This window comes from Haemaphysalis longicornis, unplaced genomic scaffold (assembly GCF_048455015.1).
Source record: "Haemaphysalis longicornis isolate Haplotype H1 unplaced genomic scaffold, Haemaphysalis longicornis Haplotype H1 scaffold_8, whole genome shotgun sequence".
NCBI classification, from domain to species: Eukaryota; Metazoa; Arthropoda; class Arachnida; order Ixodida; family Ixodidae; genus Haemaphysalis; species Haemaphysalis longicornis.
In genome coordinates this window covers 59,035,900-59,180,078 of record NW_027526445.1, presented here as the reverse complement: position 1 = coordinate 59,180,078, position 144,179 = coordinate 59,035,900, and the positions used below count along the sequence as shown (strand labels likewise).

The 144,179-nt window shown below is 45.8% G+C and overlaps 2 long non-coding RNA genes and 1 other non-coding gene across 3 annotated transcripts; 2 read left to right on the top strand and 1 right to left on the bottom strand.

Moving 5' to 3' along the window:
* The first annotated feature begins 4,543 nt into the window (after positions 1 to 4,543).
* Positions 4,544 to 31,351, top strand: LOC144150118 (uncharacterized). Its single transcript, XR_013318437.1, has 3 exons — positions 4,544 to 4,623; positions 18,587 to 18,769; positions 31,247 to 31,351. It is a non-coding gene; the product is annotated as an uncharacterized LOC144150118 (long non-coding RNA).
* A 38,728-nt stretch (positions 31,352 to 70,079) lies between these two features.
* On the top strand, positions 70,080 to 132,985 carry LOC144149121 (uncharacterized). The gene is made up of 3 exons (XR_013318191.1): positions 70,080 to 70,224; positions 119,211 to 119,396; positions 132,756 to 132,985. It is a non-coding gene; the product is annotated as an uncharacterized LOC144149121 (long non-coding RNA).
* On the bottom strand, positions 104,580 to 104,652 carry Trnat-agu (transfer RNA threonine (anticodon AGU)). The gene has a single exon. It is a non-coding gene; the product is annotated as a tRNA-Thr (tRNA).
* Positions 132,986 to 144,179: the final 11,194 nt, after the last annotated feature.

Genomic DNA, 144,179 nt, shown 5'->3' with positions numbered 1-144,179 from the left:
ATTTGTTCACTATGAATTACCAACTAGCCCAATCTACAGCTTTACTTAGCATTGGAGAAGCCTAGATTCCCAACCACACAGATATCAGGCTAGGTTTACGAAAGGATACTCAACTATGGATCACATCCATGATGTCAATCAAGTTATAGATAAATTTGCAGAGCACACCACACCCCCATACATTGTATTTATAGACTGCGAGAAAGCATTTGACTCAGTAGTAACCGCATCAGCGTTAAATGCAATACGAGACGAGGGAATAGAAAACACTAACCTAATAGCCTTAAACCACATGTATAAGGGATCCACTGGCAGGATAACAATTCCTAAACAAAGCAGTATATTCCTAAACCGAAAGGAAGTAAGACTGGGGGGCGCCACCGCGACAAAGCTGTTCACAGAGTATCTGGACTCGGTATTCAAAAAGCTTGACTTGGAAAACACAGGTATAAGGATAAATAGAGAATACCCCACTCTACTGAGATTTCTAAATGACATGGTATTGCTGTGGTAGACTGCTACAACACCTGCCAAATATGCTGGAGGAACTAGAATCAGAAACCATTGCTTTGGCTATAAATTTAAATATAAATAAATTTAAAGAAAAAGTAATTACCATTCCGAAAGCGCCCTCTTCAACTTAGAAAATTAAGAAATGAAGCGCTATACCAAGCACTAATAAGGTGACGTTTACGGGCATTAGTGCTTACACCAACCACGAGAGGCCAAACCGCCGCATAATAGGTATGGGCTGGGGAACACACCGCAACCACTCCCACATAATAAAAAGTGCAATACCTATATCCCTCAAGAGAAAAAAAAATACTAGTGCAAGCTGCCTGTGATGATATACGGAGCTGAAACTTGGCGCCTTACTAATCAACTGGAAAGCAAACCTAAATCGGTATTTCAGGCTATAGACCGAATAATGATAGGATATAAACTGAGGGACAGGAGACGAGCTTCACGGATCCGAAAACAATATTGAGTAGATGATATCATAGTTCAAGTAGGGAACAAGAATTGGGCTTGGACTGGCCAAGTAGTGAGTCCAACCGACAACTAGAAGGCAATTGGAGTAACAGAGTGGATACAAATAGATGGGTCTGGAAGAAGGGCAAGGCAAATAACACGATGAACTAATGAAATACGGGAATTCGGTAGCCAATGGTGGAATCGAGCACCGCAGGATAGGAGCTACCGGAAGTTATTGGGAGGAGACTCCGTCCTCGAGTGGGCCTCGGTAGGCTATTGCTTATGATGATGTTGTGTTGAAAAAAAAGTTTGCTCGACGCAAGCTAAAGCAGCGGGATTTTATTCAGGATACCCAGCTCTGAAATATTGTGTTCATGCCTGCGTCACTATTCGCGTCGTTCGAGCATGCGAAAGGAACATTTGAATATGAATATAAGCTATCTGGGTGAGGAAGAAATCGAATGTATCCCCATTGGTGCATAACTTTTATTGAATATTTAAACGGCTATGATCAACTGTAGTCGCTCTGTGCCCTCACAGATAATATTTTTTTGACTCTCGTAGATAAAGGCAGCCCTCGTTTTTATTTGAGGTTCTTTGCACATAAAAGAACATATATATTTCCAATATTTACACCGTTGGAGGACTAAAAGTATATTTTGCCTAGGTATTTTTGGTGCCTAAACACGAATTTTACGGTCTAAAAGCTGCCCTCTAATGATAACCAAAAACACTGTATCGATCGAAAGGGAAAATACTTAACCTCCGAGCGTCAAGGCAGAGACTGTTGAACAACTCGCCCAAAAAACACGTTTTTTTTCTGATGCACCCAAAACAGATGAAAATTGTCTTCAATTTTAACGTTTTCTTATCACAAAATATGAAAAGTAAAATCTGTACTGTGGTTGGCGAACTACAAACTCACAACTTTGGTTCAGCTATGACAGCACTCAAAGACGGCACCCAAACTTGCGTCCATGGCAGCGCAGCAAAATTGCACTTTTAATTTTATGGTCTTTGCATACGGTGAAGTTCAGGGATTTTACTTAAGGGTACCCCGCACCACCTATTTCACAGGGCTGGCATAACCAGGTTAGTTTATGATTCAGTGATGACATAGCGTAATTGCGATAGTTTGGGTGCAGCATGTACTATCTCAGCAGCAGACATCTCCCGATGTACCATAAGGTAGGATGTTTACCCTATTTGCAAGGATAAATAATAACGGTCTAAAAATTTTTGTCAGACTCACATTTTTCGTTGAATATCGCCCTTTCTGCTTGGTATTTTCGATATTCTTAGTATAGTGCATTTTAATTTTCCGTGGCCATGATTCAAGTGTAGAAACAATAGAACAGCGCCAAATACTTTTGCGGTCTATATATTCTTCACAATGGCCGTGATTAAAATACATCAATCATGAATGTTGATAAAACGATTGTTGGTCCTCCGCATAACACAAATAGAAGATGAGAACAGAAGCGTACAATATAGCGAGATATCAAAACCAAGACCCGCACTGGAGCGCTGTGCACATCCTTTGTGTTTTTTTCTTTGTCCAGCTCTTAAGTACTGGCGCGAACAAACACACCAATTATGACACGCATCGCTTGAGCTTATAGCTCATTCTCTGTTAAGGCCTTCAAAGAGCGATAAATGGTTAAAATTGATGGACACCGGCACTCAGGGAGGTCTTTAAATATGCAACACGAAACTCTGTATGCAACACAAAACTTTTCAGTAAGAATGTTCACGCCAATCATTATTGTCTTTTTCGACGTGGTTCCCCATAACTAATATAGAAAAGTTTACTAGTTTGCAAAATTACGCGTAAGCGTTCATGTTCGCCGGGCCGATTTTGAAGCCTCAGAGCATTTGGGTTTGTACAAGAAAAACAGGGGCTTTAACAAACTTAGATGATGGCTGGCTTCAACAGGTCGCACCATCAGGGAATGTAGCCGTCTGTAATTGTCCAGTTTCTTATTTTTTATTTCTTTTTTATTTGGTTTTGTGAAGAGAAGAGAGCAGAGGCCATAGGGTTTGGGCCTGTCTAGGGCCCCTGCTCCGGGTGGCAGGTTGCATGCGGGCACAGTATATTACATTTTCCTCGTGCACTAGATTGTACAAAAATAAGAAAAAACGAAAAAAACATTTTTGAAGGCATTGCAGTTTCACCACTTTAATCTGCTTGCCCGCCAGTAGCGTAGCCAGAAATATATCTATGGGATCTTACATCATCCAGTGAAACAACATCAATTGTAAAAAAAGGGAGACTGTGCCTCATGCCCGAACAATATTTGTCATTTTTGTGTATGGATACATGTAGAAGTGGTTATGATACCGAAACGCACCTCTGGCTACGCCACTGTAACCCGCAATCTATTCTAAACTTTAATACTGCTTGACCTGACCTCCTCGAGAACTGCGTTCCATTGCTAGTACGTTTTACACGTAGGTTTAAAATTTGCAAGCTCAAATATAAAATGGAAGTGTACTTTCATTTAAAAACTAAACGGCATACTTAAAAATTTCGACACACAGCTCGTTGCCTTGTGAGAAAAGGGATCGCTTTCCTACTTAGAAAATATACTGCATAGCATGGAAAAGGAAACTTTTCATCGGCCCATGATAGAGAGAATTTAAAAAACAAGTGAATGACTGCTCTCAAATTCCTCTCAAACCACCCTATATGTTGCGAACTTTCCCCAATGCATACATTTTCTTCACTAGATCTGATAGTTAGCTCCCTCTAAACGGAGGCGACCTGTAAAAGTCACAGAAAGCGGTAAATGACGATGAATGAAATAACATGGATTGAAAGAACTAGGTAACAGAGCTTACCTTGATGGAAAAAGTATATTTTCGCTCTACCCGCTTTCTAACATGAAGGTTCGCACCACTCACGTGATTTAGAAAAAGTAGGCGATGTTAACAAGGCCATTTCATGCCGTGAATATGCATTAGGCGCTTAAGTAAAAAAAGTAGTGAGGTGATCTCGTGCATCTGCTCTCCTCTGCACTGGAAAACGTTTTTATTGGTACGGAGGCATACTGTAGGGACGCGGATATATCAACAGTTACCCACAGAACTCGAAAGAATGCAAACACAAAAATAAGGAGCCCTCCGGTTCCGTGATGGTCGAGAATTTGACCTGATGAGGATTAACCTTCCAGCCTGAGGAATAAATAATATAGGGTAAACCAGTATCAATTTAAATTTGGGCACCTTACAAATGAGGCTCATTTCCAAATGTGACACAGGTATTCATACATTGCTTTCTATATAGGGAAATGTAAATATGTTAGCGCTCCTTTGCGCAGGGCCACTCTAGTGGCATCCCAGCCGTTGTCATGTGACCGCTCACAAACATGGCGACTTTTGTTTGTTTGTAACCGTGACGTGCACACACAACAAAACAAAAAAAAACAGCCTAAATCAATCACAGAAGCTTCAGACTTCTACTTCCATTGTTCCGTTCAACACAATAGAAGTAAAAAGATGGTAACAGTCTACGTAACGCAAAAAAGGCACGCGCCAACAGTGCAGCCTGTGAGGTGTGGACATATACAATTATTCGGTTACACGTTTTTAAAATGATTCACTTGAATATTTTATAGGCTGTTTTGTTGTTCTGGGCTTCTACTCAAGGTAAGACTTGAAATCACTGCTGATAGAAAAGTTTCGCTGATAGAATAGAAATCACTGTTATAGCTGCTGATAGAAAAGTTTCGAAACGCATTCCGACCTGGAGGGACTAACGAGACTAACGAAGGTCTGAGAGGACTATTGCAGATATGTAATTTTTAGTCTCCTGTCCGCTGCAGACTGCTCGTATTTTTTTTTCTTTTTTATAATAGTGGCCGGCAGAAGGTTTGCCACTATTGGGGCAACGGACATATTTTGTCCTACTGAAGCAGGAAACACTTTAAAAATGTGCATAGGTTTGAAATTGAACTCCCGAAGATATGTATTTGCTATTTATGGTAAGCACCTAAGTAGCACTAGTTTGTTGAACGATCTTCCGAGGTATTGTTAACCGAAAGCTATACCAACATGGTCGAGGCCAGCTCCTCCCTCTGGAGTATGACAATCTGATTGCAGATGCTCTGTAGCCTTCAAAACGTATCCCGTGACTCGCCTTGTTAGCTAGCCGCCGCCGTCCGCGTGGCGCATGCGCTCTGCGTGGCCAGTTCAGGCGACGTCGGGCCGTCTTATTTGAGCATTGCGCGGGAGGAGGAGGCTTCAAGCCGTCGTGTGCGTGCTACGTCTGACCAGCCTGCGGCTATGCTTAGGCGAGTTTCTTACCCGAGAGCGTCCATAATGTTCAGCCCGCGAAGCTGGCGCTAGAGACTGCATGATGGAGCGGTTACGCTCGATAAGCCCCGGAAGCGGGTCCCGCTACACTAAGCTTTCCCTTCGAGGAATTATCTGTTAGCTGAGCTAAGCACAACCACTTGTTTTCGAATTACGGAGAGAGCCAAACGAATGTTCGAAATGTCTGCATTGCATTATCTGCCTTCACGTGCCCAGACAACCCTCTTTTCTCCACAACAATCATCAGAAACTCCACCAATATTGAAACCTTGACTGAGTTGCTAATTGCTACCGTGGTGTTAACCGTGAATTTGTGCAAAAGGTATTGCACGTTTGAGACACGTCTACAGCATAATCATTTGGAATTATCCCACTTTCTGGCACTGCATCAGGATAAAACTCGGTTAATGTTTGGAGTGTACACCGTAGATAAAAATGCATTTATATTTTTATTTCGACTTACTATAGGGAGGTTTTTTCTGCTCATTCCAATAAATATGTATCGCATGGTCAGTCATTCGGACGTCATCATGAGCAGTCATAAAAATCGACATTGTTGCGCCGCCGTATGAAAATTTATGGCACAGAAGCCGCATAGAAAAACACAACAGCTCATGGCGTTGAGTTTTACACTTTTTTTCCTTCTCGTTTTTCCCGACTGTTTGAACTCATTATTGCCCGTATATTTTTAAAAATACAAGACGCTCCACCGTACAATGGAACAACCCATTATCCAGGTAAACTTTCAGCTCTTAGATTCAACCTTTTTCTTACCCTGAGAGTAAAGTGAATGTGAAGGCCACGTTGCGCAGGAAAGTGGGCGTGGGAATTTCATGATGCCCATAAACAACGCAAGGCGTGACGCAGAATGCCGCAGCGTTTTGCTGAAAAAGAAATTCGGACAGCTCGGAATTAGAACTCTGCTGATGCAATATTTTTGCGTAGTGCCTCTTTCACATTGGCCAGAAAGACTGTAAACTACACGTCATCGTATTACCGCGAAACTACATGTGGTGCTTATAGGGTTAATAGCAAGCGCACCCAGGCAACACTAACGCAGGCGAGGTGACCACAAATATGCATTGTCCAAATCGCTTCGCAAAAAAAAACCCAGTTGCAAAGCAACCGAGCTTTTTGTGAAACCTTCTACTGCAGAAAACCCTCGCACTTGAACGCCTCGTACGGCAAAAAGGCTGTTAAAGGAGGGGGTTTTTGTTATGAAATAGAGTCATCTTGCGTGTTCGGAAAGCACACCAATTAGGTCTTCAGATTTTGAAGCGATATTTCTGAGAAGAATGGTAATTCGAGCAATTTTTTTAAGGTAATGCCAAGTTTGAGAAAAGCATTACCGTAGGTTTTTGTTACCGCAGTTATCGTACCTTTTTATTCAAAGAACACATTGGGGCCTTTCGCGAAGATATTTGTTTTGTTATTGCGGAGAAGTTTTCTTTACTGGGAATAAATGATTTTGGGAAAACCGCCATAAATTTGCTTTTCTTATGTTAGAAGCAATCGTCCGAACGCGTCTGCCTATCCAACGAATTGCAAACCAAGAGAATGAACACAGAGAAATTCTGTTAAAGCAATTACTGCAATGTTAAACTGTATTGAACACAACAGACCAGAAAATACAACAAATTAATCAGCATTTCCCAAACCTTGGGAAAGCAGTTGCAGCGTCTTTTCTACTCCTGACCGAAACGATCACTTGATGTAGACAATACAAGGGCGTCTCAATTCATCATCGAGGACTTCCCGTCTACGAACCTGTCCCAAGGCTACTCTCTCCGCGTTTAATGGTGACCCGCATGGAAACAGCGTTGGTGCTGACAGCCGGCGTTATCAGTGCCGTTGCTGGATAAACTTGCGACCGGTGCTCAGAAAATTTGCCCCACCCTCTTCACGGGCATGACATAATAACAGTATCACTCACTCACTCACTCACTCACTCACTCACTCACTCACTCACTCACTCACTCACTCACTCACTCACTCACTCACTCACTCACTCACTCTCTCACTCACTCACTCTACTCACTCACTCACTCCCTCACTCAATGAATCAATCAGAGCAGTAGTGAATCGATCAATCAATTATTAAACCAGTGAATCAATCAACCAATCATGGGTAATAACGTGCCCAAGAACGGCAAATGACCTTGGTGTTGGCGCGCAAGTAGTAATATAAAAGCAAAACGCAAAATACATAGTCCAGGAAACATGTATACAACCCACCCAGAAATTGAAGCAGCAGAAATAAAATAACCAAAACTGAGTTGGACTGAAGGGTGAGTAAAATTTAAAAAAAAAATGACGCCTGCCAAAAATAGTCTATTTGTAAATTTCGGCCACTTATGGTTGAAGACAATAACAATCACCTGCAGTGCATGAATTATGAATAAGATGAAACGAAAGGCGCCTTTGCAGTTTCTCATGTTGTAAAGCCCGCACAACAAGTCGAACAAGAGAGTTTCACAGAAAAGGAACTCAACAACCGTGGCATGATAAGATTGATTAGAAGAACAAATCACAGAAAACAGTTTTAACTGTATCAAGTACCACTTTCTAAAACAGAACCGCTGAGACAGTCACTTGCAACTATCGAATACTCAAAAAAATTGAGAGCGACATAATAGATGTCTGACGTACTGTATTGAACAATTCAGTACATAAATTTTAAATAAAATTTGAAAGATGTCAAGGCATTCAAAGAAATTGATGTAAGAATTCTGCATTCTGCGGACGAGAGATTGGTTGCAGTTGCGGGCAGCGGTCAAGAATGGACGTTGCGAACTGGTGGGCTCTTCTGGAAGACTTCACTTAAACAGTTATGCAGGACTCAGCATGAAAGGGAGCCATGAAAAAATTTGTGAAGGAATGTAAAATCGGCACGCATACGCCTGAAGATGAAGGAAGGGAGGGAAGGAATTATTGGCAAGTCCCAACTACGACCCGCGCTGTTTGATGATGGTGGTTAAATGTGAATTTAAACTTCTTTTTCACCCATTCTATTATTCACCACTAGATTTGGAGGTGCCATTCAGACAGGAGTGCATATTCCAACTGAATTAAACATATTGTGCAGTATAGCTTTATAAATATAACGGGGGAAGAGAATTCTCTTGGAATCCGCCACAAATTTACATGGCCGGGGAGCGCTCGTCGGGGGGTGAGCTTAATGTGCCGAGAAAAAAAAGAGGGTACTGGCCTAGAGCCCCCGAGTTTGCTAATCTCCTCGACCCTGTTAAAAGCGTAGACAATGCATTTTTCCTCCTTGCGTGATAACGATTGTTTTAGTAGGGTTCAAAATTAGATGGCCTTTGCTGTATCATACAGATAATGCCGACAGATCGCGCTGCAGGGCGCTGCAGTCGTGAACAGCTATATTGCGCCTAAATAGTTTGATATTATCAAAGAAGAGAAACAAAAGGAAGATCTTTTTAGGAGTCTTGACACATCGTTGCAAAAACTAAAAAAAAATAGCAGTGGCTTAGCTCGGGTATGACAGGATATACGTAGCATGAGCTAAGGTTCAGCTGGTTATTCTTAGGTTTCCTGGTTGTCTAGGATTAGCTGATCATCATGCTTACTGTTGTTAACACGATTTCCGAAGCAGTCCAATCCAATCCAATCCAGTCTAATCCAGTCCAGTCCAGTCCAGTCTAGTCACTGCTCCTCGCGCATGGCTCCTCTGCACGCATGGCTCTCCAGAAGCCGCGCGAAACGATTATCAAGCGGCTCCGGCGCAGCTCCGGCGTTATCAAGCAGACTTGGCTACTGCGGAACGGAGCTGCACAGCCAGGCACGCCCCGGCGCCAGTGCGTCTGCCGCGGGTATGACGTCACTCCTTTGGAATGCGAAGACCGGCGAATGAATGTGCAGACTCAATTCTCTACACACCTGTACTTCAATTGGATTTTAATCCAACACAATCCACTTTAATCGAATCAAATCCACTCCAAATGCAAGTGCAAAATACAAATCCAACCCAATCCAAGCGAAGCCAAGCCAAGCCAAGCCAAGCCAAGCCATTCTAATCCAATCCAATCCAATCCAATTCGATCCGATCCTTCACGCGGCCCTTCACGGCGCACGCGAAACTGCTCAACCTCGGCCAGTGTACCTTACGCTACAAAAAAAAAAAACATTACTATAAACCGGAACATTGAGCGACACCACCTGTTGCGGTGCGAAGCAGAATTTGTGTTCTTTACATTTACGTAAAAGGAACTCTCAAGGAGATAATTAGACAACAAGGCAACAAGGCCGGCTAGTATACCGGACTTAGGAGCTGCTGCTTAATTCATAATTGAGGGTAAATCAGCAGACGCCTTACTGAATTCAAAATAAATGACGTCCGATTTGCTGCTTTTGCAGACGGCTGATGTAGCCTGTTTCATAAAGCTAGCAACATTCGTAGCCTGCGATCGACTCAAGGAAAAGCCGCGCGGAGTAGGTATCAGAACGATATTGACTAAGGCAGCACGAATTTTGTGCAGAGCTGATTCAAGCAGTTTTGAGGCGACAAAAAGGAGGCTTATAGGGCCATAGTTATAATATCTGACTAATCACTAGACTTAAATTTAGGAAAAAAATTTGCGTGATCTTTAATGTGCGTGAAATGTGCCGAAAGGTAATGTGATTGCCAGTGGAACATTTGAGGCCTCATTCTCAAGACATTCGCACATACGCAGCTTGTGCCAAAGTGATGCGAGTCGATGAACCATATGTCTTGTTCGCGGTCATATCGCCACGCTATTCAATTTGGCACGAATTAAAGGCACTGTCCGCTTGAACGTAACAAGCAGCAAAAGAAAGGTGCACATTCTCACAATCTCTCTGAAAGAAATCTGACAGGGGCGGCATTTATAGCCACAAGGCTGGTTCGCCAATGGTTTAAAATTCGGTTTGCCGTAGCATAGTTTCGTAACTGCAAGAAACTCATTTGGGTTTTTGGAAGAATGCGATTTCTCGCTGCTCTCGCACTGCTCGATGGTTTATGTTTTCTAGTCCTTTAATCCCAAGTATAATCGGATTTTAATTTGCATGATTTCCTCTTCATACTGAATTTTGGTAGCACATTTCTGGTCTCAGCGTTTGATGTCAATAGATGATTCGATTGCCTCATTCAAGAATATCAATTCGAGTTAACATTTTTTGTAGCTGGCAGAAAATCTTGTTAACACTTCGCAAACATCAGTGATCGTTATGGACGAGTCTGATATCGCTTTCGTGCTGCGGCACAGGTCTCCAATTATTAGACCCGCCGCGGTGGCTCAGTGGCTAAGGCGTTGCGCTACTGAGCACGAAGTCACGGGTTCGATTCCCGGCCGCGGCGGCCGCTTTTCTGATGGAGGCGAAAAGCAAAAACGCCCGTGTGTACGTGATTTCGGCGCACGATAAAGATCCCCAGGTGGTCAAAATTAATCCGGAGCCCTCCACTACGGCGCGCCTCATCGCCTGCGTTGCGTCGGCGCGTTAAACCCCCACAATCAATCAATCCAATTATTAGCCATGTTTTTTTGTTCTGTGAATATTCAGTTCCTGGAGGCAAATCGTAGAGGGACCAATATTTTGTTTGGGTGTGCATCTTGCATTGACCAATAAGCTATAGCCTGCACCACACCGTTCTCAAAAATCAGGACGCCCTGGACCGTTCGGGAAATATTTGGAGGTGACGGTGCATCGTCGTCTCATCTGGTCATTACCCCGGCTCGTCTTTCCGTAGTGCCACTGCGGCTCATTTCATTACTGTGGGCCGTCGTAAGCATCGACGGGTGTTCCTCCTTTTGATAGGTCAAAGTTCAGATTACTCTGAATTGCAGGAGGGTTCATTCGGAATTCCTCGCACCAAAATGCAAAATGAGAGGAGAAACCAAGGGGTGCGACGTCCGTGGTCGCGGTTATGCTGATATTTCCAAAACAGCGATGAAAAGAATACGAAGCAGCTAGTTCTATATCTGCACACGAGTGGTAATGGACACAGACGATCATAACAGCATTTATGCTGCGAATATGAATATAAAATGTTTACTGAGCGAAGCTGGCGAAAAAAGCCTGACCCTGTTCACTATCAGAAATAAGCAGGTTAATGCGCTCTCTACACGCCTTAAAACGAGCCTGTACATACCTCCAGAACTTAGTCGGTTTCTGAGAAGCAGCTGCCTTCAAGGACTTTATATTCAGCTGGTGGTCACGTTCGTAGAGGATGTGGAATAACGTCCAGGGAGGCAAGAGAGGAGGCCGTCGTCGATAGAAAGCAGATGTATTTACACTATATACAGTTAACCATCTAAAAAGCGCCCATCTTGTAGCCGCGCCTGGTCGTCTTCTTCTTCATCGCTCGTGTGTCTGTGGAGCTCGGTGCCAGCTTCATCTTCGTCTTCTATAAAAGTTTACACATCTTCCCGCCAAAAACAATTCATATGACCGGTCAGTGCCTAGAGTCAGTTTGCCATTTGTGTCCAGCGCGTGCCAGATATTTTCAGTTTTTCTCTTATTTTCAGCCTTCTCTTTCTTCTCGACTTCGCCTTTCTCCTTACTTTCGGCCTATGTTTCTTCATGATCATCCGGCCAGGCGATGAACCACAGGCATATTTTCCTGCATAGTTCTGGGTGCGCATAGTCTTCGCAGATTGTTTCATCGAGATCCGGTGTTTGCACCTGAAAGTGGGTACGAAACATCTACATTTACGTTGTGTGCAGCGAAAACTGCCGGGGAACCAACTCATGCGTATCTTCTTGATTTCTGAACCAGTTCAGTGGCCTGGTTAATTGTCCACTTCATCATGATCGGAACAGAATTCTTCTTCGATCCCTTTCCTGGTGATGTGCCGTGTTTTACAGTAGGTTTTTTGCCAAAGGGAAGTGCTGCAGTCCCTGTTGAATGGCCTGTGCTTTTATGGGCAGCTATATTTACCAGATCGTTTTTTGCTGCCGTTCCTTCGTAGAGGTGAAGCTGATGCACTTTTTCCGCCTCTGTCGTGGCTGAACGCACATCTTGGGGTGTGAGAGTGGTTTTCGTTGATACCTTGGAAAATTTCCTGCGTGAAGCGGTGAGTAGGCTGTGCTTACGTCTTTTGCCATACGCGCCTCCGGCGCAGCCACATATCTTGGTCACACCCTCAGGCTTGCCTTGTAGTGGCGAATCTCGGTTGTCGTTCGTAGAACTCCACTCAACTGTTTCGCTTAGCCCATCTTCATGTAGCGCCACATATGTCTCCTCATGAAGGTCCTTTCCCATAATGTCTGTACGGTGCCTTGAAGCCGCAGGGGAGCTCTAAAAAACTTCAAGGGCGTAGATTTCGCTGGTAACACTTTGCGAAGCCAGTGCGTCTTCCAAGATGTTATCTTCTGGTGCTGATGTAGTTGTCATAGATTTCGGGAATATTAAATGGCCTGCATTCCATTCCTGCTCTGGCGCTTCCGGCATCATGGCGTCTCCAGATCCAAGCGAGATGTGCACAGTGGTCTCACGAAGAGCCTCCTCATTTGAGTGGCCGCTTATAGAGGTGTATAGCTTTGTTCGAGCTGGCGATATAGCCATGGGTGAAAATTCTAGGGTCCTACGGTCCATTACTGTAGTACCCATCGATGACGTTGTAGTAGCGTGTTCGCGGTAGGTTCCGGTCTCTTCTTTTGGTTCATTACTGTCTGTGGTACTAATCGATCCAACTTCGGGTCGGTCTTGCAGTTGTATCACAACTTTCTTGGGTGGTGCGTTCTCCTCTCGCTCCTGAAGTCTTATTTCTAGTAAGGCGATAATTCTGCGCGCTTTTTTCAACGACTCCATAGCGTCTAAATTGTGGCCGTCAAGTTTGGCTCCGCGAGCCAGAGCTTCCAGCATCTCATTGATTCTATGTAGTCGGTCGGCGCTATGCTGAAGCCTGGCTAACGAAACTGCGCCCTCGAAGTCTTTGGTTTTCCCTAGAGTGGGCGTTATTTCGGCGATCAGCGTCTGATTGAATTCTAGAATGCTTTTTTTAACAACTTTCAGCCGGTTCATCTGCTTTGACGCCTCCGCTTCGCTTCGGTGTGAGCAATGCGGTCGAAGAAATTAATTCCGCTCCATGGCTCACCTCGTCGTGTCCCTTGACGTCCGGGGTTTCAGCACCATGTGGAATAACGTCCTGGGAGGCACGGGAGGAGGCCGTCGTCTGGGAAAAGGCATTATATTCACACTATATACAGACAACCGTCTATAAAGCGCCCATCTTGTAGCCGCGCCTGGTCGTCTTCTTCATCGCTCGTGTGCCTGTGGAGCTCGGTGCCAGCTTCATCTTCGTCTTCTACGAAAGTTTCAACAGAGCATATTACGATGTGAAGCATACGCAATTAACTCCAATTTCCAATTGTCGATTCCAGAACACTTGCCCTCTTTGTAGCGCTGTCCCTAATTTTAAGCCGAAATTCAAAGTTCTTGAGAGAACCAGTGGGGAAATTTGGAAGAAACAGGCTTGTGAAGTGGGATGTTCTTTTCCATAATACTCATGACAATTTCGGTTATACGTCGAACCTGTTCGTCAGCATCACTAACCTATAAGACAGTAGTTGACTATACCGCGCGTGAATAAAATTGATAGAATGCAGAACAATTTCTATTTTAGAAAGCATATTGCGAAGTTTCACAATAGTTAACAATGCTTTAGCGCTGCTGGCGGCGACCGACACAGAGACAATTAGTAGGGCGTGAAGCTGCCTGGGTGTAGAAGAGCACTACCAGGGGCCCACACTTTTACGTTTTTGAAGTTGAATTGGCTGGGCGTGAAACTGCCGGGGGGTCCCCGAAAACTAGCGGAGCACACACTTGAAGGTTTTTTTTTTTTCAAATTTGAAAAGCACACATGTAGGACGTCACAACAAAACTTTTTCTATGCGCTGAAATAATCCATGGGCTTGAACGATCTAATGACGCCCCACATCTCTGAGCTTGATGCTAGAAAACAATTAAAAGTTTATAATTATGTGCACTTGTAATGACTACAAACCTTTGGCTTCAGTAAGGTTTTGCTTTTTGTTGACGGTTTTCCCACCACTTGGCGTCCATTATATGAAGGGTGTGCTGATTCATGCACAGGTACCGGCAGGGAATGGCCTTTCGCATGCTCTGTACACTTCGCGAAAACTTTTTTTTTCAGACAAATCATTTTAAGGAGTGCGTGCGAGTGACAAAAACGACATTGTTTTTTCTTAATTAATTACAGTACTGGACAGTTATATCAGAAAATTATTGCGCGTGGTGTCGGTTTGTTGTTTTGTTGTGTAAAACGGATAAAAAAATCCAAAATATTTCATAACACGATTAACATACACATCGCAAAAAGCGCTCTATATCTGCCTATGTTTAGTATGAACCTGACTGCACCAAGAACTCGAGGGCGTAGACTTTAAAAATTGTCTGTTAAAGTCTACTCACCGTACTTGCCTTCGAGAATCGCTCATTAGAATCTGCAGGGCAGTTTCCAGAGAATGACTTAGTTCAAATGTGTGTTTTTAACAAGGGGCGCAAACAAATTTGCATGATGGGGCGTTCATAATAATGACGCGTAGGATCTGAAGCTGTGCCGGAAAAATGGACGATTAACAGAGAAATTCCAAGTCTACCGGCGTCCCTTTCGTTTTTGTTATCTATTTACAATACTTTCAGGGCCAAGTGGCACTACAGAAAGGAGCGGGGGGGGGGGGGGGGGGGGAGGGGTGCAGAACTATGACATCCAACAATGATAGTACATTGGTGAGAGTACATAGTATTATTACGCACTAACAAATGAGGTTTTGTTGGGCAGCCTTGATAGCAATATCGGAATAAATATCACCTTGTGAATATCTGCTGTCAAGAGCAACAGATTACAGTGTTTTTGAAACCAAGAATATTTGAAATTTTAAAACAAAAATGGGGAAATACGCAGAAGTAATTTCCGAGGAAAGCACACATCTGCACATTTAATTAGCGGATGAAGAAGAAATAGAAATATACACAGGTACCCTAAATTCAATTTATTAAATGGACAAAAGAATATAATTTTGTTTAAGTTCTATTGCAAATGCCGCAAAGGAACAAAAAAATGCAATGTTTCCAAACCGGCTTCCTCTGACCCTCAAAATTCAGCCAAGACCACGCAGGCAATAGCTAGGCAGATATGAATGACTATTAGTATTCAAGCGGGACAACTTGAACCTGTGTAAGAATAGAAGGACAATGTCAATAAATGTAACCCGGCAGTAATAATTATTCAGCTTTTTCTTGTGGGGTGCCATCTGGGGCCGTTTTCTCTGTGCTTCACTGAACACTAGTGATCCCGTGATTTCGCTAAATCTGCACCAGTTGAAGTCATGTTTATTTGGCCACCATTTGCGGCAATTTATTCTCAATGAAATGAAAACTGATGTAGCTGAGTATTTGCCGTAGCGAGCAAAATCAAAAATGTTTTATACCGCCATTTGTTTAAGATTTATTCTTTTAAAACAAAACCGAAACGCAAGAAATGTTTGGTTTGCAGGAGGCCAAGAGGGTACTTTAAAAACTCTGTATGTCAATCACTGGAGAACTAGAAGAGGCTGTTCGTTCGTGAACACTGTGTACCCACAATCCTGCATAGCGCTACCCCCCCCCCCCCCCCCAAGGCGAACATAACATCCCCCTTGAAGTATAGAACGCAGGCGTGTTTGTCAAACAAACAACATTCTGTTTGAATTTCGTGTTCTCACGCTGCGGTATTGAGTTTTGAAAGCACAAGAGAGAGGTAACGATTCCCTCGTTATACCGGATTCGACGCTTAGAACAATGCGCTTTCCTAGAAAGCTTTTCTGCTAGGGCCCGATTACTACTTTTGCTTCTATTCTCAGAGATTACAGAAATTACACAGGTTACAAAAAATTAAATACTGCCAAATGCTAATTCATTATGACGTTGTTCGACTCTACTACAAAACGTTGACTTCGTAATATGCGTAACTGAATGTGCGACAGCCCAAAATGAAAACAGGACTAGTGTTGTGAAGCGCCATAAAATAGCAATGTAAATTGAATCTTGGAAATTTGTTGTTATCAATTTACCTAGTTTCAATCTTGAGGTAGAAAAATTCTACAGAAATTCACAATTGTTTTACTCTTCGCATGCATAAATATGCACTTATAGGTCTAATTTTTCTTCCACGAAAATGCTTTCTCAGGACATTACATGAATTTATAACTGTCTTATAATTATTCAACAAACATTTCAGCGGGATCGCTGTGGTGTCCCGACATGTTTGCGTTAAACGATACTCATGTGTTCCTTTGGGACTCACCGCAATGTCTTCACCTTTCTTGCTTGTATCACCTTTGTAATGTACCAGCGTTTTGAGGAAAAATGCTTTTTCAAGGATCAAGCATATTTCTGTCGTCATCCCACGCAGGAAATTCGATATGGGAGGGCCAGCTCGGGACGACCCAGCGCGGCGTGAAAGTAATCGGATGTCTCTTGTTAAGAGTAAAAGGAAAAAAACTATCTCAAAAATGTAGGGGGAAAATCCATTCTGCATTCTGTGAGCTTCGCTGCAAATTTTCAGATCTCGAGCCGCCGGCTCTGCAAAACGAACTATGTAGCGTATTCTATAACATATGGGGCGCGTAATAACAAAACAAAAACAGGGAGTTTAAGAACATCAGTGTACCAGTGCATGTGCTACTAGAGCGCTGCCAAATTCAAAGTCGATGCCATTCTACACGCGTTATGCCTCGAACTTAGCATCTCATCTCTGGAATATGGATTTGGGTTCGTTATCTTTGGAAGGGAAAAGGTGTGGGCGTGTTCTTCGTAACCACACACAAAACACGTGCAGTAATAAACAGACTAAGCGTAGACAGGGGAAGCGCTCACATTCAACAAATCATTGGAGATGATCAATATAAGGCACCTTTGCTGAGATCTGTGCAGTCGAACTAAAACCGTTTGCGGGCGTGAATGTCTAGTTGTTATGAATCGCCGCTCTCAACGCTCAAGAGAAAAACCTTAACTCACCATGACTGTTATGCAATGTGCTGGAAAGCCTATCCGGTCTTCCTCTTCGGCAGGTCCGACATGACGAGTTTCTTTTTTATTCTCACAAATTTTCGACCATATTTTTCATCATTAAATTAAACATCCGACCACGTAGTGAAAAAATGAAGGAAATTAACAGGAGTGCTCCTAATTTAGTAGCTGACGCACACAAGCGTTCCTGTGTGATTTGTGCTATAGGTTTTGAATATTTTAAGTATTATCAACAATAGTGCCGTGTAGCACTTACTAAACACCAGCAGGAATGTAAATATACCCTTACCATCTATTAGAATTATATTGTGTTGGCAACGTGAAAAGTTTTATTTGTTCTGGTCACTTGAAAAAGTTTTGCACACAGTATTCATAGGAAACCCATTCAGACGGGTTTGCATGCCATACATTTTTGCAGAGGTGAGATATGTGTTTAAATAAAGCGCATGAATAAGTAGTTAAGACGTTCGTACGCTCGAAAGATGTCTTGCTATTTATCACATCACCTGTTACCGCAATAATTTAGCAGCTCTACACAACGCTTTCATGAAATGAAAAATCTTCAGTAACATATAGCGGTGTCTCTAAAATACATTGTGAGCACAAGTGCCCTGAACATTTGTAATTGATTAATTCAGTTTTTTTTTCAATGATGAAAGCTGGCGGGAAAAAAATTGGCCGTAAAAACACAAACATAAAACAGTTCCCTTTAGGCACGAGGCCGCAGAAATGGGACCTGTTTTGTACCAGAAAATGCCCGTGTATACTAGGCTACGTTAAAATCTTCGAATGCACTCAAATGAACCAATACGCGGTATTTGCTTTCAAGGAGCCTCAGTATTTGTTGTAGAGTTCCTTTATCCCATGGAAAAAATGATAACATGGTAACACTATTTTTACAGCACCTTTTACCAGTACTTCTTTTAATAATCGCAGACTAGACCCTCGGCAGCAGCTTAGAACATGCAATATAACCAATGCAAATAATTTGGTTAGTTTATTTTTGGTAAAACAAAATGATTTAACGTTACTTAGAGCTGGAGTACTAATATAAATGAAATACCAGTCTTAGAAATTCGTGGAACCCTGGAATTTTGTGGCAGTTATGTAATAAATTTCGGCAATGGTAAATTGGAGCCGGATGGTTTGAACTGGCAATAACAAAAGTACACTATTGTTAAGGTAGCAATACCCAGACTGTATTGACGTTATTTCTTCTCTGAGATCTGAATAAAAAATAAAGGAGCCCAACTCACAGTAAAACCAATAAAAACATTCTTTCAGGCGCTTCTTCGCTAACACCACCGAGATGTTTGAAGGAGCCATTTCGAGGTATCTGTAACACAGCTTTGAGGCATTGGTACTATTATCCCGAAGTTGGCCTTTGTCTTCCGTTCATAAATGGGAAGTGCAGAAGCAACTGGAACAGCTTTCCTTCGTGTTTTTTATGTATGAAATGGTGCAAGGGTAAGTAAACGTTTTGTGGTAGCATATATACTCAGAAGAAATGGACGTGGGCAGGGAATGTAATGCGAAGCCAAGATTACCGCTGGTCATTAAGGGTAACAGAGTGGATCCCTAGAGAAGGCAAGCGTTGCAGGGGGCGGCAGAATGTTAGATGGGCAGATGAGATTAAGAAGTTTGCGGGGATAAATTGGTCACAGTTTGCACAGGACCGGGGTAATTCCTGCACTTGGGATTCTGGAGGTCGTGGGTTCGGACCCCACCCAACGGGCATTGTTTCACCACTTTTTTTTTCGACTCAAAAAATCCTTCATCTCTTTCTATGACCTATCTATCTCTTTCTATGAAAAATGGCAAAACGATAATGAGGAGAAAAGTAGGTTTGAACCGCAGATTTATTGCTAACAGCACTCGTTTGGCTCCTTCGCCGCACGCCCCCCGCCCCCTCCCCCCCCCCAAAAAAAAAAATAATAATAATAATAATAAAAAAATGTTCACGTATGGTCTCGTAGGCAGCCCAATCTCCCTGCGCTCTCGTTTATACCCTCAGTAAGCGTCCGAAATTTATGTATAAAGAACGATTCTCTCTGTTCCCGCTCGTAAGTATTGCGGAAGCCGGACTGAATTAACACTACTTGTATTCTTTCGAAGGAGTGATCCGGGAAGCGGAGGTGCCTGGACAGTGGAAGACCGGGAAGTCCCTTTACATGCGACTTGTGATTGTTAAATCTGGTGCGGAAGGGCGTTTCGGTCTGTCCAATGTACTCCTGATTACAAACGAGGCAACGAATTTTATAGATTACGTTTGAGGTGTCGCAATTTAAATTTTCTTTGATAGCATATTTAAAGGTTGACCTGCTGGCTTGGGCAATATTAGTCGTCTCGATGTGGGTGCAGACTTTACAGCGCGGCTTGCCGCATGGTCGGCAGCCTTGAGCTCGCTCAGGTGGCTCTGTTTTAGCGTTGACTAAGAGGTCCCTCAAGTTTTTGCCACGTCGGTACACAACACGAGGGGGCTGCTGGAAAATGGCCGACAACCGGTCGCTCTGTTTGATGATATTGAAATTTCTTCTCAAGATGTCATTTACTTTAGGAATTTTGAAAGAGTAGGTGAGAACCAAATTAGTCTCGGGGTGGTTTTCTTTTCGGCTTTCAGCTAGAATGTCCTCTCTTTCTAAGTTGCGAGCGCGCTCAATTGCATCGTCAACTATTCCTTCTGGGTATTTTTGGCCAATCAGGGAGGTCTTAAGTTCACGTGCATTTTTCTCGAAATCCTCCTGCCCAGAGCATATTCTACGGTACCTGTGTGCCTGTGAATACGGTATGCCTGTTTTACAATGGCGAGGGTGGCTGCTAAAGAAGTGGAGATACTGTTGGCGGTCAGTGGGCTTCCTGTACAATGTTGTTGAAATGTTCCCACTGTCCAGGAGCAGCGTGACATCTAAGAAATTAATGGTTTTGGTTGAGATCTGATGGGTTAGTTTTATTGAAGGATGCAGGGAGTTGATATCTGAAATGAATTCCGTGAGGCTCGCCTCATCGTTGTCCCTAATGAAGAAGATGTCATCCAGAAAGCGCTTGTAAATTAGGGGTTTAGGGCAGCGTTTTCCAATGAATTCCGTTTCCAATGACGCCATGAAGATATTGGCATATGTTGGCGCCATTTTTGTTCCCATGGCTGTGCCGTTAATTTGAAGGTAGTGTTCACTGTCGAATTCAAAGTGATTGTATTCAAGGACGAGGCAAAGGAGGGTTTCTAATGTGCTAGGGCTGACATCTAAGCAAAAATTAGAGTCACCGTAAGATGAAATCGCGGCCAGTATGCCATCAGTATGAGGAATGTTTGTATAGAGCGACGTTACGTCCATGGTGACGAGAAAAGTGCCAGGTGGGACAACTAGGTTCGAAACCTCGCGGAGGAAGTGACCCGTATCTTTTATGTATGAGGGGAACGTTGGAGGGATATCCTTAATTAGGTGGTCGATAAAACTGGATATTTTTTCTGTTGCCGTTCCATTGCTCAACACGATAGGGCGGCCAGGATTATTTTCTTTATGTATTTTGGGAAGAAGGTAGAACCGGCCAGGCTTAGAATTATGAGGTACCATTAATTTATACATTGCGTGGGTAATTTTCCCATCGTCCAGCAATGACTTGTGTGCGTCGATAATTTCGGCTTCAAACTGTATTGTTGGGTCGGCAGCAAGCTTGCGGTAGAATGTCTTATCAGTTAGCTGTCGCTGCCCCTCTTTTAGGTAGTCATTTTTGTTCAGAATCACTACAGCCCCTCCCTTATCCGCCGGTTTTATTACGATGCCAGAATCCTCACTGAGGCTCTTGCGTGCTTCGCGTTCGTCTGATCCGAGGTTGCTGCGAACGGGCAACCGTTTTTCGAACGTGGTGATATCTTTCTGTACGGCCCAAAATGTACATGTCTAAGTGCTTATCCCGTTGCTCACTTGGTGTAAACATTTTGTCTGAAAGTCCGGGAAATAGTTTTTTGCTGCCCGTGGGCTGGTCATGAAAGTATTCTCGTAGGCGTAGGTTTCTAGAAAAGTTGTCGAGGTCCTGATACAGTTCGAATTCATTGATGTTTCCCGAGGACGGAGAGAAATTTAGTCCTTTTGAAAGTAGTTTGAGTTCAGCTGGAGAGAGCTGTCTGCTTGAGACGTTCACAACGTTACAACAAGGCAGGTTGTCTTTTGAGTCGCATATCAGTGCGGGCCCAACGCGGCTGTCCACCCCCGAAGCCTCCGCCTGTGCCGCCCCGTTCCTGCAAATGGGAAGTTGATCTCGTTCGTACTTTTTTGATTTTCTTTTCTCCGCCATAACCTGCTTTTTATTTTCGTACCTCTCTAGTTCACATTGTTCTAATTCTGAAAGAACTGATTCCTTACGTTTTGCCAGTTCTGTTGACTTTAGCTCTTGGGCCTTCCGAGTGCTGTGTTCCATAACCAATTTCGTCAGGCTTACGGATGCGTCATTTAAAATTTTTGTCCACTGATTCCTCTCGGTGTCATTAAGTGTCGACATTGATGGTGATAATTTGACTTGGAGACCCTTGGGTGCTTTATTATATTTCACGTAAGAATTTAGGTAGCACGCATGTGAGTCAAACCGTACTCGTTTCTCCACACATTTGCGCAATTCTAGAAAGGACCTGGACCATGTTGCGTTAGAGCGGACCTCACCTGAGCTGCTGTCTTGTCAATTCTGAGCACCAAGCACGCCCGCGCCCGCGTGCTTGGTGCTCAGTACATACTTAGTATATATATATATATATATATATATATATATATATATATATATATATATATATATATATATATATATATATATATATATATATATATATATATATATATACATACATATATATTGTAAGATGGGTTTATTTGCGAAGGCAAGGCAGCAGGACGCTCAGCGAAGGCAGTCCGAAGCAAGCGGGGCTGACGGCTGGCTCTCACGCACTCTTCTCGCGGTCCAGGCTGATGATGATCCCTGTCCGGCTCACTGGTTCTTCATCTTCCTTGAAGCTGTATTACCATGGCCAATCTCATTGAAAGGGTAGGAGATACTTGTATCTCTTCCGCACTACAATCATCCCCCCGCGGCGAAGGGAGCCACCCTGGCGACTTAGGGGCACGCTACGACAACAGGATCGTAATAACGCTTGAGGCGTTGCACGTGGACTGTCTCGCGGCCTCGGCGACGAAGGTCTGAGGACGGGGTTAGCGGCTCCACGACGTAATTAACAGGTGACGCGCGTTCGACAACGCGGTATGGGCCGTGGTACTTGGATAGCAGCTTGCTGGAGAGACCGGGAGTAGTAGTCGGTATCCAAAGCCATACCAGGGAGCCGGGAGAAAAAGTCGCTTCTGGGCGGTCACCATCACGACGATGTTTTTGGTGCGACTGGTCTTCAGAAGTTAAATCGCGGGCAATCTGACGGCATTCTCCGGCGTAGCTGCAGAGTCGAGAAATGGTCGTGTGCTCAGAAACATCAGGTCGATAGGGGAGAATGGTGTCGAGAGTGCAGGATGGTTCACGACCGTAAAGAAGGAAAAAAGGGGAGAATCCCGTGGTAGACTGCATCGCGGTGTTATAGGCATACGTCACAAAGGGAAGAATCGAGTCCCAGTTGGAGTGGTCGGAAGATATGTACTTCGCGAGCATATCGCCAAGAGTGCGGTTAAACCTCTCCGTCATCCCATTCGTCTGCGGGTGGTAGGCAGTAGTGGTGCGGTGAGTCACGTTGCATTTTTCCAGGAGAGCTGCTATCACTTCCGACAAGAAGACACGCCCTCTATCACTTAGAAGTTCACGTGGTGCTCCGTGACGGAGGATGAAACGCTGTAGAAGGAAAGTAGCAACTTCGCTCGCCGTGGCAGCCGGTAGCGCAGCGGTCTCAGCGTAGCGCGTAAGGTGGTCGATAGCAACCACGACCCAACGGTTTCCGGCAGAAGTAGCTGGCAGCGGCCCGTATAAGTCAATACCGACCCGATCGAAAGGTCGCGCTGGACAGGGTAAAGGCTGCAATGGACCGGTTTGTTGCTGAGGGGGAGACTTCCGACGCTGGCAGTCTTCGCATGCCCGAATAACCTTCATCACGAAGGTGTACATGCCTCTCCAAAAATAGCGCTGTCGCAGTCGTTCGTACGTCTTCAGCACGCCTGCATGGGCACAATGCACATCCGCATGGAAGCTTTCACAAATGGCAGTCCGCAGGTGACGAGGGATCACGAGCAACCATTTGCGTCCTTCTGGGCGATAATTGCGGCGATAGAGGAGTCCATCACGTATGGCGAAGTGCGCAGCCTGACGTCGCAGCGCTCGGGGAGCGGTACACAGCGTAGGATTAGAAAGGAGGTCGCAGAGTGAGGATATCCAGGGATCCTTCCGCTGTTGCCCCGCCATGTCCTCAAATGGTTGGAATGTCGGGGTAGAGGCAATGGCCATGAGCTCTGCCGTATCCGCGCCCAGAGGTGAACGAGAGAGTGCGTCCGCATCATTGTGTTTTCGACCAGACCGATATATCACGCGGATGTCATATTCCTGGAGGCGGAGAGCCCAGCGGGCAAGGCGACCAGAAGGATCCTTTAGTGATGACAGCCAGCAAAGGGCGTGATGGTCTGTCACGACATCGAAGGCACGGCCGTAAAGGTAGGGGCGGAATTTGGCAATAGCCCACACGATGGCCAAACACTCTTTCTCCGTGACGGAGTAATTGGATTCGGCTTTTGTAAGCGTACGGCTCGCATAGGCAACAACGTACTCGTCAAATACTGGCTTCCTTTGGGCAAGTACAGCTCCCAACCCGACGCCACTGGCGTCAGTATGGATCTCAGTGGGCGCACGAGGATCGAAGTGGCGCAGTATAGGGGGTGAGGTGAGCAACCGACGTAACGTCAAAAAGGCTGCCTCGCATGCTGGAGACCAGGTGGACAAGTCATGGCTTCCGCCGAGGAGCTTGGTCAGAGGTGCAATAACCGATGCAAAATTTGGAACGAATCGCCGGAAATAAGAACAAAGGCCAATGAAACTGCGCAGGGCTTTTAGAGTGGTCGGTTTCGGGAAGTCGGCCACAGCTTGTAGCTTAGCAGGGTCAGGGAGAACACCGTCCTTTGAGACCACATGACCGAGAATTGTCAGTTTTCGGGCCGCGAAATGGCACTTCTTTAAGTTTAGCTGTAGACCAGCATCCGTTAGGCAATGCAGAACTTGCTCTAGACGAGTAAGATGGGTGTCGAAATCGGGGGAAAATATAACGATATCGTCCAAGTAACATAAACAAGTTTTCCACTTGAGGCCACGCAAAATGTCGTCCATCATGCGCTCAAAAGTGGCGGGCGCATTACACAACCCGAACGGCATTACGTTAAATTCGTATAATCCGTCGGGGGTCACAAAGGCGGTTTTTTCACGGTCATCGTCTGCCATCGGCACCTGCCAATAACCGGAGCGTAGGTCCAGCGATGAAAAGAACTCAGCTCCTTGCAGATAGTCTAAGGCATCGTCGATCCGGGGCACAGGGTAAACGTCTTTCCGAGTGATCTTGTTAAGTCGGCGGTAATCCACACAAAATCGGATAGATCCATCCTTCTTCGTAACAAGCACGACTGGAGAAGCCCAAGGGCTATTAGATGGTCGAATTACGCCTCGCTGGAGCATCTCATCAACGTGGCTATCGATGACGGAACGTTCTTTGGCCGAAACGCGATACGGTCGCTGGCGCAAAGGACGATGAGAGCCAGTGTCGATTCGATGAGAGACGGTTGATGTGCGACCCAAAGAAGTCTTCTGACAGTCAAAGGTAGATTGAAAACGCTGAAGAAGGGTCAGAAGCTGGTCGCGCTGAACAGGATCGAGACTGTCGTCTACGGCGGTAACGAAGGCAGCAGTGTCAAAAGGTAGAGGTCGGCTCATTGAATTGATCGACAGAGGGGCTAACACATCCGGGAAGTCGACGAAGTGGCTATCAACAGCTTCCACACGCCCAAGGGACTCACCACGAAGCACAGTTAATGGGGAAGGAGATGCATTGCAGACAGCCATAGTGCCTGCCCCATTTTCGATAGTAAGGACGGCATAGGGGAGAGAGGTACCTTTGCGGTGGGAAAAAAGATTAGAGGGCGTGAACACGACTGTTGCCTCGGAAATTGTGTCACAGGTCACTGGTATCAGAACAGCAGAAGCTGGCGGAATCGTGCAATCGTTGGCGGCGCATAGCTTAGAAGAAAGTGGAATACTGTCCTTTTCGGAGTCAAACAGAGGAAGTAAAGCAAGCTCGGCACGGGCACAGTCAATAATGGCGCTATGACGTGACAAGAAGTCCCACCCTAAGATGATGCAATGGGAACAAGAGGGCAGGACGAGGAACTCGATGATGTAGAGCTCATTTTGTACTAAAATCCGGGCGGTGCAAACTGCGATGGGCTCGACGTGGTGCGCTGTGGCAGTACGGAGATGAAAACCGGAAATTGGCGTCCTCACTTTTCTTAATTGGCGGCAAATCTCTTCGTCCATAACTGATACAGCAGCTCCTGTGTCAACCAAGGCGCAAGTGGGGATTCCTTCCAAGTCTACTTCAATCGTGTTCGCAGGGGACAGACAAGGGCTTCGGTATTTCGACGGCGCCGCAGTTCTTGCCTCCGGAACGGCGGCGATTAGTTTTCCTCCGGGGCAGTCGGACGACGCCGCATCGGCGAGATGGAACGGCGTCGAGGAGAGACGGACCGACGGGCACCAGAAGAGAGTTCGTCACGAGAAGGCGGAGAATAGGGCGGCTCAGCATGGGCGTCGTTGTAAGGGCGGTAAGGAACATACGCGTTATCAGCGTAGGCTGGCCGCCGGTAAGCGTCTCCTGGCGGCGGAATCCCACGGCGGCAATAACGTGCGACGTGGCCAGGAATTCGACAAGAGAAACATATTGGCCGGTTATCAGGCGTTCGCCAGGGGTTGGTGTGGAGCGGCGACGGGCGAACCTGAGTAAGATGTGGCGGCGGCTGTGGGCGGCGTCGAGGCACATAAGCGTGAGCAGGGGTCCGTGCCGCAACTTCAGCGTAGCAAAGTGGCGGTGCAACAGGCAAGGGCTCGGGAGCAGCGGAAATGGCGTCAGCGACTTGCTCCCGAATTATTTGATGGAGTGGCGACGACTGGGCAGGATCTTGTGTCGGCGACGACTGCTGCGGTAAACAAGGCAAGAGAGAGATCTGCCGGGCGACCTCCTCACGAATCAGCTCTTTGATGCGCCGCTGCAGGGACGGGTTTCCGTCGACTTCCAGCGCACAGAGTGGGTCGTCACGCTGCGACAGTCGGCGACGAGTCAAGGTGCGCTGCCTGCGCAACTCTTCATAACTTTGGCACAGGCTGACGACTTCGCTTACGTTTTGGGGATTTTTCGCAAGCAGCATCTGGAACGCGTCCTCGTCGATGCCTTTAAGGATGTGCTTGGCGGTGTCTTGCTCAGGCATCGATGGATTCGCGCGTCGGCAGAGATCTACCACATCCTCAATGTAACAGGTAAAGGTCTCACCGGCCTGTTGAGCCCGCTCTCTTAAGCGCTGCTCCGCGAGAAGCTTGCGCACAGCTGGGCGGCCGAATACACGAGTAATGTTCGTCGTAAATGCGGTCCACGTTGACCTATCAGCTGGGTGGTTCAGAAACCATTGTTCAGCCACGCCCCTCAAGGAGAAACCCGCGTTACTGAGCTTCGTGACCTCGTCCCACCGATTGTAAGCGCTTACTCGCTCAAAAGAAGAAAGCCAGTCCTCGACGTCCTGGTCGTCGGCGCCACTGAACTGCGGCGGGTCACGCTGGCGGATCGTGCCGGAGCAGATGACAGCCGGCGGGGAAGGTGGCGCGGTGTGTTGGGCATCACCAGGCATGGTTGACTCAGTGGGAGATGGTAGGGTACGACTGCGGAGCTCCAGTCTCGAGGGTAGACGGCATGAGCTGAGGCGGAGAACCCGCACACTCCACCAAACTGTAAGATGGGTTTATTTGCGAAGGCAAGGCAGCAGGACGCTCAGCGAAGGCAGTCCGAAGCAAGCGGGGCTGACGGCTGGCTCTCACGCGCTCTTCTCGCGGTCCAGGCTGATGATGATCCCTGTCCGGCTCACTGGTTCTTCATCTTCCTTGAAGCTGTATTACCATGGCCAATCTCATTGAAAGGGTAGGAGATACTTGTATCTCTTCCGCACTACAATCAATATATATGTATATATATATATATATATATATATATATATATATATATATATATTATTTTACGAGAAAGTATATATATTTACAATGCTGCAAAATGTTCACAGTACATGTAGTACAATGTGCCGAATTTGTCACGCGCCAATTATTGACAAAGGAGTGGCGAAACCAAGTCCATGGTGGCATTATGAAAATTGGTAGGCACGCTTCGAACAAACCCAGACTTAGTTAGCGTGCGGGAAATTACTTACCAGCGAGAATATGTATGTTTCCATAAGTGCAGAATGCGAGGGCAGTTCAATGAAATGTAATAGGAAGAAAAGTCGGTGGGCGAAATTTTTTAAACAAGTAGATAATATGTCGATGCACACATCCTATGCCTACAAATATGGGAAGCTAAGAAAACTCTCCAGGGAACCAAACACGCAATCTCCTTCTTGTTAAGTGGAATGAAGGCAGTATACAAAATGAAGCGAGCAGCCTCGGCTTCGAATCTGAATACCGCTCTAGTTCCAAAATTTACAGCAAACTGTTCATACGCCTCAAAAATGCACAGAAATTACACTTGTATAAGTGTAAAACACACAAACACAAAGCGCAGGGGTGTTTGTGTGTTTAATCACGACTAATCTTGACCCTGCCGGTACGTGAGAACGAGTCCCAGGTGCTGATAAAACTGTATATGATATGCTAAAACATCTTCATGAAAATACTACCAACGCTAATCTTTCTTGTGGCGAAAAAATATAACAAACATGCAAAGCTATTCGTGGAATCGTGAGGGAAGTTCATACTTTTTCGAACATGAGCACGACGGACAGAAGGTAATTCACCAGGAAGCAACCTGTCTTTTGGAATAATTGATGTCTGGGCTATATAATTACAATAAGTATTAACAGGCGGTTTTTAGGTTATTTGGCATTCTCGCATATCCAGGGCGCCTTCCGCTTGTGGCTGTTTAGCGCATGTATATGTATATATGTAGATATATATACATGCATCCAAATATATACATACATGCGTACATATATACATACATGTGTATGATTATACGACATAATTTTCACCGTAAATGAAACTGCATGTGAGTGGCTTTACCCAAAGAAAGTACGCGTTTCCATATAAAAACACCGATTACTGTTGTTGCAGTTAGAGGTTGGAATCTGTATAAACACAGATTATATGTCCAACTAATATCACGCGCCACCCCATCTTTCTACAAATTGGAGCTACTTTACCTCTTGTATTTACGAGAGAAAATGGTGCACCTCAAGAAAAGTCTCCTCAGTTGCACGCTTATAATTATTTAAATGAATTCCATAAAAATGTTGATCCCCTCTTTTTCACTCATATTATGCAGGAATTGCTCAGGTAGTTTTATCAACTTTTAAATTTTTTGTCTGTCAGAGATCCCGAAGTAGAAAATCGGGGAGATTTTTGGGAGAAGTTTTCTGTTAGTACTTTTATGAGACGTGTTCTTTTGCTGGACAGACAGATGTTCTGCGCTATTTTTTGGTGGATCTTCATGGAAACCCAATCAGAAACAAAAGGACAAATAGTTGTTAATTGTTTCCCGTGACCAAATTTGACTATTCCAGATACTAAAGTACCTAAAATAAATTGGAGGGCAGCTTGTAAATATTTCAGTATTTTATCGTTACAGCTGTCTTTGATAGAGGGTGGTTGCTTCTGTAGAATTCATTACATTTAAAAATGAAAGATTGACAAAGGTTTTACGTTTACTCCTGGAGACTAAGTGCAGCATTTTAATTTTCAAACCGTGTGAACCATGTGTCCCTCCCAACTAACGTTTGGGGATTTTTGAGCAGGCCCTATATAATGACTGCTGAGGCTGGTTTATTTCCAGTTTAATCTTATTGTGATAACGGGGACCTACTCTATGCTGTTAAAATGACATCCTTCGCAGGGCACTATTCACGAATATTATACAGAGTACTTCAGTGCTGAGAGTGTTTTTACTCGTCAACAGCATCGTCTTCACACATAATATGAGTAAATAGACTAGCGTCTCCAATTGGAATATCTTTCCACGCCACTTACAAGTCAGCCTTCACTGATTATCGTGCAGCATAGAAATTACAGCCTTCCACATGAAAATTGCTTATTTAAGCGCTTTAACGAAATTAATACCCTTCAAGCCGAAAAGGTTGAGGAATCTATATTCTGATCAATACACGCGCGTAGGCTTTTACACTGTAATTCATTTAAAACAGGTGCCGCAATATCATTTGCGGTTCATAAATTTATTTGTACCATAGACAAAATTGAACAATCATACAAACATATTCAGTGGCAAGTATACGGCATCTTTCTTGCGGTGAACGTGTTTCGAAAGATGAAACGTAGCAGTTCGGGCCTTTAAATATCCTCTCAATATCTTTAACGATATCTTAAATCTTCAAATATATCCTAAATATCCTTTAAAAACCCTTTAAATACCTTTAAATATAAAAAGGTTCTTTAAAAACAGGGACTGACCGAGTGTGCAAATTTTGCAACCTTGTGCGTATCTTGACATTCTAAACAGGCAGTTTTAAATTACTTTGTAAGCACGTTTTTGTCAGTCTGCACATTAAGTATTCGAGTCAAGGAGTGCTGGTTCCTTTGTTGATGCACCATTTTACCTAAATAGGTTTCCGCTCAGTGTGTCGTGAAAGCTATCCTGAAAGCTCCGTAGAAGTAAACAAGCTGCTGCTCCATGATATCAAGCTGTCTATAAGACAACAGCTCTGACATAAACGGGAAAAAAATGTAAGAAAGGAACAACAAATTGCACAGTAAACTTATTTATACGAAAATAAAACCCTAAGCAAAAGAAGTCGATGAGGTTTGTTGTCACCGACAAAAATCGGGCACACACTTTGCAACAGATCCTCATCTCACCGCTACAAAAGAGCGAGCTTGCATCGGATAGTAGATAACAAGCATCCATTATTACGGTATTTATTGAATGTCTATGTTACGATTCAGAAAGAACTGTGCCGAAATTGCATTCTGCACTACAGTGCACACCGATAAGCAGATAGCCCAATATTCACTGTTTGAGCAAGTTTAGAATACGTGCCTCAGGTTAGATGTGTAATCAGAATTTTTTCTTGCACAGTCGAACCTGTTATTTAAACAGGAGGGCAGAGCTCTTGGATTTCTAAAACATTTTAGCATAACCACTATGTCCGAGGAGGGACTGTGTTGTAAATTGTGCTGGTTTTCAGGTATATAAATTCATATTTTTGTTTTTTTTTGTGGTTTGCAAGAACTGCTTCATCTTTTTTTTCTGACCTTCTGCACGCGCATGTTTAAGTACGTTAACATACATTTACTGTTTTTATTTAGAAATCACTGGTTAGATTACCTCATGCTGTCTACCTTACGCAGAAATGAATTGCCCATGAGATAGCGCCTCTTTTGCCATTTATTTTACAAACAGCGCCCACTTCATTACCTTAGGAAGTTTGATTTATAATTTATTCAATTTCTATTCACCTAACGAATATCGCCGCCATTTTGAAGGCAAGATCACACTTTATAGTATTTTCTATTTACTTCCGCTGTTTGCTTGTCATCTCTTTCGCGTCATTACAAACATTTAATAATTTATCCCTAAATATTGTTGTTTTATTGTAGAAATACAAAACGGTCATTACTGTAGCCACCACTTTTACACTTGCCAATACCTCAGACTTAGCTAAATCTGAGAACTGTAGAGCGTTTTCCATGTGGCACCTAAAGCACGTGATCTATATATATTTACAGGTTTAAAGAAGGCACGCGAGTACTGCGGTTGTTATAAGGACTTCGTGACTCACGGTGGATGGATAACTGAATGAAGACAATAAAAAAACCCAAAAAACACGCAGCATATTGCGTTGTGTATGTATTTGGTGGTCAAAAAAGTTTTACTTGGGGATTATATATTTTTCTGCACTTTGTTTAGCAATATTTGTATGGCTTGACCCCGTCCATGCAAGTGCCGAACGAACGCTCAGTACAGCAGCTTTTGTAATTAATGTCCAACCACTCAGCACAAATGCACTGATAAATAACCCGCTAAAACTAGACAGCATCGTAACCAACATTGTTTTAAAAAAAAAAGCACTTCCTCTGATATGTAGAAGTTTTAGTTAATAGTGATATTTACGAACCTGGAATAATATGCATCCGGTGTAAACTAATAGTTTCAAGCATCACTAATCGACTAGCATCCTTTCGCATACAAAAACAAGGATGTTTATAGAGAAAGACGTTAATCCACGAGATTCAGGGGAAATGCCGTAGGTGGAGTGAGTTTCCGCGAAGGAAAGTTTGAAATCTACCTCAATTCAGCGGTAAATCTACAGACGAAAGCAATAGAGCTTCCTGAGACATCTCGCAGGTCAAGAAAAATTTGTCCTGGACCAGGACGAATTTTTCTTCAGATGCGAAGTTCCTGAGGAAGCTGTAAAGTTTTTCTTTGTAGCCATGCGGATGCACTGAGGTTGATGTCAAGCTTTCCTTCGCAAAAAAAAAGTTGTCTCCTAAAATTTTGCGCTCCTAGAGTTTTTTAAATTACAGTGGAGGAGCTCTTGACGATGGCGCCAATACGGAACTGCACACCGATGCAAGCAATATTGACATTGGTCCTGTCCAAGTACAGTTACAATATATAGTGTAATAGGCTAGTGTTTACGCCTGTCGCTATTCTGAATGGGAGATGAGCAACTACTACCAGAGAAAAAAATAGACTCGGCGTAAATAATCGAGGTCTTAACTTTCAGACCCCACATGAAATGGTCGACCACTCGGCATCGTTAGCGACTACCACTGCGTGTGTTGCCTTGCAACCCTCAAACACCATCTGTGACGCCTTCTGCAGTCGAGCATCAGGCTTGAGGTGTTCGATGTCGCGATAGCGATATATTCGGGACGTGACACACTGGGGCTGACTGTTGGTCCCAAGGCCGCCTTCAGCGGGATCCTGTTGACTATGAGGACGACAATGCATTCTCCGGAGCCGTGGAAACCAAAGAAATTGCACTGAACCGAGAAAGGACTCCCGGCTTCGCCATTCATCGGGTACATCGAGGGACCTAGCACACATTTTCTGCGGTTGGTCAGCCGTTCTCTTTTCTCTTTCGTGTTTTTTCCCTCCAGGATGATTGGATCTACCATAAATTGCCTCACCACATGGGAGCTGCCTACCTTCTGGTTCTAGAGAAATGCCGACGGGAAGACGTTCTATACGTTTTCCAGGACGTGCTGTTGTCTCGGATCATGTACTTCATTCGTATGGTGTCGCAATCCCGTCAGAAGTATTCCTGTTCCAGTTAGTCGCGACCTCTGAAGGTACCACGAGTGTCAACTTCGAATGAGAGTATATACTTGATCAGCCGGCTATTTGCATCCGATATTTTAACAAAGCCTACGGTTTCGGCGGGCGGGCATAGAGTAATTCAGCCCATTATCTTTTTTATCATCATCTTAATCTTCATCATCATCAACAATAACAGAAAAAAAACTGGATAGGTCCACAGTAGGACGACGCCCTCTGCCAACGACCTTCAAAAGCTGCTTTCCTGCTTTGCTAGAGCCGAATATTCCCCCTAATTTCCTCATTTTTTCTCATTATAAAACACTAGCCTTCTCCTTTTCCTAGTTCTGTCTCTCGGTACCCACCCCATTACGCAGCTGGTCCACAGGGTATTTCTTCCCATTGCATAGCCAGCCTGAATTCATTTCATTTGTGGTGTTAAAATGCTATAATTTTTCTAGAGTTTCTATTCTTATCCAGGAAGATTAATTTCTGCACGTAAGTTTTAGTACCATCGTTGTTCGTTGTAAGGCCGATGGGACAACTAAAGTAAGTTTTCCATTTGTATAGTAAGAGCCAGGATTTTGGTCTGCACGTCATCCCATCACCCGGCAAGAAGTGGATTCCGCTCGTTGCCAATTACATGACACAATACCATGAAACACCATAGGCATGTAGAACATCCCCATATATAACGAAGTCATTGCAACACAGTATTGCGCTTTGACTTGGTGCTTTGTCATCACCGACAGGCATATGCTGAATAAGTCATTAAGTTTAACCACACCGATCGCACTAAGCAAGGGCATACGATTCACAATCCAACGGCTTTACTAAGCGACTCAAGACGATCATGATTGAAAATCAGCGCGGAAAAAACACCGCACAACAAAGGAACGAGAAGTAGACAGTACAGCGCTGCACTCGAAACTGATGTATTTTGAAGAAAACATTAGTAATATACATAGATCAGTGTACCACGTGGCGATAAAAGATTACAACGAATAAACAGAAACAAAAAAGGCGGACACTCATTGGTCTGCACATGTGTAATATTTTTTGTTTACTTGGTCATGCAAGGTTGTCATTCAGATACCCGTATTCCCGGACATGAACCACTACTGAGGTCATACTTACACATCGGTTGCTGGATCGTCTGACTTAAAAGGCCTCAATAATTTCTCTTGTTGGTTTGTCTCCGTGTCTCGACAACACAGTTGTTCCTTTAAATAGTCTTAAAGTTGCCTAAAACCACTTTAAACCACAGCTTTAAACCATTTTAAGGTTTCTTAGAAGTGTTTAATCAGGCGATCCGCCGACCGATGTATCAGTATGCCCTTAGTAGTGCTGCATGACTGGGAATACGCCTATTTGAATTACACCTTTGCATGACCAAGTAAACCAAAAAGATTACGCATATGCAGACCGATGAGTCATTGCGTTTTTTTTGTTTATTCGTTGTAATAATTTACCGCAACGTGGGAGATTGATCTACGTACATTACTTATGTTTTCTTCAAAATAAATCACTTGTGAGTGCACCGCTGTTCGGTCTACTTCTTGTTCCTTTTCTGTGCTGTGTTTTTCCGCGCTGATTTTCAATCATGAACGTTCACCAACACGCCCAAATCAATCCACTCGGACCCAAGACGATCGCGGACGTAATTTTGTTGTACGTAAACAGCTTTTGCAGAAACTTTGCCGATGTTCTACCGTACGGTTTATTTGCGCAGAGCACATGACTGCCAGAAACGATGCTCTTTTTACCGTTTCTGTATAGTTTATAGAGGCGAAGTCACGATAATGCTGGGAGCGATACTTCTGCCAACTGCAACGTTACTACCCAACATATGCACTCAAGGTTCCTAAATACAGTATTACCATGATTACCACCAACACCCCCGCAACAAGAACATGCCTCTGTATCCTCTCTAGACCCCTAAAATGCCTCTGAGATTGGCTGACACCCTCGACTTTTTCAAGAAAACCCATCCCAAAAAATAGGCATAAACTTTCACCACTAGATTTATCCCAGGAATCATACACAGGAAACAAAGGACGCGTTTAATGATTACCTGGCCTCGCTTAAAAGCCGTTTCATCAAGGATCATAATGAAGGCGCAAGGATGGGAGATAAAAGAGGTGATGTGGTGATGGCGTGTGACACGCTGATGATGTGTTGCTTGGTGGGATTGATCAACGGTAATTGAGCAATGAGGACTCCTGTACCTAAATTATTTTCCCCCTCGCCGAAAGTGGCCACCGCGAGCGCAAAAAAGGTTTGTGGCGCCAATGGAATGGCGTTAGGCGAGAGACATGCAAAATTTCAGTCCCGTGGAACTGACGATCGCACGTTGGGGAGTGTGAGCGACGGGTCAGTTGACTGGAGCGTTGTAAGGATAGAATGGTGTAAGGAAGGATGAAACGTGGCAAGAACTTTTTCCCAGTTGCCGCATTAGAGTAGGAAGTAAAATATCATCACCTGGTCGAAAAAAAAACAGTCGGATGCGTCGCATCATTACGAGACTTGCGGTGGCCGGGAGAATGATAATTGTTGTGTCAGACGGCGCCATTCAAATGGCGACATTTGTTTAGTTGGGCACCTCCACGGCTGTTAGTAGGCTGTGCCAAGCCACCTAGGATGTTGATGAAATCAAGGCTGATTGTGTCGAGTCACTGGAGGGAAATCAGGTTATAAGGCAAGTTCTATGCAATGGTATCCTCAGGTGCAATCGGGTAAAATAGGCAGCTAACACTAGGAAGCTCATCATCTGAGTACGACGACAACACGCAGCTAAAAAGGGCGTCAGCGAACATGTTTCTTCCCTGACTTCTCAGTCACAGATAAATCATACTTTTGTAGGCGGAGAATCCAACGAGCGATGAGGACGAACAGCATTTTCAGTGACGACAGCCAACATACCATGTGATGGTCAGTCATAACGAAGACCCGACGCCCGTACTTGTACAAAACAATTTTTTGGCGGATAGTTTGGATGTTATAGTGTCGTTTTTCTCGGCATGTGTTAGAGTGCGTCTTGAGTCAGGGTGCGTTGCGTAGGAGGATCAAAGAGCCAATACCGTGTCCCCTAGTTTCCGAGTGGATTGCAAACGGAGCATAATCATCAAAGAGGCTGGGAACCGGTCCAAAATTGAACGAATTCTTCCGTCAAGAATACCTCTCCGCCGACTCGATGCCAAGTAGAAGGAATCGCCGGTGCTGGTAATTTATTGATTGGAGATGCTATTTGGGCTAAAACGGGTAAACAGATGGAAGTAGGATGCCAAGCGCAGAGAACTTCGGTGGTCTTCACAAAGCCTCAGAGGTTGAGAAAATACCTATGGCATTAATATTCTCGGGATCGGTCGAATTCTCTCCCTGCTCACGACACCACCCAAAACATCGATTTATTTGCTCGCAAGCCGACACTATTGGTTATTCTGTTGCACGCCAGCATTGGCGATGCTCGTGAAAACTTCGTCGGGAAGGTAAAGGTATTGGTCAAAGCAGACTTCTTCAATGCTTTACTGGTCACGAAACTGCTCCGTAACTCAATGGGAGAGCTTTAGATGCTGTGTTTGGCCGCCACGCCAGCATCTCACTGAGGTAACTCTTCGGGCAGCGTTGCACTGGCTCGAACGGCGGAGACGCGGCAAGTTGTGTTGATTTTGTGGAGGAAAAAAGCTAGCGTGCGATCTCGCGCTGTTGTGATGTGACTTAAGTAGTGCAACGACAATGCCGAACACCTGGTGTGTCCCGGGGTGTCGTTCCTTGTACAATAATGCAACTGAAAATGTTTTCTTGTTCTGTTGACCGAGCGACGAGGAGCTGCTGAGAAATGGAGGCTTGCCAATCGAAGGCAAGAAACGGGAGATTTCAGCTTCCATTAAAGTGTGTGACCGCGTGTGAAAACACTGTGTGTGAGAACGAAAAAAGCAATGTACCCTTTAAGAGCTTCTCTGATCTGGAATTGTACAAGGCTAACGTAAAGCCGGATTTTCGTCATAGCAGTCAGGTAGTAGCGATGCTTCATTACCTGTTTGCCAACTTGTATTACTTTGTGCTCAGGCTTGCGGGTGAAAAAAAAACTTTTGGACGTCATTGTGATTTTTTCATTTTTCCGCGAATTATCCCTTAGGGTTGGTTTTGTTTGTTTTGTAACCGCGCGTGGCCACTTCTGGTTTTCTTATGTGGCGTTTCAACCAGAGCGGCGGTTTGCTCTGTTCGTCTTGCATCCCATCGGACAATATTTGTGATATGGAAAAGGTGTCACCTTCTCGCTAACTTGATTTTTGTTTCTTCGACAATCTGCTCGATCATATTTCCATGGATCCGAAATTATTAACGTTCCGAGAGTAAGGCATGCATAGATAACGCCGCGCAACTCACTTGATCGACGTTCATCTGTGCGCGTCACACTGTGATCTGCTTTTTCGACGTTTGTGTTTCATTCTAGTCTTTTGTAGAGCAGGAGGTTGCTTTATTAAAATTCGTTCAGAAAAGCGTTGCCTCGTTCTTGGCTACGTGGCAATAATCTATTTCCTCAGTATGCTGCACATCGCAGAGAGAAAAAATACATTTTTGTGCGCTGGCCCATGCTCTTTGGTCTCCCTTTGTAATATTTAAATGTTTCGTTGCGTGTGATAAAATCAGTTTTATTTTTATTTTTTCACTTCGTGTTTTTGAAAGGATTGCAAAGCGTCCCTACTGAAAAAAAAACCTGGGATAATCTCAACAATTTCTGAGTACGGGGTTATGGGATGCTACATCCAATAATATCCCACAGCCAACAACATATCGTCGTACGATAATGAGGAGCCAAAGATACATTGGCGAACCCCAATAATATTATGGGATTTAACGATAATCATGCAGCCAACGACACATCATTGAAGTTCTGCAATATCATTGACTTCTGCGGTATCATGTTTATGATACCACGGCAGTTGATGATATCTCGTAGTGACCCGATATCACACAGCTCAACCTCACACAATGTAAGAAGCTATGGCACAAAATATTTTGCTAGCCAAACATATATTCCCATTAAAATGTCAAGTGCAAAGGTGCTGTCCTCGAGGGCTGAGGTACCGGCATCCTTAAGCACTTGTGTATGCCTCACCTCTTTGTACACACTTTCAATGTATTGTTTGACGTAGCACAGTAGGTTGCTGACTGCTCACGAAACCATTGTGCATAAGCATCTTTGCTCGAGGCACTTCCTTTGTCCCTCTTAGTACCAAAGTTCCAAGTGGCACCCAAAAAGGAAAAATAAAGAAACAAGGCAACAACTATTTAGCTGGCCAAAAACACTGGAGCAAGAAATTGAAGTGGCAACTTCATATTTATGCCTCCGTCCGGTGCCACAAAAAAAGGTATTAGAAAAACCGCGCAATCTGTGAGGCTAGTGGGCAATGTAGGCAGTCATGGAAATCTGTGCAGGCTGGTCTACTGTTAATTTGCAACGTTTCAAGGGTGCTTGTCAAGCATTCCATAAAGCTTAATGCCCGAAAAATGGCATGGCGTCAACCTTCAAAGCTAATTGGCAAATAGGCTGCATTCGCATGCTCTTTCCCAGGCTCTAAACTGTTGTAGGATGAGTTTGTGTTTGTGAAATGGGCCTTATAAGCACGTCCTCACCTGAGAACTACATGACAAAAAGAAGACCTTGTCACGGATAAGCACCGTGTCCTTTCATAAATGCCGCAGGTTGACATCCGGGTCGGTCGTTTCAGTAAAGAGATACCCTACATGAGCGATTGCCGTCCTGAACTTGTACCCGAGTATAGAGTTTTTCACTACTGGTTTGACAGGACGCATAAACGCACTCAATATGGCCTTTATATTTAGCTCTTAGAAATAAATTGCATGGCCGGTAAGCACAATTTCACCTTGATATTATTTAAAAAAAAACCTCCTACAGCGGCAGGTAACATTTTATACACATGAAAAAAAAATCAGTAGTTTAACACGCCAAAGCTACACCTATGCTCTGGGGAGCGTTGTAGGGGAAAAGCGCAAATTAACATTGACCACCTAAGTATCTTTTAGTTGCTCCGAAATCTTCACACTCGGGCATCTTCATGTTTTGCCTCCCCATCAAAAGTGGCCACACCAGCTGGTATCGAACCCGCAACATTGGCCTCCACACCAGAACGCTGTAGCCATTCAGCCACCGCACCGTGTTAAACTTAGAACACAAAGCGAGTTTTCAAGTAAAAATGAAAATATTAGCACACGTCTGATCTTCACAATCTATCTAGTTTTTCTAAAACTGAAATTAAATCGCCCCTTCTCTTCCCTGCCAAGCCAAAAAACCCTTCTCTCGAGAGGTAATCAGTGTTAATGAAGCAAGAATTTGCGATTCGAGACCTGCCGCTGCTACGAATGTTTTAGAGGTATTATGTGACAGCCATTTTCAGCACCATGAGGTAGTAGCTTTACGATTAAATTGAAACTTTGGTTTTATCATTACGCTGCTTAGGCATGCTCGCGATGGGGAAGAGAAGCACACAACACAAACGGGAAAGCGCAAAATACCAACTATTTATTCTTCGGGACACCTCCAACAGCATTACAGAAAGAGAAGAAAAAACACTAAAAGTAGTAGCGGGAGACCGTTCAGAAAAAAAAGAAACGATGAAAAACAGAAATTTTGACTCTGAACTATTCAAGTGGAATGAGCAGCGACCGAATCATCAGAATCTCGAGCACATGCGCATTTAGACGGGCCAGGGTGCATCTCTTATAAGGGCAATTTTGCAACAACCTTCAGACAATGACAGCGTGCTCGCTCATACATTCTCCGTATGTCCCTCATCCAATGCAATACGATGCAATGGAATTGAAAAAAAGAGCACGACTTAGACAACGAGAGTAAAGAAGGGCGACGGGAAAAGCGGACTTCACAAAAATCAGACTGCTCGAATAAAGCCTTCTATCCACACACTTTGGAGTGTGCGGCCATGTTTTCAGGCCCTCTCATCCGTACACCTGTGTAACGGCGCGCCCTGAGCCTGGTGATTTAGCACCAAGCTGTGTCGGATACATATTTTTTTTTGAAGTTCAAGGGTATGTGTTAAAGAGCCCCAGCAGAGCCTTCAACAAATTTTGTTGTGTGCTTTGTGTCACGCTGATATTTTCGCGCCGTGTTTCGATCCTTATTTACAATTTTACAAAGCCCTTTACCCTGAGAAAGCGACACCAACTTCTGACTTCGCTCCTACCTTCTTTGTATTCTGTATTTTTGGGATTACTTCCAGCCGTTTCTTTTCTTTCTTTCACTGCTGTTCTCTGCGCCCTTCCTTGGCTTTACCCCCTTCAGCACTTCTAGGCAGTAGACACATGAACTTGCATGGGAAACCCACTACACCTTAAGCGTGCCCACTGTTTTTGAAAGCTGTCTTCTGTGCGGTGCGCACCGAGCTTTTTTGGCACTTGGAGGAAACAGTCTGCAGCAATGCTTTTTTTCTACTAGCTTTGAATGTTAGAGTAAACAAGAAGCGTGGGTTTCTCGCACCTCGTTCGCGCACGTGTTGGATGCTCCAACCTGGATTCGAATGTCTAAATACCGCAGCGTACCGCGATCAGGTGTCTCACGTGCATGTTAACTGTAACCCCCAAATTCAGTGAGAAAGTGTCAAGTATCAATGTGCGCTCTGCTTCCAGATCCTTGCCTATCGGTAGGAACACAATGTAATTGTCGACGTATCCTGTCAAGAAGGTAACAGAAGCCAATAAATAAAAGTTGAAGGCAAAGGTTGTTTCAGATGAATGGAAGCTAAAAGCTACTCGAACCTACACTACCAATGTTTTCGAAGAGGCGGGCCTGGAAAGAACCATGAAAATGATCTGGGAAAGCAAAAACAGTCGCCTGAACCCGTTCTTCACTGCCAAAACACAGAAAGGTGGCATGCCATTTAAAGTGATTGTTAAAGAAAAAGGAACCTGGCAAAGATGCACTGCGAAGTTCCTTCAAAGATGCCTCGAATCTCGGTTGAAGACCTGTTAATGAGCAGCGAGTAAAGATAGGTAGCAGAGTTCTTGGAGAACAGCCGAGCAGAGACGTACTTCTCGGTTTATGTCAAAAACCTATTGTACAACGTACCTAAACCTGATGAGCTTCTGACAGTGAAGGAGTGCAAACACGCTTTACAGAAGTGGGAAATTACTACATTTTTGCGCAGTGAGAGTTGCCGACTTCACAGACCTCCTTCGTGTGTGCCTAGCCTCCCTGTGTTACATTCCAGGAAAGTCTGTCAAGACGGAAATATGGGATGTCTATAGGCTCATGCATTGCGCCTACACTTTGTGACCTGTACCTTGCAAACGGTGACCGACAACTTGTAGACCTGTTGAGCAACCATGGTGTTTTAAGGTGGTTCCGATACGTCGACGACTGCATTGTGTTCCTGCCGTTAGGCAAGCACCTGGAAGCAGAGCACACCACGACACTTGAGCCCTATCACTCTGCACTTGAGGGGTTACAGCTTGCACATGAGACACCTGATAGTGGTAGACTGCGATATTTAGACATTCAAATCTATGTTCCAGCATCCAACACGTGCGGGTCTTACCGAACGAGAGCGGGAAAACCCACGCTTCCTTTTGACTTTGGGCATCTAAAGCTAGTAAAGAGAAGCATTGCTGCAGACTGTTTAATCCAAACCCTAAAAGAAGTCCTTTCCACACCGCCCGTAAGACGGCCTTAGAAAACAGTGGGCATGTTTAACGGCTAGTGGGTTTCCCAAGCAAGTTCTTGAGTCCACTGCAGAGAACAGCCTAAGGGGGTTAGCCAAGCAAAAAACCAAAGAACAGCAGAGAAAGAAAGAAACAAATAACGACCGGCAGTTATCCCGTACTTACACAAAATATAGAAACTAAAATTCAAGCGAAGATCAGGAGTCGTTTTCTCAGCCCCCATAAATATATACGGCTTTGTAAAAGGGTAATTCCGAATGGAAACACTGCGCGAAAATATCAGTGTGTCACAAACCACAATACAAAATTTGTTGAATGCTCTGTCGGTGCTGTTTCCCGCATCCTCTTGAACTGTAAAAGAAGCTGTATCGGACACACAGGCAGGTGCTTAAACACCTGGCTCAGGGAGCACCGCTACATAGGTGAGCGGACGAGTGGGCCTGGAAACTTGGCCACACACGGTAAAAAGTGTGGATAGAAGGCTTTATTTGAGCAGACCAATGTTTTGTTCAGATCACCCAAGCAGGAGAAAAGGAAAATTGTGAAGCCCGATTTCATGAAATAAGGCATACTCAGAGAATACGTCAGCACGCTGTCATTGTCTTTAAGGTCTTGCAAACTCGCGTTTTTAAAATACACCTTGCCCCTGATAATTAGACTTTTGCGCATTCAGCTGGAATAGTTCAGAAAAAAATGCTGTATTTCGACTTTTATTTCTTTGTCTTAACTGTTCTCCCACCCTTGCTAATTTTCGAGTATTTGCTTCTTATCTTTTGCGTGCAGCCGTAGGAGGCATACCAAAAAATAAACAGTTGCTTGTTTGCACTTACCCAATCGCGTTGTGTGTTTCTTCCTCTCCATTCTTGTACCTTAGCCCTATGCAGCGCATTTATTTAACACCAGCTTGAAATGAAAAACTAGCTTAGAGAAGTGCTTTAGCCAGTTTGAAAGCATCGACGGTCGGTGTCCAAAAATATTGTGTCATAAACTGCCATATCGTCTGCGAAGAAATGTACCCGTGAGGACGTGCAACATGCTAGATAATAAAAATAGATTCAAAACATACTGGCGCAAGCAGGCTGCCTTGGTGGACACCAAAATAATTGGGGGCAAAACAAGCAGAGTTATTAGCACACGTAAAGTAGAAGGAGCATTAAATAGGCTTCCGAAGGTAGTGGTTTCAATCACAAAATTGCTAGACAGCAAGTTCGTGACATCATATATCAAATAATAAAACTCCGCATAAATGGAATGTTGAACAAAATTGCAAGAAATATCTTTTCTTTCCTTGTTTACCTGTGAATGCTCGTCGCCATTCTCACCCACTCTGACGTAACATTGCGACTCTGATGCAGCTGTTATGGCAAAGCTGGTTCTAAACACTACAGCGCCGATATTGACGGGTTTCCTAAAATCTTCAGCCAATCAACGGTTCCAGCTGGGCGAAAATGCGGGTGCATGTTTCCGCATTTCCGCCGAGCGGCAATACAGCACGCTATCTTTGGAGGAACGAATGCCGATGGTCGCCATCCGTTACACGAGCTTCGCTGAGTTTTGTAGATATCGTGCATTGTTTGTACAGTAGGAATAACACCGAAAAACAAGGAGAGTCTCTGCAGGTGGAATCACCGCTACACGCGTGATCGCGACAAGCATCTGCCTGCACTATCGACAAGGAGCCCACTGTGCGGTGTATACGCAATATGGCATGAACAGCAGCTGCTGAAACATGCCGTTGCCAGCCAGAGAGGAATATTGCTGAAAATCAGTTTAGAAATTCGTAAAAGAGAGGAATAGTGCAGTGAAATATTGCTCTGGTCGTCGTCAGCTCAGCTTCTTAAAGTGGTGACTGAAAAACTGCGGTGATGCTAAGCCTTTTCTTCACAAGCCGGAGGGACCTTCTCGCTGCAGCAGCGCTGCCTGCAAGAAACGCTAGCGAACCGCCAGTCGTAGGTGGAAATCTTCAATTACTGTCACCAGCGAGCATGTTATGTTCGGGACTCAACAATCTGGCCGTTAAATACGGATTTCCCCCATTCCACAACTGACGTGCCGATGCCACCACGGCAGTGGAGAGGCGCGCCCGCTAATTGCCCCGCTCAGCTCAGTGCAGCCAGCAGCGGGCGGAGCATACACGTCGGCTGCTAAGAAAAGGAAAAGCATGGCAAGCAGAGCCAATGGCTGTGCGTACCTCGAAGCTGTAAGGACTCTACGTGGCCTTGTGCGTGTGAGTGATATCATAGCATTAACCGTGATTTGGAGGTGCGAGGACAGGGCGAAAGCTCCAGGCCTCATCACCAGCCCTTTTTATTGAACAATAAAGTGGCTAATACTCATAGGCAACACTTTTAAACCATTTTTGCAGGATGCCTTTCCTTAGATAGTGCTCCAACGAATACGCACGTAAAATCGCTGCCTTTGGAACGCTGTTTAAGGCCCCTTTATTTCAAAAAGGAAGAAAATTTGTTATCGAAATAATGACATTACGGTGATGTTTGAGAGGTAATCTGCAATTACTGATGCGATTGAATGATTTAAAAATTGAGATAAACTTCAGGAGTTTGTAAATCTGCGTCAACGGATGAATTCAGATTATGAAGAAACCCAGAAAGGTGCGTTTTACAAGAGTAACACTTGTGAGTTACTCTTAACCCCATTCTTATATTCGAATATGTTGTTGTGATATTATAAGTACTTGGTCACTTGAGAGTAAATGGAATTTTCCACAACCTTTAATATGGTGCTTGTTAGTGAAATTGACCTGTAGTTTAATGGCGAAGTATGGCATCCAGATTGAAAGATTGGTACTACCTCGGTTATCCACCCATCATTGGGAATAGCGCCTGTCGAGAGACTGAAAATAGTGCCATCAGAATTTTACAGTGTGGTATATACTTTCAGTACATTGTATTTATTACCAGTAGAATCTCAAGTAGGTAGAATTTTATGCTTACTTGAAATAGAAACCAGTTCCACGTGAGTTTGTAGGGCTAGTTCTTCAAGCCTTATTGAAACATTTTAAAAGGGCTGCGTGGCTTGGTTCCATTGGAACGAATGCTTTAAAGCAAAGTTCAATTTCTATTCATGCACCCCAAGATTCTCTTGAGTATGTCCACTAACCAATAACTTGCTTAAAGTACACAGCACTGCTTCACGACAATGTTTCCCATAACCAGAGGCTACAACACTGCTAACAGATATACTTAATGACTACGGAAGTTGGCACAACGTGCGATAACTATCCTGCAAGTACCAAATCGGTGGGTGCGCTGATATTGCAGCAGTGGCTCGGCCGAGGAAATAACATGCTTATGAAGGGATGTGGCGAGTGACTTGGTGCGAGGTCATAGACGAAGGAATGGGTTTTCCTGGTGGCGAAGCGTACGGAGCACCAAGGGAAGACCGGCCGGAGGTTGGGTCCAGTGTCAATTGGTCAGGAGAGGCCCTGGGAAAGCCTTTGAAACTGGACTGACAGGCTGCCAACCCCCGACAGCCAGCAGCAGCACCTGAAGGTACTTGATTTGTGAGTGGACTGAGAGCTGTTGAAACACAAGAGAAAGCCACGCAAAGATCAAATGCTTACATCAAGCGGATTTCTAATCGCTTAAGGGCAGTATCCTTTCAGGCACTAATAAGAACATTCAAGCAACATCCAAACTGAAATTTAGGTCAGGCTAAGGATGTATTTGTAAGACACGCAGGTAATGTGATTCAGGTACTCATGACAGATCCAAAGCTTACCGCTAAGCTAATGTGCATTGAACGCACGCTAGCTGCTTATCTGGGTCCCTAGCTTGCACTAGGGACTATTATGGGCTCGTTAAGGATCCTCTATTGCTCTGCCTGCTTTCTCTTTGCAAGTTCGATTCTTCAATATAAATCGAGTTGTGTGTGGGCCTACAGTTTGCTGGTTAGTCTCTGCATGGCCTGTGGTTTCGGGATAATTGGAAGTTAACAACTCGCTTAACTTTCATCCCTAATTTACAACAACGCAGATCTCTCTGATATCGAGCCCCACAGTTCCCGCGAGCTGCTCCGAAGAAATCAAGTGCACGCTTTTTCGCATGTACTTCCAGGGCATCTCCTGTCCACGTTACTACTTCGCCTACCGCATGCATCCACGCGTGTGTGCTGATCACCGCGTTGCGCCGCTTACGCGAAATTTCGACGGGATCTGCAGTCGCGATGGCAGATTTTGAGACACATACAGAGCAGACAGCCGGGTGTTAAATAACTTCGCGTGATGTCAAATAAATAGGAGCCCTCTACTGCAGTGCGAGCATAGTAGCAAAGGTCTAGCTTCCACGTAATTTGATGCTGCCTGTCGCGGAAACCATGGATAGGCAATCCAGGTAGGCCAGCGAGTATGCAAGTTCCTTGGGATTTCAGATAAAATGAGAGGAAGGTTTTGTGAACCGCCTACCCATAAACATCAGAAACCATTCAAACAAGTACCGATTTTTGTAAAACATTCCTGCTTACCCTAGCAGAAACGATGTTCCCTACGTAAAATCGTTTTTCACTGTCGTCTTCAATTTGCCAACACCAATACACTTTGTTCGGCAGCAATGCCATTCAGTTTTGACGCGCAGTCTTCCGAGGTCGGGGGTGGTTATCGTTCTTCCCGTACCCGTGTCTTCAGCACATGCGGAGGTTGGGATGGCTGAAATTCCCCAATAAAAGTTCTATAAGTATGATTTCAGCTGGAAATCTGCACATAAAACTGCATAAAACCCGCCACCAAATCCACGTGCGCCACAAACGCGGGATCCTCGCAAAGCACACACAATGCGAGACATACTTGGCAGGCTGCAATAGCACCTCTATGTTTCACGAAAGTCGTGTTAGTACGGGAATATTGCTAATAATTTTTTTCGTTTCTGAAAGCTATAATAAGTTTATATCTTGAAATGGAGGGTTTTATACGCAGAAGTACATTATATTGAAATGCCCTGACATATTTACACTGATGTTAAAGTAGTGTCTACGTCCTTTATTCAGGTTAATTCACGGCGGTTTCTGTCTTTTTTGTTTGAGAGGAAGAGGGGGAACAATAAAGTTTCTGATTTCTTGACACTGAGAACATAAAGGGGTCGCCAACGTCGACGTGCTGAAAAGCATAGAAGAAGCGTTTACCCTTGTAAGAAAAAGAGCTAATAAATTCCTCACAGCGAAAAAAAAAGAGGCTTGGCCGAGCTTCGAACCAACGACTCTCAAAACTGAAGCCCAGTATTCTACCGCTGCGCTATCTGACCAGCTTATTCGTGGCGCCTATAATTCGGTATACTTACCTAGGTATCAACGGACATTGTTGCTTGTGTCTTGTTTTCGCCGTATTTTAGACATTACAGCAGTTATAGCGCTTGTTTCTTTCGCACCGATCTCGCTGACAAGGCCAACTATGTTAGTGCTACAAGCAATTTAGCCACATCTCTCGTATTTGACCCAGCAAAAGCTATCGCAGATAATCCCCGATCTCTTCAGTGCATGCCTCGGTAGGCACGAATGAAATAAAATAAGCCGCTAGTTTTGTAACGCGTGTTTGTCACGCACCGATCTTCAGACAAACCACATAACGCTTATAGGACAATTGATGACAGAAAACCCGTTGTGTAAAACGACTGCTGACAGCCGGAAAAGCGTCTGAAGATATTAGAGTACGTGGGCATAGCGCAAGACAACATTAGAAAGCATCCGAAGCGACGAGTGACGCCAAAGCCATGATGGGTACAGCAAACAGGTATTGTATGCCGCAGCGACGAGCGGAAAAATTGTTACAGACCTCTCCCAGCGGCCCGTGTAAAAATAGAAGATAGAATCCTGCCCACACGCCCTCAAATACATGTGTAGAGCCAATCGAATCTGCCGCTAAAGAAAAGCAAGCAAGGCTGCAGCAATAAACTGTGCTTGCCTTGGTATGAGCCAAAGCATATCTTGACATAGCTGTTTGGTAGGGCTTCTGACTGTTACATAAAGAAGAAAAAATACAGCGTGGACAGTCAGGACACACACGTGTACGTCTAGCGTGTGTCATACACTGTTTTGGAGGATACGGCGCTACGTGGTGTTATACAGAAACAAATACTTCACAGTGAACACTTTGGTTTTACATGGTACGTTCCACTGGGAAAAAAAGCTGGAGGCACGGCTAGCCCCGTCTTGTTAAGTTCAATAGTTTGTCGCTTCACCCCAGTGCTTTTATGGATTAAGTATGTCCCATCAGCACCTGTTTTAAAATACTCTAATTCCTACTGGAGCATTGTAAAGTATAAACTCAAGAATTTCTTTTCTTCAACGCCCCCCCCCCCAACATCGCCCCAGCACCCCAAGATGACCATTTCGACAACCCCACCCAAAACAAATTTCTGGATAAACATCTGCCTAAACTCAATTTGTGCATCTTCCAGTAAGCTCCGTAATAACATTCCCTCAAGGAACAAGGGATGTATATTTCACTGAAAATTATAAATGGTGGTTTTTAGTTTTGGTCTGTTGAAACGTATAACGTCCATGCCCGTAGTTGCCCGAAAAACCGGTGCAATACACAGTGCGCGGTATTGGTGCGCACCGGCACGGAGGGTTGATCGAGGACAAACTGACCGGTTCTACCCGAGCGCCATCTCTTAAGCACAGAAAGCAACTCATAGAAATGTTCAAAAGTGGCAATACAGCAACATAACGTCAGACAAGGCAAATAGAACGTGGTATTTATTCAAGGGCAATGATTATCTGTGCACACAACCCATATCCGTCACACATACGCGACAGCACACTTTCACCGCTTTCACTAAATAGCTTCATACAAGCTGCCTCTCATCTTCGTTAGAGCCATAATACGAGCGCCTGTTTCATTCCACCCTTCCGCTACCGCAAAGCATCTAGGTCTTCATGGTCTAGGCACCCCAGTGACTGTTCATAATAAGTCAATCGGACGAAGCGAATGCAAATGTCCAACTGGCTGGTAATTCATACAGCATTCTTTGCAGTACACAAATTTCACATCTTCATTTACAACCTCTGGCCATTATTGTCTCCGTTCGGAGCCTGTCGCACCGTTGCCCAATGAATTCGCAAGCAAGTCATCCTTATCAGCAACAAAATAGAGCTCCGTCGACCTTCACAAAAGTGCGTCGATGCGCCGTCACCATCGTCGCTGCAGTAAACGCCAGAGGAAGCCGCTTCTCCGGCGTTGTTCACAATGTATCTTGTGATTGCACCCCTGAGTCCCGTCGACTCCCTCGGTGTGCGGTGGGCAACAAAAAACTGCCCCGCGACGGTGTGGCCCGGTTTATGGAGCACAGCACACCGGTGCAGTTTCTCGAGGAAAAAAAGGCCCACCATTGCGCCCCGGTGTGCACCGGTGCAGGTTACTGAAGATGCTATTTGTTAGAAATCGAATAATTAGAAATTGAATTTGAATCGAATTTGTTATAAATCCAACCCAGCAAAATAAGAAAGGTACCATCTGCTATATTCTCATAACTATAACCAGAAAGCATTTTTATATTTGTCCCAGGTGACCCCCCTCGACAAGACCTTTATTTGATTCTCCACACAGCCTAGCAGGATCATACGGAATTCATACCAGTCAAACTAACGATGACTATCACGACTGTAACCAGGACTCATTATTTAAATGTCCGACGTGATTCCCCTAACTGAAACCTTCAATTTGACACCCCACATGCTCTAGCGGCCTCACCTTGAATTTAACCCATTCTATGACTCATAATGACTATCTCATGATTAGAACCACGAAGCCTTGTTTTATTTGTACCACGTGACTCCCCTCGTCCAGACCGCAAATTTGATACCCTAGACGCCCTAGCGGGGTCACTTCGAATTTTAACCCAATATAAGACTCGCCATGACTATCTCATGGTTATAACCAGGAAGCATTTTCGTATTTCTCCCACGTGATTCCGCTCATCAAGACCATTAATTTGATGCCCGCCACATCCTAGTGGAATCAATTTAGATGTTAAACCCATCAATGACTAACCATGACTATGTCATAATATAGCCATAGCGAATTTTTGTCCCAAGTGATTTCCCTCATCGGAACCTTCAATTTGATGCCCCGCACACTCATTGGCGTCATTGTGAAGTTTAAATTAATTTATTACCCACCTTGACTATTTCTTGATAATAATAAGGAAGCACATGATTACCCTCATGGAGACCTTTAATTTTATACGCCACACACTAGCGTCATGAACTTGAATTTTAACTGAATTTATAACTAACCATGACTACGTAATGATATAACCATAACGAATTTTTGTCCCGAATAATTTCCCACATCGAGACCTTCAATATGATTCCCCACATGCTCTCGCAGCGTCGTTTTGAATTTTAACCCATTCTATGACTCATTATGACTGCCTGATCACTACACTCAGGAAGCTTTTTTTTATTTACCCCGCGTGATTCTGTTAGTCGGGACCTTTAATTTGATACCTTACATGCCTTAGCATCATCAGTTTGACTTCTCATCCAATCTAATGCGGTCATTATTCTGTCTAAAGGGGTGTTGCCCAGTCAATTCAGCTAATTAATTTGAAACAGCAGAAGGGACAGCCTCCGCCCCCTTTTCCCCCGGATGTCACCTATTCCTTTGTGACCCCTAGTATATCAAGCCGTTAACAGTAGCAGGCAAACAACCAGCAAGCAAGCACCACCGTGTGCTTTCCCACCACCCTTTCCTACCCCCTTAGTGGATCCATGAGGAGGAAAAGTTAAGACAACCCCTTTTATGACGTCACCAGTCAATTATCACTCACGCGCCCACCCGCGAAAACATGGCATACAACAAGTGCTTAGGGTCGTGAAAATGCAACAAGAAACTAAAAACAAATCAGACACACCCTCCCTCCAAACCGATTATACGGATCGCGAGTGGTGCCGTAACAGCAGGTAACCTGAAGTCTGAGCACACAGCGACGCATGAAACTTAACAGCCAACCATAGATGCCTGCTAGGCTTCTCATATGTACTCAAACTCAAAATGGACTGAAAACGGATATGTACTCAGACATCAAAATGTACTCAGAACTCAATATGTACTCAAACTCAAAATGTACTCAAACTCAAAATGGACTCAGAACTGAAAATGTACTCAAACTCAAAATGTACTCAAAACTCAAAATGGACTCAAACTCGAAATGTACTCAGACCTCAAAATGTACTCAAATAAAAAATATACTCAAAACTCAAAATGGACTCAAACTCAAAATGGACTCAAACTCAAAATGTACTCAACCTCAAAATGTACTCAAATAAAAAATGTACTCAAAACTCAAAATGGACTCAAACTCAAAATGGACTCAAACTCAAAATGTACTCAAAACTCAAAATGGACTCAAACTCAAAATGTACTCAGAACTCACAATGTGCTCAAACACAAAGTGTACGCCGAACTCGAAATGTTATCATCATCTACATCATCATCATCATCATGAGCCTATATACGCCCACTGCAGGGCAAAGGCCTCTCCCATTATTCTCCAATTACCTCGGTCCTGTGCCAACTGTGACCAATTTATCCCCGCAAACTTGATCTCGTCTGCCCATCTAACTTGCTGCCGCCCCCTGCAACACTTGCCGTCTCTAGGGATGCAGTCTGTTGCCCTTAATTACCAGCGGTTATCTTGCCTCCGCAAGACATGCCCTGCCCACGTCCATTTCTTTTTCTTAATCTCTACTAATATGCCCTTAACACCTGTTTGTTCCCTGACCCACTCCGCTCTCTTCTTGTCCTTTAATGTTACACCTATCATTTTCCGCTCCATTGTACGCTAAGTCGTTCTCAATTTAAGTTGAACCCTCTTAGTGAGCACCGAGGTTTCTGCCCCGTAGGTGAGTACAGGTAAGACGCAGTTGTCATACACTTTCTTCTTCAGCGACAATAGTAAGCTGCTATTCATTATCTGAGAATGTCTGCCATAAGCACCCCACCCATTCTTATCCTTCTAATTATCTCTGCCTCATGGTTGGAATCTGTGGTCACAACCTGGCCTAAGTAGATATATTCGCTTACCACTTCCACAGCCTCGCCACCTATCTCAAACCACTGTGCTGTCCCGAGGTTAATGATCATTACTTTAGTTATCTGCATATTAATTTTTAGGCCCCTGGTTCTACTCTGTTCGTCCAGTGCGGAAAGCATGCTTTGCAATTCGTCCCCCAAGTTACTTAGCAATGCAACGTCATCAGCAAATCTGAGGTTACTAAGGTATTCTCCATTAACCCTTACTCCCACCTGTTCCCAACCCAACGTTCTCAATACTTCTTGTAAACATGCTTGAATAACATTGGAGAGATGGTGCCACCTTGTCTGACTCCCTTCCTTATAGGTATTTTACTGCTCTCCTTATGGAGGATGATGGTAGCTGTGGACTGATTGTAGATATCCTCTAGTATTCTTACATAATGCTCATCTGCCCCCTGGTTCCATAATGCCTGAATGACTGCTGGGGTTTCGACCGAGTCAAATGCTTTCTCATAATCTATGAAGGCAATATATAGGGGTTCAGTATACACAGCGCACTTCTCTATCACCTGATTGATCGTGTGAATGTGGTCAATTGTTGGATAACCTTTACGGAACCCTGCTTGTTCTTTAGGTTGACTGAAATCTAAGGTTGCAGAAATTCTGTTAGCGATTACCTTGGTAAGTACCTTGTAGTCGACTGACAGTAAGCTGATCGGTACTCAAACAGTACTCAAAATGTACTCAAACTCAAAATGTACTCAAAATCGAAATGTACTCATAACTCAAAATGTACTGAAACTCAAAATGTACTCAAAACTCAAAATGGACTCAAACTCAAAATGTACTCAGAACTCACAATGTACCAAAACTCAAACTGTATTTAGAACTCACTAGGTCTCAGTCATACTCAAAATCAATCGTACTCAAACTCAGTCGGGCTCGCTCCGCTCAAACTCCCTCAAGCCCAAACTCACCATGCCACACTAGCCTCGCGCTCACTAAAACTCAAACTCACGCGTGAGTTTGATTCCAAATGAGTATGAGTGAGTGGACTCATTATTGCGTTCGCCGACCTCTGGTAACCTGTAATCTGTAATCTGTAATGTTATCTGTAATACGTGTCAGATACCACAGCGCACCTTGGGCTGATTTGTGCGATATGTCGCAGGTCGTAAGACTACCTTGAAGACATACTGCAGAAATTTTATGATTCATCGTTGAAATATTTATATCATTAACACGTTGTCAATTCTTTTTTTTTACTTTTGACATGTCGTCGGACTCTATGCCATATCAGAGTTTTAAAATGTTGGAGCACAACGACATGCCGTATAAGGCCTTCCAATATCAAAGATATGTCGTAACACTTTTTTGACACATTGTTGAAGTCTTTGCAACAGCGGACCGTTACGACGTTAGAGGACAGCCATAAGTCATTGAAATACTTAAGATGTCAATGACTTGTCACAAAGCATCTTCGACTTGTGGTTGAAATCTTTGTGACATCGAAGATATTTCGTTGAAATCTTCAAGATATCATTCATGTCGTAGGGACATCGTTGCCATATTTTCAGCAGGGGTGGAAGCGGAAAGACACACGGTGCAAAATGTATCTCTTCGATTTTTTACCATTCACATTTCTGCAGCGTTTTTACGTGTTAACAAGTGTGTACCCACTCATCAAAACGAATATACTATTGGGCTACCACTTTTAGCGTTCTGTGCAATCAAGAGCAACAGCGGATTCATTAAGCGTATTCTGAACAATGCGTACTTGGTTTCTTTCCTTTTTTTTAATTGCAGTATTGATAGGCCCGCAGCAGTCCATGACTACGGGGCTACAGTATGCGTGGTATTTTAAACTTATGCTTAAACAAACGAAGCAATAGGGATTTAAAAATCCGTAAACACGACGGCACAGCGCTTGTGCCAAAGGACGCAGAAGCCGTTGTCGCTCGCAGCCGAAGTCTATGGTAATTTACTTCGTAAAATAAAACCCATTGAAGGCAGGTGATATACACAATGATTGGTTTGTACATCGCTAACTACTACAAAGAAAGAACACTCATCGCGCAGACAGCAAAAGCAGCGAGAGTTTGCACGCCAAGAGCTGGCCAATATGCCGCACGCGCGGCGGCTGGAGGCCCTTGGTTCGTCGGTGGCGCCTGTAGTGGCGCCCACCGTCCCTATATAGAACGAGCTCCGAAGTTTCGCGACCAGTAAATCATTGAAGGACTCATGTCAAAGGAAGAGGAAAAAAATAACTACGAAGGGAATGCAGCACAGGGAAGACTTCCACTTTAAGCCACGAAGAACAATGCCAATCATGCGCTCAATGGTTACAATCGCTTTGCGTAATACGAATGGAAAAACGTTAAAGTTGTATACACAATCGGATGTGGCGAAGGTTGTCTTTGTCGGCCTCATCAAGAGGTATTGGCCAGTATCCTTGGTCAAGATGAAGGCACGACAAAAATTCTGCACCTTGTAAGGAAATCCAGAGCGTCGTCAATACGCAGCATGGCGTACAGATCTTTACTATTTCATTTGTTCAGGGATCGTAATAGACAGAAAATCTCGCGCACCGTCTTTCTTCCGAGCCAGCAGAACGGGTGATGACCAAGAGCTCGATGACGGCCGAATTATGTCCCACTTCGGCATATAATCCGATATTTCCCTGGACAGTTTTTCGCTTTGATGGAGAAACGCTATATGGTGGGCGACAAATGATGCAGGAGTTGCGACAGATGTCTGTGTAAGAACAGAAGAGAAAAAGTCATATGATGGTTGGAGTTTTGTCAGCAACTTGAAGAACGCTGCTTTTTATTCAAGGGGAGGTAAGAGCTCATGGTACTGGTGAAAGGAAGGGGCGAGGACTTTGGTCCGTGGTTCCGTTGGAACAAAAAGTGTAGAAACTGAAAGAACGAATACGCGGTCTTCGAACCAATATCATCCAACAGATACCTGACAGTTGCATTCACCCCAGATTCAAACTGGGGCACCCATATTGAAAATATGGCACCAAAAGAGTATATAAATATTTTGCCTGCAAATGAATCGCATTTACCTGGCTAATTCAGAAACAATGCCACACGCCTATAAAACCCTTGTTCCTTTTTCATAAGGATTTGCGCTAATAATAGGGCATTCTTATCGAGTTGTTCCGACTAGCGTCAGTAGATAAGGTACGAGAGTATTGCCACTGAGTCACGGAAGTCTGCAACGGCAGCTATTTTGCACTTTATCAGAGTTGTGAGATTGCGCTTCTACGGCCTCACCGCTATCTTCGAATGGGTCGTTTTCTAATATTACTGCGTAAGATGCAGCAAACCCTCATATCTGGGAACACTTGTGCTGCTGCAATGTAGCTACAAGCGTACCTAATGTAGCTCTGTGGCTGCACGTCTCCCGCGTGCAGCCGCAGAGCAGGGAGGCCAAGGTAAATCTTGCACAGTTGAACGACTTAAAATGCGCAAAAAAAAAACAGAATTGCGGTGCTTATGGCCTGTCGCAGTCAAAGACACGTCATGTGATGCGAACGGACCAATGATCGTGGCGGTGGCCAAAAACAATAGGAGAAAACAGTGCCATACTCTGTAACCTTACCTAGTGGCACTAAGTCTGCCTATCATGCTTGAGACCGTACAGAACAAAGCCGCTCAATTCATTCTTTTGTAGAACTGAAGATAAAAATATGTATCAGCGTTGACGAACCAACTTAATTTTTCGTGTGATGCAACACCACTCGCTCCGAGGTATAATTCTTCCAGCACCACATATATGCGCATGCACTTGCCGCCTATAAAGTTAGCCCTCTTTCGGCCCTAACACACACACACACACAAACACACGCGCGCACACACACACACACACACAAACACACACACACACACACACACACACACACACACACACACAAACACACGCGCGCACACACACACACACACACAAACACACACACACACACACACACACACACACACACACACACACACACACACACACACACACACAAACAAATTACTGGAACCGATTTATTTTTATCGGGGTTTAACGTGTCGACGCTCCAGAGGCGATAAGGCGCGCCGTAGTGGAGGGCTCCCAATTATTTTGGCCACCTGAGGATCTCTAACGTGCCTGCAATCTCGTACACACGGGCGTTTTCGCTAAACAAATGTCAGAACTTACTGTTTTCATCAGCAATCAGTAGGTGGTACTCTTTTTACCTCCTAGCCTAGTTGAGCAAATGGATCCTGTTGTGTTTACACACTGACTCACATTTTAAACGATTCAAAAGGATCTGTACCGTGCTAATATTTTCTTTAGGGTTTCTAGGCTATACGTATGTGTTCCTGCTTGCACCAAGCGTATATCTTGATACTTTTTTTTTTGGTTTCAATGTTTACTGCATTATTTCACAGCATTCTACACTTCTTGTTCTTTTATATATCCATCCAATATCGGTGTAGGTGTCTTGACCTTTCTTGTCGGAAACTAGTATGCCTCGTCGGCTTTAACCGTCGGCTTTTCCCTTGAGCATTTTAAACGCCCACCTGGGCGTTGAGAATGCTCAAATATTTAAATAATAAATTCCCATTGCGACCCATCCTATACTTATTCTCCAGCGAACTGGTTTGCTGTGGTTGTCATGAGGACTGAGAACCTGTTCAAGGCAGTTATATTCTCTAGCCTCTTCAGTCTTTTCTTTACTGAAGCTTATTATGCGGCTCTAAGACTGGATTTGAATATTTTAGATTTATTCCCAGAAATGCGTCTTCGGGACGTCCGAGCTCGAGGTCCTGGGCCATCACATCTGGGCGCCGGGAATTCGTCCTTTACCCTCTCACGTGTAAGCCGTGAAGGACTTTCTCGAACCTAACAGCCTCCGCCAGCTTCGTGAGTTCCTGGGTCTGGTGAATTTCTCGCGACGCTTCATACCCTAGTGCGCCGAGCTTCTGCATCCACTGACTGAGCTTCTTCGCACAACCAAGAGCTCCTCATCCACGATTTCCTGGTATCCAAAAGCTCAAGCCGCTTTCAATGCTGCTAAACAATCCGTCGCCGATTCGGTGACTCTCATCCACCCGAGAACCGACGTCCCCACTCGCATCATGGTGGATGCTTCCAGCGTTGCAATAGGCGCTGTTCTCCAGCACATAATCGACTCCGAGTGGCACCCACTGGTTTTCTTCTCTCGGAAGCTCCAACCTGCCGAGACGCGCTACAGCGTTTTTTGGTCGTGAGCTGCTCGCCATTTACGCGACCATCCAGCACTTCCGACACTTTTTGGAGGGCCAGTCCTTTCACGTTTTTACGGACCATAGGCCTCTGGCGTACGTTTTCCATACGAACTCCTCCAAGTACGTCGCACGGGAACTCCGTCAGCTCGCCTATATTTCGGAATTCACGACGGACATTCGGCACATCAAAGGTACCGACAACGAGGCTGCTGACGCGCTTTCACGCATTAGCTCCATCGGCAGTGCTGCATCTGCTGTGAAATGGGAACGCCTAGCTCAGGCGCAGATTGAGGACCCTAAGCTGCAAGCACTGCGGGGCCACCCGGGTTCCCTTCGTTTCCAACTTGTGCCTCATCCGTTCGTGCCTGGCTCACTGTGGTGTGACATGTCAGCGGTGGCGCCTCGACCCTTCGTTCCGGCTGCCTTATGTCGTGCTGTGTTTCACTCACTCCACGACATCTGCCACCCCAGCATCCGAGCCACGCAGCGCCTCATTACACAGCGGTACGTCTGGCCTAGCATCAACACTGATGTCCGCCAGTGGGCCCGTTCGTGCCTCGCTTGTCAGACAGCCAAGGTGACCCGCCACACGACGACCCCAACGCAGCCTTTTGTGCCACCTAGCTGTCGCTTTGACCACGTGCATCTTGATTTGGTCGGACCATTTCCTCCCTCCAGTGACTGCCGGTACATTCTCACAATGATTGACCGCTTCACCCGTTGGCCCGAAGCCGTACCAATGTCGTACATCACGGCCGAAACGGTCGCAAAAGCCTTCGTTTCGACATGGGTTTGCCGTTCCGGCTGCCCCGGCATTGTTACCACGGATCGAGGCAGGCAGTTTCAATGTACTCTGTTCACTTCCCTCAGCCGCTTGCTTGGCACTAAACACTGCCGCACCACGGCATACCATCCCTTTGCCAACGGCATCATTGAGCGGCTCCATCGCCGGTTAAAAAGTGCTCTCACTGCGCGCCTGGATAGAGAGCACTGGGTTGATCACCTTCCTGTAGTGCTTCTTGGCCTGCTTGCCGTCCTTCGTCGTGACCTCCGCTGTTCAACTGCTGAACTTGTCTACGGCGCACCCCTGCGGCTTCCTGGCGATTTGTTCGTCCCTACGGCCTCCTCGCCCAGCCACTTCAGTACCTCCAATGCCTGCAGGACTGCATGCAGCACCTGCGACCGGTCCCACCTCGGTCTTCTGACCACCGCATCTTTGTGCATCCCGACCTGGCGTCTTCGACACACGTTTTCCTCAGGCTGGACGCTGTAAAGTCGCCTCTTACCCCCTCTTACGATAGGCCGTACCGTGTCATTAGCAAGACCCAGAAGTCCGCCACCATCCTCTTGAATGGCCGCGAAGAAGTCGTCTCGTTGGACCGCCTCAAACCGGCCTACCTCGAGACGCCACCCAACGTACTCCGCGCAGACATCGCAGGCCTAAACACTCCGCTGCTCGCCCCCAAAACCAAAGCCCGCCTGCCTTGCCGTCGCGTCACGTTCGACATTCCGTTTGGGCGGGGGGCCCTGTAGCGCCCTTTGATTGGCGCTCTTAGCCGGCGCCAAGGCTCCGGCTATCAAAGACGAGAATAAAGAAACGAGCGGAGCGTGCTTGGTGCGCCAGCACGGCACGGGCAGTTCGATTCCGAAAGCCTGCCACGCTGGTACTTTCTCTTTTGCGCTGCGCTGCGACCCTACGGTAGCCGACAATACTATGCCGTATGGTATTTCAAACCCCCCCCCCCCAACCGGGATCGGCCGCCTAAAAGGGTCCGCACCGAAGTATTGTTTCCCCTATCGCCATCTTTGACATTTCCTGAACCAGATCATTACTCTCGATTTCTTGTCATGGAGTCCCTCAATCCAACCCACCCTCTCGCATCTCAGTCAGTCTTGTTGATCGCCAAGTATCTTGAAGCCATATTAGGAAAAACGTATAAGTGCAAACAACAAAGGTCTGGTGAACTCCTAATCGAAATAAAACGACAAGCAGCAGTCTGAAAAGCTTCTAGCTGAGACTAGACTGGCTGATATCGACATCAGGGTCATACCCCATCGGAGCCTCAACAGCTCGCAGGGTGTGATATCCGAGACAGATCTCCTGAACGAAACCGATGCCGATCTCCTTGCGGGCTTGAAGGATGAGGGCGTCAATACCGTGAGACGCATCACTGTCCGCCAAGACGACAAGGAGATTCCAGCAAGCACATTATCTTGACTTTTAACCGCGCAGTTCTTCCACAACACATGAATGCAGGTTTTATCCGTTGCTCTATCCATCCGTTCGTACAGCCCGGACCCGCGGCGCTGTTTTAAGTGCCAGCGGTTCGGGCATGGTACAAACTCTTGCCGTAGCCGAATAACGTGTGCAAAATTCGCGGCGCATGATCATCCGAGCGACAATTGTCCATCCGATAGCCTGTCTTATGTGAACTGCGGCGGGCCGCATGCAGCGTAATCCCGCAAGTGTTAAAAAGTCCAACTGGAAAAAAAGATAATCAACATCAAGGTAACTGAGAACATCACCTTCCCGGAAGCGCGAAAGAGGTTCGCGTCATTCTCCTGGTGAGGTAGGCTGACGCGGCTCGCCGGGGGGCTGAGCAGTGTCTGGTGTCCACAGGGACCCAGTTCAGCGAGTCTGACGTGGTCCCACCGCCGCCCCCGCTGGGTTGCCTCACACAGCCCAACCCGGCACCATGCCGCTTGCTCAGGCAGCAGCGGTTGTGGTGCAAACCACTTCTGTTGGGACCGGTGCCGCTCCCGCCTCTGCTCTCCGTCCTCCAGTGCTTTAGAAAGTGCCCAGGGGATGGACACCACGGGCCCCGCATTGGGTCCCACCGCACCGCACCGCCCGTGCCACCTCTGGCGCCCCCTACGGTGGCGGCTCAAACGAAGGGCTCCCGAAAGGGGGACAAGCCCGGGGGGCCCGGTCCGACGGGCACCCCCCTGACATCTGAGGGCGAGATGGACGTCACGCCGTTCTTGCCTGCAACGCACCGCAAGGAGCGGCCTTCGACGGCCAAGCCAGTAGAAAGGCCTAAAAAGCCCAATCCAAGAGTAACAGCCCCGAAAGACGACACATGAACACACACGAAAACACACTCCAGTCATTCCTAAATTTAAATAATGGGAACAGAAAACTCATCCAATGGAACTGCAGAAGCCTCCTTAAAAATCTTGACGATATGTATGAGATTCTCCACGCCAGTCGGCCAAGTAATATGTGTCTCCAGGAAACCCGCCTCAATTCTAAACACATTTCTTAAATAGCTACATGTTATTCAGAAAGGACAGGGTTGGCTGCCCCCACTCTTCAGGAAGTGTGGCCATTATCGCCCGGAAATCATTAGCATGCCACACTCTCTCTTTACACACTCTCCTCGAGGCTGTAGCGATCCGTACCATAATATTATTAGGTTGATAACGGTATGCTCCATTTACATGTCTCCTGATTTTGCACATCTGAGCTCCGTTTTCGAGGCACCGGTTGACCAGCTGCCGGAACCATACATCCAAACAGGCGGCCTTAATGCGCACAACCCACTTTGGGGCTGCGCGAGGTCGCCTGATAGAGAAATTTCTCACATCCTCTGGAGCATGCCTTTTCAACAAAAAAACAGCCTACATACCATAACTTAGGGCAAAATACATACTCATATTTTGACTTGGCTATTGGTTCTGCAGTTCTCTTTCCGTGTCTTGAGTGGGGTGTGGGCACGAATTAATATGGTAGTGACCACTTCCCCACTTCATTGACGTATATAGGTACAGGCCCGAGCAGTCCATCTTCCCATAAAAGGTTTCATGAATCAAAAGAAACTGGAGCACGTTCACACAAACAGCTCAACTACACCATACATCCATAAAACACCTACACGTGAAAGAAGCAGCCCAACTCATCACGGCGCAAATCCTCAACGCCGCCGAAAAGTTTATTCCCCACGCCTCTGGTGCTCCGCGCAACCAAAGGAGGCCGTGGAACAACGAGGAGTGTAGGCGGGCGCGAGAGGCCCAGAACAAGGCGTAAGGTGTCCTTCGCCGGTACCCCACGTCAGATAACCTCATTTCTTTTAAACGGGAAAAGGCTGTTGGGAAGCGAGAGCGTCGTGAGGCGAAAAGGGAGAGTTGGCGCACCTTACTCCCTTCCATCAATTCATGAACAGACACACAGCAAGTCTCGACACGAATAAGAAAACTAAAAGGACAACAGACACACAGCCTGCCCCTGTTTAGTACAACAGGCGACACACTGGAAGGCCAGGCTAACACACCAGCACAAACCTTCCAACACGTGTCTTGCTCAGCACACTACACTAATACTTTCATGCAACACAAAACATCTGCAGAAAAGAAGCCGTTACGAGACAAGAACAAGTCTAATTCTTCTTACAACTCTGAATTCACACTTCATGAGCTGAAGGTTGCTCTTGCCACGTGTAAGCCATCAGCTCCAGGGGCAGACAGCATTACATACACCATGATAGAACACCTATACGCAGACACTCTTCAGACACTCCTACACCTCTACAACAGAATATGGCTTTCGGGGCAGCTTCCAAGGTCTTGGAAGGAGGCCATAGTTGTGGCCTTTCTGAAGGAGGGGAAGGACCCTTCCTCTCCTGCAAGTTATCGTCACATCGCGCTGACAAGCTGCCTGTGTAAGCTCCTCGAGAAGATCATAAACCGTAGGTTCGTGTGCTTTCTGGAGTACAACGGTCTTCTCGAGGGCTGCCAGGCAGGCTTCAGGGTGGGGCGATCTACCAATGATCAACTTCTTGCACAGGAATCCTACTTTAAAGATGCATTTGTCCATAACCAGTTCTGCCTTACTGTATTTTTCGATATTGAAAAAGCTTATGATACATCCTGGCGTTACGGCATACTCAGGTACCTTAAGCCATTTGGTGTCTCCGGCAACATGATGAACACTCTTTGTAGGTATTTGGCCGAACGAACCTTTCGAGTGAAGGTTGGCAGTGCACTTTCTAATGTATATTTGCAGGAAAACGGTGTGCCGCAAGGTGGAGTTCTAAGCTGCACGTTGTTTATAGTTAAGATGAGCTCCATCCGAAAGGCATTGCCGCCAACCATTTCCTGTTCTATCTATGTAGACGATGTGCAAGTATCTTTTAAATTCTGTAACTCGTCAATTTGCGAACGTCAAGACAGCTCGGTGTTAAGAAACTTTCTCGCTGGGCGGACCTTAACGGGCTTAAACTAAACACGGCCAAAAGTGCTTGTGTTGTGTTCTCCCTCAAGCACGGGATTAATGCGGACTTAAACAAAAGCGCAAAAGACAAGGACTAGGAAAGAAGCACAGTCCTTGTCTTTTGCGCTGTTGTTTAAGTTCAGAATGAACCAACTGGCCCCAGTCGAGACGCTAATTAATGCGGACCCTGAGATTACGCTTAACCGTGCATCTGTTCCTGTCAAAGCGGAGCACAAGTTTATAGGTGTCATATTTTACGAATAGCTCACGTTCATCCCACACATCAAAGCACTTTCAACATAAATGCCTCAAAAGACTAAACATTCTCAAGGTCTTCTCCCACCAATCCTATGCGGCAGACAAAGAACTGCTTCTCCGGGTCTTCACCGCCTTGGCCGGGTCTCGGTTAGACTACGGCAGTGTCGTGTATGGTTCGGCATCAAAAACCACCATAAAAAGTCTTGATCCATTACTCCACTTGGGCGTGCGCCTTGCGTCGGGTGCGTTCTACACTAGCCCGGTCCAGAGTCTTTATGTTGAATGTAATAAGTTGTGCCTTGAGGACCAACGAACGTACATGGACTTTCTGTACGCTTTTAAACTTTCATCATTGAATAACCATCCTTTTAAATCTGTTTTTAATGACACATCCACATCGCCACTGTTTGTAAATCGCCCGTCCGTTCCTTTGCCGCTCTCACTTAGAGTGAGGCAGAAAGCTTCGGATTTCAACATGTCCCTTTTAGACACTTACACATCCTCTTTTACTGACGTTTTACCACCCTGGCAGCTTCAACTTGTATGTTCTGACTTGTCCTTCATGAAAATTGATAAAACCAGGGTACCACAAACCGCTATTTTGCAGCGCACCCTGTCCCTGCCGTATCAGTATCAATGTGTAAAATTGTATAGTGACGCATCAAAAACTGCCCTTACTCTGTCGTGTGCGGTGCAAGGACCCGATTTTAGAGTCTGTAAGACCCTGAACTCAAAAACCAGCCTTTTTACGGCGGAAACCCTTGCAGTTTTGCTTGTTTTAAATCACATAGTCCAACATGAAATACCCAAGTCTATCATTTTCACAGACTCACAGAGTTTTGTACATGCATTATCATCCAATAAGTCTTCTAAAAACAATGTTCTTAATGTAGTGTATAAAACCATTATGTCAGCGTATGCATTAAATCGTGGAATAAATGCGAAGGTGATCATGTGTTGGGTTCCAGGACACTCTAGGATTGCGGGAAATGAGACCGCGGATCAGATGGCCGCTGCTGCTGCACATACAAATACACCGCACATAGCAACAGTACCCTACACTGACCTCAAGCCACACACCAGACCCCACCTCCCGCGAAACATGGCAAGCACTCTGGAATCAACAGACAGACAACAAACTACACATAATAAAGCCACACTTGGGACAATGCACCACTGACACACACAACAGACACACTGAAGTTGCCCTTGAAATGGACGGATAGGCCACACTGATGTAACACACTTCCACCCGCTCACAGGATCTCCAAGACCCCTGTGTAATGGGTGCGGAGAGGCCCTAACCGTAATCCACGTACTACACCAATGCAAAGCACTCGACACAACACGACACAAACACTTCACCCAACTTTCAGACAACAAATCCCGTTACATCCAGCCTTTTTCCTCTCAGATAATCCTACATTTTCTGTCAAGCGCGTTTTTAAATATTTAGCAGAAGTTAATTCTCAGATTTCACAGTATTGTCAGATTTCACAGATTTCATAGTTAATTTCATAGCATGCATGATCAGAACCTGGCCTTATACACCAGCCATCCTCACTGTATTTTATTGATTTTACTTTTGTTCTTGCTTACTGATTTTAGTGTTTACGTTCTCACCTATGATATTTAACCACTGTTTTGGCGCTCTTTCCCCAGTTGGCCTTGCGCCATTAACATCCAAACATCATCATCATCATCTGAGCCATCCGTGCGTTTAACTTCCGACCAGTTCCGTGGGAGCATTTCCCTGCAAACTAGGGTAACTTTCTAAGCACTACGTCAACTGCGCTGTGGTTGCTTGTACACATTTTTCTTGCTGGTTTGTGCCAAGGTACCGAAGTTCCTACAAGTTTTCCATATCCCATGGTACAGTCGTACGTTGTGGGGCATTCTCGGGCTCCCGCGCAGGGTAGGTGCCTCCACCCATTTTTATTCTGGTGGGTGACCAGCGGCTTAAAGTAGGGTAGCCGGGTTCTCGCGCGTTTTCCGCAGTGGTAGAGCATTTCAAAGCCATTTATTCCCCGCCGACATGCAGCGCTTAGTTTTCGCAGGTGGTTGCCCTGTGGTCCCTGACCCCGCCATAAGGTATTTTGAGCACCTGCCATTAAGTCTCCCATGGCTGCTTGTGATCAAGCTCCAAACGTTTATTCTGAAGTCTAGCGCCTGCAAAGCTCCGAGGACGCTGGTATGTCTACTAAAGCCTGTCCGTATGCGGGAGGCCATGATCCGGACCGCCTGGCTAAAAACCTGTGACACGTGTTTTCTCTCGATAGAAAAATACTTCAGCAGAATCTGTAAACGGCACCTCAGTGAAAACACACTGAGACACTTTTTATAATGCCCAAATGGCCCTTGCACGGTATACGCGTGACAGGTGACCTGCACTAAACGAAGTTTACCTATCATAAATTTAAATTTGGGTCAAGAAACCATAGGGAAAGTGGACATTGCAATGAGTGGCTTGCGGAGCTGCGCATGCTACCTAGTAACTGCGAAGTTATGGTAATGCTGTTATACAACAGGCTTCCTTTGTTTCACTTACAGATTTTGCTGCCAAGCAATGCCTCACTCAACCAGTTTGATTGTTGTCAAGCCGACTCGCTCGGTGGCGCTTCGTGGCTCCTCCTTCCCACTTCCGAGACATCCTGCAAGTGAAAACTGCTAAACCCGCTGACCACTACCCACGGCTCTTTCAATATTCGCGCAATCACCGGGCAACGATGGTAGCGCCATTATCAGATGATTGCGGAAAATAAAAAAAAGCGCGAATGGGCGGAAAAACCAACCAAACGCATGGCCGCTAAACATGTAGCCACCGCCAGTGCCACTCAAATTCTAGCTCACCGAGTAACTGCGCATTCCGTCCGGTTTTAAAGTACCTTTCCAGTTGTAACGCCGGCGTCCGCCCATAAATATTCGCCAGCTTCAAAGGCTTGCCGAGAGGCGTTTTCGCTGGTATATTTCACGCCTAAGCACGCGCCCATAACTGGTTGACGGTTTATGCGCGCACGGGTTGGGTGTGGAACGAGGGGGCATGCCCCCACAGTTGGGGCCATTTCGCTACCGATGACAGAGCCGTGGTCCTGGTGGGAGATTTAAATGTGGACGCCTGATTGCTCAATGCACTGTCACCTGTACTTTGTATTCCAGCGTTTTGGACTTTAATTTCTGTGTTAAACAGACAGTAAAATGCTTCAACAAGGAGGGAAACGGACAGCCACATGTTTGTCCGATAGAATAAAGCTGGAGCCCTTCCAAAATTTAACTGCCTATTGGACGAACGCATTTCGTTCTCTTGGAAGAAGAATAGTGGAAACGGAGAGAGCGTCGGCCCTATCGAAAGCGCGAGGGGGCGGAAAAACAACGAAAAGTCGCCTCTTCTGCCGTTACCAGCTAAAGTTTCAGCTGGTCGAGTAGGTTGAAATCTTTCTGGATAAAGATCACCTTGCCCGCTTGGAGCGCCGAAGTAAGCCAATATTGCTTATTCAGCCTAAACGGCTTTCAGAACTACATTCCCGACGATGTTTTTCACAACGAAACAGGCGAGCATAGCCGGTGTCAGGTTAATGCGTAGCCGGGTTGGTAGAGGATGGATGAGGGTGCTTGCCGCGCAGCTATAAGTGCCGTGCCCTTACTTTTGTAAAGTCAGTTGTGCTGGTAGCAGGTTTAAACAGGACGTCATACGGACCAACGCGACATGTCCGGTGCCCTTAGTGGTCAAGCGGACGGGGTTAGTGCGTTATACATATAGTAAGATGCGTAGGACGTGAGAGTGAAACTCACAGCTCCACGTTGCTCTGCTACTATCAAGCTCGGGTCCTTCAAAGTACCAGTCAGATAATTGGCGTGAAAGTGTGCTCAATGGCAGGATAGAAACAAACCTGCTTTGTTTCGCACTCACTTTAGACAGCGTCTTGCTTCGCAGGTCGTCCTTCTTTAGAAACTGTATGGGCACAAATTTGAATTTGTCGCACCCAAGTCAATCGCCCAAGCGAAAGTGCGCCTTCGGTTTTCTCTAAACAAGAAAGTGATCCCCGTAACAGTTTACATTGAAGAAAAAATGCATTAGTGACATTTAGAAACTCAGAGGCTGAACACATTGAATATATCTCCCGGGTAGAGTAAATTGAGGTCCATCAATTTTACCTGCCAGCACAACCTTCTGCAGCAGTCTTCACGGGACTGGGTGAGCTCAAGGACAGCGAGTACAAAATTAAAATAAAACCCGGTCACGTGGCTTTATTTATCCCAGCTCAAAGATACCCCGTGTCCCTGGAAGACAAGACTTGAGTGGGCTTTCAACGTATGGGGAATGAAGTCATCACAACAAAAGTAACTCTGCTCCAGGCGTGGTTCAGTCACATAATTACGTTGTTACAATATAACAATATTCAATTTAATGGATCCAATATCGCTAAATTAAGCCATAGTTCATGAGAAGTACTGCACGCCAACGTTACATGTCGCTCCCAGGCTGACCGGGACAAAATTATTTTAGACTTGGGCGGCAACTTCGGATGTTTGGCAAATTTTACTTCATGAGAATCGAGATCCAAATTTAGCAGAATAAGCCCGACGTATGATCGCTATCGATTCCTTCGTATGCCTCTTGGAATACCTTCGGTAACAGAAATAATTAAAGCAGCAAAGCACCGTGTTTCGGAAGGTTTATCCTTGTGGTGGTTGTTACCAATGGCGTGGTAGTGTGGGGCATAAGTCAAGATGAATACGACAACAAATTGCAACTTCTGTGGGCCCTATGTCAACAAAAAACCTTCGACATAAGCTCAAGAAAATCGTTTTTCTGGATTCAGAGGTAAGGCCTACGTGGGCAGACGGTGTGTAAGATATACTTGGAATGTTTGAACCAACGAACAGGGAAGAACTGCTAGCATTTCTTTGTAGATAACATTTGTGTAGCGATTCATTCCTATAATTTCTTTGGTTACCGCGGCCCATGGAATGCTGTTGCGTAAACATAGTACCTCGGTTGAGACATAACCGGTGCAAAATAATTTTCAGACCTTACGTCTGTACTTCAGTAGTAACACACGAGCTGGGGCTTTCGTCAACGCTATGGAGTCTTTCATTTTGTCGTTCGGTGCCGGCGAATTAAGAGTCAGCGCCGTTTAAATGCAAGACGGCCGCACTAATGTCTTTTCGTCCCCGTCACCGACATACACGCTACAAAACTATGCAAAAATCGATAAGGAAATTTTGCAGATATTGCAATGTTGAACGAACGTTTATGACGAAGTCTTTGGGCAGGCAGAAGTGATTAAAGAGGCTGACCACATGATGCTGGTACCTAGACTTAAGAAGCCACTCCATCACTGACCGCTACGCTTGCAGCGCCTCAGAGTTGTCGGTCACCGCTACCCGAGCAGACCAGCGTTCAATCTATGCAAATAACTGTTTTCTTGCTGGGGCGTTATCCTATTTTTCCACATAAGTGAGCATACGTGGCGAAACTAGGCAGTTTCAAGTCAATGTCCGGGAGTTTGTTTGTGCCTCTGAAGCTCAGCTAAGAAGCACTGTCGCAGCAATGAACAGCAATCCTGTTTCCTCAAGGTGATAATGTGCGATGACTAGTTTTCCTAATACCAATCACGAGGAACTAGAAGCCATCCGCCCCTACTGATCTTCTTAATATGCTATACACGCACCAGGGCCGTCTTCCATTGCGCAGCCACAGCGTGATCATACGCCTCTCTGTGAATGCAGAAATATTGGCTCTTCAGCACGTCACAACACACACGGGATAAGATAAAATCGCTGGAGCGAAGCGTCACTTTCTGGCCTTGAATAAGGAGCGACATAAAATTATTTCATCGAAAATATGGCAGGTGCCAAAAGCGTCTAAACGGGTCTAAAAGGGGCCAAAAACGACTAAAGGCTAATCATGATGTTGAGTCATAATATTCCATGTTTTCCGGGGAAGCAGCTGGAATGAGGCTAGCCTTTTATTATGTGGAGTCTTGATGTTCCGATTTTTCCGGTGAAGCGCTTGGAATAAAGTTAGCCTTTTACGATAGCCGAAAGTTTGGTAATATTGTCCCGAAGTCAAAAGAGACGCAGTTGTCTTCAAGGGAACCAAGTTTAATGGAGCGAACGTGTGCTCGCATGAAAACTCAAAGAGTACAAAGGCAGTGTAGCAGCAGTCAACAAAGTGACTTGCTCAAGCAAGCTTCGGAGATTTGAATGCCGTGGTGCCTCCTCTGCAGGCATTTATCTTTCGCTGCCAGTGTTTCTGAAACCGTCGATATACATCCAGAGCATTGTAGATCAAAGGAGATTATATTCGACTAGTGACGTTAGGGCAAAACAGTCTGCTTAACTGAATGAGATAGCCCGTGTGGCATTAAAATAAAGAATAGAAGACGCGCTTCGCTTGGGACACAGATAACAGATACGGCCGTGGCTGGGCGGCAAAAACAAACAATAAACAGACCCATACATGGTTGGCGGCAATATTGTGGACTTTTATTCATCCGTTCTTCAAATAGCAGAACTTTTTTTCCGGTTCATGGATTACCGCCGAAACAGTGCAGCGATATGGGCTATCATTTAACAGCACAGAAGTTAAAGAAGTTGCATATGGGCTCGGCATTACCCACGTATCGCGAAGCCATTACCATCGAGGCTGAAATGGGACAACAGAGATGACCTCGCTAACTACTAAACTAATTGCCTCTTAGTATGTCTCACCTCCCCATGGGTCTGCTGGAATGGCGTGATACACATCGAGACGCTGTTTTCAAGTCCCTGTGGAGACACTCATGGGAAGGCGGGCGAGTACACTGCTTCCCATACCCTCAAGCCACATTGTACCGGAAATTGTGCCCAGTAAGGCCATCCATATCCGTCTTCCGTAGTTCGGCCGCCGCCAGAGGATCTACTATAATCGGGGCTCCAGGAACCTACCACCAGTGTCACCTGGCCTGAGCGTGACGGCATAGATATCTGCGAAAAAACCTGGACACCAGAAGCCTTTCTGAGACCAGCTAGGACGCCACGCTTCTTGATGGTGAACACAGAAGTGGGCCATTGAAAAAAAAAAAACGCACTCATGAGCTTTTGTGAGACGCACCTCGACATCCTTAAGAGAGTCCTCCTGCCGATTCCGAGAAACAGGAAGACGCCCTTTTCGTTCAAGGGCTGCCAGCAGCACAAGGTTACGCTGGGAGCCTTCCCGCTACCGTAAAGTAAAAAGACAATTAATATTTATTTGCTTTTTTAGAAAAGGGAGATTTAGCGCAGCTGAGGCACATTGACATCAGCAGTGATTTTGTTAAAATCAGGTGGCCAGCTACTTCATCATTTGTTTGTCTATCTACTTTGTTTCAACGGCAAAAACGTTGTTTATTACCAAACTGGTGGCCCGCTTACGTAACAACTGCGCAGAAAGCGCAGGCCGCTGACACTGCCTTGTGCTATGCTGTTTAATGAGAAGTTCTCCGCTTTCGAATATTTCTTTTCATTCGCTTATCATACTGCCTGCCACCCTGCTGCTAACGACGCAGATATCGCTAGTTAATGTGACTCGTTGGACCCACCCAAGCATTCCATGCACAAATTCAGCACGGTAATTTTTTTCTCTGAAGTCTTGGCGTCGCGTTCCTTGAAATGCACAAACAGGCGAATATGCAAGACAGTAGGATGAGCAAAGAAAAAAATAGGGCAGCCATACAAAAGAAATTCGAGCAGTGGAAAGAAATGCAATAAGCACATGATTATTCAACGCTATGATGTGGTTTTCTTACACAGAGTCCGCAGTATTTGAAGACCAAAAGAAAGGAAATGACCGTCAGAACAGCGTTGCATGTCCGTTGCTATTGTAATCAAATGAACAATAGAGTCGTTTCAAGGTTTCTCAAAGCCTGCATCAGCCTACACGAACCTTCGTTGCATGTTGGCTACTGATCGATTTGTATATGTACAAACAAAACTAAAATAAACGCCGAATAATAGTATTCCCAAACATGAACCTACTAGTGGCTTTTATCAGCAGTCTCCTGTTCCTGTATTCTGATCAAGGTAAGAACCATTAGTAATAACTTTCATATATTTCTTCATTCACTCATATTTCCCCGTGATTGGTTCACCAATATTGCGAGAGTGCTAGGCAGATGTCACCAGTTTGGTTCTTATGTTTTCTTTACATAAATCGCAACCTTTCAGGGATGCGTTCAGAGCTCACGTTATCTGAAGTGATGCGTTGGGCAATCACCTTTCCATATTTTGAGAAATGCCTATTATCTCCACTCTCCCGTAAAATTATTCATATACAGTCACGTTTAGGTAGTTCAAAACGGAGTACTCGTTTGCCGCTACAGAGGTCGGCGATGGTTAGCGTTTTTCCGCCAATTAAAGGTGATACACTTAAAATTATACTGTTTAATTCCGCGAGTTTTTTTGCGCGGATTGCGAAGGTGTTTCTAGGCCTACATAACACTACAAAAACACGATAAATAGCCGCAACACTTTACAGCCCCGACGAAATTTATGTGCCCTTATATTTTAGGTATTTAGGAACTTATTGTACATGTCTTCTTGTTATTTATTAGTCCTCTAGAGTCATGCACTCAGAAATATTTCAAGGAGTACCATCATCAAGTATACATGCGAAATATGAAGTGTTGTTGGTGTGAGCAATAGTTTTTTAAAGCGCCAACTGATACTGTTTGATGTCAAATTTCGAGGTGAAAGAAAAGCCACCGCTTATTTTTTCTACATCCATGCCTTGTGCGCCAACATCGTTTGACGAGAATAGTACTACGCGCTACTGAATCCTCTAAGTTAGCGTACTTAGTCCACAGTAAATATATCTCTCAAATTTACCTTGCACACATTACTGCACCAAACATCAAAACAAAATAACAAACACGGTTACTTTCGGTTGAGAAATAGACGACTTAAGCCATTATCTATTTTTACTGCTACTCCACAGTTGTTTAAGCTGGTGGTTCATAGGTTTAATAATTGTGTCTCTACGCGTAATGCAGCCGGCTCTGTCTCGTTGCAGAGTTCAGTGGCCGCGTGTGGTTCGAAGACAATCGGATAGATAGAACTGACTTATTTTGATCTGGGTTCTCTGGTCGGTACACGAATGATTACGGGCAGGTGGAACATGAACGAATGCATTTGTTGGCCAGTGCCAGTTCTTGCTTTGTCGTCAGTTGCATTGGTCCAAGTTTGAGCACGCTCGTACTGACGGCCAAGGAAAATGCCCGAAGTCAAAAATACAGTTTTCATGAAAAAGTATTTGGAGGAATGTAGATTTTTCCTCCGCAAGAAAACAAAACAGTTAACAGCAGTCAAAAAATATTGTAGCATGTAGGGCCATGGTTTAACTTACGTCTTTGGCTTTCGTTCAACTAAAAAGGGCATATTTTGGTAATCCTTCTGTATCCCGAAAACAGTTACGTCTTCCTGTAAGTACAGTTACCCTTTAGCTGCTGCGAGACAGTTACTATTAGCCTGTTGAACGTTTAAATGCGTCAGTCTTTTGTAGGATGCCCAAACGTCAAAGTTTTGATTCTTCTCTTGTGGTCTGCTGCCACTGAATTGAGCCAATGTGCAGAAAAAGGACGACCCTTGCTCAGGATCTGGTAAAATAGTGCATCTCACCGTATTACTACTGGTGCCATAAGTTCTAGACATAGAAGTTATATAGCGCAAAAAATTACTCAAGCACATTTCATCCAAAATGAAAGCAAAACCAGTCATTTCCCACGTTTCCTAAATTATTAATGCGCCTTGGGTTAGTTGTTAGAAAATGAAAAAAAAAAATCTATGCTTTACGTTCCGCAGGAAGATGAAATAAAAGTACCACAATCAGAACAGAACTCAAGTTCGGACTTTCCAATGAAGTCTAACAAAAAATACCAAAACGCGCTTCACTAACGAATGGCGCTTGAGTGGCAAACAGCCTAACGAACATGACAAGAAGGATGGGTACACACAAAAGTGTAAAATCAGGTCAATGCCCGGCAAACGGCTGATTAGGCCAAACCAATTGCCACAAAAAACCGTAGAGACCTACACGACCCAGAAACGGGAATTCGGGTAGGAACGTTTCTGACAACACGCGAGTGAGTACATCGCCTTTTGAAGTACAGGCGCTGAGTCAGAGGAGTCGGATATTCCTGGGCAACTACAATGCAACTGGATGGAGGTGGTTCATACTGTGAAAGTGGGGCGGATATCATTAGGCATATTTTAATGGGCTACGCATTAAACAGCCCCGGTGGGAGGATGAGGGGCACACCGTTAACTGAGGCCACTGGCGCCGGCAGGGGGCTGAACCAGGAGCGCTTGCCAGCCGCCTCCCTCTTCCCTAGTTCACACGTAATATTTGCCCTCTATCCCCTCCCCCCTCAACCTCTGCCGCCGCTCCCCCCCCCCCCCATTGCGACGTTTATGCTCCCCTCAAGGCAAAAACCCGCGGACGCTCGTGACCGGTGCGGTATTATTTGGGGTGACGAGACTCTAAAGAGGGCTCTACTTTGATGTCAAGGTGATTGTAGAGGTGCTGCAGACAGACAGGTAGGAAAGAGACAGAGGCGCAGAAGGAGCGATGAAGTATCCAGAATTTAGAGCAGCGGCCTAAAGGGCCGAGAAAAATGCCGGGGAGCAAAAGAAGGTGCACCAGAGAGATGAGAATCAAATCCTATCGGGAAAGAGTAACAGGAGAAGGAAGAAGCAAGTGGCTGAAATGTTTTATTGCTACAACGAAAAAATCAATCTGCCGGCAAACGGATTGTTCACAACCTACCCCCCCCCCCCACGCAAAAAGGAAATCTTAATCGCCATTTGCCTCATCGGTAAAATTCAACTGCATTAAATTCATCGGTATGGAGGAACAAGAAATAGCAGGACCATAATGGGGCCGTTCTCAATGCAATCTAAGGAGTTACGTGGTAAGGTTCTTCTTTTGAGAAAAACAGCAGAGAAGCAAAAAGATACACGTGAGCTTTTGCACTTGTTTTCTTGCTTTTTTTTCTCGACTACCGCACGCAGCTTTCCCACCCGCATCTATTCATAATCTGTTTCAAAGCCCACTCCGTACTCAGTGTAAAGTAGAGCATACAATAAGAAGAAATATCACACGCGCACCAGGAATTGTCAGCCACAATGAAATGAAGACTGGGTGTTTCTCTTCTGATACTCAATCGGGTTAGAATATATATTCACGCTTGTAGTAATTACTTGAAGCTTTTGGTACCTTAGAAATGCTTCATTCTAAAATTGACAGTTCCATACATGTCTAAATGTCGCCAGTGGGCAAAATGTCTCATAATGACGAGATACTGCCATCCACGGGCGGGTCAGAAGGAGTACAATATACGCTTCAAAATTAGTTTGTAGGGGGATATTAGTAAAGGCGTCACGTCATCACTGACTTGCATGGTCAATTCAGTTTTCAAAACGATATGTGCTGTTTTCAACGAAGCCTTAAAAATATCGTTAAATACAGCTAATAGTCTCTGCATGCCAATACGTGCTGTCGTGTTTTCTTATTGGAAATATCTTTTTATACAATGCTACTTATAAGATAAGACTACAACATTTCTCGATATTTACTTTGAAATAAATCTTACCTGAAACGTAATAAAAGTTGTCTGTAGTGGTAACATATAAATCGGCCATCCGACCCATTGTAGATGTGGCTACACCATCTCGAACCCTCACAAAGTAGCTTAAAGGAGCCATTAAGACAAAACACAAGTTTTGCTTCATTCGAAAGATTGCCTCGTTAAAATCATAATTTTGCCAGTTTTAAGGTGCTCTGTGCTCAAATAAGCTATATAATTATGGAAGAGGGAATGGCCATGCAACCCACCAGCTCATTTTTCGCAACAGAACCCATGATGTCTAATGAGCCTAGCTGTGTGATTGGCTGTAGCCGGTAAAAGCAAACGCAATTTAGGCAGAGCTTATAATCTTGCCGAACGAGCTATTTGTGCCTAAATGCTATGAATATCTATTTTAGAGCAGTAAGCATGGGGCGGTAAACAACAAAAGTTACGAAAACACAGGTAAGCATAGAATTACCGATGCGCACTGCTGTTGGTACAAGGCGACTATGCTGTTTTACCTGCACAGCAGTCCGACGCTTTGGAGTTATCTTATACGACGCTGACCGACTGGCGTAAGCGACGTTGCATTACGTGACCCTCTTTGTCAAGCATACCCCATGTTTCACGATGCGATGACTTTCTGCCGTAACAAAAACAATGCAGGTGTAAATACGGTCACAAACAAAGCACTGGCGGAGTGCTGAGTATGCTAGCGCCACCTGGGATGTTTGACGGCGAGGAAGGCTACAGAGCCGAATAGCGCAGTGGATAATTGTTTGTATACGCGCCGTTATTACTTCATTGTAGGCGTCACCAAAACACCCGACTTGCGGGAGAATCAAAATTTTAACCTAAATATGTTATTTTTACAGTGATTACGGCATCATTTGCTGCCGCGCAAGCGCTGCTTACGCTATAATACACAAAAATTTTCAAGTAAAACAAACTTGTATTTTGTCTTCATCGCTGCTTTGAAGGAGTACTGACAGAAACTCCTTCAGGCGATATAAAGTCGGAAATAGATGGCTGTGAACACACGTACATCATATAGAAAATATCATCGCCTCATAGAACCTATATTTATTTGAAATCGAAGTCAAGTGTGCAGAACAGAACTCAGCACCCAGCAGAGGTCCTCGCAAGATCGGAACCTTCTTGGATGTGGGGTAAATAAACAATAAACCAGCACGCTACGAGGTTGTGTAGGCTGTTTCCGCTTTGCCGGCGTTTCTCGCAGGCTCGCCGCTCCGATCGCAAGTCGGTGTGCGCTCTACCTACAGACAATCGGATCGTTGGCGGCGGAGGCGCGGAATCTTTTGACATATTGGGCAGATGGCCGTGATCCAAGTTCTAAAACGAATGCACGAAGTCTATTTTATTGCTGTTTATTCCAGTGGGCGTGAAAACGTGCAGGGCAGAATACCGGCGCCTCGAGAGAGCTGTGTATAACACCAGCACGGTTCACTTGCGGGCGCCGGCTGCGGCCGTAAAGTGGCGCATGTACGCCAGGGTAGCTCAAGTGATACCTGTTACGGCCGACTAAATGGCACTAACTCGGCAAACAAAGCTCTAGATACGAGGAAGATGGTAAAGATGCATGGCAAGTTGCCTCAAACATCGCCAGCTGTGCCGCTTACGGGAGCGACAATCGAATATCCGCCGCAGTGTTAAGCCTAACATATGCAGGTGTACCTGTAGGCGGACCGGAAGGCTGCTCCCAGGGCGCATATCCGCATTATTACGCCTCAATCGCCCCTTCGACCGACAGCGTCTCCTCCCCGACAAGATGTTCAGATCGCGCTCACAACTTGCAACCAACGACCTACGCCTGCATATTTATCCCAAACTACTGAGAACACCCCCGCATCGAGACACATCGGCAATGCCTACCAAAAATCTAACAAAAGCGTTCGTTCGAATCTCACATGCAGCTATTCTGTTCTCATAAATTACCTTGAAAGTGGGCAGAAATCTTCAATTTCGTTCAATCATTGGTGTCTAAAAGGACAGCCACACTTAAATTCGGCAATAGACATGCCCAGTTCTGTATATTCTCCACCGTGGTACCCCCGAAGGATTGATCTTATCTTCCACATGGTTTAATACAACTCTTGTTACTCTCGCTACGGCACTCGCCAAGATATCCTCCATCCACTGTAGTCTATACGCCGCCATAACAGTTTGGGTGATTCATGGCAGTGGTGCCCACATACAATCCACACTGAAGTGGCTACAGACACCATGCACAAATTCGACCAGTCGGAAACCCTGTCGTGCACCCCGGAAAAGTCCACGTACTCCGGCCGCCCCAATCAACACATGCAATACATGCTGCTCCGACTAAAGGAAGAAATACTAAACAGGCTTTCCAATTCGCACAAAATATCCATACTAGATTTTGATAGCAAAAAGAACCTTGGATAATATGAACCACCCAGCCGTTATTTGTGAACTGGTATCAATTGAATGTAGACAGGGCCGTCTGTATAACTATGTTGCGGCCTTCCTGATAGGACGCACGGCAACCACCTCAGTTCAAGAGGTCACCTCTGTTCAAGAACATTTAAAACAACACCAGAGGGCAGTCCACAACGTGGGGGGATATCACCACTCCAATTCAATATAGTAATAAAAGATCTTCCTTGTATACTCGATGACCTCTCGCATCTACGGAATGTGCTCTACGCAGACCACTTGAGCCTTTGGGGCCCCCACGGGATCAGAATGGGAGCACCAAGACGCCCTACAAATACCCATGGACAAGGCACACGTATAGCTTCGAGACCGAAGCCTACAATTTGCCCAATAAAAACCAGCTCGGCTTATACTAACATCTCAGAAAGCTACTCAGAGTAACAAAAGCATACCTGATCCCCAGCTCACAGTACAGGGCAAACCAGTTCCCAGGGTGCCCCACCTGCGTATTTAGGTGTAGGGATTCCCACAACTGGCTCTGGACTGCATGCAATTGCCCCTCTCAGCCTCATTCTCTGCCAGCTAATTCAGCTGAGACTAGAAAGTTGGCTTGCTAGATTCTGATACCGCGTGCATCATACAAAAACTGCTCACCAGCAGGGTAGCATATGGCACGCCCTCTCTTGCCCTTAAAATAACGGAGAAGACCAGATTGAATACTATAAATTGAGAAGCTTACAAGATCACCACAGGAGTACCATCAAAGACATGAACGAAAAGGTTGCTCTAACTGGGAATACATGTTACTTAGGGGGAGAGAAAGGGAGCACAAACAGGGACCCTGGTATTTAGTCTGAAGTTTGCTTGAAAGCTCTGGGGCTGTGGACGGTATCCGTAGCCATACAAGGTAGCCAGCAGCGTAAGTCGGCGTTCCACTACTGTCCTCGTGGCGAGACTGCTGACTTCCTTGATGAGCTGCGTTGAAGGAGTGTGCCAGGTGGCGGCACTCTTGAGCTCGCTTGGCAATTTCCGAGATTGGAACACATTTCGAGATATCAGGGAGGCAGGGAAGGATGGTGTCAAGTACGGAGAAAGGTTGACGGCCGTATAGCAGAAAGAATGACCACTTCAGACAGGAACACCCGTCCCCGCTCGCTCAACAGTTCCCAGGGCGCTGTTTGAGAAAGATGCGAATTCGCGAGCAGTGGCAGTGCACAGTGCAGCTGTTTCAGCATTGTGTGTCAAATGATCAACTGCCACAATAATCCAACGATTGCCAGTGGCTGTGCTGGGAAGTGGACCAATAATTTCTTTTCCAACAGGGACAAAAGGTCGTGCTGGACATGGTAGTGATTACAATGCTCTGGTGGGATGTTGAGGAGGAGACTTGCGACGCTTACACTCTGTGCACGAGCGGATATTCTTCATCACAAGGTACATCCGCTTGTGAGGTCAAATAACAATTTGAGTACTTTGTTGATAGACTGTAGGAAGGCGTCTGAACTTCCGTACACTCTAGGCTAAGTACACTCACAGGGAACAATGACGGTTCGTCGGGCATGGCCTTTACACGCGAGGAATCAACAGCTTCCTCGAATCCCAGACATTCTACATGGAGCAGTGTGGTCAGGCAAGAATATGTGTTCCATATCGCCATTAGGATTGAACCAGATTGAACATCAAGAACAGCGGAAGCTAGGGGGACCAACTTGCGCGAAAGAAAAAAACTTGACGGCGTGAAAAAACTGTTGTGTCTGCACCGGCATTGCAAGATACAGGCACAATCGTGGAACAGCTCGGGGGCATACCGGCGTCTGAGGAAACCAGCAAGTTGATCGACAGTTAGTTCTGCGGCGGCACCCACAACGGTAGAAATTCAACTTGCGCACAAGGGCAATCGATTATGGGGTGATGACGGGATAGAAAGTCCCAGCCAAGACTGATATCGTGAGAACATGACCGGAGCACAACAAACTCGATGAAGTACGTGATGCCTTAGATGAGAACACGAGCGGTGCACATGGCTGGCGGCCTAATGGCTTGCAGATTTGCCGTCCGAAGAGTACGTCAACCGAGACGTGTTGTGACTTTTCGCAAGGAGCGGCAGATCAGTTCACTAACACTGACACTACGGCTCCCGTATCAACAAGCACGAGAGTGGCGACACCTTCCACATTCACATCAATAACGTAAGCGGGTGATGTAAAAGGACTTTGTTATTTTGACGCAATTAGAGCTCTTGGCTCGCAACTGCAGCCGTCAGTTTCCCTCCGCGGTGAGATTTTGTAGGGTTGCATGGGTGACACTGCGCGGAGGCGCGGGGATGAACGTTGACGGCTCGAAACAGGTGGTCGCTCACTTGTGGAGCATCTCTGTGTCGGTGGTGAATCAACGGATGCGAAATAAGGCTGAGATATGTAGGCCGATACAGGGTGGACATCACTAGCAAGTGGTGGGCGCCGACGGCACATCCGCGCAACGTCGCCGGGCATGGAGCATGCGCAACAATTGAGCGGTTATCTGGTGTGCGCCAACGATTGAGCTGTTGAGGTTTCGTTCGAGGATACGGTGTCGCCGGCTGGGGTGCCGTGTACTGATATGACTGGAAGGCGCCTGGCTCCAGTTGTCTTACGACTGAAGCATAAGTCACCGCAGCCGCCGAAGCGAGGGGCGCTGCCATGGGTACCGTGAGGGGCGATGCTACTGTGGGAGCGAGGGGCGCTGCGGCTGTAGTTGAAAAGGGCGGTGCCATGGTGACACTCATTGTGAGGTACAGGGTGAAGCCACAGATACAGGCACATGTGGAGGTTGCCAAGCTGAGGGAAGTCTGCGACCTGTTCTTGAATCACTCGCCGCGCACTAGGAGGCAGCGGAAAGACAGACCCTCGAGCACTACGAAGCAGGGCCGGCTGCCACGAAACGTCTGCACACACGAACGCCTCGATGTGAGTCAGAAGAGGAGAAAGGTCGAAAGGTACGGCCTATGACGACAGTAACCCCCGTTGAACGTGTTCGTTGGGTAGCGTGCGTTGACGACTAACAACACGCTTGTTGCGGAGCTCGTCATAGCTGAGACACCAATTGAGATCTTCGTCACCAGTCTTCAGGTTCTTGCCCACGAGCCTCTGCATTCCATAATCATCGATGCCCTTGAGAGATGTGCCGGTTCTTGTTGGACTCGGTCATCGCAGGATCCACCAGCTTGCAGAGTTCCACGACGTCGACATCCTCAACGTAATTGGTGTACGCCTCGTCGTCTCGCGAAACGGCTGTTCTGCGCAAAGCTTGCGCACAGCGGGGCGACCGAACGCCTAAATAAACCCAGTCTCGAATTCGGACCAAGTTTTCATGCGCGCTTGGTGGTTATGAAAGCACGCTTTGGCGACAAAACCCAGACCATACAATGGGTGCCAGCTGTGGATACGCTATTTTGTGGTCGATTTCTTGGTGCAGGGGCGAGAGCATTTGCTTGCTTCGCAGTGCCAGGCTGGGGATCACGTGAGGACAAAGATTTCACAAAATGTAATCAGACAGTTTTGCTGGGCTTGCAAGATGTACCACTACGCAAGATGTACCACCACTACGCTACCGGCGGGGCTGTTTGCCCAGCACTTTCTCGGGTATTTATGTTAAGGTGCTTTTGTTTCCTGCACTTGGGGGTGGTAGCCAGCGCTACTCGGACTACTCGGGGTGAAGGGGACTTTCTTTTTAAACCCCGGGCCGTGACTCGAGTGTATACGACATGTCGAGAGCGGTCGACCAGCATTGAACCCTCTTAAGCTCCCCTTGGCCCCAAGACTGCCAGTGCAGAGGCCCTCGCTAAGCATGTAGCGAATCAGAAAATGGGAAATGAGGGGCTCCGCGAAATCAGACAGAAAATAAGGGTTGGCAGTCAAGAAAACCACGGAAAGCAAAGGGTAGGTTGTGGTGGGCCATAGAAAGAGATGAAGAATTTTAAGAGTCGAAAAGAAAGTGGTGAAAAAATGCCCGTCGGGTGGGATCCGAACCCACGACCTCCAGAATACCGGTCTGGTGCCATAACCACTACGCTACCGGCGGGGCCGTTTCCCCAGCACTTTCTCGGGTATTTATGTTAAGGGCATATTTTTTCCTGCACTTGGGGGTGGTGGCCAGCGACACTCGGACTACTCGGTGTGAAGGGGACCTTCTTTTTAAACACCGGGCCATGACTCGAGTTTCTACGACATGTCGAGAATGGTCGACCAGCGTTGAACCTAAGCTCCCTTTGGCACCAAGACTGCCAGAACAGAGGCCCTCGCTAAGCATGTAGCGAATCAGAAAATGCGAAATGAGGGGCTCCGCGACATAAGATAGAAAATAAATGTTGCCAGTCAAGAAAACCTCAGAAAGCAAAGGGGCTGTTTTGGTGGGTCATACAAAGAGATGAAGAATTTTTTGAGTCGAAAAGAAAGTGGTGAAAAAATGCCCGCCGGGTGGGATTCGAACCCACGACCTCCAGAATGCCGGTCTGGTGCGATAACCTGTGATATATATATAAATATATATATATATATATATATATATATATATATATATATATATATATATATATGTATATATATATATATATATATATATATACAGTCGAGTCCACTTATAACAATATTGAGGTGCCATGAAAATATCATTGTTATAACCGATTATTGTTATAAGCGGTTTATTTTGCCATAGAATACAATGAAAAGCTGACAGTGCCGCGGCTGTCCATTGTTATATCCGATATATTGTTAAAACCGGTATTGGTATAAGTGGACTCGACTGTATATATATATATATATATATATATATATATATATATATATATATATATATATATTGTTACGAGGTAACACGGGCTGCAATAATTAGGAACTGCGGACAATCCGTTGTAATGGCTATGTTGCTAGCAGACCTCCAGCCGCACCTGTGAACGAAGAGGCTCGGTCTGCTCGGAATTGGGTGTGATCGTCTGTCGGCTCTCTCGCTCTCTGCGGTTCTGGACCTCTGCGACCATCTATATCTACCGGCCAATAAACCCCATTTCAATATATATATATATATATATATATATATATGTATATATATATATATATATATATATATATATATATGTATATAATATTATACATATATATCGAGGTCACCAGATAAAACATAATACTTGGCCAAGACATTGGCCAACATTTCGACCAGGGACTTGTCTTTTTCAAGGCATCAGGGTTCATCTCTGGCACACTGTTTTTTAGATACAGATTGAGTTGGGGAGATAGGGGGAGATCGTTAAGAGCGGGGCCAGAAGGAGGACAGCAGAGTTGGTCAACGTTCGGTTGAAAGGAGCGAGATAGTGAGAGAGAAACGGAGGTGTGGTTTTTGCGACACTGACCCCACAATAGAGAAAGAGGGAAGACTACGAGAGGGTCGCGGGAAACAGGGGGAGCGGTTTAAGCTGGACTGCGGTGGTACCGGGCCACCTCAAAGGAGTCTTCCGGGAAGTTTGGGGCCGAGCGGGGCCCCTTGGGGTGCAATTGCAAGGCTATGGAACTGTGTGTAGGAGAGGAAACTCGTAAACAACGTCCCGTGTAGTACGAAGAATTCCGGCCGGGGAGGCCAGTGTTCGCAGAAGAAAAGAAGGGGTATGCGCAGGTACATCCCACGGGGAGCTTTGCGGTAGATTCAAAGGCTTCTTTTCTGTTTTCTTTCTTTTTTACTTTTTTTTTTTTCATTTTGCGTGCGTGTGTGAAGCAGGTAGTAAGACGAAATGCCGAAGGTCGAGGAAGGCGGGTGCACGTGGTATGTAGAAATCGGCCTGGAGCAACACAGGAGCAAAGAAAGAAAGAAAGAAAAGCACATAAGTTGTTTTAAGTAACAGCTTTGGGGATGGGCAGGTAGGGTTGTTGCGAATGGAGATGCCCATTTTTTGTAACAGCATTGTTTTTCTTTTCGATTCAGATACCATGAGGTTTCTAAGCTGCCTTTCGAAGCATTGATTCCAGCCGGCTCCTGGCAGTTGAATTCATGAATTACGTACTATTCTCTGTATTTCCGGTCCCTTGGAGGCTTAAAGATTCACTGCAGAATATAGATCTTGAGATCGTCGAAATTGTGGTTCGGCTGGTTGAAGCGTTGCAGGACTGCTATGGAGGAACTGTTATGAGGGCCGGGCCGTTGTCCACTCAGGCGTAAGTTCATAGTTTGACTCGTTTCTCCAATGTACTGCTTTTTACAGAATGAACATTCTAGCATATACAGAATGTGAGAAGAATTGGAAGTGAAGCCTGGAACGTATTGGCTGGCAGTGGTATTGACAATGCAGTCCATCTTCAGATGTTTGCCGGTCTTGCATCTAGGGCGGAGGCAAGGGCTGATGACTGGTTCCTGTGAAGGACCAATTTTGGCATGCACTAAAGTGTCTTTTAGGTTCTTGTTTCTTCTGTAGGAAACTCTTGGGGCTTCCGGAAACGTCTTTTTCTGTCGGTCATTACTGGCTAGAAAGGGGTAGTATGTCCGAATTTGCTGTTGATGTTAGGGAGTGCGTTTGAGAATTTGGTTATTAAGGCTGGTGGTCGGGCGCTTTTGTTTCGACGTTGATGCTTGAGCACTTCTCTTTCCAGCTAGGATGCTCTTTCATAAGCCATATCCAGCGAGCTGGCCGGGTGATTCCTGCTTTCCAGGGTGGAATTTAGTTCATTAAAGTGTTTGATACAGTCTGTGTTATCACCGCATAGTCTTCTTAGTCTTGTAGCCTGTCCTACAAAAATACCTTGTTTGCAATGTCGTGGGCGATGACTAGTGCAGACCAGGTACTGCTGTCGGTCCGTTCGTTTGCTATAAAGCGTGGTTTTCAGTTTACCATTCTCAAGGACAACAGTGGTGTCTAGGAAGTTCACTTGTTTATGCGAGTACTGGCATGAGAACTTATTATTCGGATGCGAAGAATTAGGATGCGAAATGAATCTTTCTAGGGCTGTGAGGCCGTTCTCCAAAATTATGAAGATGTCATCTACGTATCGAAGGTAAACATTCGGATTGAGGGGGCAGGACTTTAAAAGGAAGACTTCAAGTTGTCCCATAAAAATGATGGGGTAGGTGGGTGAGAAAGGAGTGCCCATGTTGATTCCAAAAACTTGCAAGTAGTAAGATGAGTCGAACTCGAAATAGTCGAGAGTTAAAACTAATTTTAGTAAAGTAATGTAGACTTCCAAGGCATGTTGGTGCCGGTTTTCTGCTAAGGCCTTTGATGTAGCTTCTATTCCTTCGGTGACGGGAATTTTCGTGTAGGTCGCGCAGACGTCGAGCGTGACCAGGAGGGCCTCGTTGGGTATTTGCCCACCATCGTGTATTGCTTTTAATATGCGGAGGAATGGTGGGGTTTCCTGAACAAATAAAGGAAGAAAATGGGAAAATCTGCCAAATGGTGATTCAGAAACAGGGACAATGCTTCCGTACGGGTGTGTTGTTAGAAGCTATGGGTCTGCCCGGAATGTCAGCTGAGGATACGGCTTCTTTGGGGGACTTTAGGTATTTTGGAGAAGAGGTATAAACGTCCTGCTTGCTTGTTCGTCGGTCTCATTTAGTTTAGTTCTGTTGTGGTGAATAATTCTCGGGCCAGCAGATCTGCGAGAGTTCGAAGGATCGTATGACTATTCGTTGCTGTGATCATTGTCTAAAGGATGATATTGACCATGGTAGTTAAGCTGCTATAGTCAACCTCTTTATATTATCCATTGGTAAGATGATAACGTTACCTCCTTTGTCTGCAGGTTTAATGATTATGTCGGTTCTGGCTGCTAGGTTATTTAGAGTGACTTCTTCTGAGGGGGTCAAGTTTTTGCATTAATTAATTTCTTCGTTGTCAATATTATTTCTTTTGATACTGATTTTATATACAAATCGAGTTCGGGAGATTCCTCAGAATCTGGCGTCCAAGTGCTTGGTGCACCGAGTGCGTGGTCATTGATTTCACTATTGTCCTGCTTATCAGAAAAGAATTTTTTCAGTCTCATTCCGTTCTGCGCGACATTCTGTAACATCCTTGTTTAACTCGTATTCATTCACGTGCTTATTGGTAGTGAAGAAAGTGTGGCCTCTTTCTGGGATAATTTTTTTTCGGGTTCGATAATGTTTCTGAGATATCTATAACGTTGCTGTTATACGTGACGGGGGAGGCGGATACGACATTCTGTTCGGGAACAGGTTTGATTCTGCTGTTACTCGTACTGTTGGAGCTCGACCCTCCATTTTGAGTATTAGCGGGAGGGGAAAATTCCAACGTAGCAGATTCTGATGTGTCTGCAGGGGACGTCAGATGATTTATTGCCACGTCTTCAGGCTTAGCGAGAACAGGAGGTTCAATTGTGAAATGTATGTCAGGCAAAAGTAGCTGCCCACGTTCAAATTTAGCTGCTTATTTCTTTCACAGCTCGTGTTTCTTACGGTTTCTAAAGGCATCAAGATCTATTTTCTCTTGCTAAGTGAGTTGAATGATTTCAGTCTGCTTATTTAAAACGTTAAGTTGTTTGTCACAGTGCTCTCTGATAATTTCTAGAAGGGAAAGCGATGCACGCTCCAAAGTATCCTGTCATTTACCTTGTAGTGGCGGGGGGAGAACTGCAAGGGAACAAATTGCTTTAAGGCGGAGGTCTTTGGGGATTTTCCTGGTTTGGAGGTAAGATGATTAGGTGTTGAGGTGAAATCTGTCGTGTGTTTGTTTGCCGGTGAGTTTTCAAACACTAAGGAAAGCGCTGGATTTTAGGTGCAAGGCGTCCGGTCAGCCAGGTGCAGGTCATTTTTGTTTGCTCCAAGGGGACCTATGGGATGGTTCTTTTTTGTTCGGAGTAGGTTATTTAGGGGGGCTGTTAGGAGTGATGTCCACGTCAATGTTTGTTTGGGTGCTTGCTTGCGTTTGAGTTCGCGTTAGTGTCTGTGTGAGCATTGAGCGTAACGTCCTTGGTGGGTCGGGATGTGGTTCTCCTACGTGCTGTTCAGCTGGTGTTGTGGCATCTGCATCTACCTGCATCTACCGTTTGTGTGCTCGCGTCGCATGTGGGGTTCCTGGCGGGACAGAGGGGTTCGCTACTGTTCGGAATGTCACGTTTAGTCTGCTGCTCGGTGCTGGTAACTGACATGAAGCTCGTGCCCGTAGTGAAGAGCGTCACCTCAAACTACTTCCTCAGCGTGAATTTGATGTTATCTCCCATTTGCCAATCACCTCGGTTGTTAGGGTGTAAACCGTCTTTGGCCAGACTAAGAAGAGTATGCAGGGACAACACAGACTATATGAAACATTTAATTAAATAACGTCTATCTCGGAAAGCAGGAATCACCCTGCCAGCTCGTTGGATATGGCTTACGAAAGAGCATCCATGCTAGAAAGAGAGGAAGCGCTCAAGCAACAACGTCGAAACGAAAGCGACCGACCACCAGCCTTAATAACCAAATTCTAAAACGTGCTCCCTAACATAAACAACATCCAGCGGAAATACTACCCCCTTCTAGCCAGTAATCACCGACTTAAAAAGACGTTTCCGAAAGCCCCTAGGGTTACCTACCGAAGAAACAAGAACCTAAAAGACATTTTATTGCATGCCAAAATTGTCGCTTCCGAGGAACCAGTCATCAGCCCATCCCTCCGCCCTTGATGCAAAACCTGCAAACATCTGCAGATAGATTGCATTCTCAATAGCACTGCCAGCCAATACGTTCACAAGAATAATTCAAGCTTCACTTGCAATTCTTCTGACATTCTGTACATACTAGAGTGCTCATTCCCTCAAAAGCAGTGCATTGGAGAAACGAGTCAACCTATGAACTTACGCCTGAGTGGACATCGGCCCGGAACTCATAACAGTGCCTCCATAGCAGTCGCGCAATACTTTAACCAGCCGAACCACAATTTCAATGATCTCAAGCTCATATTCTTCAGTCAAACTTTAAGCCTCCAAGAGACCGGAAATACAGAGAATCGTACTTAATACATAAATTTAACTGCCTGGAGCCGACTGGAGTCAATGCTTCGAAAGGCAGCTTAGAAACCTTACGATATCTGAATCGAACAGAAAAATATTGTCTTATAAAAAGTAGACATGTCCATCCGCAACAACCCTTCTTACCCATCCCCAAAGCTGGCACTTGAAAACAACTTATGTGTTTTTTTTTTCTTTCTTTTCTCCTGTCTTGCTCCAGTCCGATTTCTACATACCACGCGCACCCGCCTCCCTCCAGCTTCGGCATTTCGTTTTACTACCTTCTTCACACACGCACACAAAAAGGAAAAAGGAAAAAACAAATAAAACAGACAGAAGACTGAATCTACCACAAAGCTCCCAGTGGATTGCACCTGCTCATATCCCTTCTTTTCTCCTGCGAACACTTGCCTCCCCAGCCGGAATTCTTCGGACTATACGGGCTGTTGTTTACGAGTTCCCACTCCTACCCACAGTTACGTAACCTTGCAATTGCACCCCCAAGACGCCCCGCTCGGCCTTAAACTTCCCGGAAGCGTCGTTTGAGGTGGGCCGGCACCACCGCCGCGGAGATTAAACCATTTCCCCCGACCCTCTCCTGTGGCAAAACCACACCTCCGTTTCTCTCTCACTATTTCGCTCCTTCCCACCGACCGTTGATCCATTCCGCTGTCCTCCTTCTGGAAGTGCTCTTATCCCTGCCCTCTCTCTCTCCAACTCAATATGAATCGATAAAACAGTGTTCCAGCGATATACCCTGATGCCTTGAAAAAGACAAGCCAAAACGTTTGCAAAGGTATGAGGCCGCTACTTTCTCCGAACTATTATTTCTTTCTATATATATATATATATATATATATATACGTAAAAACTTGAGGGCAGACACTTGGAGAACACTGAACAAGGGTTTTATTGTTCCAAACAATTTTGAAAGAGCAGTCTTTCTTTGGCGGTTATCTTGCAATAAACAGAAAAAAGCCTATACACACTCTGCCTTCCAGGGTTCCTTTTTCTCCTCACCCTCGCCAATGAGAACTTTCGTAGAGAGTAAGAGGGCGGGCGAGTGAAGGCAACGTTACAATTAGTGTCGCATTCAGCCGGCGTTGGGAGCAGTGCTAGTTGACATTACCTAACCGGTCGAAACGCTTGCGCTCACTGAGTAGCCAGATTCGCTGGTTATTATAAATATTGACTCTGGGTAGTCAGTGAGCGGAAGCGGTTTGGCCGGTTGGGTATAAATAAAGATAGACTGCTCCCATCCAGTGCACCACTCCTCGCTGATTTCGTTTCGCAACTGCAAACGGATCAGCCTCTTTTCATTTTTTTACCCAACCGGCCAAACCGCTTCCGCTCACGGGCTAGCCACCGTTAATGTCTCTGGCTAGTCAGTGAGCGCAAGCAGGTCGGCCGGCTGGGCAAAATCAACGAAGACTGGTCGCATCACCGCCATGTGGCGACACTAATTAAACCGTTGCCTAGAGTGGCCATAACATGTTGTACCTATACCACAGAAGGTGGTAAAAAGGAAGAAAAGGGAAGGGGAGAGAGGAAAGTTGAAAATGGGAAGGTGGCACAGTGGCGGCATTGATAGACAGAAAACCGACGCATAAATGTTCAACCACTCTGCGTCTACAGAAAAAACGGCGTTCTGTGTCTGGGTACGGACATAGAGAGAGAGAGAGAAAGGGAGAACATTTGGACAGTCTAAGCTCGAAAGCCTGAACGAAAAGGCTCTGGATGGCAGAGAAGCATGCCAACCTCTGCCTACTGGTTATCAATGGTAGAAGAACACGAAAAAGAAGCAGTTTTAATGGCGGTTTGAGACCTTTGTTAGACAGAGACAAGTACCACATGGCCCGCATGTGGCCAAAGGAAGCTTATCGGAAACGAAACATTTGTGGACAGCCTTGACAAAAACGATCAGTGAGTCCCCCACGCGCGGAGGCTCGTACGGGTGCGTCTGAGTGAAATGGTCCGGGATGTTTGCGTAGAAAGCGATTTACGCCTTCGAAAGAACCACAGGCGGAGAAGGATCTATCACCTCACCGCCGCCAGAGGGGCAGTTGCCACGCTAACCGTCCCGCACCGCCTTCTGCCTTCCCCCTTACCGTCCCCCTTGTCTCACAGATGTCGGCACAACACGGCTCCCCTCAGGGGCGAAAGATGTGTTCCACGAACCTAAAAGTAGAGGACAAAAACTATGGCATGATTCTTCGTTTCGCCCTCCCTCAAAATACCGCAGGGTAGTTACGTCAGTTTTGAAAGCAACTCTATCTCCCTGTGGTCTCATTTGTTCCTTCTGTAGACGTTCGAAATTAATGTATAAAGAATGATTCTCTTTGTTCCCGCTCCTATGTATTCCGGAAGCTGGACTGAATTAAGACAGCCTCTATTTTTGCAGACGAGTGACGCGGGAGTCGAAGATGCCAGGACAGCGGAAGGTCGGGGAGGCCCTTCGCGTGTAACCTGTGAATGTTAAACCTCGTGCAAAAAGATGTTTTTCTTTGGCCAATATATTCCTCATCATAGATAAGGCAGCGGAGTTTGTAGATAACTTTTAGGTGTGTCACAGTTGAGGTTGTGTTTGATTTAATAATTATAGGCTGTCTTGGTGGCCTGGTAACATTCGTGGTGTCTATGTAGGGAAAAAGTTTACAGGGCGGCTGGCCGCATGACCGGTAGCCTAGAGTTCGCTCAGGTACTTCTGTTTTTGCCCTGACCAAAAGGTCCTTCAAGTTTCTGGCCCGTCTGTACACAGCACGGGGGGGGGGGCAGCTGAGAAAAAGTCACAGCATATCCACGGGGTGAATGATGATGAGTGGGCGAAGCTCCTGAGGGGAAATCATCGGTAAAACCGTGACTCTTCAGTGAAAGTTCGCCCACTACATCTGTGTCCGAACGTAACGTCTAGAAAGTCTCGCTTAAACCGCGCGTCGGCACCTTGGGGCTGAGCTCGCCTGATGCGTTTTGCAGACGCCTCACGAGCTCTCACTGCATCGGGGTCTGCCTGCCGATACGCGCGCTTTCTCGCCGCTTCCCGTTCTCTGACGTTTTGGAGATCCTCTTCGCGCCGCAGCCGTGCCGCTTCGCGTACGGCAGGGTCCTCGCGCCGTTGCCGTGACGCTTGGGTCTCTCGTTCTCGAACGCTGGGATCTTGGCGGCGTCGTCGCGCAGCCAGACGACATGCTTCGGCCTCCCGCTCTCGTACGGCAGGATCTTGGCGGCGGCGTCGCGCAGCTTCACGGAGCGCTTCTGCCTCGCGGACTCGCACATCTGCAGCCTTATCCATCGGGCGACTCCGAGCGCGCGCCAACAGCGAACGGATTTTATTTCAACGCTCCCCGCCATCTAGTAAACAATCCAAGCGCATCTTTTCATCATATACAAGTACCGCCATCTAGTAAACAATCGAAGAACTAAACTAGAGGTAGCCACGCCATCTAGTAAACAATCCAAGAACTAATCTAGAGGTGGCTACATACATACGTGGAGGATGGACAGACCCACGCCCTAAGGAGCTTCGCCCCTAAAACAGCCGACAAGCGCCGACACCCGAAAAACAGCCGTCAAGCCGACCCGCGAAATCATCGAGGCATACCACATAGCTGAAGGAGGTGAGAAGTGTGTAAGCCAAACAAGCATGTGTCTCCATCCTAAAGAGATTGCGTATCTGCGTGTGCCTTGATTGTAACATGCTCACATCTACTTCTGGTATCAACGTGACCTTTGCAAACTTGTTTGTCCATGCGCATTGTCTTTTTATTACTTTATTGTTTGTGTTCAATTTTTATATTCACCCTTTCTGATATTAAAAATTTAGTTGGTAGACCAGCGGCTGTCCTTGTGGTTACTTCCTTCTGTCTTCGTCTGAATTCGCGCTGGTTTTTATCCAAGAATGTCTAAATTCCAACTAGCCCAGCTTGCAACCCTCCTGTTGTTCATAATTACCACAGCCCCACTTTTGTCTTCAGGTTTTATTAGAATGGCAGTATCCTCACTCAGGCACTTCTGTGCTTCACGCTCGTTCCTAGCGACGTTGCCACGGCTGGGCAACCGTTTTTCGGATGGGCAACCGTCCTCCGAAACGTTTTTAGAATCAACTGAATCAACTGATTCCATGCACTGTTTTGACGTCAGGCTCATATTGGACCAGGAGAGAGTCTCAACAACATTAGATAGGAAGCTCACTGACCGTCAACGATATCTTCACTTCTACAGCAGCCATCCCCGCCAATGTAAAACAAGTATGATGATGATGGTTGGTGTTTTATGGCGCAAGGCCAACGAGGGCAAACAACGCGAAAACGGTGGTTAGGTATGAAGAATGTAACCGTAAACGCTAAAACCGTTCAACAAAAAAAAAAGTGAATTCAGTAAAAGACAATAGGGATGGCTGGTGTAAAAGGCCAGGTTGTGGTGGTGCGTGGCATGAAATCGGGTTTAAAAGCAACTACGCGTGATAGGAAACGAGGTGTAAAAACTTGATGTCACTAAGAAACTCAAAGGTGCGCTGTACAGGAATCATGGGGTCATCCCCTAAAAACGATGCTGGGTGTAATGGAATGTGTTGTCTGTAGAGGTCGGTGAAGTGTTTCTGTCGTGTTGAGTGGAGTGCTTTGCATTGAAGTAGCACATGGATCACGGATAGGCCGTCTCCACACCTGCTACACAAGGGTCTTGGAGATCCCGTGAGCAGGTATGAGTGTGTTGCATGCGTGTGGCCTATCCGTAATCGAGGCAGGGTAACTTCATTGTGCCTGTTGTGTGTGTCAGTGGTGTATGCTCCCAAGAGTGTCTTTATAACGTGTGGTTTGTTGTCTGCCATTTCATTCCAGTGTGCTTGCCATGTATTGCGAAGGTGTTGTCTAATGTGTGACTTAAGGTCAGTGTACGGTATTGTTGTTATGTCCACTGTGTTTGCAAGTGCAGCAGCAGCGGCCATTTGATCTGCTGTCTCGTTTCCGGTGATCCCCGAGTGACCTGGCACCCAGCCTACGATTGCTTCAAGACTTAATGCATATGCTGACATAATGGTTTTGTAAACTAAATGAATAACGTGGTTTTTACAAAGCTGCTTAGATGACAATGCTCGTACTACACTCAAGGAATCTGTAAAGATGAGGCACTTGGGAATTTTATGATGCACTATGTGCTTTAAAACCAGAAATATGCCATAGGCTTCAGCCGTAAAAATGCTGCTTTTCGAGTTGAGGGTGTTAGATACCCTAAAATCAGGTCCGTGCGCAGCACACGACACCATACGGGCTGTTTTTGACGCGTCGCTAAAAAATTCTGCACACTTGTATTTATCTTGAAGGAACAAGAAGTGCTGAAGAATTACAATTGTGGCTACTCGTTTTTTATCAATCGCTACAAACGACAAATCGCACGACACGGGGCGAAGCTGCCACGGTGGTAAAAAGTCGGAAAGGGTTGATTTGTAGGTGTCTGAAAAGGTGCCAGATAATTCTGATACTTCCTGTCTCACCCTATGTGAGAACGGAGCAGAGATAGATGGACGATTAAGAAGATGTTGGGACATGGGTGTATGACAAATAAATGGTTTGAAAGGATGGTCGGTTATTGACGAAATTTTAAAAGCGTACAGAAGATCTATGTATTTTCGCTGATGATCTAGGGACCATCTATCGCACTCGACGTATAGGCTTTGTACGGGCTTGTACGGAAAGCGCCCGACGCAAGGCGGAGCCCCAAGTGAAGCACTGGGTCTAGCATTTTCAGCGCTGTTTTTGTTGCCGCCCCATAAACCACGCTCCCATAGTCCAAGCGTGACCCCATCAAGCTTGTGAAGACACGTAAGAGGAGTTGCTTGTCCGCGCCATAGGAGTGGTGTGAAAGGACCTGAAGTATGTTTATTGCTTTGAGGCATTTATGTTTTAGTTGCCTGATGTGAGGGATTAATGTTAGTTTCTCGTCTAATACGACGCCTAAAACTTTGTGTTCCTTTTTTACAGGAATCAAGTCACCATTCAATTTATTTCAGGGTCGGGTTGGATACCGCGCCTCCTTGAGAAAATGACGCAGGTACTCTTTCCAGAATTAATCCTAAAACCGTTATGATCTGCCCAGCGAGCAAGCTTGTTTGCCCGAGCTGGATCTGTCGTTCACATATGTACCGATTACACAATTTAAATGATATTTGTACGTCGTCCACATACATCGAACAGGAGATTGTTGGTAGCTATGCCTTCCGAACTAAATTCATTTTTACTATAAACAAAGTGCAGCTCAAAACACCACCTTGAGGCACGCCATTCTCCTGCAAGTGAACGTTTGAAAGTGCCGAACCAACTCTGACACGAAATGTTCGTAAAGATAGGTAGCTGGACAGAGTGCTCAGCACGTTACCAGATATACCAAAGGATTTCAGGTCTCTAAGGATGCCACAGCGCCATGTAGTATCATATGCCTTTTCAATATCAAAGAACATGGTCATGCAATACTGCTTATGTAGATAGGCATCTTTAATGTAAGATTCTAGCCCTACTAGTTGGTCATTTGTAGACCGCCCCGCCCTGATGCCGGCCTGGCAGCTCTCGAGAAGACCATTGTATTCTAAGAAGTACTCGAGTCTTCTGCTAATCATCTTCTCGAGAAGCTTGCACAGGCAGCTTGTGAGGGCGATGGGTCGGTAACTGGCGGGAGAAGACGGGTCCTTACCCTGCTTCAGGAACGCCACTACAATAGCCTCCCTCCAAGATTTCGGAATGTGCCCCGAAAGCCATATGTTGTTGTATAAGTGTAGGAGTGTTTCAAGAGTATCTGGGTGTAGGTGTTGTATCATTGTGTATGTAATCTGATCTGCGCCTGGAGCTGAAGGTTTACATGTGCTCAGGGCAGCCTTCAGCTCATAGAGAGTAAATTCAGAGTTGTAACCAGATTTTGACCTGTTATTGTCAAGCAAGGACTTCTTTTCACAAGCGGTTTTATGTCTCAGGAAAGTGTTTGTGTAGTGTGCAGAGCTGGAAACATGTTGAAAGTGTTGTGCAAGTGTATTAGCCTGGTCTTCCAGTGTGTCCCCTGTTGTACTAACCAGGGGCAGGCTGTGAGTCTGTTGTCCTTTTAGTTTTCGTATTCGTGTCCAGACTTTGTGTGTGTCTGTGTATGAGTTAATAGATGTAAGGAAGGTGCGCCAACTATCTCGTTTTGCCGCACGGCGCACACGTTTTCCTAACGCCTTGGCCCGTTTGAACAAAATAAGGTTGCCTGACGTGGGGTACCGTCGAAGGATACCCCACGCCTTGTTCTGGGCCTCTCGCGCCCGCCTACAGTCCTCATTCCACCACGGCCTCCTCTGATTGCGCGGGGCACCAGAGGCGTGGGGAATGGACTTCTCGGTGGCGTCGAGGATGTGCGCCGTGAGGAGTTGGGTAGCTTCTTCAACGTGTAGGTGTTCAATGGATGTGTGGTGTAGTTTAGATGTTTCTGTAAATGTACTCCAGTTCGCTCTATCTTCATTGAACATATTATGGGAAGATGGACTGCTCGGGCCTTTACCTAAGTATGTTAATGTGGTTGGGAAGTGGTCACTACCATATGGGTTAGTGCCAAGGTCCCATTCTAGAGAGGGAAAGAGTACTGCAGAGCCAATCGCCAAATCGAGGTGTGAATAACTGTTGTGTCCTATATTATGGTATGTAGGCTTGTTTGCATTGAATAGACATGCTCCCGAAGATGTTAGATATTTTTCGATAAGGCCACCTCGGGCATCTGTGCGAGCAGAGCACCAGAGAGAGTTATGTGCGTTGAGGTCGCCTAAGAGAATGAAAGGTGTGGGTAGCTGATCCACAAGGCCCTCGAAATCCGAGCTCAAGAGCTGGAAATCAGGAGGGATGTAAACTGAGCATAGAGTTATTAGCCTATTGAAAATTATGGTACGAATGGCAACAGCCCCAAGGACGGTCTGTAACAGGATAGAATGACACGCCAAGGACTTTAGGGCAATGATGGCCACACCCCCGGAAGATGTACCACCACCAACTCTGTCCTTCCTAAATACCTGGTAACTATTCAAAAAGTTTGTATGTCTGGAATTTAAGTGTATTTCTTGTATACAAATGACACTTGGCTGATTGGAATGCAGTAACTCATAAACATCAAGATTTTTAAGAAGGCCTCTGCAGTTCCATTGCATGATATTTTCTGTTCCCATTATTGAAGTTTAGATCTACTGGAGTATATGTGTGTTTACGTGTCGGCTTTCGGGGCTTGTACTCTTGGAAGGGGCTTTTTCATTTTGTCTACTGACCTTGACGCTGGAGCCCGTTCCTTCCGCTGTGGTGCATGCCGGAACGGTTCGACGTCTAGGTCGTCATCTGAGGGCAAGGGGGTGCCCAGCGGACTGGGCCCCCTTGACTTGGACTGGGCACCCTTTGCGGTTCCCTTCGTTTTGGCCGCGACCGCCGAGGGCGTCAGGAGCGCCCCGGGTGGCACAGGCGGTGCGGCGGAGGTGGGAACCGCTGCGGTTTCCTCCAGCTCCTTCTCCTCCGGGCCCTCGCAGGACCTTCGGGCCGGTGGAGAGGAGGAAACAGTGGGTGCAGCAGTATCCCCACGAGACGTGGTTGCCACCACAGCCGCTGCTGGCTCAGCGAGCGGCGCGGAGGCGGGTTGGGCTGACTGAGGCATCCCAGAGGGGGGCGGGGGCGGGACCAAGTCCTACTCGTGGTACTGGGTCCCCGCCGAAACAAGACGCCGCTCCGCCCCCCGACGAGCTGCGTCGGCGTACCTCCCCGGGGGGAAAGAGACGAACCTCTTTCGCGCCTCGGGGAAGGAGATGTTCTCGGTTACTTTTACGTGGATTACCTTCTTCTCCTGGTGAAACTTCTCACAGCTGCGGGACCATGCCGCGTGCGGCCCCTGACAGTTTGCGCAGGTGAAGGGGGTGGAGTCACACTTTTCAGTGGGGTGGTCGTGTGCGGCGCATTTTGCGAAGGTCTGTTTGCCGCGGCAAGAAGTCGTAGCGTGCCCGAACCGCTGGCACTTGTATCAGCGGCGCGGGTTAGGTGTGTACGGACGTACACCACACCTAATGAAACCAGCATTGATGTGCTCAGGAAGTTTTGAACTGCTGAATGTTAAGATTACGTGCTTTGCTGGTATTTCTACATTGTCGCGACGGATGGTGATTCTCCTGACAGCTTTTACGCCCTGATCCTACAGGCCTTCCAGAAGGTCGGCCTCTGTTTCACTTAGCAGATCTGTCTGAGATATCACCCCCTGCGAGCTGTTGAGGCTGCGGTGGGGTGTGACAGTGATGTCCACATCTGCCATGCGGGTTTGGGTCAGGATATTTGTGGCTTGCTGCTCCGTCTTGACTTCAACCAACACTTCGCCTGTTCGTAGTTTTTTTGCCTCGAAAGATTTGCCAATGATTCCTTCAAGGAACTTGGGGACGAGGAATACAGACTGGGAGGAGACGGGTTTGGATTTGTCTATTGATTCAAGGACCAAAAAACGGGGATAGTTGTCATGTTTTGGAACGTTGATAGTTGGTAGGGGTGGAAAGGAAACTTCGGTTTAAGGCTTGACTTTGGGCTAGTTGGGTATGCATGACACCTTGAAAAACAGCGCAAAAACACGGACGATGAGAAGTTACACAGACACGAGCGCTGTACGTGTTTTTGCGCTGTTTTTCAAGGTGTCACGAGCGCTTCGTCCGTGTTTTTGCGCTGTTTTTCAAGGTGTCAAACTTCGATTTCCTTTCCCTTCCCCGAAAAAGGCCCCTTTTCGGGGGCCGATCACTTCTGGGGGGGGTTTCGAAAATGCCATATAATACATTGAAAAGCAGGGAGACGGGGGTACTTTCTTCTTTGACCTTACCCTGGTAGTCAAAGAGGTCCCGGAGCTCCCTGCCTGTCTACCAGGCAGGGAGCCCATCGGCCGGAGCTTGACCAAGGCTCCGACGGCCACCATTAGAGATTTCTACCCTTCACCTAAAAAACACGTCACCACGGTAGTTCACAGCTTATGTTGGGGGGCTCGGGGTCCGCGGTATCGCCAGTACCGTCACCAAGATTACTCAAGGTGCTCCATGCGGGGGTAAACCAAGTATACCCTACTCACAAGCACACCGGTACGGCAGGATACGCTCTGGACCGGATGATTTTGAAAAACATGCTGCGGAGCTAGAGACCGCCCTGATTGGTTAAAAATATCCAGCAGAAGTTATTGACGAAGCGATTACCCAAGCACGCAATTTACAAAGAGAAGACATTCTGGCTGAAACCTCAAACGAAACACACCATGAGACTAACTTAGTCCTTACGTAGTCGTCGAAAACTTCTGAAGTATACAACATCCTCAGCCGACATTTTAATATCATCAGGCAGAGTGAGCGCTTGTCGGCTGTTTTTCAGCACCCCCCCCCGTGCTGTGTACAGATGGGCCAAGAACTTGAAGGACCTTTTAGTAAGGGCTAAAACAGAAGCACCTGATCGAACTCTAGACTGCCGGCCATGCGACAAGCCGCGCTGTAAACTTTCTCCCCACATGGAGACCACTATTGTTGACCAGGCCACCCGGTCAACCTTTAAATAGGGAATCAAAGACAACCTAAACTGTGACACCCCTAATGAAATCTACAAACACCGCTGCCTTGTCTGTGAGGAGGAATATATTGGCCAAACAAAAACACCTTTCCGCAAAAGGTCTACCCATCACCAGTCACACCTGTAAGGCCTCCCCGAACTTTCGCGTTCCAGGCATCTCCGACTCCCGGCTCAATCTTTTGGAAAAATAAAGGCCGTCTTAATTCAGTCCGGTTTCCATCCACATACGGTGGGAGCAAAAAGAACATTTCTTTATACATAAATTTCGGAAGTTTGCCGAAGGAATAAATGAGACCACAGGGAGATTGAGTTGCTTTACAAACTGACATAACCACCCTAAGATGTTTTGGTTGAATGCGAATCGAATATTCAATCCACAGTTTTTTCCTCTTCGTTTTAACCTCGTAGAAGACCTCCGTCGCCCCTTAGGGGAGCCGCGTTGTGCCAGCATCTGTGAGACGAGGGGGGCGGTGGGGGTGGGAAGCTGCGGGATAGTCGGCGTGGCAACTGCCCCTCCGGTGGTGGAGAGGTGAAACATCCATCTCCACCTGTGGTTTTATACAATGCGTAAATCTGTTTCTACGCAAACGTTTCGTACCATTTCACTCAGACGGACCCGTACGAGCCTCCGCGCATTAAGGACTCACTGATCTTTTTTTCAAGGCTGTCCACGAATATTTCGTTTCCCGATAAGCTTCCTTCGGCCACCTGCGGGTCATGTGGTACGTGTCTCTGTTTAACGATGCTCTGAAACCGCAATTAAAAATGCTTCTTTTTCCTTCTTTTTTGCCAATGATTACCATTGATTGAACGCTGAGGTTGGCGTGATTCACTGCCATCCACAGCCTTTTCGCTAAGGCTTTCGTGGTTTGACTGTCCCAATGTTATGTAGCTCTCTCTCTCTCTATCTCTCTCTCCGCACCCAGACGCAGCACGCCCTTTTTTCTTTCTACGCACGTTGGTTGAACTTTATGCGCCTGTTTTCTGTCTATCAATGCCGCAACTGTGCCTCCTTCACATTTACAACTTTCCTCTCTCCCTTCCTCTTTTCTTCCTTTATCCCACCTTCTGCGGTATAGCTAGGACATGTTATTGTGACTCTCCCGCTCTCTTACTCTCCCCGAGAGTTCTAATTTGCGATGGTGAGGAGAAAGGGAAGCCATCGGAGGCAAAGTGTGTATAAGGGTTTTTCTGTCTATTCTTAGATGATCTCGAAGAAGAAAGGTTCTCCTTTCGAAACTGTTGGGAACGATAAAACCCTTGTTCAGTGTTCTCCAAGTGTCTGCAGCCAAGTTTTGACCTATTGCTACCGAAGTCCGGAACACCTTACCTGCAATGTATATATATATATATATATATATATATATATATATATATATATATATATATATATATATATATATATATATATATATATATCCCTCCGTGCTCACACTGGCCATGATAGTGGCGGTATCGCTTGAACGCCGTATCACATTTTTGTAACGTCGCGAATGCTCACACATTTTCCGCCTCGGCTTAAGGCGGCCGCCTGGCCGCGGGCGACATGCACGAGTTCTGTTCCACGGCAGCGACGGTCCCTAGGAATATCCATTAGAGAAACGCGATAACTAACGGGAGAAACTTGTTTTACGACGACGTAAGGGACCACGTTACCATTGAAGAAAGTTTTCACAGATTCCTGATTTGCTAATCGGAGTCCAAAGTAGCACCTTACCCCCTTTGCAGAACAGAACAGAATGATGTGATGCGTCGTATCTTGCCTTCCGTTCTTGCTGACTCGAATCCTTATGAAGTCTTGCCATGCGTCCACAGTTGGCGATACGTGTGGCGGACTGCTGATAAAATGGTGACGTGGCAGAGAGGGTTGCTGAGAAAAGGTTGGTGTTCAGTGCGAAAGAGGGTTCGCTGCCATAAACAAAAAATAAGGGGGAGTAACCCATCATGCTTTGAACCGCTGAATTGTAAGCAAACATAACAAAAGATAGGATGATGTCCCAGTTTCTTTGCTCGGTTCTGATCGACATAAACATCATATCAGACAAAGTGCGGTGGAAACGTTCGGTAAAACTGTTTGTTTTGGGATGATAACTAGAAGAAATTTTGTGAATGGGGTTGCCAGCACGAAGGACTTCGGCAAGGACCTGAGAGAGAAATGTCTTGCCGCGGTCACACAGCAGGAGCGGAGGGGCTCCATGTCGCAAAATGAAATTGCGTAAGATGAAGTAGGCTATTTCGTGAGCCCAGCCAGGCGGGAGGGGAGCAGTCTCCGCGTATCGAGAGAAGTGTTAGACCTCAGTTACGATCCTGCGCCAGCCATTAGATATCAGAGGTAATGGCCTATTCAGGTCTATGGCCACGGCTTCAAAAGAAACAGATGGGTGGTGGGGAACCGGGTCCAACAATACAGCGGGAACGGACGTAGATCGCTTGCGGTGTTGGCACGGGGCACCCGATGCGACATACGTTGCAACACTTGTGGATGAGCCTGGCCAAATAACCGACTCCGGCCGCTGTCGTAGGTCTTTTCAAAGCCAAGATGTCCAGCCGTCGAATCATCATGAACTGCTTTGAGCGCCCCAAGACGAAGGTCACGAGGTATGACTAGCACCGATATGTCGCCATTTGCATGGCGATTCATATAGAAAAGTACTCCATCAATATTTCGGAAGTTGTTAAGTTGGCTTCGCAGCCGGCTATTCGGTGGCCGCGCAGATTCATTGAGGCGGTCGATTAGAGTCCGATAATACGATCTGCCCGGTGAATCGATGGCAGGTCAGTAAACGCATCCACTGAAGTATGGCTTAGAGGCGCCATAAGTAGACGTGGTTGGCGGGGCTCGGTGAAGGTTGAAACGACGAAGTAGATAGTGGGCATCGCGACAGGGAGTCAACATAAATGATTCTTACCAGACATGAACACGACCGTAAATTCAAACTGCTGTAACCGTAAGATCCAACGGCCTAGGCCCCAAATAAATTTTCCATAGTTGAGAGCCTACACAGGGCGTGATGATCTGTGACGACGGTGAAATGACGGCTGTACAAGTATGGACGAAACTTCTGTATGGACCAGATAAGAGCTAGGCATTCTTGTTCAGTGATAGTTTAGTTTTGCTCAGCGGGTGTCAGTGAGCGACTAGCCTATGCTACCACCGTTTCTCTGGATTGAGTATCACGAAGAAGAAGAACGGACCCAGTGCCGCTCCCGCTGGCATCAGTACGCAGGATGGTAGGCGCTGTATCGTCAAAATGGCAGAGGACGGGATCATCTGTAAGGGCGTGATTAAGGGCTTGAAAAGTTTTCTGGCAATAGTCTGACCAAATGAAGGGCACGTTGACACGAAAAAGCTGGTTCAAAGGAGACGCGATGGTCGCGAAGTTGCGAATGAAACGGCGAAAGTACGACGCCAGTCCTAGGAAGCTCCGCAGATCTTTCAGTTGGAGGGGACGAGGAAAGTTTACAACCGCGGCTCTCTGGTCTGGGTCTTGACATATTCCCTCTTTGGACACGACATGCCCCGACACGTTCATGCTCTAGCTTGCAAAAGGGCACTTCTTCGTATTCAGTTGCAGTCCGGCTTTAGACAGACAGGTCAGTAGTTCGGGAAGGCGTTGCAGATGCTGCAAAAATGTTTTCGAAAATATCACAACACCGTTCAAATAACAAAGACAAGTCTGCCATTTGAGCCAACGAAGCACCGTGTCCATGAGTCGTTAGAAGGTAGCCGGAGCGTTGCACAGGACAAAAGGCATGACGTCAAACTCATGCAGGCTGTCTGGGGTGGCAAATGCCGTCTTCTTGTCGGCTTTGTGCATGGGTATTTGTCAGTACCCATAGCGAAGGTCAAGGTTTGAGAATTACTCGGCCCCTTGCAAACAGTCTATGGCATCGTCTATGCGGGGCATAGGGTAGACGTCCTTTCGAGTGATTTTATTGAGCGTCCGGTAATCTACGCAGAATCGTACAGATTCATCCTTTTCAATAACAAAAAAAAACGGGAGAAGTCCAGAAGCTCGTCGATGGGCGTATAACTTTTGGTTTGAGCATATCGGCATCATTATCTTGGATAATCTTGCGCTCAGATGAGGTGACTGGGTATGGTATGCGTCGAACCACGGCTGACCCGTCCGTTTCAAGTCGGTGCTCTGTTGCAGGAGTCTGCGTGAGCCCAGGCGAAAGAACGTCCAATGAATCCCTGTGCTTGACCAAAACTTCAAGTAGTAACTTGGCTTGATTAGGTGGAAGGTCGGGACTGAGCGTGGCAGTAAGAGCTTACATATCCGCTGACAAAGCTATCAATTGGCTAATTGAAGTGGACGTGCCACTAGAAACTTTGAAGCAGGACTGCTATCAGCCCCCAAAGCTATTGTAGTTCTTTAAAACCAGACAACCGGTTCATTTGTAGTGTTGAATGCAGCCAGGACTGCAGACCCACTCACAAACCGAAGAAGAAGGTATTGTGCGATGGCAATCCCTTGCGGCAGATATCGAGTACACGGGACCGCCAAAACATCACCTTCGGCGAATGCGTCCGAACAAATGGATAGAATGCCTTCACATCTTGCTTCCAAAACGTGATCTGCATTCAACTTCAGGGTGGGGAATGGCACGTCTAGACAACTGAGATATTGTATGTCAGCAATACGGATGGCCGGGTGACGATATAAGATAATGGCAGAGGCAGATGCAATAAAGTCCCATCCAAGAATGAGGTCATGGGTGCACGGGGTAATAACTGCACACTGGGTGTAATGGCGTAGTCCCCCTAACGAAACAGGCAAGGAACAATAAGCATTTCACTTGATGTCATTGTCATTGGCACCACGTCAACAAGGACCAAAATAAGGAGTCTTGATTTTTCGGAGACGCGAACACAAATTACAATAAATCACACAAATGCTAGCCCCAGTGTAACCAATGCTTCCACTTGAATACCTTCCACAAGAACAGGCAGAATTTTAGCAGGTAGTCGGTCCAAGTGATGCAGTTTTTCCTCCAAAAACGCCAGCACCTAGTTTTCCTGTTTTCGGCAGGGAGCATTGGTTACATGTCGAAGTGGAGACAAGGCACGGCAGAATGGCGAAGCGGAACGACGTCGAATGTGGCGAGATTCACGCGGATAGTCCATGGCGCCAGGAGAGGGAGACGAACGGGCTGGAGGGGCGAGCACCCACGCTTACGAGGAGCGTAGCTGGAGCGGTTGTCTCGTTTGAAGGGGGCATAGCCTCGTCGCTCATCTAGCTCTCGACTGTGGCAAAAACGGGGAAATGTGTCCTCTGATGCCACAGTAGAAGCACACATCCCGTCGCCTGGAGCACGCCATTGGACGCCAGGTTGACGAGTAAGTGGCCGGTATCGAAGCCGCAGAGAGGGCGGTCAAGTGGGCGGGCGCATTCGTGTGCATGTTGTGCTCCACGGGAATGGGTGGTCGCAACGCAGCTTGTGAGTACGTGGGAATGTGTAGCGGAGCAGACTAACATGGCAGAGGAATGTAGGTCATCCTTGATCATGTCCCGCAGTCCATGTGCGCAAAAAGGGGCATTCTAGGTGCAGGCCGCGTCACGCTGCTAGATCTACTCGCGTATGATAGCACGTATTAAAGCGTGGAGCTGCACATTCCCAGAGGGGCTGGTAGGCCAGGAATCCTGCTGGAAGCGAAAAGTTTGGAGATTGTCAAGGCGCTGGCACATCACCCGCACTTCAGCAATGGTGGTGGGATTTTGAATCGCCAGGGCACTGAAAGCGAAAGCGGCGATTCTTTTCATAATAGGCCGTACCTTTCAAGATAGGCCACCTCTGGAATATCTTTGTCAACTCGACGACACAGTGCAACGACGTCTTGTATGTTCGAAGCGTATGTTTCCTCCAGGTGCTGTATGCGGGCGTCCAGTTTCTTTTTGGCTCCAGCCGCGCTAGCAGAAGACGTGCCGAAAATCTGACGCAGTTGCTGAGTAAACCTACTCCAGTCAGAGATTCCTTCCGCAATATCGTCGTACCAGGTCTCGGCCACCTTCTTCAAGGAGAAACCAATGTTCTTTAGCTTGAACGTGTCGTCCCAGTGGTCGAAGGAGCTTATCCTGTTGTACTGTTTACGTCTTCCCCACGGCATATATAAAAAAAAAACGGATGATCGCGCTGGTGAGTGGTTGTAGTAATGGCGGGCTGGACAGGAGCGGCTTCACTGGTAGCCCTACGGCTGCTCTCGTGCAGCATGGTGCTAGTTGCCAGCGTCAAACACCGACCTGATCGTAGCTCCAGCGGTGCGACAAAGAGAGGTCGACGTTGGGATCAAGAGAAAACTCCACCGCTCGAGAGAGCGAGGGACGAGGCCTCGCAGATGACGTTTATTGTCCTGCTCGGAGCGAACGTTCTACAAAGCACAAGTCTAACGATGATGATGATCATTATGTACAGATGGTAATGGCGATAGGGCGTGCGTACAGGAGATTCGGGAACATATCCCTCGGTGCTCACACTGGCCATGATAGTTGCAGTATCGCTTGCACTCCAAATCCCATAATTGTAACGCCGCGAATGCTCTCACTATATATATATATATATATATATATATATATATATAGACCCATAAATACTCCAGAAAGTTGAAACAAGAGGTTTGTACTGGAGGTCTTGGGCCCGGATCCAACCAGGCAGGCATTTTTTTCTCAACTTTCTTTCTGTCTTTCTACATTCATTATCTGTTTCAATGGCCTACCACACGGTCCCCTTTACTTTCCTAGGTTATCTTGACTGCCAACCCTTATTCTGTCGTAATTGACAGAGACCCTCATTTCCCATTTCAGATTCGCTACATGCATAGCGAGGGCCTCTGTTGTTGCAGTCTTAGTGCCAAAGGTTGCTTAAGAGGGTTCAAAGCTGGTCGACCACTCTCGACATGTTCTAGACACTCGAGTCACGTCCCGGGAGTTAAAAACAAGGTCCCCTTCACCCCGAGTAATTCGAGAGGCACTGGCTACCACCACCAAGTGGAGGAAACAAAAAATACCTTAACATAAATACCTGAGAAAGTGGTGGGCCAACAGCTCCGCCGGTAGCGCAGTGGTCATCGCACCAGACCTGTATTCTGGAGGTCGCGCGTTCGGATGCCACCCGGTGGGCATTTTTTCACCACTTTCTTTATGACTTAAAAAATTCTTCATCTGTGTCTATGACCTACCACACTACCCCCTTTGCTTTCCTATGTTATCTTGACTGCCAACACTTATTCTATCTTACTTCACTGAGCCCCTCATTTCCCATTTTATATTCGCTACATGCATAGCGAGGGCGCCTGTTCTGGCAGTCTTAGTGCCAAACGTAGCATAAGAGGGTTCAACGCTGGTCGACCACTCTCGACATGTCGTAGACACTCGAGTCACGGCCAGGGGGTTTAAAAGAAGGTCCCCTTCACCCCGAGTAGTCCGAGTGGCACAGGCTACAACACCCAAGTGCAGGAAACAAAAAAAACACCTTAACATAAATACCGAGAAAGTGGTGGAGAAACAGCCTCGCCGGTAGCGTAGTCGTCATGGCAACCAACCGGTATTCTGGAGGTCGTAGGCTCGGATCCCACCCAGCGGGCATTTTTCACCGCATTATTTCTTACTTAAAAAATTCTTCATCTGTTTCTATGACCTACCAGATTCTCACGTTTGCTTTCTGGGGTTTTATTGAGAGCCAACCCGTATTGTCTCCCTCACTATCTATATATAAATATATAGCGAATCAGATTAGGAAATGAGGGGCTCGTTGAAAATAGGACAGAAATAAGAATTGGCACGCAAGAAGACCTCGGAAAGCAAAGGGGAGGATGTAGTAGGTCAAGATAAAGAATTTGGAAATAAGAAAGTGGAGAAAAAATGCCCACCAGGTGGGATCCGAACCCACGACCTCCAGAATACTGGTCTGGTGCGATAACCACTACGCTACCGGCGGGGCTACTTTAGCCTCCACTTTCTGGGGTATTCATGTTCAGGTGTATTGTTTTCCTGCGCTTGGCAGATAGATAACTCAGACCGGCGCAGCCGGGCGGTAAAAGCCACCCACAAACAAACCGAATGCTTGGTTCGCGGCGATATATATATATTTATATATATATATATATATATATATATATATATATATATATATATATATATATATATATATAGGGCACAAAATAAGGGTTGCCAGTCCAGATAACTTCGGAAAGCAAATGGGAGGTTGTGGTGGGTCATAGATAGAGATGAAGAATTTTTTGAGTCGAAAAGAAAGTGGTGAAAAAATGCCCGCCGGGTGGGATCCGTACCCACCAGGCGGGCACTCAATGATGGCATTTCCGCTGAATGGTTGCATTTCCGCTACGAACAGTTTGTGCAACAATGCGTTGAGTGTTGCTTTTAGCAGGAAGGCTCTCCAGCAAGCTTACTTATAACTTGACAGCCGCTAAACTGGTGTTCATACTTGAGACTCGTTCTTCAAGCAGTTTTGGGCGAGCCTTAACTTCATTTAGTCGGGAAATCACTTGTGAGTGCCTTGATATATATATATATATATACATATCTATATATATATATATATATATATATATATATATATATATATATATATATATATATATATATATATATATATATATATATATATATATATATATATAAAAAGAAAAGAGCCTAACCACCTAACCACACCCCTATGCCTCCTTTGGCGTCGTAGACTGCTGACCTATCTTTCTGTGTTTCCTCAAATAGCCCCTCATTCCCTTACTATATAATTCTGCGAAAGCCTAGCGAGGGTCTCGGTTTTGGCAGCCTTGATGCCTAGGTAGCATAAGAGGGCTTCCCGCCAGTTACCCGCTCATGACAGGCTGTAGACGTTGGAGTCACGCCCCGGGGGTTAAAAAGAAGTTCCCCTTCTCCCCGTGTAGTCAGAGTGGCGCTGGCTACCACCCTCAAGTGTCAGATACACTTCTAGTAAATATAAATAGCTCAGAAAGTGAAGGAGAACACAGTCGCCCAGATAGCCGAATTGGTAAGGCATTCGACATGTAATCGAAAGGCGTGGGTTCGGTCCCCAATCTGGGCGCGTGTTTTTCTTTCTTTCTTCTGTATATTAAAAAAATGTTCACTTCATTAACCGTAGTAAAAAAGAAAAGAGCCTAACCACACCCCTAAGCCTCCTTTGGCGTCGTAGACTGCTGACCTATCTTTCTGTATTTCCTCAACGAGGCCCTCATTTCCTTACTATATTATTCTGCGAAAGCCTAGCGAGGTTCTCGGTTCTGGCAGCCTTGATGCCTAGGTAGCATAAGAGGGCTTCCCGCCAGTTACCCGCTCATGACAGGCTGGAGACGTTGGAGTCACGCCCAGGGGGTTGAAAAGAAGGTCCCCTTCTCCCCGTGTAGTCAGAGTGGCGCTGGCTACCACCCTCAAGTGTCAGATACACTTCTAGTAAATATAAATAGCCCAGAAAGTGAAGGAGAACACAGTTACCCAGATAGCCGAATTGGTAAGGCATTCGACATGTAATCGAAAGGCGTGGGTTCGGTCCCCCCTCTGGGCGCGTGTTTTTCTTTCTTTCTTCTGTATATTTCAAAAAAAAAGTTCACTTCATTAACCTTAGTAAAACAGAAAAGAGTCTAACCACACCCCTATGCCTCCTTCGGCGTCGTAGACTGCTGACCTATCTTTCTGTATTTCCTGAACGAGCCCCTCATTTCCTTACTATATTATTCTGCGAAATCCTAGCGAGGGTCTCGGTTCTGGCAGCCTTGATGCCTAGGTAGCATAAGAGGGCTTCCCGCCAGTTACCCGCTCATGACAGGCTGTAGACGTTGGAGTCACGCCCCGGGGGTTGAAAAGAAGGTCCCCTTTTTCCCGTGTAGTCAGAGTGGCGCTGGCTACCACCCTCAAGTGTCAGATACACTTCTAGTAAATATAAATAGCCCAGAAAGCGAAGGAGAACACATTCGCCCAGATTGCCCAATTGGTAAGGCATTCGACATGTAATCGAAAGGCGTGGGTTCGGTCCCCACTCTGGGCGCGTGTTGTTCTTTCTTTCTTCTGTATATTTAAAAAAAAATGTTCACTTCATTACCCGAAGTAAAAAAGAAAAGAGCCTAACCACACCCCTATGCCTCCTTTGGCGTCGTAGACTGCTGACGTATCTCTTTCTGTATATATATATATATATATATATATATATATATATATATATATATATATATATATATATATATATATATATATATATATATGTATATATATATATATATATATATATATATATATATATATTTATATATATGTGTATATATATATATTTACATATATATATATATACATGTATATATATATACACGGCGAATCGAAATTTCCCGTGCTCTGGGAACATAGGCTGGTTGTGCTCTAGTACTTAGGCGATTACTGGGCATTGTTGGCTAGACTGTCGTAGCGGATTCCTGTGACCGCTTTGTGATTTGGGATTTCTCTTTTTTCAACACTGCATAAAAAGTCATATGCATTTATGCACCTAACCGACAAAGTGAAGAAGATGTGTTTTTTCAGAGCATTTGTAAACACCTTGATTGCCAAAGGGTATCAATTTTGCTTGGCGACTTGAAATATGTGTGCATGCAAGAAGAGAGAACCACAAAAGAGCGCTTTAGGAAAAGGGGCACTCAGTATTTAATGGATATTTATTTATTATTTCTATCATTTATTTATTTATGTATTTATTTCCTTATTTATTTATTCCGCATATTTTCACGGCCGTTAGGGCGCTACATAGAGCACAGGGTAGACACCAAAAAATAATAATTATGGACAAGCAAGTAATGGGTGAAAATGGCAAACAATCTCAAGTTATACACGCAAAATGTGCGATTTGAAAAGTGGAATGATCTGTGATGGAGATAAATGAGGCCGGAAGGTGTATTCCAGTCCCTGCTGGATCTCTGTAGAAAAGAATCATAAATAAGGTTGGTCTTGCACTAGGGTATGCCAACTCTCAAGTCGTGTATGCGAGTTGAGAGGTAGCTGGGAGGAGGGAAAAGACCTTCTTTAGGGTAACATTTGTATAAAACAATTGGTGAAAGAGTGATAAACGAGATATTTTTCTACGAGCCGAAAGATCTGGAAGATATAACGAAGATTTCATTTGCGTGACACTGGCAATACAGGAATAATTTGAAAGTATTAGTCGTGCTGCGCGATTTTGGAGTGCCTGAAATGTGGAAATGGGCGCGCTAGCTTATGTATCTCAAACTGGTGATGTGTATTCAACTTTTGGACCACACCAATGTTTTTAAAGCAGCAGTTTTAGTGTGGAAGGTCTACCAAAATCTTTGACGAATAAAACCATACATTTGCTTGGCGTTTCTGGTTATTTGCTGAATGTGAGTGTGCCAAGTGAGGTCATTAGTAATGTAGATACCAAGGTGTTTTTTACCCCTGATGGGGGATAAAGGCAAGTCATTCAGAAAATAACCGGGGTCTTGGGGATTGAGTCGTCCGTTCAATTCTAATTGATTTGTAGTAGTTAGTATTAAGTTTCATCATCCAGCGGTCGCACCATGCATATATGTTGTCAAGGTCAATTTGGAGGCAACAAACATCGACTGGTTAGTATTTTTCTATACCTTGTGCAACCATCGGCGTACAGCTGTATTGAACAAGAAGCATACTCAGGAAGGTCATTAGTATATATGAGAAATTGGAGGGGGGTCGAAAACTGACCCCTGTGCACACCTGACGTCACTGGGTAAAAGTGGGATTGGTTACCATTGGCACTGACATATTGCGCCCGGTTATGTCGGAAATACTCAATCCATGTCAGTAGGTTTGCGTCTACGTTAGTGTTCTCAGCTTAAAGAGAAGTAATGGTATACGGGGTCGAAAGCTTTCGCAAAGTAGAAGAGATGCAGCCAAGAGCACTGGGTCGTCTAAAGCCGAAAATAAGTAATTGGTAAACACTAATTGGGTCTCACAGGAATAATATTTACGAGATTTGTGTTGCTATGGTGGAAAAAAGTGAAAAAAAGAAATTTGATTTGAGGAAACTACTAGAATTAGAATACATTATATGCTCGACAAGTTTACACGGAACTGAAGTAAGGCTAGTTAGACTATAGTTAAAGGGAGAATGAACATCAACAGGCTTGTGCACTGGGACCACCTTGCCGATACCGCAGTATGAAAAAAAATCGCCACTTCGTAAGGAGTGTGCAAATATGTATGACAGGACAATGTATGAGTACGCTTCAGTCAATTTTAGCAACTTTTCGATAATTCCGTCGACACAAGAGAAAGATAGGAAATCGGCGTGAGGGATAATATTACCGTTGCCTTCTGATTTATTTGCAATTGCATTCTTTGCAAACATGGTACGATGCAAGAAGGAAATGTTGGTGTACAATCTGTAATCGACAGGGAAAATGTGTTATTTAGGACGGCGCGAAACTGGTGAGAGGGTACAGGTGTATCACGGGTACATGATTGATTCGGGCAGGGGTAATCACGTTCCAAAATTTCCGTGGATTAGTCTTTAATAAATCAGGAAGAGTTTGTGTAAAAAACGTATGTTTCGTGCTTCACAGAGCGCGTTTATATTTTAAAGCTGCGGAGAGATACGATGAAAGTATGTTGCTCGACATGGAACGCTTGCAGCTTCGAAAGATGAGGGATTTCTTATTAAAAAGGCCGTTAATTGTTGGGTAAGTCACGCTGATTGGTGCTGTGCGAACCGACGCAGTTAGAAGTATTTTTCAGTTAGTGTTCTAGCTATATCCTTGAATCAGCAGCAATTACTGTCAATGCTATGCTCCTAGAATTGTGGAAAGAATGAATCGGCAATGTTCACAAGCCCCAAGCTATTTCGTCAAAACCAGCCTTGCTGTAATCTTTAATCATTTTATAACACATGGTCGGCCACGGTAGAGCGGAATGAACGTTCAAATGCGCAGCTGCGTGGTCGGTTAAACCGGGGAAAACAGTTAGTACAGAAAAGGAATCAGGTACCGTAGTCAATTTTAGGCCTAGTACATTGGATGAGGAAGTGACTACCCGTGAAGGTGCTTTTCAAAGTTGTGACAGGTGGAATTTGTTCGACATGTCAATAAATAGTAGACTTTCCTACGACTGATTCGTTCCTATATGCTGATCTTTAGATGAGATTGTGGGAAAATTAGTCTCCCAAAAGGAAAATTGGAGCACTAAGATAAATTATAATAATTTTGCTCAAACAATCGAACTGGTCAGCACAAAAGGTTTTTGCGGCGTTACGTGCCCGAGCACATGCGCAGAACACTGCGTCTCTGTGGTCCACCCTGATGCTAACTGAGACAAGTTTTAAAGAAGTGGGGACGGTAATTGGAATGGAATATGATACCAGGTCATTTGATACTGCAATCAGGGTTCCTCCTCCGGTGAACTCGCAGCGGTCACTTCTGTACACGTTGTAGAGCTTTAGCAAAGTAAACTACTCTCAGTTGGCCTACTGCAAAGCGACAATTCAGTTAATATGACTACGACGGCTGAGCAAGTATCTGTCAAGGCAGACAAAGAATCACGTTTATGTACTATACTTCTGATGTTGGTGAAAAGAAATGAATAGTCTTCCATGCGTTGTGCCTGAACATCCGATGTTTCCTAGAACTATAATGAGGGTGGAACAGTGGCAGAAGAACGTACATTATCGCCATTGGCAAGCGAGAATGCGATGTCACCCTTGCTACCGGCCATGTGCACTTCACGTACACTGTCTGTTCGCGCAACATATACCTAGCACATTTTGTAATGTGAAGTTTGTTGTACTTTTGAATAAACCTCTGTCGCGCGAATGTCCAAACTTAAGGACCGTTTTTCTTGTAAGCGTCGTTGACTTCCAAAAATCTTCTTGCATGGTTACACCACTGCCTTTGAGTTTGGATGATGATGATGGTTGGATGCTTATGGCGCAAGGCCAACTGGGGCAAAGAGCGCCAAAACAATAGTCATATATGAGGGGTGAAACCGTAAACACTAAGTAAAGTCAGTAAAAACAAAAGTGAAATCACGAAACGACAATGAGCATGGCTGGTGTATAGGGCCAGATTTCATGATGCGTGATAGGAAATGAGGTTTAAAAACTTGACCTCTGACAAATACTCAAACACACGTTTCATAGAAACAATGTCATCGTCACCTAGAAAAAACAATGGATGTAGGGGAATATGTTGTCTGTAGAGTTCTCTGAAGTGTTTGTGTCGTGTTGTGTGAAGTGCCTTGCATGTGCTTGGTATGTGCACTACGGATAGGGCCTCTCCGCACCTGCTGCACTGGGGTCTAGAAGATCCCGTCAGCAGATACGAGTGCGTCGCATGGGTGTGCCCTATCCGCAGCCTACCCAAGGCGACTTCCGTGTGCCTGTTGCGTGAGTCAGCTGTGTACCGTCCCAAGTGTGGCTTTATTACATGTAGTTTGTTGTCTGTCTGTTCGTCTCAGTGTGTTTGCCATGCTCTGCGCAGGTGTTGTCTTATGTGTGGCTTGAGGTCTATGTAGGGTACGGTTGTTATGTCTACAGTGTTCCTGAGTGCAGCAGCATCAGCCCTCTCGTCTGCCAACTCATTCCCAGCGATCCCAGCGTGTCCTGGAACCCAGCAGAGGAGCAGCTGATGCTTCTTTGCATACACAGACATGATAGTGTTAAATACAAGATTAACTATATGGTTTTTGGGGGGTGTATGCGATGACAGTGCGCGAACAACACTCAAGGAATCTGTGTAGATGATAGACTTTGGAATTTGATTTTCAAGTATGTGTCGTACAATCAGTAAAATTCTATACGCTTCTGCTGAAAAAATTGTTGTGTGCACGCTCATGGTTCTGGCTGCATTGAAATTTGGACCATGAGCAGCGCAGGACACCATAGTGGAGGTTTTAGAAGCGTCACTATAAAATTCTGCACATATGTATTTAAACTGCAAAGACAGAAAGTGTTGCAGTATTGCAGCTCGTGGTACCCGATTTTTGTCAAGTGTAATAAAAGAAAGGTCGCACGACACAAGGCGAACTTGCCAAGGCGGTAAACTGTTTGAAAAAGATGACCTGTACACATCTAAAAACGAAGCACTGAGATCCGAGGCTCGCTCTTTCAATCTAAGTGAAAAGGGCAGAGGAACGGATGGGCGCTTTGGAAAGAGCAGAGATGCTGATGTATCGTTAAAGACAGGATAAAAAGGATGAGTATTCAGCGATGAAATTTTAAAAGCATAAAGGAAGTCCATGTATGTTCGTTGGTTCTCAAGGCTCCAATTATTACACTCAACATAAAGACTCTGAGCAGGGCTAGTGCGAAAAGCACCCGACGAAAGACGAAGGCCCAAGTGTAGCACTGGGTCAAGAATTCGCAAGGCTGTCTTAGTCGCCGACCCATACATCACACTGCCATAGTCCAAACGAGACCCAACCAAAGCAGTATACAAGCTAAGCAAGAGTTCTTTGTCGGAACCATAGGATTGGTGGGAGAGAACCTTAAGTATATTCATTGTGTTGAGACATTTATTTTTATTTCTGGATGTGGGGAATGAATGTGAGTTTGTGATCAAACACCACACCTAAGAACTTGTGCTCCTTGTTCACAGGAAGCGACACGCCATTAAGATGAATGTCTGGGTCCGGATGGACCCCACGCTTCCTGGAGAACACAACGCAGGAACTTTTTGCAGGATTCAATTTAAAACCATTCTTGTCTGCCCAGCCGGCAAGTTTCTTGACACCAAGCTGGATTTGACGTTCGCAGATTGACATATTACATGATTTATAGGATACATGGAATAAGAGATTGTGGAATCTACATACATGGAATAAGAGATTGTGGGTGGCAGTGCCTTACCAAGAGAGTTCATTTTTACTATGAAGAGAGTGCAGCTTAACACACCACCTTGTGGCACGCCATTTTCTTGCACGTGAACCCTTGAGAGTGCACCACCGACTCTCACTCGAAACGTTCTTTCTGACAGGTAACTGCCAAGAGTGTTTACATGTTACCTAAGACACCGAATGACTTTAGGTCACTGAGGATCCCGTACCGCCAAGCGGTGTCGTAGGCATTCTCGAGGTCGAAAAACACAGTTACACAATACTGTTTATGAACGAACGTATTATTTATATACGATTCAAGAGATACGAGTTGATCGTTCGTGGATCGCCCCGCCCTGAAGCCGGCCTGGCAGCCGTCGAGAAGACCGTTGTACTCAAGGAAGTACACGAGCCTGCGATTTATCATCTTCTCGAGAAGCTTGCACAGGCAGCTCGTCAGGGCAATAGGACGGTAACTTGAGGGGGACGACGGGTCCTTTCCCTCCTTCAGGAAAGCTTAAACTATAGCCTCCTTCCAAAAGTTTGGAATGTGCCCCGAAAGCCATATCTTGTTATACAGGTGTAAGAGTGTTAGAAGAGTGTCTGCGTGCAGGTATTGTATCATTGTACATGTGATGTTGTCTGGGCCTGGAGCTGAGGGTTTACACGTGCTCAGAGCAGCCCTCAGCTCATGCAGTGAAAACTCTGAGTTGTAAGAAGATGTTGACCTATTGTTATCTAGTATAGGCTTCTTTTCGGCCGTTTGTTTGTGTTTCATGAAAGTGTTTGTGTAATGTACTGAACTGGACAGGTGTTGGAAGTGTTGTGCGAGTGTGTCAGCCTGGTCTTCGAGTGTGTCGCCTGTTGTGGTGACCAGAGGCAGGCTGTGTGTTTGTTGTCCTTTCAGTTTGCGTATTCTCGTCCATACTTTAAGTGTGTCTGTGTAGGAGTTGATTGATGTTATGAAGGAACGCCAACTCTCTCGTTTTGCCTCACGGCGCACGCGTTTTCCTAACGCCTTGGCCCGTTTGAACAAAATTAGGTTACCCGACGTGGGGTACCGACGAAGGACACCCCACGCCTTGTTCTGGGCCTCTCGCGCCCGCCTACAGTCCTCATTCCACCACGGCCTCCGCTGGTTGCGCAGGGCACCAGAGGCGTGGGGAATGGACTTTTCGGCAGCGTCGAGGATGTGCGCCGTGAGCAGTTGGGTAGCTTCTTCAACGTGTAGGTGTCCTATGGATATGTGGTGTAGTTGGGATGTCTCTGTAAATGTATTCCAGTTAGCTCTTGCTTCATTAAACCTTTTATGGGAAGATTGACTGCTCGGGACTGTACCTATATACGTTAATGAAGCGGGGAAATGGTCACTACCATATGGGTCCGTGCCCACACCCCACTCAAGACATGGAAGGAGAATTGCAGAACCAATAGCCAGGTCAAGATGTGAGTATGTGTTGTGACCTATGTTATGGTATGTAGGCTGTTTATTGTTGAAAAGGCATGCTCCAGAAGATGTAAGAAATTTCTCTATCAGGCGGCCTCGGGCATCCGTTCTGGAAGAGCCCCAAAGAGAGTTGTGAGCATTAAGGTCGCCTGTGAGGATGTATGGTTCGGGCAGCTGGTCAACCAGCGCCTCGAAGTCGGAGTTCGTAAGTGCAACATCAGGAGGAATGTATATGGAGCATACCGTTATCAATCTATTAAAAATTATTGTGCGGACGGCTACAGCCTCAAGGACGGTGTTCAAGGTGACAGGGTGGCATGCTAAGGATTTGCGGGTGATTATGGCCACACCGCCAGAAGAGTGTGTGCAGCCACCCCTTCTTTCCTGTACACCAGGTAACTATTCGAGAAATTTGGTTGTTTGGAATTCAGATGTGTTTCCTGGACAGACATTAAACTTGGCTGATTGGCATGCAGAATCTCATACACGTCGTCAAGATTATTTAGAAGGCCTCTGCAGTTCCATTGAACGATATTTTCTCTTCACATTATGATGTATTAGAGCTACTGGAGTGTGACTATTTATGTAGGGTCTTTCGGGGCTTGGACTCTTGGACGGGTTTTCTTTACCTCCTCTGGAGATTAAGATGGATGGACCCGCTCCTTCCGCTGCAAAGCAGACAGGAAGGGTCCCACATCCACCTCATCATCTGATTTGGAAGGGGTACCCGGCGTACCGGACCCCCCGGACTTGGCACCCTTTGCGGTGCCCTTCGTTTTGGCGGCGACCGCCGAGGGCGTCAGGAGCACCCCGGGTGGCACAGGCGGTGCGGCAGAGGTGGGAACTGCTGCGGTTTCCTCTGTCTCCATCTCCTCCGGGCCCTCGCGTGAGCTTTGGGCAGGTGGAGAGGACGAAAAAGAGGGTGCAGCATCACTCCCACCGGACGTGGTTGCCACCACAGCCGCTGCTGGCCCAGCGAGTGGTGCGGAGGCGGGTTGGGCTGCCTGAGGCAACCCAGAGGGGGGCGGGGGCGGGACCAAGTCCGACTCGCGGTACTGTGTCCCCTCCGAAACAAGACGCCGCTCCACCCCCCGGCGAGCTGCGTCGGCGTACCTTCCCGGAGGAAAACGGGCGAACCTCTTTCGCGCCTCAGGGAAGATGTTCTCGGTTACTTTCACGTGGGTTATCTTCTTCTCCTGTTGAAACTTTTCACAGCTGCGGGACCATGCCGCATGCAGCCCCTGACAGTTTGCGCAGGTGAAGGTGGTGCAGTCACACTTTTCAGTGGGGTGGTCGTGTGTGGCGCATTTTGCGCAGGTCTGTTTGCCGCGGCAAGAAGTCGTAGCGTGCCCGAACCGCTGGCACTTGAAGCAGCGGCGCGGGCTAGGTATGTACGGACGTACACCACACCTAATGAAACCAGCATTGATGTGTTCAGGAAGTTTGGAACTGCTGAATGTTAATATTATGTGCTTTGTGGGTATTTCTACATTGTCGCGACGGATGGTGATTCTCCTGACAGCCGTTACGCCCTGATCCTTCAGGCCTTCCAGAAGGTCGGTGTCTGTTTCACTTAGCATATCTGTCTGAGATATCACCCCCTGCGAGCTGTTGAGGCTGCGGTGGGGTGTGACAGTGATGTCCAGATCTGCCATGCGGGTTTGGGTCAGGAGATTTGTGGCTTGCTGCTGCGTCTTGACTTCAACCAACACTTCGCCTGTTCGTAGTTTTTTTGCCTCGAAAGATTTCCCAATGATTCCTTCAAGGAACTTGGTGACGAGGAATACAGATTGGTAGGAGACGGGTTTGGATTTGTCTATTGATTCAAGAACCAAAAAACGGGGATAGTTGTCGTGTTTGGGAACGTTGATAGTTGGTAGGGGTGGAAAGGAAACTTCGGTGCGGCCCCTTTTCGGGGGCCGATCACGTCTGGGGGGGGTTTGAAAATGCCATATGATACATTGGAAAGCAGGGAGACGGGGGTACGTTCTCCTTTGACCTTACCCTGGTAGTCATAGAGGTCCCGGAGCTCCCTGCCTGGTAGACAGACAGGGAGCCCATCCGCCGGAGCTTGACCTGGGCTCCGACGGCCACCGTTCGTGGTTTCTAACCCTCCACCTATAAACACATCGCCATGGTTGGATCCAGCTTATGTTTGGGGGCTCGGGGTCCGCGGTATCGCCAGTACCGTCACCATGAATACTCAAGGTGCCCCGTGCGGGGTGAGTTTGAATCGCTGGTGCAGAACTTTCCCGTTGTTTTGAACGCAGCAAAATTAACAACCGCGTGGCACTTGTTCGCGACGTAACCACCGAGCCTATGTGCTCGCGCGATGCCTTCGTCTTTAATCTGCAGCGGAAATGTGTTCGCGAGAAGGGCCCGCACACCACTTTCTTCTATATGGGACCGAGTCTAGGCGGCGTGTCAGTTATTTCAAGAAAAATAAGGTTATTTCGTCAAGACCTATCCTCGTGATCATCCAAACGGGACTGAATGGTGGCATTTCCGTTACGAACAGTTTGTGCAACAATGCGTTGAGTGTTGCTTTTAGCAGGAAGGCTCTCCAGCGAGCTTACTTTTAACTTCACAGCAGCTAAACTGGTGTTCATACTTGACACTCGTTCTTCAAGCAGTAATGGGTGAGCCTTAACTTCATTTAGTCGGGAAATCACATCTGAGTGCTTGATTTCATGGTTCTAGCGAGGGACTTTATGGCAGCTAGCACATAAATATTGCTCCCATTTCCTTCATTGAAGGTATCGCTTTGAGTGCGTGGATTTTGTTCCTTATCACTACTTATAGGTAGCCACTTGGTCGGCCGAACACAATCACGAGCAAAAATAGGAGCGTATATGCGTGGGAAAAGCAGCAAACACCGGTTACTAGTGCGCTTCGAATTCAGTGTAAATGAAGGACCCTGTTTAATCAAAAAGAATGCTCTGAGCCACGTTCTCTCCATCGCTACTTGCCCATGCCAAGTGGTCCATGCGGGCGCACGCTCGCTAATTAAGCGAGGTTAGCACGATGATGGCTGCGTCGATCCGGTCGCCTTGCAGTGGAAGAGTTGCAGTGGGTCCAGCACCGTCGAAGAATGTGATTCCGGCGCTGCAGGCCCATGTCCCAGAACAACAGCGGTACCGAAGAACGACTTTGCAGGAGTTGCAGATAGGCTTGTGGTATCGCTTCCGAGGCAGGCCACTAGTAGGTGTGTAATCAGTTGTGCAACCAGCAGCTGTGTAATCAAAAGAACGGTTTCAGCCACGTTCACTCCACCGCTGCTCGCCCATGCCCAGACGTATAACTGAACAAAATTTCCTTGAAGAAGTTGATCATTTCACTCCCAAATGTCCAGTGATTGATTGATTGTTAGTTTTAAGGCTCTGAGGCCACACAGGCGATGAGGCGCGCCGTAGTGGAGGGCGCCCGAATAATTTTGACCACCTGGGTATCTTTAACGGGCGCTGAAATCCGTACAGACGGGCGTTTTTCGTTCTCGTCTCCCTAAGAAAAGCGGCCACCGCGGTTTGGAATCGACCCCTCGGCCTCGTGCTCAGCAGCGCAACGCCTTAGCCACCGCGCTACCAAGGGGGTAAAGGTGCAGTGTGTTTTACCCACTAGCACGGTAGCATCCACCCTAGACTCTACAAAGTCAATATTTCGAGTAAACTAGTGCCTCTGTGGGCCAATTGCAAGGTGGAGGCTTTGTCTACCAGTGCTTATATGCGTGCAGCTTCGGAACGATGCAAAACGCACCGGATTGGAAATGGAACTTGTGGAAATTGAGCCATCCCATTCTCACAGATGAAGCTTAGACAACCAAAGTTAACGAACGTTTTACAGATATGCACACTGATATACAAATGAGCTGGGGGCAAGATGAGAACTTTTAAAGAAAAAGTAAAGATTAGCGCTTTTAGCGCTATCGAAGAAGCAGTATTTGAATAAACACAGAAGACCGAATGAGAAAGACCTACGCCAACAGTTAAGCACCCTTCTGCTAGAAGAAAGCATAAACGCCGGGAAGTTCAAACAAGTGATAAGAGACAAAAAGTCTGGCTAAAAGCAATGGACACTGAATGCTACAAGGGAGACGTTAATAAGAGCTCTGTGCAGATAAAATGGGGATGGGTGAAATGCACACAAAGCGTGCTCTATGGGACGAAAAGCGCTATGCGCAGATGAATATAATAAAGGAAAGAACGTACTGTAATGTCGTTAGAGCCAACAAGGGATTGATTTAGCCCGTATTCATGGACTACTACACAGAACTGCTGTGCACGCATATTCCACAGGATGAAGGTTTTGCTAAGAAATTTTTACCGCTCATGCTCAAGTTAAAGACGTACGCGAAATAATCAAAGTAGCAATTAGCGTGGGGGCATTAAAAATGGCAAATAATGAACTGACCGTTGTAAGTCACCTTGTCCAGATGGCGTAAGCGCAGAATTTTACAAGGTCGTTCTTGTTGAAAGTAGTAGTGTGGTTGTCTAGTTCATGCTAGGGAGGGAGTATTGCAGATAGAATTCAGGCGGTGCTGCTTGCGGATGATAGCACACGCCGCACTTAACTAGTTAAGAGGCCCCAATACGACGCGCCTAATATGCCAGGCATGCTACGCAATATCACGCCGCTTTCGCTCGACGTGTATCAGATGCTCCGCTATTATTACTTTCAAAAGACAAGCAGTTGGAAATTGTTAGTAGGCTACATTCGCGGCTCCTGGAATAGCTCCCCTGCTCTCCAGGCGGACTTTCTATCACGCCCATGCCATTTTTGCGCGTGCATTGTGGAAGGGTTGGCGCGTGTAGCCGCAGGCAGGCTTTATGCTGTCACTGTTGATGTACCCGCTCCGCTGGGATGAGATTTTAACATGCCCTTCTCGTAATCCAATGCGGCCTCACTGTTGTCGTCAACAGTCGTGTTGTTTCAGCTGATATTTTACACCGATAGTAAGATGCGTATGACACATGATTCTAACCGAGAGCTTTAGTTTTGCCCCCTGGAGTAAATTGTAAATATTTCCAGTTCTATTAGCTAATCAGCTAGTAAATATGTTCGACCATGAACAACAGAGATTTTTTTGTGCACTGCTTCCACGGCGCCCAATTCCGCTTGTTATCTAAATTCAGGCATTGAAAGGCGACTCATTTTTTTGTTTACGCCTTTCATTCATAATTAATATTACTTTTGACTGCCAAAATAGCACTGCTAAAAAGTACTACCTCTTCCAGGTTTTCCCTCTGTACCAAATGGTGAATGCATGCACCCGGTGTACCGTAATGGAAGCTGCGGATCTGCCGTAAAGAACTGGTACTATTCAGCGGAGGTCGCGCTCTGTCTACCGTACTTACATAGGAAATGCCGGAAAAGCAGAAACAACTTTCGTTCTTGTTATGAATGTATGTTAGCTTGTCGTGGTGAGTATGAATTTTGTGTCTGTGCGTGCATTTCAAGGTAAAACAGCATTTTTTGTTCTAAACCATGGTGGTTTTCTTCTTCAATCCCTTTGCTTGCGGGTTGATTGTACTACCAGAACACTGGATGTCCACTTCGACACCTTGAAAATATTTTCATCACCATGACTTTCTTGTGCTGGCAAAGGTTTGCCTAATATATAGTTTAGGGAATAAATTTTCGGAAGCATGCCGAATCATTCGAATCTAGGTAACGGTTGCTAAAACGTGTACCTAATGCATCACCATCCAGCTCTGACTGCTGCTCAGCGCTGCGCTATTTTGGAAAAAGGAGTTCGATGCAGTCGGCGTTACGCTCAGCAGTGGAAGTAAAACGTTTTGGTGATCCAATAGACATTTCAGAAATTCTGAATGGTTTTAATTGAAGAACCACTTGACCTAAGTTTTACGCAATAATAATACCTAGGGTGATGGGATGACATTTTCCAATTCATAATTTAAACCAGCTCTTGTCTCTGTGTTTCTAAACAAAACAAGTGTCTCTCCCACACGAACATTGCGAGACCCGAACCCGGAAACAGGAATTAGCAGAATAGTTTACCTATCTGATTGATTGTGGGGTTTAACGCGCCGACGCAACGCAGGCGATGAGGCGCGCCGTAGTGGAGGGCTCCGGATTAATTTTGACCACCTGGGGATCTTTATCGTGCGCCGAAATCTCGTACACACGGGCGTTTTTGCTTTTCGCCTCCATCAGAAAAGCGGCCGCCGCGGCCGGGAATGGTTTACCTATCTATAGCGTCTATATTTTGAACATATTTGAAAGCAAAGCCACTTTTTTATTACAGTTAGAGCAGTGACGACTTGTTCTATGAACGATTTTTCACAGCAACTCCCTGATCCGTCCGATGTGGCTCTCGAAGAGCGAATGGTGTGTGGCTCCAGACAGGGCGCAACCCGAAAGATTTTGTTATTCTGTATGGCTATACAAATTTGCTAAGATATCCCCTTCATCAGTTGGTTATCAGGTGCAGTAAATAAGGCACATAAAGAGGCGACAGTTCAATTTAATACTTCATTGTCGGCCACAGCTACTGCCTGCAACGATATTACTTGCACAAGAAATCAATTGCTGCTAAGAGCTTTCAACCGTGAAATGAACTCCAGATAATTGGAGAAAATGTTTGTACGTCACAGAAATTATTGCGAGCTACCAGAAAAAATTGTGTTCAAATACAAGAAAAAGTGTTCTCAAGAACTGACACATTAGGTAGAACAGTACGCAATAAATATTCAGTGTAAGAGCATGATCCCTAAAAACAGCCTGACTAATAATTGTGCATAGTGGATATTACAGAGAATCAATTTTCTGGCGCCGGGTTAAAAGTAATAAAATTACCTGTAGAAAACACTACAGCACGTTTGTCACCCGTTTCCTTAAATTAGGGTGCACTGTCGGAAGATATGGGGAGTCGACTCCCGAGAGCCAACAAACCCCACCGAATCCGCAGAGCACCGGTGACAAAGGGGGTGGCCGTCTGATGTGCGGCTTTCGCCGACCAGAGCGGCAAGAATGAGTAAGAGCCTTGAACGAAAAACAGCACAAAGACTTATATTTAGACAGGCAAGTTACAAACACAAGCACGAGGTATCGGATCGATAATGACAGACAACTTAGATGGAATTCAAATACAAGAAACAGTCCAATTAGACAAAATGATACAATCAGGAGCGTTAACAAATGAATATTACGAAGCGGAGTAGTTAACAGAAAAAACGAACAGTTCGATGCATATGAGAGACAGAGTCCCAGCATATTCACCGACCGGGCCGGACGATGCACCGCTGTCGGAGGCGATTCGGCTACCTGGGAAGCGTGGCTTCGCTTTAGGCCAGGCCGTCCGAAACGATCACGGTGCTTCGAGGCCCGGGATTACGTTGGAGTCCTCCAGGGCGCGGGTCGCCGATGGTGTGATGCACAAACTGACAGGTGCCGTTGTCACATCACGACTGCCAAACGTAGCTCGTTTGCTTAGGCGCGGCCTCTCTTTTTATAACCGTGCCGGCGCGGCGAGGGAGAGCACAAAACACAATACGTCCGCCGCCGTCATCGTATAACTTCACTCTTCTCCCTTCTAGAATCATCGACGCTCTTTAGCACTGGCAAGGCCACCCGTGCCTCCTCGAGAGTGCTCGAAGCTTCGGTGTAAGTTGAGCGGCGGAGCTTTTTATTTTGGTATTTGCTTGCCGGCGAGCCGACTACTGGTCGTGTTACCGCCTCTTCGTTCGCGAACGTTCCAGCCCTGTCTCGGGGCGAATAGAACCGAGCTGAATGCATCGGACCACTGAAGAAGAGTTAGGCGCTGTACAAAAAAAAATGAAAAATTTATACGATAATTTTAGACGTCGTACGCTCGAGTTTGTGACAACGTTATATTACCTTTACAACATGAACCCCACCTTGTCCGTGCAAAAGGAGACAAATTGGGCACGACCGCAATAGAAACCATCTCAGACATACGGACAGGCTGTCGTTCGAGGGCGTGTGTAAGTGCTTGCAGGAATCCTGTGCCACGTTTCTTGAATTTCAGGCCCGGACATTTTTTGCCACAAAAAGGGCGTCTACCGGCACGTGAAGCAGATGGTTGCATGATTTTTGTGGGATGATAGCTTCACATGCTCGGCATAGCTATCACAAAGGGGAATGTTGCTTTTGAGCATCTACATTAGAGACGTTTGTAGCGGAAGCTGCACTGGCCGAGGTTGAGCCGTTTTGCTTGCGCCGTGAAGGGCTGTTCTGCGCGAGTGCGAGGAACATTGGATTGGTTTGGACCAGATCGGATCGGTTTGGACTGGGTTGGATTCGTTGGGATTGGCTTGGATTGTCTTGGAATAAATTGGATTGTGTTGGATTGAAATCCCATAGAATTTGAGTACGGGTGTGTAGAGAATTGTGTCTGCACATTTGACGGTCTGCGCATTCCAGAGGAGTGACGTGATAGCCACGGTAGATGCACAGGCGCCGGCGCGTGTCTAGCTGCGTGCCTCCGTTGCGCAGTAAGTAAGTGTGACGGTGCGCAGGAGCCGCTTGACAGGCGTTTCGTGTGGCTTCTGAAGAGCCGTGCTGCGCATGCGCGAAAGACAGTGACTGGACTGGACTGGACTGGACTGGACTGGACCGAACTGGACTGAACTGGGCTGGATTAGATTGGATGGAATTGGATTTGATTGGACTGGACTGGATTGAATTGGATTGAATTGGATGGAAATCGTTATAGCAGCAGTAAGCATAATCAGCTAGTCCTAGACAACCAGGAAACCGAAGAATAACCAGATGAACCCTAGCTCACGCTACGTATACCCTGGAATAGCCGAGGTAAGCCACTGCTAATTTTTTTCTCACATGCCCCTCTCGTTTGACCCTGGAGTTGCGCTTCAGCGAACGATTAGAAGCCGTCGCTGGAGCTACCCGCAGCGCTCGGGAGGTTTCAGGAGCTGCGTCATTGCGCCTGTGTCTTGCAGGGCGCGTCTTGCGGGGAGGAAACGCTCCATGCGGTTCACACTGATGTCGACGTAAAAGGTTAAGCCCCGACAGAATCAGAAACAGTGCGCCAGCCATGTATGTGAGCCACGCAGTTTGTAGGCAGGGAGCTCGCTCACGGACTCCATGGCTGGCTGCATCTGCGGTATTGGGCGGCCCGTGTCGCCGTTCCAGTTTTATTGAGACCCCGTTTTGACGCTTGCGTCTCCCAAAATCTACATCTACAACTAAACTTTCGTACCTGAATATTTATCAAACTTCATTACGTTAAAATTTGGGCAAACGGGACTTCGGTAAATAGAGAGTGAAAATACATTTTGTGCATACACTTGAAGTTACAGAAAATGTAGTAGTTAATTACATCGACGGTTTTGTTACATTGAAGTTCGTTACACCAAGGTTTAGCTGTAATGTATTTTGGTATCGGGGCAGCTGGTACCACCAGGCATTGTACCGATGTTTGCCAGTAAGGTACCTGCACCTGCCCGGTTGAGTTGTGCTGCCATTCTTCAGTCAGGTGCGTGTTGCCTTGCTGCCTCCTACACGGAGCCTATATCGTTATGATTGCAGCTTCGTTGAGGACGGCCACACCATTTATGCAGATTGCCATGCAGCAGGAGAAACCTAGTCCCCGATCAGTCGTAGCTGGTCGTTCATGGGGACTGCGACGTCTTGCTTAGGCTTTGGTGCTGGTTCACGTATTGCGAAAGCGGTCCTCGTATGAAATTTAGAAGGTTGTAGCCATTTAATAAACGGATGGTCTCGCAGTGGTCCTGCATTATATTTAGGAACTGTCATTCAATTATTTTCCCTACCCGGATTCGTTTCCGCAGCCAGGCTACTACTTTATTTTCTCCTTCAGCTTAAATATTTATTTATTCTTCTTGATTGAGGCCGGCCCAAGCAATGTTTCCTCCCAGAAAGCTGTACATGTTTTTTTCTGTACCTGTCTCCCTGTCTTCTAGGGACATTGTCCAGCATGGTTGAATACTTTCTTGGATATTCGTCCACTAATATTCATCCGAAAGAACCTTTCAGGTTATACTGCTCCAACCATTTTATGTGTCACTGCGTTAACCAACAAAACTGGGCAATGGCATCTGCAAGTAGTACACTACTCATATCTCTTCACAAAGAGTTATCCTGATATTCACCAACTGAGGGTGCTCTACATTCCTTGTAAATGACTGGAGATGCTGGGAAGGTACATCTTAAATCTGTTTTAATAGGAAACCTGTTGATTTTATTTGTTATTTTAGCGCCTGTGCTTTGTTTGAATGAATTCCCAAATAGGGGTAGTAACGTGCCCTGCGTACAATGATTTTGCATTGCCGATGTATTAGCCGCATAGTGAAATGCTTTTTAATAACAAAGCAGTATCTGCAGACTTCATGGAACACAGTTGACATCGCAAAATTGAACATAAGTTAGCAGCGTTTCCAAACGTGCGGTGGCCCTATCAGGGGGTCAATATCTAGCGTGTGACTTAATATAATAAAATCACTTTGTTATAATACAAATTTTTTTTCATATATATACAAATATACAAGTGACTTCTTACGATTTGTAACGAAAGGAATCGTGTGTATTCAATGCAACGTCCATGTTGTTATTCAGGTGGCCGCTTTGGGTATAGAAATTATCTATTGCCAGAAATAGCGAGATTTATTTTCAATACCATCTACAATTTTTTTTTAGTTTCTTTTGATTGTTTCCCACACATGTGCATGCACTCTCTCCTGGTTAACTAATTTTTATACCCCGATAATGTAGCCATTTGGGATCTTTCCTTTTAACATTATGATACGGCACACTTCGTTCACCGCTTTTTCTTCTGCAACAGTTTACCAGGATGTTTTTTGTGGTGTTCCATCCACAGTCACTGCTCCCTGGAAGTATCCATGTCAAGTTTTACACTAACGATGATAACGAAATGATAATTTCAAATATTTAATTTAAAGGTTTTCCAGGCAGAATTAAATTCAGTCTGCCTCAATTTATTTGAGATGAAGTTTAATTTTATTCCATACCAGAGGAGGATGTTCTCTTCCCTGCTCCGGAATACTTTTCACAAAACCGTTCCTATACCAGTAAGGGTGCCGTTGTAAACGACGGCTATCTGCGCAATGCCCAAATAATGAAATAATATGAGCTAGAATTTATTTCAATGTTTCACCGTTCCTCTATCTGCATAGAATTTTTTTAATATGGAAATGTTCTATATGGAAATTTTCGCTCTCCATTAGAAGTGAATCGCAGAGTCAACGCAGCACCTTCCTAGAACACATCTTCAGCAGAGACGGTGGGTAGCTATGAATCATGCACAACAGGCGCAACACGCTGGCAAGCAATAAATTTGGTCTCTATTGCAGTGATTTAAACCATATCTGTAGACATCATTGCATTGCCGGAGCGTGAAGTTGTTTTGTGTGCTACACTTCTGGGTGCCAATTACCAACGCCTCTTTACAGTGCAGTACTGCATCGAGGCACATTATTTAGTCTCACTGCGTAAATTCTGCAACATTAATTTCTAAGTGTCACTTCAGAATAGAGTGTTCTGTTCCCCATTGTCTTCAGGCTCAGGAACCGCTCGTCTTTGGGAGTCATGTCATTTCACAACCGCTTCATCTGCATAACACTGTGTCCCCTGGTGTAAGCGTGGCACCGACAGCTGTCGACTTTGTGCACGGGACACTAGGCTTGGAGAAAATCCACATCAGATGACACGTACCCCTGTTGTTGTGAGATTCTCTACGCTTCGTGCCGCCTGCCGCGGCGTTGCCGACGGAAAGGCACGGTAACGTGTTTAGCTGTGTTGGCTGCCGTCTTTCGTTACACTAGAACATGATGACTGCATCCACAGTGATTCACGGGCGTACGGCAGTAACACTGCTTAAACTCGTTATGGCGGTCTGGTTTTCATCCAGGTTACTTCTGCTGCGAACCTAATCTGATGGGCATTTTATTTTGCGCTTGATTGGGAATAAGTGGAAGCCGTCGCATTCGGAAGCGTGATTTGCAACGCAGCTGAAAAAGTGCCGGCGGAGTCGGGTTCGGTCGGCTTCCCCTGATCTTATGGTGGAACTGGCAGGAACAGGGTTGCAATGATCGGCATATTTTGGCGCTTGCGACTGCATGAGTTCGCGTGGAACGGCATCATATGGCGGGTTTTTCGAATTGCATTTGTTCTGCGACAAAATGTTGGTTTGTCTCACCAGCCACTGTCGAAGTCTGTAGCTGTACTCCGGACCGTGTTGTCGGTATTCCCTTGTCGACATCGACTTGTTATACCGCTATTTTGTTTGCTTGTCTTGCAAACTCGCGCAAAATTAGGTTGTCGCAACCGGCCGCCATGGCGAAGGAAGGACAACTTTCGTTGAGCCGGTATTCGGAATTACCGCGCGCTTTTCCGGCAACAGAGTGCTTGGGTTCTTCAGCCGGAGAAATACAATTTTAGATGGTTTAGTCATGATGCGAAATCGGAATTTGGAATGATATATTACATGATTGGTGGTTGCGTAATTGGGTTACTCTTGTAGCGAGAGGCATCAAGGTTATCGATCCCTGCCATAAAGGCCGAAAGCGTATCAGGTGCTTTTTGTGCACAAATGGTCGCCTCAGACTTTTCACGGCGGGCTCGGGGTACACCTTCAAGAGAGCGACAACACGAGTAACAGGCGGTATTTTGGGAACCCGCATAAAATGTTGGTGGTCAGCCGGTAGGTATACAACCCGTCATACGAAATCACTCGTGACAGGCGGCCGGTTGGGTGCGGAAGCCATCACCTTGGGAGATAGGGCATTTTCATGCGGAAAATCAGCCTCATGGTTTCACCTTCCTGCGTATGTTATGTATGACTGCCTCATGTGTCAGGTGTTATATCAGGTGTTATGTAGGTGTTATGTATGACTGCCTCAATAAAAACAGCTAGATATAAATGTTCAGTTAAACAACAAAACACGCACAAAGGTCCTACTTGCATAAACGCCGGGTAATGAAGAAGGGCATCTATTGCAGCTAATGCCGTAATGATGTGACGCCGTAGGATCCCATGACGTCTGTAAGTATTGTGTATGGTAGGGGCGGGTAACCGCATGAGAGTATAGTGGGCAGTATTGATTGCGGGAAGGTTCGTTCGCAAGACCACTGGGATAATGCAGGGCTACGATATACAGGCCTCGCACGCTCTGGAGGCCCGGCTGCGCCAAATGCAGTGCCACACGTGCTTCGAATATCACGGTTTCCCCTACCAGTATGTACGGACGGGACGTGAAATAGGACAGCCGGGAAAAGACACCCAGAAATCAGGGGTGGCCAATAGAGAACTGAACAATGCACACTTTTGGGCTGATGTTCTTTCACAATTCTGGTCATGACCCTGTGCCGGCATCTTGCGCCCCGAATTAACTGCAACTGCAACCGAATTAACTGCAGCAGAATTAACTGCAACTGCAACTTTTTATTTCTGAAAACAACAAAGGGCACTCACTGAACTGCTTAGTAGCCAGCCAACCATATGAAAACACACATTTGCCTTTCTAATATTTCCGATTATTTTGAGCAGAAGTCTCGTATCACGCCAGATTGATCAATGGGTAAATGTGGGCCAATCCAACATCTTCGTAAAAAGTTTGCCAGTTCATCTTGGTAAACCTCCGGGGTGGCCAATAGAGAACTGAACAATGCACACTTTCGGGCTGATGTTCTTTCACAATTATGGTCACGACCCTGTGCCGGCACATTGCTCACCGAATTAACTGCAACTGTAATCGAATTAACTGTGCCGAATTCATAAACCGCAAACTCTATCTCCTTCGTCTAGAGGAGACGGAGTTTGTGGTTTATTATTATAACAGTAACATTATGTTAGAGGGAATGCTGATGCGTACTTTCTGTTCATGTTTTGCTGAAATTTAATGTACATTTTTAAGCTGTGACAGTCACCAATTTACCAGCGCTCACCTGATGTTGTTGCACTTGTTCTCAATCGTATCAAGCCCAATTTTATTTCCTGTAGAAATGTATTTATATGTCTATGACGCATGTGGCAACTTTACTAGATTTTGAAGTCAGAACTTTTATTCGCTCTCTACCCACCTAAAGGAAATCTTGAAACACCCCCTTGTCGCCTTTACCTCCTAAAGAGGCCATAAAAAACTACAAGTTTGGTTTATTAGGGCGAATTTGTCCCGAAAACAACAATACCAATTCTACCCAAAAACTGAGACAAATGAGTAAGGTAAAGACAAAAATGCATGAAGCAGTGCCACCTCCCCAACAACTTTCTGGCACTTTTACTGGGAAGTTACGATATCTTGTTTTGCGCAAGACACGGGCACCGAAATGAGCCCCAGTCGAGAAATTTTACTTATCGATTATAGTTGCGCCTCTAGTTACAATCGATTAATTTCATTTGATTTGATTGTAGGGTTCAAAGTGCTGACGCAACGCAGGCGATGAGGCGTGCCGTAGTGGAGGGCTCCGGGATTAATTTTGACCACCTGGGGATCTTTAACATGCTCTGAAATCTTGTACACATGGACGTTTTTGCTTTCCGCTTCCTTCAGAAAAGCGGCCGCCCCGGCCGGGAATAGAACCCGCGACTCATGCTCACCAGCGCAACGCCTTACCCACTGAGCTACCACGACGGGTTAGTTCCAGTCGATTATGACACTTGTATGGTAACGGGCAATTCAAACTCGGCAAAACAAAAACCTGTTCCGTGCTGGCCGGTATGACATTACGCGTTCTCACGATACATCACTGAAGCTGCAATTGAGTTGATTGCTTTTCATGTGTCTCTTCTTATAACACCCTTGGCGAGAATGTATATACCTGAGTTGTCCCAGGCTGTTTCTTTCAAGCTCAAGAAAGCCGCAGATTGTAGTCATGGAACCTTCATTTCCGATTGCAGGTATGGCTGTACCCTAGCCTCCTTCCGCGCCGGTCTCATCTTTACCGGCAGTAACCCCGTAGTTCTCAGAGGTTTCCTGTGATACCCGTCCCATACACTCATTTATATTTTCCTGCGCAGATATTCAAGTTCCAAATCACTCCTATTGCAAAACAAACGTTTTTGTACCACCAATTTTTGGTGCGTCACATTGCACCAGCTATAAAAATACAAATATACTTTTTCCGGTGTTATCTCCAACATCTGTGTCAATGCTTCACAACTACAGGAACAGCTTACTTCTGCTCTAACCTCGATCTCAAATCCCTGCTATTTTATCATCTTTAAAAGCACCCTTATTATTTTTCCCCGACTTACCCATCAGCGTAAAATGTACGCTCGAACATTCACAGTTCGCTAGATATCCCAATTTCGCTCTATCCTCATATATACCTTTAAATCTTCCAGATCTGAGATTTATAATAACAAGCTGCCTGAAGCAGCGTGGTTTAGCGTAATTATAGCGACATGTATCTAGTCGTTGCCGCCTGTACGCTCGCAGATGTCATTACCGCGATATCATTTGTTGATGTGTTGCCCATCCATCGCCTTGGTGATCTGTTTTATGGACGGCGGGAACCAAAATGCCGCTGTTTCGTTGTAAAATTGTTTTATGTTGTGGGGTGGTTTCGTCGCCAAATAATTCAACAAGCCATGCTTAATACTTGTATTGTCGCGGACACGTTGTTTTGGTTATTGGCACTATATTTTTGATTGCACCTGTGCATTTTTTGTCCGCGTGCTAGACCAGGCTGCGTTTGATAATTTCGAATATACAATAGGGCGTACATTTAACCCTTCACGTTTAATCAGGGGCTGTAGATAAGACAACGGTTATATCTATGTACACTATACACTTAATAATATTACACTATAGCTTAAAATGCAGGGTAAAGAACATGCGTATTAAGCGTCGAGTAATCTAGAGGCGCGCGATTGGTTGTACCCGTTTCCTGATACACCGGCCAATATTTCAACACCCGCTTTTTGTATTTACCTTAATATAAACGTTATTTATAGGACTCCACGCCAATTTTCTTACGTCGAAAAGTTAGAAAGTTAATGGCTTCTCGTCCTAATAGTCCACTTTATGCCTCATTTGCACGTGAAATTGTTCAAACGCGGTCCGTGGTTTTGCGCTGTAAACGATTGTACAGGTGATGGAGAGTGCTGGAATTCGGTTTGATTTTGCTCCACTACCACGTATTTTGAAAATGTACGCGTCCTAAGACTGACTGGCATCTTGATAAAATTTAAGCCAATAAATCGTCACATATGTTGATCCTATAATAAAACCTTCTGCTGCTATTCACGTGTTCCTCTGGTCTTTTCATTTCACATAATATATACGTTTGGGAATGCCTTGAAATTCCCTAGCAGGTCCCTACAGTTCAATTACTACTAATGGGACCCTTCACCAGTATGTTTCTTATTTAATACATCCATCTAGACCAATCCAGCCCTAATTACCTGCTGACTGATTCCGTTGGTACTGCTTTCAAACTTACCGAAACTTAAGATACCTCGAGTCTACCTTACAGCATGGTGATGTCTTTGTTAAATGTACATCCTCCTAGTGATGCCTACACATTGGAATAGTTGATTCATAGTTTTTATAAATGTAGGTGCTCGATCATTTATTATTAGGCGAAACTGCGCTGTACAAGGTTATGATGGGCCCGTAACATTGACCGGTCAATATAACATAGTGAGACCCCGCTTGTAAGGTAGTGCTCATTCATGTTTCTGCGCTTGGTAAGCGAATTTGGCTGAAATTTAAACAAAAACGTTTTTGCAAGCTACCGTGCAGACTGGAGGTGCCATCCTTTCATGTTTCATGTACTGTCAGTGCGTGGTTGGGCCCATACTAGAAAACGCTAAGTACGTCATTCGGGCCGCGTGTTTTCTATATACGCCGCCAACGTAAATCGTTTTCATGCGTTTACGAAAGCTGTCAAGCTCTTGAATATCGGTTTACGAGCTCATGAAAGACTGCGGTCTCAACCATTACCTCTATTTCGCTCCTCCCTTTTCAGTTTTCTTTTTAATTTTCTGGTAAATTTGATCTCAAACATATTGCACGGCAGGACAATGTTGGCTCTTTTTACTAAATTTTGCAGAACTGATTATTTTAATTTGGTCTTTCCTTGGTGAAATTAGGAGTGGGGTTTTACCACCAAATATAAGGAATATTTAGATGCCACCGATGCCTGTGGCCACACAATTCTTGAGGGGATTGCGACAATTTGGACTAGTAGCAAGATCCCGTGTTGTTTTTGTGCAAGGCTTCCTTTCTACTGCAGGTTTTAAATAAAGAAGGTGAGGCCTTGAGGGCTTGCTAAGCTAGAGTTCTTCAGGAAACGAACTGCTTCACCAATATGCTGTTCCCTGGACCTCATGGGCACTTACCGGGAAGGTAATAATATGCTCGTGAACGCAGATGTTTGCTGACAATGGCAGAGTGAGGCAGGCGTTTGTAAGGATGTCAAGAAGAGCACGGACGTTCCATAGACAATATGATTCTTTATCTTCGACAGAAACAGCAAGGCACACACACTCCACGCGCACAACTAAAAACTACACACAACACAACACACACACGCAGGCACAACACACAATTATAACAAACACACAACACGCACAACAACCCACATAACTCAGCACGCACGCACACGCACGCGCAAAAAAACACACACAAAAGTCAACACAACACCCACACGCAACAAACAGTCCGTGTCTGTGACATCAAGTTCAATGATTCTTTGAAAACATATTTCCAGTGGGCAATATATTGCACATTTGATAACTTGTCCACGAAAACTCCTAGAAAAATAACATGACAAATATTTTTGTAATATAGTAGTTCAATTTTTAAAAAAATAACCGGTTTTTACAACGTCATGTGTATGATGTCACGAGGTTAATACACGCTAGGGATGTTTCATGATGTTGCCTAATAGAAAAAAAAGGGCCGGGTTGCAGAGCTTCTTCGGTTACTCTGGTCATATTTATTGCCTTCATCTGTACGCTTGCAGCTACCACGGTTAGGTCTCGTCAAAAATATAGGGCTGTGTTGGTGCCTTCCCCGAAAATGCATGCTCTTTGTGATGTTGCGGGCGTAAAACAAAAAAAAAACACACCTCAAAGTAACACGTTTTTGCTTCCTTTGATGTTTAGAGCAGCCTCCAAAAGTACAGCTGAGGCATGTCACAATATAGTGCCAAATAAACGTCTGAAGGAATGCAATTCTACTTATTGGTTTGTGTTGTCACTATCAAAATGCTAACTGGCCCTGTCGTCCCAGCACCAAACAAATTGAGGTTTCAAAACTTGTCTTATAATTTCAGGCATTACAGGTTATCTTCATGACAGTTTCCCAAACGGTTCTTTCACGTTCGCATTCGAGGTAGCATGGCCTTATTCGGATATACATGTCGTTACGTCAGAAACGACATTTATGTTAACAGCCTCTTGTCCACAAGACTGAAATGCATGATTTAAAAGATATGGCATTTGTTTTTATACGAGCAACGAGCTTGCAATTTTGCTATAACTGACGTAATTTTTGAGTGCTGATAGTACCACAGAAATCAAGAGATTTGAATCTTGTTACAAAAAAAATTGCCATTGAAATCTTGCAACTCAAAGATCATGAAATGTAGGCACATGTAGTGTGTTCCCATCTCACAAAAGTTATAAGGAATATCATACCTGTATTGTCGAGAAACTAAATTTATTGTATTTACCTTCCTACTTTGGGTGATTTTTTATCTTGTGACTGTATTTGTTTATGGCCAATCGTTACGGTTTATGTATGTTCGGATTATTTGATGGGATCTTTTCATTTTGATGTTTTTATTTTCAGATAGGTGGACAGCCCGCAGATACTGCGGCTGTCTGAAGGGGCATGTTTCGAAGTCTGGTTGGAATGCCTAATTGGAGCAGTACTACTTTGCAACCACAACTTTCTTGGAGTTCCCTTTCAAATGCACTTTCGTGGTGCAAATTCTACAATATATATTTTACATTTGCAGAAGACCTGTATAGCTGAGAACTAATTATTTGAAAGCAGAAATAAATACCTTGTGTCATTGATTACCATGTTCAAGCGAAACAGTAAGAGCTCTGCTGTGCATATTGTACAAAGCCTAAAACACAAACAGGGAAACCTTTACTAAACACCATGACTCTCTAAGCATACAAATCCGAGCTTTCTCCTCTTCCCCTACACTATCATGGCTACCGAACAATTCTTCAACCTTAGAGCTCACAACACGCCTAAAAAAATGCAAGAGACCATACTAAGATCACTTTTGGCGCCTAAAATTGCCTTTCCCAAGTGGAGACGACCGTGCAGCATTAAGACTCAGGGATTTACCTTCAAGGAATCAAATATTCCAGCCGTGGGAGAACGCTTTCTCTTTTCACATTGCAATACACATCCCAACTTGCACATTCGCCGTCAGGTTGCTTGTTTTCAAACCTGACTGCCTGATACCGGAATGACAAAACCACCCTGTTGAACAATACCGAGACGACAAAACCAAAACTAAAGCCATAACGAAAGTCGAGAAAAAAAGCCCGCTGGGTAAACCTCATGCACGAGCTCCAAAATACGCGTCTGGTGCGATGACCGCTACGTTACTAGGGGGGCTATTTTCCCCTCCACTTTCTGGGGTATTTATGTTAAGGAATTTTTGCTTTCAGCTATTGGGGGTGGTAGCCAGCGCCACTTCGTGTACTCGGTGTGGAGGGGACCTCCTTTTTAGACGCTGGATCGTGAGTCGAGTGTCTACGACATGTCGAAAGTGGTCGACCAAGTATAACCCTCTTAAGCAACATATGGTGCTAAGACTGCCAGAACAGAGGCCCTCGCTATGCATGTCGCTAATCAGAATCTGAATGATAGGCACGTTTATTTTGGACAGAAATAAGGGTTGGCTGTCAAGGACACCTCGAAAAACAGCTGGGACAATGAAGTAGGTCATTGAAAGAGAGAAAGAATTTTGAAAGACAGAAAGAAAGTGGAGATAAATTCCTGCCGTGTGGGATCCCAGCCCAGACCTCCAGAATACGCTTCTCGGGGAGTTGACCTTGACGTTACCGGTGGGGTTATTTTACGCTCCACTTTCAGTGGCATTTATGTTAAGGTATATTCGTTTCATGCGCTTGGGGGCGGTAGCCAGCGCACCTCGCAGTACTTAAGGTTAAGGGGACGTTCTTAAGAACCACAGTGTTATGACTACAGTGTCGCTAGAGTGGTCAACCAGTGTTTAACGCTCTTAAGCTCGCTATGCAATTAAGACTGCTAGAACAGAGGCCCTCGCTATGCGTGTAGTGAATAAGAAGGGTATAGAGGGGCTCATTTAATTAGGACAGAAATATGGGTTGGCAGTGAAGAAAACTTTGGAATGCAATGGGGATAATTTATTAGGTCATTGATACAGATAAAGAATTTGAAAGCAAACGGGAGTGAAAAAGAATGTACGCGTGGTGGGGTCCCAACCTACTACCTCTACAATACGCGTCTGGTGCGATGACAGCAATGCTACCGGAGGGGCTTTTTTCCACACCACTTTCTGGCGTATTTGTGTTAGGTTATGTTTGTTTCCCACGCTCGGGGTTTGTAGCCAGCGCCACTCGGACTATCCGGGTGAAGTGCACCTTCTTTTCAAGCCCTGGGCCATGACTCGATAGTCTACGACATGTCGATAGTGGGAGACCATCGTTGAATCCTCTTAAGCTCCGCATGGCACTAAGACTTACAGAACAGAGGTGCTCGCTATGCACGTAGCGAATAAAACTGGAAAATGAGGGGCTTGTTCAATTAAGAGAGAAATAAGGGTTGGCAGTCAAGAAAACCTCGGAAAGCAAAGGAGAGAGTGTAGTAGGTGACTGAAACCGATAAAGAATTTGAAAAGACAGAAAAAAGAAAAAAAAATATGGAGCAAAAGGCCCGCCGTGTGTGATCCGAACCCACGACCGCCAGAATACGCGTCTGGTGCGATAAAAATTACGTACAGGAGCGGCAATTTTCGCCTCCACTTTCTGGGGTATTTACGCCAAGTTTTGTTTCCTGTTGTTTGGGGTGGTAGCCATCTACACTCGGACTGCTCGGGCTGAAGCGGACCTTCTTTTTAACCCCAGGGCAGTGACTCGAGTGTCTACGACATGTCGAGGGGGGTTGACCAGCGTGTAACCTCCTTAAACTCACAATGGTATTAGGACTGCCGGAACAGAGGCCTTCGATATGCATTTTGCGAGTAAGACTGGTAAATGAGGGGCTTGTTGAATTAAGAGAGAAATGAGGGTTGGCAGTGAAGAAAACCTCATAAAACAACGAGGAGTATGTAGTAGGTCATTGAAACCGATAAATAATTTTAAAGGCAAAAGAGAGTGTAGAGAAAATTCACGCCAGGTGGGGTCCGATTCCACTACCTCCTGAATACGTTTCTGGTGCGATGACATCTATGCTACCGGCGGGGCTACTTTCCCCACGATTTTCTGAGGTACTTAATTTAATGAATTTCTCTTACATGCGCCTGGGTGTGGTAGATGAGCCGCGTGGACTACTAGGGGTGAAGGGAACCGTCTTTAGAACCTATTTTCGCATGCACGTTCTGGGGTATTTATGTCAAGATATTTTGTTTTCCTGCGCTTGTGGGCGGCAGCCATTACCGCTTAAACTACTCGGGGTGAAGGGGACCTTCTTTTTACCCCCGGGCCGTTACTCGATTGTGTACGACATGCCGAAACTAGTCGAGCATGTTGAACCCTCGAAAGATCGTATGGAACTAAGACTGCCAAAACAGAGGCCCTCACTATGCATGTAGCGAATCAGAATCTGAAAATAGCGACTCGTCGAATTGAGAGAGAAATACGCGTTGGCACTCAAAAACCTCGGAAAGCAAAGGGGAGAGTGTTGTATAGTCAAAACCGGTTATATCGAACTCGCAAAAAAAACGCCCGCGAGTTCGATATATGGCACAATTCGGTATATGCATGCTGAAGAATTGGACAGCATAAAAGCACCTACCGTTTATGAAAGCACTTTATTAATGAAACAAACTCACTTCCGCACGAAGTAGTCCTGAATTTTCTTCTGTTTAAGCAGCTTCGCTGCCTGCGAAGCTGGCAGCGAAGCGCGTCGTCGAAGCGCGTCGTCGCCGCGGCTTCGCGGCGACGACGGACTTCTTCTCAGCACGTTCCACCCTGTTTATAATTTCCAGCTTCACAGCGAAATGCAGATTCTGCCGCTTCCCGCTAGCCATCACGGCTACACAGTACAAGTCCAACACATGCCGACAATTCAAACACTCCGAACGGAAAAACAGCAAAAACAACAACGCGCGCCTCTCCGGCGACCAGAGAACTGGAGAGTGGCAACAGCCTGTGATTGGCTGTCTGAGCAAACGGGGCGGGAGGGCCAGGATCAATTTTATGTTGGGGGTAGACGGCGGCTAGCCGACGCGGAAACAGCCCGAGAGAGAGAGAGGGAGAAAGAGCGAGGTGAAGGAGCTGCACAGGAACCGCCAGGCTAAACCACTTTTCGAGGGTGTGTCGGTGGGTTTCTCCTCTGCCGCGAGGGAAAGCCAAATTGGGGGGGCACTTTTGCGCCGCTGGCGTTCGATATATCGGTAGTTGCTGCTATTTCTGTTCGATGTAAGCGTAATTTTTGCTATACATTCTCATAGAATACATTCTGTGCGCAAAAATAGTTCGATATAGAGGATAATTCGATGTAAACGGGTTCGATATAGTCGGGTTTGACTGTAGTTCAATTAAACTGATAATATAATAACAACACATAAAGAAAGTGGAGATAAAGTTGCTAAGGGGTGGGACACAAACTCACCTCTGCCAGAATACGCGTCTGGTGGGATAACCACTACGCTAGGGGTGGGGAAAGTTTACCCTATACTCTTTTGGGGTATTTCTGCTAATTTTATTTTGTTTCCTGTAGTTGGGGGTGATAGCCAGTGCCACTGGGAGTATTCAGGGTGAAGGAGACCTTTTTTTTAACCCGCAGGCTATGACTCGTGTGTCTGCTACCTGTCGAGAGTGGTTGACCAGTGTTAAACCTTCTCAAGCTCCCTAAGGCATTATTACTGCCAGAACAGAGGCCCTCCCTATGCATCGCGCGAACCAGAATCGGAAATGAGGGGTTTGTTGAATAAACACAAAAATATTGGTTGGCCGTCAAGAAAACTTCGGAAAGAAAATGGGAGAATGTAGTAGTCACCGAAACAGATAAATATTTTGAAACGCAAAAGAGAGTGGACAACAAATGCACGCCGGGTGGGGTCCGAACCAACGACGCCAAAAATACGCATCTGGTGCAATGACAACTATGCTACCAGCGGGGCTATTTTCCTTTCTACTTTCTGGGCTATTGGTGTTAAGTAATGTGTGTTTCCCACACTTGGAAGTTGTAGCCAGAGCTACTAGGACTATAGGGTTGAAGGGAACCTTCTTTTTAACCCCCGGGGCCATGACACTAGTGTCAACGATATGTCGAGAGTGGTCATCCAGCGTTAAACCCTCTTAAGCTCCCTATGGCCCTAAGACTGACAGAAGAGACGTTCTCGCTATGTATGTAGAGAATCAGATACGGGAAATGATCGGCTCGTTGAATAAGGAGAAAAATGAGCTTTGGCTGTCAAGAAAACCTCGGCAAACAAATATGAGAATGTAGAAGGTGTTTAAAACCAATAAAGAATTAGGAAAGACAGAAAGTGGAGATAAAATGCACACCGTTTTGGATGCGATCCCACCACCTTCAGAAGACTTCTCTGTTGCGATGACGACAAAGACTCTGGTGGGTCTATTCTCCTCTCCACTTTCTGGGCCATTTAAGTTAGGCATTTTCGTTTCCAGCAATTGGAGGTGGTAGCCAGAGCCAAACGGACGACTCGGGGTGAAGGGAACCTTCTTTTTAACCCCCGGACGATGACTCGAGTGTCTACTGTATGTCGAGAGTGATCATCTAGCGTTGAACCCTCTTAAGCTCCCTATGGCAATAAGACTGCCAGAACAGAGGCTCTCGCTAGGTATGTAGCGAATCAGAATGGGAAATGAGGTGCTGGTTGAATTAGGAGGGAAATGATGGCTGGCAGTCAAGAAAAAACCGGAAAGCCAAGGGGAGAATGTAGTATTTGTTTAAAACACATATAGAATTTGGAAAGACAGAAAGAAAGTGGAGGTTAAACGCACACCAAGTTGGATCCGAACCCAAAACCTTCAGAATACGTGTTTGGTGCGATGACCACTACGATGCCGGAGGGGTTATTTTTCGCTCAACTTTCTGGGGTATGTATGATCAGGCATTTTTGTTTCCTGCACTTGGGGGTGGTAGCGAGCAGTACTCGGACTAGTTGGGGTGAAGGGGACCTTCTTTTTAACCCCCGGGCCGTGACTCGAGTGTCTACGACATGTCGAGTGTGGTCGAACATAGCTGAATCTTCTTAACGTCCCTAAGGCACTAAGACTGCCAGAACAGAGGCCCTCGCTGTGCATGAAGAGAATCAGAATATCAATGAGGGGCTCAAATAATTTCGACAGAAATAAGGGTAGGCAATCCAGAAAACCTCGTAAAACAAAGGGGATAATGATGTAGGTCATGAAAACAGATATAAAATTTGGAAAGACACAAAGAAAGGGGAGATGAAATGCCTGCCGGGTGAGTTACAAACCCACCAACTCCAGATTACGCATTTGGTGTGATGGCCACTACGCTACCAGGCGGGCTAATTTCCCCTCTATTTTCTGGGGTATATAAGTTAAGAAATGTTTCTTACCTGCGCTTGGGGTTGTAGCGAGAGCCCCATGGACTACTTGGGGTGAAGGGAACCATCTTTACAACCACCGGGCCGTGACTCAAGTGTCTACGACATGTCGGGAGTGGTCGAACTAAGTTGAACCTTCTGAAGGTCCGTCTGGCACTAAGACTGCCAGAACAGAGGCCCTCGCTATGCATGTAGTGGATCAAAATGGTAAATGAGGGGCTCGGAGACATAAGACAGAAATAAGGATGGACAGTCAACAAACATCGAAAAGGGGAGAATGTAGTAGGTTACTGAAATATATAATGATGTTGGGATGGAGACAGAAAGTGAACAAAAAATGCCCGCCTGGTGGAACCTGAACGCACGACCTCCACAATACGCGTCTCGTGCGAGAATCACTACACTACCCGCGGCGCTATTCCCCCCTGTAATTTCTGGGGTATTTATGCTAAGGTTTTCGTTTTGTGTGCTCGGGGCGGTAGCCCGCGCCACTAGGACTATTCGGGGTGAAGGGGACCTTCTTTTAAACCCCCTGGCCGTGACCCAAGTGTCTATGGCATGCCGAGAATGGTTGATCAGCGTTGAACCGTCATAAGCTTCCCGTGGCACATAGTCTGCCAGAACAGGGGTCCTCGCTAAGCATGTCATGATTCAGATTGGAAAATAAGTGGCTCATTCAATTAACAGAGAAATAATGCTTGGCCGTCAAGAAAACTTTGGAAAGCAAATTGGAGAAGGTAGTAGGTCATGGAAACAGACAAAGAGCATGGAAAAACAGGTAGGAAGCAGAGAAAAAATGCCCACCGGGCAGGATCGAAACCCACGACCTCCAGAATACGCGTCTGTTGCCATGACCACTACTCTACCGGAGGGCTTATTCTCCTCCACTTTCATGGATATTATGTTAAGGTATTTTCTTACCTGCGCTTGGGAGTTGTAGTCAGAGTGACGTGAACACCAAGGTGTGAAGGAAACCTTTATAACCCCCCGGCTGTGACTCGAGTGTCTACGATCTGTTGAGAGTAATTATCTAGCGTTGAACACTCTCAAGCTACCTATGGCAATAAGACTACCAGAACAGATGCCCTCGCTATGCATGTAGCGAATCAGAATTGGAAATGAGGGGCTCGTTGAAATAACAAAGAAATAAGGGTTGGCATTTAGGAAAACCTCGGAATGCAAAGGGGAGAACGTATTAGGTCAATTACACAGATAAAGATTGCGTAAAGAAGGAAAGAAAGTGCAGATAAAATGTCCGTCTTGTGGGATCCGAACGCACGACATCCAGAATACACTTCTGCTGCGAAAAACACTACTCTACCGCCGGAGCTATTTTCCAATTCACTGGATGTGGTATTATAGTGCAGGTATTTTTATTTACTGCGCTTGGGGGTGGCAGCCAGTGCCACTCTGCCTACTCGGGGTGAAGGAGACCTCCTTTTTCAACCCCAGATCATGTCTCGAGTCTCTTCCACATGTCGAGAGTAGTCGACCTGCGTTTTATCCTCTTAACCTCCCTATGAGACTAAGGCTGCCAGAAAAGAGGCCCTCGCTAAGCCTTTCGCGAATCAGAATGTGAAAGAGAGGCTCGTTGAATTAGGACAGAATAATGGTTGGCATTCATGAAAACCTCGGAAAACAAATTGGATAGTGAAGTAGGACATGGAAAAAGAGGAAAAGTTTGAAAAATAGGAAGAAAGTGGAGATAAAATGGACGCCGGGTTGGACCCTAACACACGACCTCCAGAATATGCGTCTGGTGTGATGACCACTATGCTAGGGCGGGGCTATTTTCCCCTGCACTTTCTGGGGTATTTATGTTAAGGAATCTTCGTTTTCTTCTCTTGGGGGTGGTAGCCAGCGGAACTTCGTTTACTCGGGGGGGAGGGGGCCTGCTTTTTGACCCCCGGATCGTGACTCGAGTGCCTACGACATGTCGAGAGTGGTCGACCTGCGTTGAACTGTCTTAAGCTCCCTATTGTACTAACACTGCCAGAACATACGTCCTCGCTATGCATGTCGCGAATCAAAATGTGAATGAGAGGTTCGTTGAATTAGGACAGAAATAATGGTTGGCAGTCAAGAAAACCTCGGAAAACAAATGGGATAAGGAAGTAGGTCATGAAAAAGTATAAAGAAATGGAAAGACAGAAAGAAAGTGGATATAAAATGGCCGCCAGGTGGGACCCTAACTCACAACTTCCCGAATGCGTGTCTGGTGGGATGACCACTACGCTTCTGGCGGGGTTATTTTCCCCTCCACTTGCTGGTGTATTTATGTTAAGGAATTTAGTTTTCTGTGTTTAGTCTTGGGGGCGGTAGCTAGCGCCACTTGCTCTACTCGGGGTGAAGGGGACCTCCTTTTTCAGCCTCGAGTGACTTCGACATGTCGAGAGTCGTCGAGCTGCGGTGAACACTTTTAACCTCCCTATGACACTAAGACTGCCAGAAAAGAGGCCCTCGCTATGCTTGTAGCGAATCATAGTGGGAAATGAGACGCCCTTTTAATTAAGAGAGAAATAAGAGGTGGCAGTCAAGAAAACCTCGGAATCAAACAGGAGAATGTATTTATTTATTTATTTATTTATTTATTTATTCATAATATTCCTGAAGCCCCTCGTGAGAGGGTATACATAGGGAGGTTACATGAGCAAAAGTACAATCAGTGAACGTGAAAAACGAAAAGAAAACAAAACAGGGAAAACTTTCAAATTAAATACAGACTAAGGTTGAGGCATATGTTATAAGAAGTAATTGGTAAATACAGCAAAAATAGAGAAAAGAATAGGCAACAAATCGTTCGAATACGAACGAGTACACAGTGAACTGTCTATAAAATACAAGGAAACTAATCCATGTACTAAATGATCAAAAGATAACAAATAAAGCCTACAATCAAAAACGAATAAAAATATAGACTTACTCCTCACACCGAAAATAAGCTGAATAAATGTAAATAATAGTACACATTTTCTCTGCACATTCCGGGAAAGAGGAAAAAAAATAAGTAAAAGAGCAAAAGTTAGATGGTGTCAGTGTTTTGAATTAGTTCTTGAAGTTTCGGGGCGTCTTCCGCTTAGGCAATGTGTGATGGTAGATTATTCCAATCGATTGTGGTACGTGGAAACAATGACCGGGAAAAAGCAGATGATTTACGGTTCAAGCGTTTAACTTTTTAGGGGTAATCGCGGCGTGGAAAAATAATGGCAGGTGGCCCGAAGAAATCGCTGTGAAGTGACACGTGGTGATAAAGTTTGTGGAAAAGTGATAGGCGTGTAAGTTTACGACGATGGAATAGTCCGGGTAGCTCTGCTCGGCGTTTTATTTCAGTCACGCTGGAATGACGTGAATAATCTGAAAATATGAAGCGAGGGGCACGATTTTACAGGTATGCAATGTCGTTTATGATGTAAGCATGTTCGGAATCCCAAATGCCTGATGCATATTCACATTTCGGACGTATTAGTGAAGTAAAGGCAAGTTTGTGTATGTTAGGGAGGGAGCCTGTTTAAGGTTACGGTTGAGAAATCCAAAAGAGCGGTCAGCAGCCGCCAGGGTGAGTTGTATATGGTACTGCCATTACAGATCAGGTTGCCGATGAATTCCAAGATATTTATAAGTGGAGACGAGGTGAACAGTAGTATTATTCAACACGTAGGAGGTGGAAATCCGGGGTACGTGTTTACTAAATGACATAGACTTTGTTTTAGAGCAATTTAGGGTCATTAGACATGATGAGCACAGTGCAATATTATCGTTTACATCAGTTTCCAAATCTTTCCAGTCATCGTCAGAGGAAATTATTCGGTAAATCACACAGTCGTCAGCAAAAATTTTAACTCGGGTTGATACAGAGGATAGCAAGTCATTAATGTAGATTGGAAACACTAGTGGACCTAGTACGCTACCCTTTGGGACTTCAGAAGTTACTGGTTTGAAGGAAGAGTTACAATTGTTAGCGCACGTGAACTGCGCTCTAGAAGAAAGAAAATCTTTTACCCATGCCAAAATGTTTGGGTTAAGGTTAAGCCTAGACACTTTGGTTAGAAGCAGGTGATGAGACACACGGTCAAAAGCTTTGGAAAAGTCGAGGAAAATAGCATCAACCGGGGATCCACCGTCAAGAGCTGAATGTATCTCATGAATGAAGCCGGCGAGCTGCGTGTCACATGAGTATCCTCGGCGAAAACCATGCTGATATTTTTGTACAATGCTATGATCGTCCAGGCAGCTAATTACTTGGGTGTGTATTATATGTTCAAGACGTTTCACGAAGTTCAAGAAGTAGGTGATTGAAACCGATAAAGAATTTGGAAAGACAGAAAAAGAAAAAAAGTGGAGCAAAATGCCCGCCGTGTGTGATCCGAACCCACGACCGCCAGAATACGCGTCTGGTGCGATAAAAACTACACTACCAGAGGGGCAATTTTCGCCTCCGCTTTCTGGGGTATTTATGCCAAGTTATTTCGTTTCCTGTGGTGGGGGACGGTAGCCAGCTAAACTCGGACTACTCGGGCTGAAGGGGGCCTTCATTTTAACCTCCGGCATGACTTGAGTGTGTACGACATGCCGACACTGGTTGACCAGCGTTTAACCTTCTTACGCTCCCAGTGGCACTACGACTGCCAGATAAGGGGCCCTGGCTTTGAATGTAGCGAATGAGTGTGGCAAATGTGGGGCTCCTTGAAGTAAGAGAGAAATAAGGGTTGGCTGTCAACAAAGCCACGCAAAGCAAAGGGAAGAATGTAGTGGGTGTCCGAAACATATACAGAATTTGGAAAGACAGAAAGAAAGTGGAGATAAAATGGCCACCGGGTGGGACCCTAACGCAAGATGTCGAGAATACGCGTCTCGTGCGATGACCACTACAATGCCGGCGGGTCTATTTTTTTCTGCGCTTTGGTGTGATAGCCAGCGACACTCGGACTACTCGGGGGGAAGGGGACCTTCTTTACAACCTGTGGGCTCTGACTCGAGAGTCTACGACATGTCGATAGTGGTCATCCGGCGCTGAACCCTGTCAAGGTTCCTATGGCACTAAGACTGGCGGTACGGAGGTTGCTATGCATGTAGTGAGTAAGACTGGGAAATGAATGGCTCGTAGCAATTAGAGAGAAATAAGGGTTGGCAGTCAAGAAAACCTCGGAAAGCAAATGGGATAATGTATAGGTGATGAAACAGATAAAGAATTTGGAAAGACAGTAAGAAAGTGGAGATAAAATTTCCGCCGGGTGGGCTCCGAACCCACAACCTCCAGAAGACGCGTCTGGTGCGATGACCACTACAATGCTGGCGGGTCTATTTTCCCCTCCACTTTCTGGGGTATTTATGTAAAGCTGTTTTTGTTTCTGGTGCTTGGGGGTGGTAACCAGCGCCACTCGGACTATTCCGGGGGAAGGGGACCTGCTTTTGGGGTTCCAGCCCATGAATCGGGTGTCTACGACATGTCGAAAGTTGTCGACCAAGGGGAACCCTCCTAAAATGCTTATGGTACTAAGACTGCC